The sequence below is a fragment of the Ammospiza nelsoni genome, chromosome 5 (genome assembly GCF_027579445.1).
Source record: "Ammospiza nelsoni isolate bAmmNel1 chromosome 5, bAmmNel1.pri, whole genome shotgun sequence".
Classification (NCBI taxonomy): Eukaryota; Metazoa; Chordata; class Aves; order Passeriformes; family Passerellidae; genus Ammospiza; species Ammospiza nelsoni.
Genome location: NC_080637.1, coordinates 58,907,352 through 59,051,530, shown reverse-complemented (window position 1 = coordinate 59,051,530; position 144,179 = coordinate 58,907,352). Strand labels below are relative to the sequence as shown.

General features: G+C 41.9%; 2 protein-coding genes across 10 annotated transcripts; both read right to left on the bottom strand.

Moving 5' to 3' along the window:
- Nucleotides 1-44,117: 44,117 nt before the first annotated feature.
- Nucleotides 44,118-51,564, bottom strand: KCNJ8 (potassium inwardly rectifying channel subfamily J member 8). Of its 2 annotated transcripts, XM_059472964.1 has the most exons (4): nt 51,529-51,564; nt 51,129-51,233; nt 50,439-50,885; nt 44,118-46,916 (listed from the first exon to the last, which is right to left on the bottom strand). In XM_059472964.1, exons 3-4 carry the CDS (start codon nt 50,801-50,803, stop codon nt 46,016-46,018), a joined length of 1,266 nt encoding a protein of 421 aa, XP_059328947.1. In that variant the 5' UTR covers nt 50,804-50,885; nt 51,129-51,233; nt 51,529-51,564; the 3' UTR covers nt 44,118-46,015. The 2 variants fall into 2 exon arrangements, with proteins under 2 accessions (XP_059328947.1, XP_059328948.1); XM_059472965.1 differs by lacking the exons at nt 51,129-51,233; nt 51,529-51,564 and adding an exon at nt 51,234-51,524.
- An 8,023-nt stretch (nt 51,565-59,587) lies between these two features.
- On the bottom strand, nt 59,588-130,927 carry ABCC9 (ATP binding cassette subfamily C member 9). 8 transcript variants are annotated; one of them, XM_059471999.1, is made up of 42 exons: nt 130,842-130,921; nt 129,476-129,519; nt 124,228-124,331; nt 122,561-122,726; nt 119,571-119,712; nt 119,087-119,208; nt 118,018-118,184; nt 117,122-117,364; nt 112,894-113,088; nt 110,223-110,387; nt 108,546-108,701; nt 106,558-106,692; nt 105,167-105,329; nt 104,493-104,533; nt 102,726-102,868; nt 99,147-99,255; nt 97,935-98,045; nt 97,328-97,400; nt 95,474-95,579; nt 93,872-93,910; nt 90,479-90,517; nt 88,537-88,638; nt 87,037-87,121; nt 86,475-86,555; nt 85,412-85,549; nt 84,712-84,837; nt 84,022-84,118; nt 82,829-83,076; nt 81,770-81,918; nt 80,937-81,006; nt 79,973-80,130; nt 77,830-77,922; nt 75,073-75,175; nt 72,784-72,885; nt 69,875-69,995; nt 68,763-68,893; nt 68,101-68,179; nt 65,620-65,728; nt 65,298-65,401; nt 64,437-64,570; nt 64,108-64,170; nt 59,588-61,585 (listed from the first exon to the last, which is right to left on the bottom strand). In XM_059471999.1, the coding sequence occupies exons 4-42, from the start codon at nt 122,703-122,705 to the stop codon at nt 61,448-61,450; spliced, it is 4,725 nt and encodes a 1,574-aa protein (XP_059327982.1). In that variant the 5' UTR covers nt 122,706-122,726; nt 124,228-124,331; nt 129,476-129,519; nt 130,842-130,921; the 3' UTR covers nt 59,588-61,447. The 8 variants fall into 8 exon arrangements, with proteins under 8 accessions (XP_059327982.1, XP_059327985.1, XP_059327983.1 ...); XM_059472002.1 differs by having other exon boundaries at nt 122,561-122,723; XM_059472000.1 differs by lacking the exon at nt 124,228-124,331 and having other exon boundaries at nt 130,842-130,864.
- Nucleotides 130,928-144,179: the final 13,252 nt, after the last annotated feature.

Here is a 144,179-nt window from a genome sequence, read left to right as displayed (position 1 = left end):
TAAAAAAAAAAAAAAAAAGAAGAAATATATATGTATTTTAAATTTTATGTCTTTTAAATTTTCTTCTTGAGATTTCTTCACATAGATACACATAGAGTTTTCTGCGACAGCAAAGAGCTGGAGAAAGGTTAGGTTAAAATTTTCCCAGGAGCCTTATCAGCATATAGACTCTGAAGAGCCTTTGTGTTTCCCAAAGCCCACAGGGAGTTTGCTTAGCTACTCCTCTCTGTGCACAAGGGCTACCCAGAAGTATCAGCATTCTACTGGAGATAACCTTTGTCTCCCACACTTCAGAGGATGGCTGTAATTGCTCTGCTTCTTGGAGTCAACAGAAAACCAGCCTGAAGTTGTTTGCCCCAAGCCCTGTCTCCTCCAGCAAACAGAGCAGGGCACCAACCTCCTCCTTCAGCACTCTGGACTAGAGCTGGGAGGGAAAAAAGCTCCAGTTCTTGTATCCCCCTCTCCAAGGCTGCTTGTTTTATTTTCTACCCTGCCTCCTAAAAGTTATCTCTGCTCCAAATATGATCATTTTTACAGGCCCCGCCTGTGGGTGACTGTCACTCTGCTATCTCTGGAGAACCACCAGTAACTCCTGGGCAGTTCAGTAGCAGATGAGGGAAGAGTTGGGTTCTCAAAACCACTGGCTGTTGACACACTCAGTGAAAAAGCACCAGAAGAGATGGGAATTTTTCATGCTTTCCTCCTGTGTTAAAGTTATGAGTTTGCTTTCTTCATAGCTATCAAAGAGTCCATATGATAGAGATATTTCATAAAACAGACTCCATTCCTTCTACAGCATTTCTCAGCATGCATGGTCCTCAGAACAGGCTGGGATGAAAAAATAGGCAGAATTTGTCACTCCTGTCATCACAGGACAGCAATGGAGACATTGCAGGGATGGAACAGGGAAGGTCTGGGCTGGCACACACAGAGCATATGGTATAAACTGAGTGTCTGGAGAGTACAAAGGAGGAAAAAAACCACAGGGAAAAAAGTTTACTAGTCTGTTGATTAGTAAAAAAGCCAGACACAGCTTTTCTGTTTGTTCTTGAGCCGGGGCAGGGCCCCCGTGCCCCAGGGACGGGCGGATGTGCAGTGTCAGGGGGTCGGGCGGGGCTGGGAGCGGAGGATGAGGGCAGGAGGTGTGGCCGCTGTGTGAGGCCTGGCCCGCACAGCGCCCCGGCGGCGGCGCGCCGAGACCCGGGGAGCCTGAGAGGGAACCGCGAGTGCCCTGTGCCGAGTGAAAGAGCCGGGCACAGGGGCTGTGCCTCCGCTGCTGGCACACGTGGCAGGACACCCCATGTGCCAGGACAGCCCAGGGCTCCCTGGCATTGTCCCTGCTGAATTCAGCGCCCCCTCCAAGGCATATTCCTCTGGGCTGCTCCCTCTGCCAGCACACGCTCCCCGCCGGTTGGATCAGAGCCTCTCTTTTTCAGACCAAGCCAAATCTTTAGTTTCTGCCTACCAAACCCATTCCCATTTTTTTCCTCATGTACTGGGTATGATGAATCCACTCAAGGACAGCCTGGCAAAGCTATAAAAGTTTTAAGGATGGCAAAATGGTTGTCTGTGAAGCAGCTCTGCAGTTTTTGTATGCAAGAGGTTCACCCAGCAAGAAGGAGCCCAGCACAGGCAGCTGAAGAGATGAATGACTCCAGCTAAGAGGGATCATTGGCAGATGGTAATTCACTCAACGTGCTTGGGACACGTTGGGATCATGTTAGAGGGGTTTCTGCTTGCATCATTTCTGCTCTCATTAAGACTTGATAGACTTTTTCTTCCCCTGTGCATTTAAATTTTTCTCCTCCTGTGTATTTCAAGACAGCAGTGATGAAAAAAGTAGAAAGTGCCGTGCAGTGGAAAACACCGGGGATGATTTAACTCGCACGGTTTCTCAGGACCAGTTTAGAATAGGTTTTGCTACCAGTTACTCTCCTGCTACCTTAAAATTATCAGCCCGAGGGGGTTTTTTGCTCTTCCTGAGAAAGAAAATTTCCTCTCTGCATTTCAATGAAAAGCATTCAGCCCTTTCTCTGCCCCCAGGCTGTTTCCTGTGCAAACCCTTAGAATTTCATTTTCTTTTTGAACCAGCTACATTTGCATTTCACTGAGCCCTCTGAGGCATCTCTTTTGTCAGGGTGTGAGAGAAGGCTCTGCTGAAGACAGGAGGCGCTGGGGTGCACATCTGGAGTTGCCTGATGGGGCCAGGACCCAAGCACAGTGACAACTGAGGCAATGTCAGCCTTTCTCCCAGCCTGTAGCTCCTGTGGCAGCTTTTTTTTCCATGCAGGCCGTGTATGTGCAGGTATGGATGCAGAGGTGATCACACAGGGCTGTTACCCTGGGCTGTGACAGCTATGGAGAACTCAAGCTTGCAGTTTCTGCATGAACAAGAACATACTTGGAGCACTCTAATGTTGAAAACCCCCAATCCTGTTTAGGAGGTCAGGGTGCCAGAACAACTGGAGTGCCTGATGGACCTGAGCCTGAGTGTGAGGGCCTCCAGCATGAACATATATTTAGCAAGGTGAATTCTGACCAGCATCCCCGACTCAGGTTTTCACTGTACTGTGCCATCTGTCTGTGTGCACTGGATAAGCAGATTTTCTATCCCTCATGCAGCTCTAAGATAGATTTGCTTTCAGAAGTAAATTGAAAAAAAAATAGCTGCCCTTGGTCATTGTGAGGTTTAGTGAGGTAAAATCATATCCATGATTGCCTGTGGTGGAGAAAATCCCTAAGTGGCACAGAGGAGGAAGGAGCAGAAGGAACCTGAGGTCTTTCTTTTATATGTCTGGGTGGCACATGCTGGCATTGTGAAAAGCTTGTTAGTAATTTATATTTGCCTCTAGAGGCTTTATCTTTACTCCATTAGATTTTGATGCTGCTGTGCCAGTTGCAGGTGGATGGTGAGGCCTGCCAAGTGTACAAAAATAATTGGGAGATCAGCACCAAAGCAACCTGGTTTGCATCACAGCAGCCACAGGTGTGCATCCCATCTAACACCATTAGGAGTCATTCTGCCACGAGGGGAGGTGATTTTAGACACTGACCTGGAAGCAGCACCCAGTGCCAGGGGAATGAGGCAGAGCCTGTTTCAGGGGCAGACGTGGGCTGAGATAAATGGCAAAGCTGCAGCTGCAGATGTGGGCAGTGCCAAGTGAGGAGCTGGGATTCCACGTGTAGGATTCTGGCGTGGCCAGCCAGAGGCAGATTTACCTTGGTCTGTGGACTGAGGACACATGTGAGGTATGGATCGTGCTGATGTCCTCCCTCAGCTCCCTCTGCACAGCCTCTGAAGCTGGCTGGCCCTGCAGTGGTAACTGAGCCTGTTCTGGGAGCAGGTGCTGTGTAAGGCAGGGCTGTGCACCTGACAGAGGCTGGGCTGAATGGAGATGAGCTCAGCAAAGCCCTTGTGCTCACTTGGCTCTGCAAACCTCCTGAGCTGCCCCGGGCACAGCCACACCTCTGCTCTGACCCACATGCACAGGAGCTCATGAGCCAGGGCCAGAAAACTTCCCAGGAGGAAAAATCCTGGCATCAGCTGTGTGACACCCACCTTTAACACAGGAGGAGTATCAGGTTGGGAGCCAGCATTTGTCCAGAGAAGGGGATCCTAAACAAGATGATGTAAGACAAGCCCTAGAGATGCAACTGTACCTGGGGATGGATGAAAAGTTCCCTAATCAGGGATTATTGATAACCTGCTGCTGTGGCTTGAATGTGCCTTTGTATTGTCTGTCAGTGTTGAGTTTGTGAGGTCCCCAGGATGAGGTGAGAGATGAGAATTTGACTCCATGTTCTCAGAGGGCTGATTTGTTATTTTATGATATTATATTATGTAAAAGAATGCTATGCTAAAACTATACTAAAGAAAGAGAAAGGATACATCAGAAGGCTTAACAAGAATGATAATGAAAAACTCGTGACTGACTCGTCAGAGTCTGACTCAGCTGATGGTGATTGGTCATTAAGTAAAAACAATTCACATAGAAGCAATCAAACATGCACCTGTTGGTAAATGATCTCCAGGCCACATTCCAAAGCAGCAAACACAGGAGAAGCAATCAGATAATTATTGTTTTCATTCTTCTCTGAGGTTTCTCAGCTTCCCAGGAGAAGAAATCCTGGTGAAGGGATTTTTCCAGAAAATATGACAGTGACATGTCGGGGGCTCCCCTTCTTCACAGCATCTCTGTTTCCATGTGGGCTCCATGTGCTCATGCAAAAGTGCATATCCTGCAGAAGGATTTGACTCTTTAAATTGTGTTATTCCAGCCAGGCTCTTGTCCAGCCTCCCATAGCAGAAAATGTTTGATGTTACAAAGCGGGGAAAAAAAAGTCAGGAAAGTAACCACCCAGTATTACTGAGGCCAGACATTTTGGAGAGGAATATTTTTTCTAGTCCCTGGCAGGCAGTGGGTTGGTACTCAGCCTGAAGTCACAGCTGGGCTGGGAACTGTGTGGGGTTGGAATGCCAGATGGAGCAATGCTGGCTGTGTTGTCCAGACCTTGTTTGCATTTTGCCACGAAGCCTGACTTAGCTCTTTTCAAACATTTGTTAGACACACTGCAAATCCTTTGATTTCACATCAGGCACGAAGGATTTCATATGCACTCATTTTAACTCAACCAAACTTAAAGACTCCAGTTCTCCAGCATCACTGGTGAGGAGCTGCCTGAGCTGAGCAGTGTGAAACTCAGGATGCAAGGCTCCTTATCCCTGGAGACCTGGCTGCTTTCTCTCGCAGATGCTAATAGCAGCTTCTCCTCTTACAGACATCCTCTCCCAGGAGGGAATTAGGGTTTCCACAGCATGGAAAACAAAGCCAAACTGCTTAATAGTCTCATTGTCCTGTCCAATTCAGCCCAAGGACTTCTCCAGCCAAGCAAAGCTGGGGTAGAAATACCAGAGGAAAGGTCAATCTTTGGCAGCTTCCCCTTCAGCTTTATTGCTCCGTGAGGCGTAGTTATTTCAAATGGCAGAGGTAACTCCAGGCCCAGCCTTGGGAAATGAACCTCAAATTTTGATTCTGCTGTGTAGGGAGGGATGTGCAATGGCACAGCAGAATCTGGGATAACAGCAGCTCCACGAGTTCCGTTTGTGGCTTTGAAAAAATGTTCCACTGAAACAGCTATGGATGCTCATTCCGCCACCTGTTTTTGTGCTCTGATGCTGTGCAAAGAGCAGCACTTTGGTAGGATATCTGAGGGTTTATTTTCTCACCTGCTGGTATCAAGTATCTGAGCTAAAAAAAAAAAAAAGAGATGTGCTGTTATTTGGGAGCAAAACAGGCTGTTTGAGAGGCAAAAGCAGTGCTTGTGTTTTGCAAACTTTGTCAAGAAATGCCACATTTCCATACCAAGACACACATCAGGTGAGTAAACTGAATAAAAACCCCAGTCATGTTTTGTGATTGAAGTGTGTAATTTTCACAATTGAGATCTATGATATTTAGAAATCTGTAACTCTTCAGAGAGAAGGTTGGAAAGCACCCATGTGAGTTTCCTGTGCAATTATTATATGCTCTTTCCTGTCAATAACCTGAATTGTTATTGCACATGTAATTAACAGAGTGAAAGTCTTATTCTGCAAATAATTGTGGTGGATATGGTTAATAGGAGAATTGTTTCAGCTAGTATGCTTCTTTTTTCTCTCTCTGTGCAGAATTAGTTTAGCACTTAAATTGCCTATTCATACATGAAAAAGGATGGAATCATAGATGTACACAAAGGAAGAAAACAGTTAAGCCAGTCCTTGCCTACAGCACAAACATGTCTGGACTGCTTCTTGATGAAGTTTCCTAGAGATCATTTATGTTCCTAGGGTTTTATTTTGGTTCCTATTACTGCAGCTTTCTAATTTCTATTGTCAATATAGAGTTTTTAATACATCTCGGAAAATCCACCTGAAAATTCTCCTTGTGGCCATAATTATTTGGCAGAGACTGTAGCTTGCTTTGATCACACAGAAACCTTTGTTCCAGTGCAGGCAATGAAATGTGGACTAAATCATTGTTCTGGTGGCTTTAATGCTTGACATTTGTTGGTGAAAGTAAAAGAAGCTCTGAGTTGGGAGAAAATCCCTGGGACATCCTGATCTCTAAGAACTGTGTGGATAAAGAACTCCAGGAGTCCTTTACTCTCTTGGACAACGTTTTATGTTTTGTTTCTAGTTTAAGAAGGGTTTTGTGTGTTATTTATAAACTGGAATTTAAATCCTATCTTATGCACATATGAAATAATGTGGGTTTTAAAGATAATAGAGTTCTATCTCATATTAACTGTCTGATGCCACACAATCAAAGCAGTTCAGTGTTGGTCGTGGCTTGCATTAATGGCTGTAACCCCAGCTCTTTGGTGAAACACTGATGGGGAAGCTCCCTTTCCTGCCTTTGGAATCAAAAAGGGAATTAGCAAAGGAACTGGGAGCACATGAGGGATGAAGCCTTGGCAAAACCAGCCTGTTTTCCTAGCAATGCCTCAAACACAATCCTACCATCACTCTGCATGTCCTCCTGGGAAGGTTAGAGGAAAGGGGAATGGGCTGTTATCAAAGCCTCTCCTATCTGCTTGTGGTAGATTGCTTTGCCCTTCAGAAACTGATAATTAAGGCACTGCTAACCTGGGGGCAGTTTAGTGCCCTGGACCAGCCGAGTGGTGGGAGTGGGAGGCATTTTGTTAAGGAAGAGACACAAATGCACCCATCTCACAATCCTAAAGCAGCTTTACAGGTAAGAGAGGCCTTGGAAAGACAGACACTTGCTAATGATTCTCTCAGCAAATAAACACCTCTACCAGTCGCATGGCTTTGTTTGTGCAGTTGTTGAACATTATCTAAATTACAGATAGGAGAGGGTGCCTGGCTAGAACAGCAATCTTTTGTCCAAATTCTTGTCTCCCTTGAGCCCTCCCTCTGCCCCAGGCAGCCAGGAAAATCCTGGCCACAATTTCACCCCACCATCACTTTGAGTGGTATCAGGGGAGGAAACCATGCCTGAGGTTTGAGGTTTGTCACCTGGAGCTGCTCCAAAGCAGGAAGATTGCTGGGGACACACTGGGAGGGGGACACCTGGTACATTTAGGGGCCTGTTCTTGCAGAACAAGGTGACTACATTTGACAGCATGTGTTGTAAGACTTCAGATCCCGGGCTTAGCAGTATGGCATGGCGTGAAGAACAGCTGTCTCTTGCCTCACCAGGTTTATTTTCAATTTACATGTAGGGTTGTGCCTTACCTTGCCTCTTCCTTTACCTCCAGTTTCTTAGTAGAGGACATAGCAATCAGTCAATTTAGTTTTAATTATGTGAAGGAGGGGTAGAAGCAGAGGACTGAACATTCCAGACCACAGAGAACATATTTTCCTCATATTACTTATCTGTTGGTAATTACTAACCCTTTACATTGAAGGGCTTTCCAGTCACCTGAATGATTTGCATTCATTAAAACAGTGTAACATTTCCATTCTCCATGAGTGGCTGCCTTTCTGCTATTTTCTGCACTCACATGAACAATCTCTGAAGTATTCCAGGTGACCTAAGGAAAAAAAAATCAAAACCAAAAATCTGAGAAACCATGAAAAGTCTTATTCTGATTTCCTCATATGCTTTAAATTGCACTGCTGCCATGTCACTGAGAGCTGAGTTAGAAACAAAGGAGTCAGAGGGGCTCACAGCTGGTCCTTTTAACTTCAAAGGCATTTGCACCAGCATTTGACCTCCTCCTGAGGGCAAGGGAGGACAGAGGTACCCCTTTCACAGTCTCTTGGCTCTGCTTTTATTTACTGCAGATTTCCTGCTGCTGGGTTGTTTATTTCAGTTGTGTGTTCACAGCTGTGCACACACAAATCACTCTCAACTTTCACCTCACACTGCTCAGACAGACAGCAGAGGTCCTGCCGAGTGTCTGGGGCTCTGTCATGGATGGGGTAGAGCAGAGTTCCTTCATGCAGAGCCCCCAAGTCTCTCCAGAGGTGTGGGATCTCCCACTGAGCTGTATTCATGGCTGTGGAGCCAGAACAGTGGCTGGTTCTCAGTGCAGCCTGTCACTTCCCCTGCCTGAAATGAGCACCATGGGAGTCATTCATCTAAGATTTCCATTCTTGCAGATCTTTCTTTCACATTGATGCTGGTCTCAGAGGTGGGATCAGTTCTGCCCAGGTTCCTGTTTCACTTGTGGTTAAACTTGTCATTTCCCTGTATTTTTCTGAAAACTTTGTTCCATATCATCACCACTTTATATTCCAGTACTTGCTGTCTTTTAATCATCATAATTTTTTTCCAGCAGTGTCCTAATGACAATTATAAAATACAATTGTTCAGAATAATTATGCTGTTGGGACTGAAGGGAGTGTTGCTCCTGTTTCTGCCTTTGCTACTGGCAGATATGGTGACCTTGTCCTTGGAAGCTTCTCTGTGCATTTCCTCCCCTGTGATGTGTTGGTCTTGATAAGATAAATTGCAGGGAAGTAATTCCAGTGGCCTGTCACAGCCAGCCCAGCCCAGGCTTCCTGCTAGGGTGTTGTGTATTTCCTTATGTTGTGTTTTAACCCCAGGTGGCACCTCAACAACATGCAGCAGCTCCCTCATCCCTCATCAACACTAGGATGAGGAGCAGAATTGGGGGAAAAAAGAAGTAAAATGTGTTGATGTAAGAGCAGTTTAGTAATAGAAATAAATTAAAATGTAATACTATTATTAATAGTAATGAAAAGAGAGGGAGGAATCAAAGGTAAGAAGAACAAGGGATGCTCAGTGCAGTTTCTCCTCTCCTGCTGACCAATGCTCAGCCTGCTCCTGAGCAGGAATTGGCAGCTCCCAGGCAGCTCCCCCCAGTTTTCATACTGAGTATAATGTTCTGTGGTATGGAATGCCCCTTTGGCCAGCTTTGGTCAGCTCTTCTGGCTGTTATCCCACCCCAGCTTTTTGTCCACCTGATGGCTGACAGAGCCTGGGAAACTGAAAAGTCCTTGATTTACAGTAAGCACTGCTCAGCAGCAACTAAAACAGCAGAATGTTATCAGCACTATTCTCATCCTAAATCCAAAACACAGCACTGTACCAGCTGCTAACAAGGAAATTAACTCCATCCCAGACAAAGCTAGGCCTCCTTGTCAGTGCTTTCCAAGCAGATTCAGGAGGTGTGTTAGCTGTGGGTTGCCCCTGGCTGCTGGGAGAATTCCTCCCTCTCTTCCTGAGATCTGCTAGAGCTCTCAGGAAAGCTTGGCCTTTCTGGCTCAGGGAGAACAATTTTGGATGTGACCATCATCAGTTCTGCAGGAGTTTTAACAGCACTCAGAAAAGCACTTTTCCTTCCATAAAGTGCTTTAGCTCCAGACATGAAATCAGCTCCAGAAGAGATTTGCATCAAGAGTCATCATCAAAATATCAGCACAGTGTTACCCACACCAGCAAAAGTAAAATGGGACAAGTGGAAAGAACTTTAAAGGTTGAAAAGAGGAACATTTATTTTATCCAGTCAGTTTATAGTAATTTTTGTCTCCCTCTATCACCATCTAATACATCAGACATTGCTCTGGCAGGATTTTCTTATGTAGACACATCCTTCCAAATAGCTCTAAATGGAGAGCTGGGGTTGCTGAGTAGCTGAGTCTGTAAAGTGCATGGAAGGCTGAAGCAGCTCTATACAGGTGTGACTGCAAGGACTTTAACTGAGTTCGTCCCATCTGAGTTGTCATTTGCTCCACAGACGAGCTTCTCTCTCCTTTGCCTGTGCTCCTAATTCACATCTTGGTTGTGTGGGCACAGCTCTGGTTTTGCCCTCAGTAACTACCTGTCTTCTAATCTTTGATGTGCCTTGATACTCTGCTACCAACAAGGAACTTTTTGATTCTCCTAAGGGAACAGTAGCCATTTTTTGCTCTTAATCACGTGATTTTCTGGGTAACTCTCTCTCGTAGGCTTTTCTCTTTAGCTGTTTCGTGATTCATGTGGGCTATAGCTATTTCATTTGTTATCAAAGGCTCTGTTCTGATGCTCCTAATGACATTTGTGATGGAAAATGCTCACTGCTATCCCAAGGATGATGAGAACTGACAGCTGATATCCAGATATAACCAGAGCAGAGGTCTCCAGCCTTTCCAATTCTTTTTCCCATGGCATGGACTGCATTTAAGCTTTTGGTGAAGTGCTTGTAAGAGGCAAGATCTCATTTGTGAACAGACTCTGCCCTGAAAATGAAAATAAAGGACATGCTGAACTCTATGGAGCTGTAGTTATTCAGTTCTGTGACCAACAAAGGAGGAATTGTGTTTGGAGTGAAATAAAAGATAAAGCCCATAAAGCTTTGTCCTCACATGAAAAGTAGCCCAGGTTCTCCAAATGACAATGATGACAACACAGTTTTCAGGATATACACAGAGATGGATAGATAGATAGATAGATAGATAGATAGATAGATAGATAGATAGATGATAGAATTTTTCTTAAAGTCCATGGCATCTCAGATAGTGTGACTGTATGGGAAAATAATCTCACTTAAAGTTTAGGGAAAGCAAATGTTCCTACTGTGCTCTAAAAAAGACAAGCTGGAAGGCAGACAGGGGCACAGCAGTTAAAATGAAGAGACAAAGACTTACTGATTTCTTTTCATGTCAGAGTGAGAATGGAGAAACCCACCCAGACTTTCATCCTGGGTCACAGTGGTGGGAATGGCTGCTATTCCTGTAAGGAGTCATTGATTTTGCTGTTGCTATTTGCTGTAGCCCTGGGCACATCCCAGGCTGGCAGACTCACCTTGCACCTTGCAGTGGTTCTTTCCCACTTGTCGAGCAGGGACCTGCGTCCTCCTCATGTGCAGAGAAGATTTAAGACAGAAAAAATATTTCAGAACTTTGTTCTTGGTCCTCAAAGAGTTCAATGTACATAGGAGGGGATTTCCAGCAGTGCCTCCAGGCATTATGAGTATCTTCAGTCTGTGGAGTCAGCTCTGCCTGGTCCTTTTCCCCTGTCTCCTCCTTATTTTCCTCTGAAATACTGGGGGACACAGCAGGACACATATTTCATTTAAAGTCGTGTAATGTAACACATGTGCTCACTACTTCAAATATTTTGGTAAATATGTAGCTGGCATTTTTACCAAACGCAAAGCAGAGCTTAGATATTTTCCTGTCTGAGGCATTGGAAGCTTCACTTTAAACTGGAATGTTGATTTACTGACATACTGTCTGTGGCAGAACAGTTCAGACTTTCCAAGTCACCAAATTTTCATGGTAATTAGTCAATTTATGAAACAGAATTATGGTTTTTTGTCTTCTTAATTGGCATGTTCTAACCCACCACAGATGAACTGGTCTGTTAGAAAACCAACCCATTAAACTGTGAGTGGTTTTATTAATTTACGCAAAAAGACTATTTTGGGATATGGCAAGTTTGCTTCCCCATACACATATATATATGTATATATGTGTGTGTGTGTGTGTGTGTGTGTGTGAAGTGTTTACACAGATACAACAAGTTTAAAGAGCACAGAAAACCATGGATGCACAGAAATGCAGCACATTGTCTCCTGTCTGTTGTGTTTTAGTCCAATGCAAAAACTCATCTAACTCATCTCAGTCCTGCTGGGTTTTACCATCATTTTGTCATATGAAGAAAGACTGATTCTGATCTATATGCAGCAAGGCTAGGGGCAGTGAGTTTGATTTCTTGAAGGAGTCTTGATGTCAGTTTGGGTGGGCTTTGTGCCTCCTTGGAGATCTCCTTTGTGGAGGAGAAAAAATCAGAAGGAGGAGGCACAAAGTGCTGGGGTAAACTGAAGAGCTCATTCTAAAGAGTTGTTCTGGTGCAAGGTGTGTGGTACTTTTCACAAGATGCTGCTGCTCTCAGGGGTTGTGCTCAGCAGGACATACAGACATGACACATGCCTGGCAGAGATAGCAGCCCTGAGATGTAATAAGTGACTCCTGGCACATCATCATGCAGAAACTACTGCTACCAGAGCCAGGCTGCTGTGGAGATCCTGACCCTGCTGGTAGCCAGGTGTGACACTTTCCTGCCTGCTTTCAGTCAAAGTGCCTTGGAGTACTTTACAAACACACATTATTTGTGCCTCACAGCACCTCCTGAGCCACTTCATATCACCTATTGCAAGATAAGCAGTGCCACAAACAGGAAGGAAAAAAATAGCTGTTTCTGCCAGCAAAATTTGCTTCCCAACCCAGAGTAGGAGAAACCTGGTTTTCAATGCTGTGCTGCATTTGTTTGGGTTGGACATCTGCTGTGTCCCCAGACAGGGGCACCACAGATGAGCAGCTGTATCTGCAAGAGCTGGGGTTCTTGCCTCACTTTACCTGAAGTCAAATACCTGCCAAAAAAAAAGCCCCAAACCCTTGCTCAGCTCCCAGCCTCCACAAAGCCTCTGGAGTGGGCCTGGATGTGATGTTCACATAGCTCCATGTGGGTGCTAAGACATCTGTTACAATTTATTTTTGTGGCAAAGATTGGGCAATTTTCAGCAAACAAGAAAAAGGGAAAAAAAACCCAAAAATAAAACCATCTCTTTGTAAAGCTTTTAAAATGACTGTCAAAAGAGAGTAAGATGCATATAATTTACATTCTTTTACAGGATTTCTTTTGTTATGATTTCAGGTGACAGCAATAGATAAAGAAGGGCTCAGATGACAAAGGCTGAAAGCTCATCTGGAAATTTGAACGGACAATGGACTGAGTGAACACCAGATATTTCTATAGTTACATGAAAAAACTAAAGCTGGACAACCTTCCTCTCATACTTAGAGCAGGAGAATCTGATGTTTCCATCAACCTGGACTCCAGGAAGGTCATTTTACCTTGATGCCATTTCATGTTTGGGTTGGCATCTGGGTGAGCCTTGTTTAGAGCAGATTCTATGGGCTGGGATGGAGCAGAACAACTTTCCCAGGGAAGGGAACTTCACCTGTGGTCATGCCAGAGGCTCCTGTCCTTTCAGCATCCTCCTTTCCCTGTGGGACACTGCAGTGTGGGGAGCTGTATTGGATTAGCACAACTCCAGCTGTTGGCAGCGCAATTTCCTTTGGAGGGAACGCAAGGAAAATCTCATCGGGAGCAGCCAGCAGTGGACACTGGCTGCTGCTGACTCTGACTTCAGAGGAGGGGGTTTTGGAAGGTGGCATAAGGCTCTGCAAGACAATATTCAGATGAGAATCTGGCAAAGTGTCATTTTCCTCCCTTTCACGATCTAGCCATCCCCAGATGGCAAGATAAACCTACTAAGAAAAGAGAGAACCTGCAGATTTATTTTCTTGCTGCTTATTCTTTTTTTTTTTCTTTTTTGGTGGCAAAAACAAAGCAAAACAAAACAACAGTACAGAAGACAACATAATATTTCTAAAATGCTTTCAATTGGCCTCTGCTCAGTCCATCAGTCCTTCACACAACCTGATACTGGTTCCTGTGAACATGGGGTCTGACTCTGCTTGGTGGGAATGCCCTTACCACAAATGGAGTGGGGAATTGACAGAAAATTTAGCTGCTCAGGCCAAGGAGTGCACATGTTTTATAACAATTCAGTTTTCCATGTACAGAAAGAAAAAATTCTTATCCCCATGGCTGATGGTCCAACATAAATAGAAAAGGGCAAATACTATAAAAACATAAAAATTCTGAAATATATAGACCATTGATAAATACTTACAAAGTTGGTTAGCTGACAGAGTTAAAGATAAAATATTTTGATTAATTGCTCTGTAATTAGCTGCAGCAGGCAAACGTATCATTATCATCAAGATAAAGAACTGCAAGAGTCAAATAGTTTTGGGGAAAAATAAAAGCTGTACTTTTCAATTTGATTGATCTATTGTACTTAGCAGCAATGGTCCTGATTTCTTATGGATCTTCTGTTTATCACTGTATAATTGATATGGAATATGTTCAAAAGATACTCAAGAGAGGTAGAAAATACATAGTAATAGAATTAGCACTACAATAACCTGTGAGGGCTAAGCAGGATTAGAAACCCACACAGAATCACAGACTCCCAGAATGTTTGAGTTGGAAAGGACCTTAAAAATAATCTCATTCCACTCCCTGCCATGGGCAGGGACACTTTCCGCTATCCCAGCTTGCTCAGAGCCCCATCCAGCCTGGCCTTGGACACTGCCAGGGATCCAGGGGCAGCCACAGCTGCTCTGGGCACCCTGTGCCAGGGCCTCAGCACCCTCACAGGAGAAGCCTGACATGAAAGTCAGTTTGCTGTCCTGGAGTTATAAATTGAAATAGAAAAGGAAGAGAAAAGGGAAATCTGCTCCAGATGAAGTCATTCCCTATCCAGGTAAGGATTTTTATAGAACATCTCCCTGCCTCTTTTTTTTTTTTTTTTTTTTTTTCATTATCCAACTATGCAAGACAGCCACAGCTTTATTTTGAGGAGGTAGTTTCTAGGCTCAGAATTTCTCCCTCCTTCTTAAAGGGAAAGGAATCAAAACTACTAAATGCCCAGATAAATGTTATCAATTGTCAAACTAAGAGCAACAACTGAAAACAGTCTTAATATAATTGCACTATTTCTAGAGCTGTGGACTGCTTAATGACTTGAAACACCAGAAGCTGATGATCAAAATTGGAAATAAAAAATCCTGGTGGGGTGTTTTACCCTGACTTACAGCATCTTCCATGCTTAGATACACTTGTTCTACCACCCTACTGGAAGCACTCCATATCCCTATTTTCTCTAAAAACAAACCCTTCTTTTTATACTGTCTTGGAGTGATTTATTATGATAGTGTCATATAGCAATGCTGAGCATTCTCCAGGGTGATTTATCTGGCTGCAGCTCTGCTGCTGTGTAAATGTGGGTGCCACGAGAAGAAATCCTGTTAAAAAGGAAAAATTCATATGAAGCAATTAGGAAAAAAAGGCAAGGGTATAAAAGTCTGACTCATAAGTGCTCCACCTTATTGGTCTGTGCTATAGTTAGAAAGGAGGTTTTAGAGAGGCTGGTTTAAAAAATAGGCAGGAGAGTGGGCTGAGCCCTGACAGCACAGCTCTGCAGAGAGCTTGCAGCATGACACTTCCAAATGCACTTCCTTATTCCCCATCCCTGTATGCTCCTCTCTCAGTTTAACAGCTTTGTCCTCCAGGAAGCATTTCCAAGGTGTTTTCAGATTAAGTGCACAAATGAAAAAGGACACAAATGAAAACTCACAGCAAGTCCTCCTGCTGGGCCTGTGCTCAGTCAGCCTGGGAGGAGCTGCTTTTTGTTACTGCAATGTCTAAAAACAAGGCCAGGATGCAAGAGGAGGCTGAAAAAAAGAAAAAGACTTGGTATAGCTGACTAATATCTACATTTACTCTAACAGATAGAGGCATATGAGAAATATATATTCTTATTTGTAAGAATGAGTCATTTTCTAATTGCCTCAGATTAGTAAGAAACACATAAGGATATGTCTCATCAAAGTCACCTTTTTTTTATACTACTGAAATGTTTGGCTATGACTGCCTTCAGAAAAAGCCTTCAGGAAAATCTGTTTTCAAATTGGGGTCTCTGGCACTACACCTGGATGTGCACATACATATGTGGGTGTACCAAGAACTAAGAAAAGCAAGCATGAGGTTGTTTTGTTGGCTAATTCATGAAAAAATCAATACTTTCACTGACTCTTTCTGCTGGTTTGCAAATTGAAAAGAGCTGGGAAGTTGCAAGGGCTCTAAGCCTATATGAGCTTCTTTAATGTTCCCAGGTGGGCCAGGATTTTAGAGAAAATAATTGGCAAGGCACTTAATTTGTGGAATGGTCCCCAAGGGATAAAGCCAGGGCAGCAGGAGCTAATGGAGATGTACACAGCTGCCAACAAAGTGGTTTCATGCTCTGCCTGTCAGAGGTTCAGTGCTGAACTCCAGGGGTTTAAAGTACCTTCTGTTCCAAGCCAGGCATCCCAGACCTGCACAGTGCAAAATCATAATCACGTTTTCCCTCTGATGCCAATTTCTCCAATGGTCCCAATCCATAAGCACACACACTTCCTCTGAGGGGAACTCAGGCTGTTGAGGAATTTTGGGAAGAGAGTGAAGTATGCATAAAAGATGAAACACAAAACAAGTATGGCATTTACACAGAAACATTATGGTTTTGATTAGAGTATTGAGAGTTTGGAAGTATTCAGTGCAAAGGAATCATTAGTGATGCTCTCCATATCATGGAAAGCCTGGTGTATATTTTAATGCTGGTACCAGAAATACTCTGGGAAGCACCACTTTGTGCACTAGACTTGCAAGGAGTGCTACTTTTTACTAAATTACTTGGGGGGAAAAAATAGGAAATTTTCAGGCGTCAGAGTTTCAATAACAATTGCTGGGTTAAATGAATGTTGGGAATGCTCTCCTTGGGGTTTGTGCTCCTTATATAATTAAGAGACAGTGTTACCTGAAATACAGGCAGCCAAGGTAGTCATGTAGTAAAGATGTGAAACAATTCCTAAAGCAAATGTAACAATGATCATGATAAAATACTCACTTCTACCTCTTAGTATTGACTGCAGATGAAGGGTAGCTGGTATTAGCAGGAGCATTTTCCCTCCTCAGCTTGGCCTCTTTGACCAAGGGGGCCATGAGTAACAAAAGCAGAGAAATAATAACCAAGCAATACTAAATCCCCCTCATTTATTCACTCATATGTGAATTTTGGTGGGTTTAGGGAAAAAAGCAGTCATTCCTCAAATATTTGTGAAAGGAATGCAAACAGGGCCCAGGTCTGGATCATTTAGAGCAGGTATGTGAAGTTTTGTAGTCAGGAGAGAATTAATGTGCCTGCAGATGTTTCAAGTGCCCTCATCTGAGGTGTTACAGATGCTGGACTCAGCTGGCCACATTCAGACAGCTCTGCTAAACCTGTATGGCCACACCAGAGTATTGATAGGATCTAAACTGCTTTTAATCCATGTCTCTGCTGTGAATATTGCATGAGGAAATTGTGGTTAGAGGTGTAGCATTCATGTACCCAACTAAACTTGGATTGGGACCTACAATCGAGTTTCAGGTCAAAGATAATTCAAATAGTGATTGTCTGACAAACTTTCTTTGCATTGACCAAATTAGAAAAACTCAACACCCTCTAGTGTAGCTGCATTTCTCTTCACAGAGAAAAGCACAGCACAACTTTCAAAGGATATTTCTGGGATTCACATTCTCTGAACCTCAGAGAAAGAAAAAACAATTCTTATCTCATTTACTGTTCCTGTGTTTTGGAACGAGTGGAATGCATTGAGGAAGATTATTTACCTGGAGGAGTTTGCTTGATTGGATTCTGGGGTGAGTGTTTTGATTCGCGCGGCGACCCGGAGCGGGCACACGGGGGTGTGGTGAGTCTCTGGGGAGTATACAAGGCAGTTTGCGCGGCAGTTTGCGCAGGCAGGCCAAGCAGGCAGGGTTGCCAGCTTTCTTGCTAGTAAGGAGTGCTCTGTGTTGTTTGAGGTCTTTCTGCTGCCTGGTTATTTTTGAGGTGTTTGTCAGTAATGGTTTCTACACGGTCAAAAGCTGTGGCTGGTATAAGTGACCAAGTCGGGCCCTCCAAAAAGGATGTGTCTGTAGAGACCCATCCGTGCCCCGAGTGTTTGAGCTTATCGGTGGCTTCAGGGAGTGTTGTGGAGGAGACCTGCCTGCGGTGTGAACAAGTGAATGACCTCCTTTCACTGGTGGCTGAGCTTAGGGAGGAAGTCAAAAGGTTAAGGAGTATCAGGGAAAGTGAAAGGGAAATAGACTGGTGGAGTTCAGCCCTACCATCTTTAAGGGAGGTTACTGATCAAGAGACTGAGGACTTATATGCCTCCCACTCTCAGGCAACAGAAGGGCACCTGGTGGATGAAGAGGAGTGGAAATGGGTCCCCATTCGGGGAGGTAATAGCAAAAAGTCCTCCCCCTCCCCATCATCCAGCGAAGTACCACTTCAGAATAGGTATGAGATCCTGGATAGAGAGACCCAACTAGATGATTTAGGAGAGAATTGCCTGCCCAGTGAACCCCCCAATTATGATTCATCTGCAAGACAGATCACTACCTCTAGCATCAAGAAGAAAAGAAGGGTAATCGTAGTAGGTGATTCCCTCCTGAAGGGAACTGAGGGCCCCATATGTCGACCAGACCCATCCCACAGGGAAGTCTGTTGCCTCCCTGGGGCCCGGGTACAAAATATCACTGAGAGACTTCCTGGGCTGATTCAGCCCTCTGATTATTACCCACTGCTGATACTCCAGGCTGGCAGTGATGAGATTGAGGAGTGCCAAGGCAATTAGAAAGGACTTCAGGGTACTGGGTCAGGTAATTGACAGGGCAGGAGCACAGGTAGTGTTCTGCTCAGTCCCTTTGGTGGCAGAAGAAAATGATGAAAGAAACAGAAGAATCCGTATCATCAACAAGTGGCTTAAGGGTTGGTGTCATCAGCAAAATTTTGGATTCTTTGATCATGGGGAAACTTTTACAGCATCTTCTCTGCTGGAACCAGATGGGGTACACCTCTCTGTTAAGGGCAAAAGGGTTTTAGCTCATGAACTGGCAGACCTCATTGAGAGGTTTGAAGGGGGAAGGGGAACCAGCTGAGCTATCTGGAAACAGGCCCAAGAATTGCAAGGCTGAGTTAGGGGTGAAGTCAGTAGCCCAGATGAGGTGCATGTATACCAATGCACGCAGCTTGGGCAACAAACAAGAAGAGCTGGAGGCCATGGTGCAACTGCAGAGCTGTGATGTAGTTGCCATCACGGAAACATGGTGGGATGACTCACATAACTGGAGTACTACACTGGATGGATACAAACTCTTCAGAAGAGACAGGAAAGGAAGAAGAGGTGGAGGGGTGGCCCTTTATATTAAGCAAACTTTTGATGCCATCGAAATTGAAACTAAGGAAGATGGAGTTGAATGTCTATGGGTAAGAATAAAGGGGAAGGCCAACAAGGCCGACACCATATTGGGAGTCTGTTGTCGTCGACCCGACCAGGAAGAAGAGGTAGATCACTTATTCTATAAGCAGCTAGGTAATGTTTCAAGATCATCAGCCCTTGTTCTTGTGGGTGACTTCAACCTACCAGACATCTGCTGGGAACTTAATAGAGCAATAAAGAGGCAGTCCAGGAAATTCTTAGAATGTATGGAGGATAACTTCTTGTTCCAGCTGGTGGATGAACCCACCAGGGAAGGGACTATGTTAGATCTGCTATTTACAAATAGAGATGGGCTGGTGGGAGATGTGGTGGTTGGAGGTCGCTTGGGGCAGAGATAGAGTTCTCAATACTTGGTGAAGTCAGGAAGAGCACCAGTAAAACTCTTGCATTGGACTTCTGGAGGGCAGACTTTGGCCTGTTTAGGAGACTTATTCAGAGCGTCGCTTGGGAAGCAGTCCTAAAAAACAAAGGAGTTCAGGAAGGGTGGGCATACCTCAAAACAGAGATCTTGAGGGCACAGGAACAGACCATCCCTGTGTGCCGAAAGATCAGTCAACGGAGTAAATGTCCAGCCTGGCTGGGCAAGGAGATTTTGGAGGAATTTAAGAATAAAAAGAGGATGTATCAGCATTGGAAGAAGGGTCAGGTCTCTAAGGAAATATTCAAGAAGGCTGCTAGAGCATGCAGAAAAAAAATTAGGGAGGCCAAAGCTCAGTTTGAACTTAGAATGTTGACTTCTGTAAAGGATAATAAAAAATGTTTTTATAAATACATTAATGGTAGAAAGAAAGGCAAGACCAGCCTTTGTTCTTTATTGGACAAAGGAGGGAACTTAGTATTTGCAAATGAGGAAAAGGCAGAAGTGCTTAATGCCTATTTTGCTTCAGTTTTTAGTGGGAAGATGACTCGCCCTCAAGACTCCCGTCCGTCTGGGCTGGTTGATGGTGACAGGGAGCAGAATGGTCCCCACATTATCCAAGAGGAGGCTGTCATAGAACTACTGAAATGCTTGGATATTCATAAATCTATGGGACCAGACGGGATCCACCCCAGGGTAATGAGAGAGCTGGCAAACGAGCTTGCAAAGCCACTCTCCATCATTTACCAACAGTCATGGCTCACTGGTGAGGTTCCGGATGACTGGAAGCTGGCCAATGTGATACCCATTCACATAAAGGGTGCAAACGAAGATCCTGGCAATTATAGACCAGTCAGCCTGACCTCTATACCTGGCAAAATAATGGAACAGTTTATATTAAGCGCCATCACACAGAATTTGCAAGATGGCCAGGGTATCAGACCCAGCCAGCACGGATTTAGGAGGGGTAGGTCATGTTTGACCAACCTGGTCACCTTTTATGACCAGGTAATCCAGCTAGTGGATGCAGGGAAGGCTGTAGATGTTGTTTACTTGGATTTCAGTAAGGCCTTTGACACTGTCTCCCATAGCTTACTCCTAGACAAACTTGCTGGCCGTGGTCTGGACAGGAGTACCCTTTGCTGGGTTCAGAACTGGCTGCATGGCCGGGCCCAGAGAGTGGTGGTGAATGGTGCTGCATCCAGCTGGCGAACAGTCACCAGTGGTGTCCCTCAGGGGTCTGTGCTGGGGCCAGTTCTGTTCAATATTTTTATTGATGACATGGATGAGGGTTTAGAGTCCTTTATTGCAGATGACACTAAGCTGGGAACGTGTGTTGATCTGTTAGAGGGACAGAGGGCTTTGCAGAGGGACTTGGAATGGTTGGATGGATGGGCAGAATCAAACGGGATGAACTTCAATAAGTCCAAGTGCCAAGTCCAGCACTTCGGCCACAATAACCCCCTGCACCGATATAAGCTGGGGACGGTGTGGCTGGACAGTGCTCAGGTGGAAAGGGACCTGGGGGTGCTGGTTGACAGTCGATTGAATATGAGCCAGCAGTGTGTCCAGGTGGCCAAGAGGGCCAATGCCATCCTGGCCAGTATCAGGAATGGTGTGGCCAGCTGGAGCAGGGAGGTCATTCTTCCCCTGTACTCGGCACTGGTGAGGCCTCACCTGGAGTATTGCATCCAGTTCTGGGCTCCTCACTTCAGGAGGGACGTTGAGGTGCTTGAGCGTGTCCAAAGGAGAGCAACGAGGCTGGTGAGGGGCTTGGAGTACAAGCCATATGAAGAACGACTGAGGGAACTGGGGTTGTTCAGCCTGGAGAAAAGGAGACTCAGGGGTGACCTTATCACTCTCTACAACTTCCTGAAGGGTGGCTGTGGTGAGCTGGGGGTCGGTCTCTTTCTCCGGGCAACAACAGACAGAACAAGAGGACACAGTCTCAAGCTGCATCAAGGGAGATACAGGCTAGAATTAAAGAGGAAGTATTTTACAGAAAGAGTGGTCAAATACTGGAATCATCTACCCAGGGAAGTGGTAGAGTCACCATCCCTCAAAGAGTTTAAAAAAAGACTGGATGTGGCACTTGGTGCCATGATCTAGTTGAGGTGTTAGAACATGGGTTGGACTCGATGATCTCAAAGGTCTCTTCCAACCTAGAGTTTCTGTGATTCTGTGATTCATTGACTAGTTGAATTCACGTGTGTGAGTCAGGACTGTTGGCTGACAGTCACAAGATGCTGGGCAGTTGAGTTGAGTTGGGTGCCTGTGCAGATTCAGTTTAGATGTAGTGTCATATAGTGTAATATAGTATAGAATAATAAAGTGTAATAAAGTAATTAATTAGCCTTCTGATATCAATGGAGTCAGATGCATCATTTTCCTCCCCTCGTCGGGGTTGCCTTGCTATACTATACTCTAGTAATTCCCTTTTCAATCTACATGCAGTAATCTTTTGTTCCTAATACACAAGATCCCCTTTACTATCTTCATTGCTGGAAACCTTTTGACCAATCTTGAGGCTGGCTCCCTCCCAAGCACCAAAGGGAATGTCAAGTCTTGATTATCCCAAGACTTTCTGGGCTGGCATAGTGGTTTTTGGGAAGACTTGCAGCTCTTATTAGCAATTCAGCAAGCTGTGAAGCTATGGAGGTTCTGGAGGCTTAAAAATCCACATTGAATTTATTCTTGAATGAGATGTTCAGTTTTGCCTGTTTGGATTTACTATGCTCAAAATAAACCATACTATTAATAAACTCTACTATAAACTGGGCTGAAATGTAATGAATCAGTCCTTAATTTGTTTTCAGTAGAGAAGGATTTAGGATTAGCACATCAATTTAAACGTTCTATACTTTTTAACTGTGTACCCGTGTAGAGGGCATTAGTCTGGAAAGGGAAGGTGAGAATGGATGTTTCCCTCAAAGAATGAATGAAAGCTTTCCAAAATTCAGACTGAAATTACATATGTCAGTCCTGAATCTGTCACTACCCATTTGTGCTGTTTCATTGTATGTAGGACACAGGAATCTCTAATGTTTCTCAGGAACATTTCCCCTCTAAAACACATTCACTTCTCCCCTTTTCCACCAGCTGCATCTTGTCACCAAGGTGAAAAAAAAGAGCGCTGTCGTTTTTTCTGAGGCATTCTGGTTTCAGGACCTGTCCATGTGTGGTTTTCTGTGTGTAGCACTGACATCTACTGACCGAGCTAAAACCCACAGCCTTAGCACGTGGGAACCGCTTCAGCTCTGCCTCTATTTTAATGGTAATAGCAACATTTGGAGCTTCGTCTCTTTCAGCGACTCTGAATCCAGACCCATGGTGTGCCATTAGGGGAGTTTTCCCAAGAAAGCCAAGCAGAGACTCCACTGGCAGCATCATCCAGGCGTTACTGCACAGTTCACTGTGCTCATCCCTGTACATCTGGACTTTATTATCCAGACCTTTGGGGCTGTAGATCACTTTAAATGAGCTGTGCTCTCGGCAGGGGTGTTATTTCATGTCAAGAACAGCATGGAAATCCATGTTTTATGAAATTCTGTCCCAAGGTTGCACTGGAAAAACTGACACAAGCAAAATTTACTGATCACTGAGCTGATACCAGCAGATTAGGGATCTGATTCAGTTTTAGCAAATATTTCTCTCATTGTTGTGTTTGCAAATAACTAGGTGGAAGGAAATAAATGGTGGAAGTGGGGAATGCAGATAGCAAGACTCTGTCAGGTTTTCTGGTTAAAGATTCAGAAGAAGAATTAAGAGAACATGTAGTGAAAATGGGGACCTGTAATGGCTGTGAGTTAATGAGTCTCACCTCTTCCAAAGCACAGATGTAGAAGTTTTTACATTCAAAGCCCCTCTGGAAGCTGTGAGTGTTCCAACAGATGTCTCATATCTTGTTTAATTATCTACTGAGCCTATAATAATTAAACAAGATATGAGACACCTTTTAGGCACATTTCAAAAAAATAATTTAGGGTGCCTTTTCACTTTATTGCTTCATAAGAAATAAGGAAAATGAACACCCAGCCCACCTTTGCTATATTCTATGACTTTGTACAGCCTGAATCTATTTTGAAATGAACAAGGAACATACCAGTAACTCCCATGATACTTTGTTTTGACCCCTTTTAATATTTAGAGAGAAGATCACCAGACCAAAAATATCTGGAAAGATGAGAAAAAGGTTTATGAAACTATTTATGAAACACAGTGGTCATATTTAAAAAACTATTTCTATCCTCACTCAGTATAATTTAGTTTGCATTTTACAGCTATCAGTGCCCAGTGCTTTGAGGCTGGGTTGGGATTTTCTCAGGAAAGAGAACAACTGGGCAGTGCTCACGGGGTGGGATTCCTGGGGTGTCCTGCACAGGGCCAGGAGTTGGACTTGATGGTCTGGATATGTCCCCAAGCGCTCCCTGAAAGCCTGCTAAGGCCACCAGTAGATGGTGGTAACAACACAGCTTCTTGGTTGGTTGGGTTTTTGTTGTTGTTTGTTGTTTATTGGGTGGCTTTCTTTTCGTTTTTCTTTGTGGGGGGCATTAGGGTTTGTTGTTGTTTTGGGGGTTTTTTTGGGTTTGGGATTTTTTTGGGTTTTTGGGTTTTTTTGTAATTTTTTTTGCTGTTGTTGTTTGAGGAAAGAATTGGCAATTTTTTGTGCTCCCCAACAGGCTCCAGATGTGATAATGAGCCACAGTTTCATCGCTCAGCAGTGGGAAAGAACGTGGCTCCACCTGAAGCAGGCACAAAGGGCTGGCTTACAAACCCTGTAGATGTAGTTCTAATTTCAGAGCAGCTAGCTGCAAAGGAAAGGGGATGTTTTCCTTGCTTGCTACAGATTTTCTTTGTTTTTCTTCTGTATTTAAAGGCTGGAGGTTTAAATTTGTGGTTTGATTCCCCCTTTAGCAGTAGCGCTCATGTATTGCAAGGGTGATGCTGCAGCAGCTTTGGTTGGTGTAAGTTTTAAAACCTGGTATAAGTTTTTTATAAGGCCCAACCAAATTCCTTTTTGCAATGAAATTTAAAAAGATCATGTAGAGGCCAAGGTAAAGATCTTCCTGTTGCTTGAGTATTTCTTTGTCTGCAGCATTGGTTTGATTCCAGCAGAACAAAATTTAATCTAATGAATGTTTAAATGTATTTTGACCACCTCCCTGTTCTTGCATACCTTAAACAGACATTTCAAACAGAATACTCACCAAACCAAATAACTGAATCTGTGTCTATTGGACCAATGTCCAAACATTGTTCTGCATATGAATTTTTTTCCACTTTTGCAGCCAAGTCCTTGTACAGGCAGCACATCACCAACCAAGGTTTTCCCCCACAAAAATCATACTGGAATGTAAAATTTTAATTCCCTCTGTCTAAATTAGCATATATATTTGCTGGTAAAAGCATTTCAGCCGATTTAACTACTTAAGGTGTTCATTCCAGTTAACAATAAATTTGATATTGTTGTAGCTAAAAGTATAAGAATATGAAGGAAATTACACTGGTATATGATTAATTGCAATCTGAGATGAAGACTTACTGGATTATTGCACTCACCTTGATTAAAGAGCCATACTCTACAATATTCACTACTAGTTTGAACATTTAAGAAGGTGTTCATTCCAGTTAACAATAAATTTGATATTGTTGTAGCTAAAAGTGTAAGAATATGAAGGAGGTGACACTGATATACGATTAATTGCAATATGAGATGAAGACTTACTGGATTATTGCAGTCACCTTGATTAAAGAACCATATTCTACAATATTCACTACTAGTTTGAACATTTATGAAGCCTTCTGAGATTCAGTTGGTAAAGTGAGTGCATTTCCTTCTGGAACATAAAAACTACTTTACATAAAATATAAAATTCTATCTTATGCCATCAAATAAAATATCTGACAAAAAAAAACCTCCTTATATAACACATACAGTTGTGAAAAGTAGAAAGCTTTTATTCCTAGTTTGAGGCAATTGTTCCACACATTTAATATTTTTGGCATTGCAGGATGTGCTACATTAGCATTCAGTTGTTTTATTATCACGAATCTCACACCATTCTGTGTGCAATGATTAGGCAATGCTGTGATTTATTGGAGCCAGGTGGCCTGCCATCACAACTAATTACCACCTAGGGAGAAGTTATACTCTGGAAAACTCAGGAAAACACTCTTCTCAGGTGTTCCCTTCGTGCCTTTTCCTCCCTTTTTTCACCATCCTGGTTCCAGAGCTTCCAAAAAACGAGCATAAATCAGGGCTGAGTTTGAGACTCAGAAAACCTGAGCTACTGGACAAGAAGTGAGTTGAAAGAGCGATGAGTCAGGCCCTTTTTGTGTGCTTCACAGCCCAGCCTGAGCAGCCCCGCTGCTCAGAAACATGACTGAGAGCAGCTGTGCACACTGGTCACTGTGCTGCGCTGGGGCTCCAGGACATTCCCTTTAATCCTCCCCATTAGTCAAAAAATCCAGCCAGAAGAGGTCAAGAAGCTGTAAAAGACGCAAAGCCTCTTGTCTCCAATGCATTCTTTGTGGTTTGTTTTTACAGAAATCTCTCTTGGTTCAAGCTGTCCCAAGATTAATGGTTCAGGGAGGTTTAGTCAGCCTTCCCGGCCATGGAAATGCAATCACGCCACTCAGGCAGCACAACAAATTGATAAGGTGCTGTGGGAAATGCTCCTTTATATTCTGGCAGCCTGGGCCCCCAGCCTGTGTCAAGTGTGCTCAGAAGATGCCACAGCCACTCGGCCTGTGTAAATATCTGCCACAAAACCTCCCCAATAACGTCAAAGCAAACTCACTCGAGGGAAATGAGCCCTTCCTGTAAATAGCCGTGAAAGAGCCGCTGTGTGGCTGATGGGGGTATTAAACACTGTTTTCCTGGAACATTTACACCACGGCTAATAACAAATAAGCCAGAGTACACTGAAGGTTTATCATTTGTCATTGCATTTGGCAGGTAAATTAGGATTTTGCTCAACAACAGCAGCTTTACAAGATGAGAGAGGCTTTGCAGGTTCAGCAACCAGCGAGGACCATCTTGATGCTGCAAGTGTGTGGCAGATAAGGGGCTGTGGGGGGACAGCCCTGGGTGTGACCCTTTAGCAGTGTCCCTGCACCCCTTTGGGAATGCAGCTGGGCTGGTGCCTGCTCGCTTGCACTGACCCTACTCTGCAGTGCTTATCCCAGAGCTGCTCAGGGTTATAAACTGGCTGATAAACCTCTCTCTCCTACTCTTTTAGAGAAAGTCCTCTTTCTCTTTTAGCTCACCAGGCTGTGAGAGGAGCTGACGCAAAAGCAATTTATTCAGCTCAAACCACCATGTGACACTTTGCCCTGGCTCCAAGTAGGATGGCAAGTGGAAATCGTGGGTTTTATTACCTTGTCCCGTAGATTTTATTCAATCAGATGCAGGATTTAACTCTTTGAATACCTAATGATGCTGGTTGGTAAGTAGTGATGGTTTGAAAACCCCTAAATCTGTCTCACTGCTTTACAAGGGAACCTGAAACTGAACTCGTGGTTTCAAACTCTGTCAGGCCTGGTGCTGTGATCCCTTCCCTGGGGAGGCTGTTCTGGTGCCCAACCATGCTCCAGATGAACAACTTTTTCCTGATGTCCAGGGTAAACCTTCCCTGACACAGCTTCACACCATTCCCTCAGATCCTCAGGGAGAAGAATGGCACAGTTGAAACATAGCACAAAAATTCTTTGCATCAAGTTGAGTGATCTTCTGTTGCATGAGTCTCTCTCCTACCCTGGGCTGCTCCACAGCAGACTGCTCACCAATTTCTGCTCAGAAAGGTTTTAATCTGGTGGCTTACCCCTGCAAACCCTGTTTTCCTGGTGTTACATACAAGATCTGGACCCTGAGAGGTGGTGAGGACAGCTCCAGAGAGCCCCCTCCCTCAGCCTTATCCATCATACAGAGCCATTTATAGAGGAAGTCCTCTGGTGTGGTACATCCTTGGAAAAAAGTATTTGTGTGGATATCATGAATTAGTTACAGTTGGCACAGAAATTGCTACTGGAATATTAGCTGTGATTATGTTTGATTTTAAAATTTCCTTCCTTCCTTCCTTCCTTCCTTCCTTCCTTCCTTCCTTCCTTCCTTCCTTCCGACACTTCCTTCCTTCCTTCCTTCCTTCCTTCCGACACTTCCTTCCTTCCGACACTTCCTTCCTTCCGACACTTCCTTCCGACACTTCCTTCCGACACTTCCCTCCTTCCTTCCGACACTTCCTTCCGACACTTCCTTCCGACACTTCCTTCCGACACTTCCTTCCTTCCTTCCTTCCTTCCTTCCTTCCTTCCGACACTTCCTTCCTTCCGACACTTCCTTCCGACACTTCCTTCCGACACTTCCTTCCTTCCGACACTTCCTTCCGACCCTTCCTTCCTTCCTTCCTTCCTTCCTTCCTTCCTTCCTTCCTTCCGACACTTCCTTCCTTCCTTCCGACACTTCCTTCCGACACTTCCTTCCTTCCGACACTTCCTTCCTTCCTCCATCCTGATGTAAAGCCACGTTTTAAGTTTTCCCTGTGTACACTGCTCTTTGAACAACCTTTGGCCAAGTGATCATGCTAGTGAAGTGTTTGGTACCAAGGCAGAGCCTTTCTTTCCTTTGTCAAGCATTGGAAAGGGCTGCCCAGGGAGGCAGTGGAGTCCCCATCCCTGGAAATGTTCAGGAAATGACTGGATGTGGCACTCATTGCCCTAGGCTGGTGACAAGGTGGTCAAAGGTTGGACTCCATGATTTTGGAGGTCCTTTCCAGCCTAAATGATTCTGTGATTTTGTGATTTTTTCACACACTGTTGCCTATTTCTTGGGCAACGTGTGAGAAATCTCATTCTTTTATTTCTTTTGGAACCAGATTGAGCCTCTATAACCAAGTGACTTCACACCTCCAGTACCAGGAATATGAGTAGCCATAAAAAATAGCACAGATTTGTGCTGGTCAGTTTTAGGGCAGGTACTATGAAGCTGCCTAATTTTCAGATTTTTTCCTTTTCTATCTATTTTTTTTAAAGTTCACTGGTTTCCATCGAGGACAAATGACCATCAGATCTGGTCAGCAGGACAAGTAATCCAAAAAACAGACTTTAGATATGATGCAATTAATCTGTCCCTATTAAGGCAAAGTTCTGCATTATTTCTATAAGGAGGATGAAAATAAACAGAATATTTATTTAATTGATGTTTTGATTACAGTGGCTTTAGAGTGCAGACAATAATTTTCTTTCACAGATCAAAAAAACCCTTGAAGCTTTAGCAGTGCAACAGAAAGGGAGATGTGGCAAGAAGTTGAGGTTATACGGTTCAGCTCTAAATATTCTTAAATATAGGGAGGCTCTATTGTTGTGGAATTTCTGTACCTTGATTTAAAAGCCTCAGTCTGACCATGAACTAACATGAGTATGAGCTTTGGGTCTCAGACCCAAAATTATAACTGGCTGCTTATCATCAATGGCTCCAGCTTTAATTTGCTGAAACAAGGACAACTGGGGCCTTTATCTCTGTTTTCTTGCCCCTCCTCTTCCCATTTCCTTCTGCTTCCTCTTCCCATTTCCTTCTGCTTTTTAACTTTCCTTTTTTTCTCTTTCCCCATCCCATTCTCCTCCTGTTTCCTTTGCTTTCTGCTTTCTCCTTTTCTCTTTCTTCTAGAGGTAATTTTTGTATTATTACTTTTTAAAAAATAGATTAACACTTCATAGAATCATAGGATCACAGATTGATTTGGATTGGAAGGGATTTTACAAATCATCTTATTCCAACCCCCTGACATGGGCAGGAACACCTTCCACTGTCCCAGGTTGCTCAGAGCCCCATCCAGCCTGGCCTTGGACACTCCCAGGGATGACAAATCCACAACTTTTCTGGGCAGACACACTTGCTGTTGTCATTGTGTGCTTTGTGAAATTTTTGCCTATGAATTTACATCACCACACTAGGAGAAACACAAGCTTCAGCACCTGTCGTGACTTATGATTTTTCTTTCTCCCAGTCCTATTTTCCTGCTGATGGGTTAGCCTACTCCTAGACAAGTTTTAAAACTCTCAGGGATGCAGCTGTTGAAATGCATGTTAGCTTAATCAAAAAACAAATAAACAGCCAAGATGTGTGGGAAAGGAATCAACCGTCCTCACTGTGAACACAGCAGTGTGCAGGATGGACATCTTTTCCCTTTAGTTCCTCTTGTGATTCAAAGTTGGGTTTTTTCACCCATGAACCAGAGAGTAACATTTGATCTCAGTTTGACTTCTGGAATAGGTCACTATGGGGTTGGGGAGCAGAGATACGCAGAGATGATGCGTCTGCCTGGAGATCAGTTTCTTGTGGCTAAGGCAGAGCAGATAGGAAAGCATAAATCAAAATAAATATCTTTGTCCCTGCTGTGGTTGACATGGGCTCCTGTGGTATCCAGGGACAGCAGAGGATTTGGAAAGAAAGGTTGCAGTGTGATAGTATTTTTCCCTTTGTGGTTTACTCAGAGTCTTGCATGGGAAGATGGGGAATGGCTCTGAGCACAGATAATTGGGATGAATCAGTGTTTCTAATTCCACCCAGGACAGCTCTGTGAGAACTGGAGAGGTTAGCCCCAAAACACAGCACTGGTTTGGAAACACTGCTGCCTGTTTCAAGGGGAGCCAGAGTAAATAATGTGCACAAACGTGACTCTGGACTCTCATTACAGAGAATAACATTAAAATTATTTAATCTCCTCTTATTTTTGTTTTATAAACAAACTAGATTACCTTGAGGGATGAATTAGATAGTAAGGACTGCAGTGTGGGAGAAATCTCTAACTTCTGACTCTGTTAATTGGATGGTGCATGGACTTAAAACTTGCAGACTGAGATGACAAGTTCAGTAGCAGTGTTTCTAGAGAAATGAGTCCAAAAATTATTAAAACAAATGAGTAAATGTCAAAACAAACAAACTGGACATATAGAGCTCACAGGTCCTGATGGGTTGCTCCCACAAGGGTTGACTAATATCATTGTGAGGCTACTCTCAATTCTTTTTGAAAAGTTGTGACAATCAGCAGATTCCTGCTGATTGGAAGAAGCAAATGTCACCTTTATCTTCAGGAAGGGCAAGAAGGCCCTTCTGGTGAACTACAGGCCAGACAGCCTCACCTTAATCCCTGAGAAAGTGATGGAGCAACTAATCCTGAAAATTATTTCCAAACAAATAAAGGACAAGAAGGTGACTAGGAATAGTCAGGAACAGATGTACAAATCATGCTGATCAAGCTCATAACCTCACAGACAAACTGGCAAAGTGGAATTTAGATAGGTGGGCAGTGAGGTGACCTGAAAAACTGGCTGACCTGCAGGATCAAACACTTGTCATCTATGACATGAAGTCCACTCACCAGTGGTATGCACCAGGAATTCACACTGGGGCCAACACTGTTTTAAAATTCTGTCAATGATGTATAAAAGTGATGATAGTTTGATTTCTTTCTCTTATTGCAAAGAAAAATGATCCTGGATCCTGTTTTACTTCCAGATGCAAAAGTCCCCACGAAGTTTCACTGGATCAAAGACTGAACTGAAGATATCCAACTAAATCCATATTGCAGTAATTATTACACTTCAGATGAAAATTTTCACCTCAGCACTGAAAAGTAGTGGGAAATTCTTGCATTTTCATAAACCAGAGAGGGTTATATGTGCTTCAATTATTTTGTTCCTTCTTACTACTGCAAAAAAAAAAAAAAAACACCCTTAGAAAAGTTGAAATGAAACTAATGTAAGGAAAATTACTCTGTAAAACAACACTGTGAGATTTTTTTCCCTCTCAGTGTAAACTATACCAAGCTCACAGGAAAAGAAAAAAGATTCTTCAGTAATTGTAAATATAGCCTGCAGTAATCAGACTGATATATTATATCTGTCCTACCATGGGAAACAGTACTAGATAATGTTGAATTGCAGTGTGGTTTGTTTGGGGTTTTAGCAATAATTTCAAATGTTTATTAGGTGCTCCAGTTGTGGGGTACTCATAGTCCCCTGCTCCTCCATGGCCTCACCAGCTGCAGGGTGACTGCCCCCAGTCAGGAATTCCACTTGCTGGGAAGGTCCAAGCCGGTGTGTCCTGGGAGAATAGGACTGCATCAGCCTGGACCCATATCTCTGTGATATCCAGAGGATATCCTGCCTTTTCCATGCCTGGGAGAAAGCTGGATAGCTCTGGAATAGAGTGAGCTGAAAGGTCATCTGTGAAATCAGGGGTTTAAGGAAGAACAGAAAGTAAGGCAAACTGAGAGTGGACGTGTACCCATATTTTTGTGCTTGTGTGAATGCCTGCCTGGTTTAGGGCAATTTCATGAGAAAAACAGGTCAGGGACAGCTGAAAACATGCTGCAGCACCCTCAGGATTTAGAAGAACCTGGACTTCACTGATGGTGGTCAGTCAGTCCCTCACACACCTGTGGTACTCTGACAGCTGTAGCATTTTCATTGGGAAACTCTGAAGAGAAGGGGGTCTCATCCCCAGGCAATGTTCTGTGGCCTCACTCCTCTTCCTAAACCATTAAAGGGACTTATTTCAGAAAGAAGAAGAAGAAACACTGATCTTTATCCTCATTCCTGTCAGTGGGTGTCCTGGCACACCTGAACATGAGACATCCATTTAAATGGTTGGAATAATCAGTACTCCCTGGTGGATGTCTCTCAGAAGGCTCTGAGGGAAGGCACCCCTCTGGCAGATGGAGGGACCCAAGGCGCTGGTGTGTGACAGGAAAGCTCCTGGCCATGAAGATGGCTGAGGAGATGCTGCTGTGGTGCTCCACCTGTGTCTGCTGGAGGGAGCAGCAGCTGCGGTGCAGGCAGAGGCTGAGCCAGGCTGCAGGTGCTCAGTGAGCCCACAGCTGTGCAAACATCATCACCCCTGCTCCCACAGCTCCCACAGAGTGAGCAGGTACACAAACCCTTGGATTCAAGGCTTCAGGGCAGCCAGGATGGGGAACTATTTGCATTTGGCTGGGGGCACAATCAGAACTGCTGAGAGCACAGAGGATCCATGGGCTTAGACAGCACAGCTGTTAAACTGAGCTTAAGTTAGCTCAGCTGCTCAGAACCTGGTGCTCATAACACCAAAGAGGGTTGATCCCAGATGTATGGGCCATGCACTGAAGAGCTGGACTCAATGATCCTTGTGGGTCCCTTCCAACTTGGAATATTCTCCAATTCTGTGATCTGAAGGCCCTGGTAAATAAAAACTGAATCTGGTCTTGTGATGCTTCTTTGTCATTTTTCCGGTTTTCCATCTCAAAATAGGCTACAATTTCTGTGCTAAGAAGCTCTATGATTTAGGTTATACAGCTGAGGCTGGGTCTTTACAAATTCATCTGGCAGGAACAGAGATTTTTCCATACCTGCATCAGAAAGTGGCACGTACTTCTGAAGCACAGTCCTTCCCTGAGCCTTTCCTGGCACTCCCTGCCAGGAGGAGTGTGAATCCCATTGCCACAGGGTTTTTTGCCTGTGTGACACATCAGTCATCTGCTCAGCTCTGGTGGTGCAAATCCAGAATTTTGGGTAACTTCAGCAGAGCTGCTCAGAAGAGACACATGCAGCTGAGGTCAGGATCTGTTCCGCTTAATTAAATAAATAAAGGTTAAGTATCCTGGAAGATCCATTTTCCAGTGTCCTTAACCTTCTCTTTGCTGGTGACCTCCTTATTTATTTATTTACTTGTTTTCCAACTGAGCTTTTCATGGCCATTTCATTGACATAAATTTTCCAGCTTTTTTAATACAGAACATCTGTGGTCCCTATGCAGTGTCCTCTATAGGTCATGGGAAAGCTTTATCTTACTAACAAGCTCCATTCCTCTATATATTCAGGCCCAATTGATGGGGCCAAGTGTGTTTATAAATAAATATTGTCTTGTAATGACCGTTTCCATATGTCCCAGAGGAATAGAGATTTTGTCCTTTTGAGCTGGCCAGCTGCCTCCTTTGTAACAGTGAGAACAGTTTCCCCCTGTCTGGTTAACATTTGATTTATGTGGAAATGAACTCCCCAAGGTGACAGGCCAGTGATACTGAAGAATGCAATGCTCCCAACTACCCTTTAACAGTCAGGGAACTCTGTTCATCCACCCACCCTTCATTTTTCTCTTAACCAAACTAAATTAGTCGTATTTATTGAATCTCTCTATTTGTCCCTGACCAGCTCTGTCTGCCTCAGCCAAACAGGGACAAAAGCATGAGGAAGGCAAGCAAGTTCCACTGGAGCTCTGTCACATATCTGTCACTAAGAAAAATGACCACTGATGTAAGACATGGTTAAATTATGGAAGGATGTGTTTGCTGGGAAATGCAGAGCATGGATTGCCAAAATGTATGGTGGATGATTGGCTCCTCTTTACTGATGAGAGCAGCAAGAAATATGCTGCCATATGGCTTCTCTTCTGCACAAAGTGTGATCCAATAGCTGCTTATGACTGAAGAATGATGCTGTGCCCAGAGTTATTTCTTAACTCTGTCCCATCAGAGACAATATGTACTTCTTACACAAGCCTTGATCTGCTCTGCATCCTCTGCCAACTAGGCAGCAGTGCAGAAGAGGTCAGGATCCATCTTTTAAAGGCTTTCAAAAGAAATCCATTGGAGACTTCAGAGAACAACACACAAGACTTATGTAGGATTTCTGTTAATCTTCGCTTCTGAAATTGTTCCTTGAGCTACATATACATGTGTTTATGTGGAGATATACACACAGAGTAAAGAATGTTTATTCTGATTTTCCACTCTCCCACAACGTTGTACTGTGTGGAAGGGAATGAATGTCTGGGGATTTCTAGGCTTTGGTTTCTGGTAAAGCCAGTCTGATAAACTGTCTCATTATTTATCAAGCCTCCTGGCTTGATAAATAATGAGAATACATTCCTATGGCTGTAATTTCATCCTACCCTGTAGTCTATCAGAAAGGTAATGAGGAAAGAAAGGTAATTTTCAAGAACTTCATTTTATTATGCAGAAAATTAATCCAAGTATTATCCCTCTCCCTTAGCATGCTGGGGTTTAGCACTCAGTAAAGAAAGGTTATATCAAAGTAGGACATGTATTTTGGGTATTTAGGTGTTTCTTCATTTTTGTGAGCTATATTTTTGTGAGAAATCCGGTTTTGACTGATGCATGAGGGACTAGACAGAGCCTCCCTTTCCTGTACTCTGGGACATGTTCCATGGGAGAATTCAGCAGAAAACCAATTCCTGTAAATTAACTTATGACATCCTTATCATGTTTTCCAACTCCTCTCATATGGTACAGCAATGTATGTCAGAAGGGGATGTGTGCACTGTGGTCTGGTTTCAATACCAGTGAGATTTTGCATTGCAGTCCTAGCTCTTCTATTTCAAATGGCAAAGGGAAAGCTGTGCCACCAAGAAAACGATATAAAATACTGTTTGTGGATATTTAATTACAGATTTATGAAGTAGGAAAAAACCCAAATCCAAACAATCACACGCCAAACCAGCACAATTGATCTGTTACTGCTGGGATCTGTTCTTTTTTTTGTTGTTGTTATGTAAACTGCATGACGGCCTGGCTTTCCAACAGTGGGAAAATCTCCTGAGAAGAAACGTGTCCCTCGCTTCCTCTGGGAATGCTCAGTACCCTGGAGATTCTTCTTGCTTGACATTTTGTTTCTCAAGTGACTACTGGACCTTTGCTCGGATGAGATAAGTCATTTTTCTTTCCCTGGCTACAAGAAGTACATGTAATTATGCAGTTGTAAGGCTTAAGGCTAAACTGGTTTGTGACATGCAGGGGGTTGTCCTCCCAGAGCTTTTCTGAGCCAGACTGAGCTGGGCTCTGTTACTTTGGCCATGTTTTGGTGGCAGGTAGCACAGCAAGCTCAGAAATCCCTGGTCAGTGGTGGGCCATTGCCCCTCCCTGCCTTCATACATTTTCCCACAGCAAATTTGGGACCAACATACTTGAATGCAAACTAGGGTGTACTTTTTATGTTTTTGAGCCAGAAACAAACCCTGTTTATAAAATTAAAAAATTTGTTCTATCTTCTGGAAATATAGCAGAGTTAGTGTGAATAAAGGTTATAAAATATGATGAGGTTGCATCTGGAAAACCTGAAATCCTCCACAAAACACCAGATTCAGATTATGCTCAGATTATGTCAAACAAATGTAGCTAACCTGAATGCCTTCTTTGCACCTGATAGTGTTTTCAGACAGGATCTGCTCACATTCACAGCATTTGGAAGGCACTTTGAAGGCAGGACAGATCTAATAAATGCACACAAGTAATCCAAACAGTCTACTTAAATTTATTTTAATTGTATAGTGTTTGGATCTGGCATTTCAAACAGCACCAGTCTATCCTGCAGTGTCTGGAGTTCTGTATCCAAAAGGAGCCCATTCTCTCAAAACCAGTACTGAACTGTGAGATATTATGTTAGGGAAAACCAAATCTTGTTTTCTTACTCGATTACTGATGTATCTTTTTTTCTTTATTGAGGTTCCATTTCTACATAATCTTCTTCTCCTTTTTTTTTTTAGCCAGAAAACCTATGGAACAAAAGTAGCCAGCTGCTATATGGAAAGGGTAACTAGAGCCTTACTGCTGTTTCCTTTTCCATCAGAGGTTGCACTGAAATGTCCAAACAAAGATATTTGTGTTTGTATAGAAGTTTAGGATTAAAGATCTCCCTCGGGCTGGAGGCACACACCCACGCTGCCTGGGAAGAGCTGCTTCAGGATTAGGAAAACTCCCCTGCTAGACAGATTTTTGCTCTGGAGATCCTGCCACTTTCCCTTTGAACGCTCCTCCTGCCTGGACTCTTTAAGTAGATATTTAACTGTAGGATCCTTAACTGTAGAATTCTCCCAATTTGGAGAATTCACACAAGTGTGTAGGGATGGCTGAACTGTTTAGGATTTCAGAGCTCCTCAGGTGTTTTACAGAATCACAGAGTGCTTTGGGTTAGAAGGGACCTCAAAGCTCATCCAGTTCCATCTCCCTGCCATGGGCAGGGACACCTTCCACTAGACCAGGTTGCTGACATTCCCATCCAGCCTGGCCTTGAACACTTTTTATCTCAGTAGGTAACAGCATCCTGAGTGTTTTAATTTTGTTCTCTTTACTCATATTAGCAGGCAGAACTCTACAATTCACAATTTCTTAGGTACCTATGTCTTAGCAAGTGATTCTCAAAACAACAACTGGAATCCAGTACTTGAAGACCTCCCCTTCAGAAGCCTTTGATCTGAAATAAACCAAAACCACATTTACTTCACCAGAAAGAATAGTACATCTACTAAGAAATGTTTTTAAAACTGTGACCAACTGACATTCTCTTCTGCTTTCCTTAAAAACTGTCTGTCCCTTGACTTCTTCAGAGCATTCCCACATTAGCCTGGTTCCCTAGAGGAGCTGTATTCTCTTCTCTTGGATGACAAATTTCTTCAAGCCTGCTGTATCTGATATCCCTGTTTTCCATCTTGCCTGGTCATTGTCTCATTATAATACTCCATGTGTGCTGGAGATGGCTTCTCCTACCATTCCTGGGTTCTATTCTTCCTTTTGCCCAGCAGCCCTTTGTTGAGCTGGTTCACTGGAGTGGCCCAGCCATTGTTTCAGCACTCACACTCCTCTGTTGACCACAGAGAATCCACGTTGTCAGTGCTCAGAGCATGAGCAAGACCCTCACATGGCATAATCAGCGGCTTAGTAGGAGGAAAAGCAAAAGCCAGGGAATGGAAGCAGGAATCTGGTTCGCCTTTGACAGCCCCTTGAACTGTGCTCTAGCAGCTGGGAGCAAGCTTTCCCTGGGGGCACATCAGGCACATGTGCTTTGGAGAGCAGTGGGGGGATTGGGGCTGATCCTCACTGCTGCTGCTGCTGCTGGGAGCTCGCATGGTCAGGCTGTGACCCAGCTGTGTCCCTGCCTGGTGAAGGGGCTGCACGTAGCTCTCTGCTGGCTGCTGATTTCCATCACCAAATTCCATGTCCTGCACGACATGTGCAGCTCCCCTGCGGCCTCATCCACGGCTGGGGAGCTCCCCAGGGACATAAATGGGCACTGAGAGTGAGTGCTACCCTTTAAAAGCTCACATCTCTGAGGGAAACCATTTGGCAAGCTCTTTGAATCTTTGTTAATGAACATTTCACCCCTTGAAAGATATTTTTGCCCTCTTCTGTGTGCATGGTGCTGATGGGTCTGTGTTTGTGACAATTTTACCAAGCTGAAATGCCACAGCCTCTCGATGATTTCAGGTACCAAATTATTGTGGGCAGGTTTTTCAAAGGGAGTTCTGGAACCTGCTGCTAGTAAGCAAACCTCTCCCCTTTTCACAGCAGGAACAAAACATCAACAAACTTTGAATGTGTATTTGCACACATATTTGTACATGCACACATTCTTCCTCTGCAGTTTATTTCCCCAGTGTCATATTCCAAATGACATTCCCAAAGTACCCATATGAAATGCCCAGAAATCCTAATGGGGGTAAGTGCTCCCAGCCTTTCTCCACCACGGCATGCAAATGCAAGTCAAGTTGAAAATTGCCAAGAGGAAAGTGACCATGAGAAACTCACTGAGACACTTGACAGAAATCTAAACCAACACATTGGAAAGAGTTACAAACAAACTCTCACAACCAGAGCTCCTCCTGTGACATCATGTCACATTAATCACTGCTAGGTTGACCTAATAAGGATGAAAATTCCCACTTCTGAGCCTGCTCTCCCAAACAAAAAAAAATGCATTTTCTGCTGTGTTGGACCTTCCTTAATGTCTGCCAGAAGAGATGGAGCTGGGAGTTTTGCTCAGATGTCAGTGTAGTTAGCTGAGGCCCAGGGTGGGAGAGAAGTCCATCTTAGTGAGGGTCTTTTCTCCCTAAAGCACAATGGAGTCTCTGAGAATGAGGATTCATTCTATAAATATATAATGGAATCTTTTGGCTGGAAAACCAAAGTAAAAATAACTTGGAGAATCCCTACTGTCAAATCTGGCAGTGCTTCTTTAAATATGTGTGTGTGTGTGTGTGTGTGTGTATATATATACACATACATATATATATATAAAGGTACATATATATATGTACAGGTAAACAAGTTTTTCTCCTTTGATTTGATAATGTGCCCAAGGAGAACTTAAGTTGAAGGATTTTACTTAGGAATTAATAGTTCTGTGTTTGAAGTGGAATAGGAAAGAATGTGTTGATGTACACAGACGCATGGTTTTGGAAAGACTAAGCAGTTATCACCACTTGCTGGCTGTGGATTGCAAACACTGTGCAAGGTGTGACTGCCTACTTAAAATGATATTTCTGTTTTGTGGGCACCACTAAGAGCCTCTCAGTGAGCAAGTGCTCAGATGTTGGCATCTGAAATGACAAAGATATGATTGATTGCGTGTTTCCATGCTAAATTATCGTGCTTGTACGTGTCTTGTGCATGATTTCAGATTAAACATTGCCACCTGCAAAGTCTCTGGCACCTCTGTTTTTAAGACTGTTCCACCTACCATTCAGTACATGGTCAAGAAATTTTTATTTCAGTTTTCTGAACTTCTTATTTCTCTGGTTTTGTGCCTTTCCTCTCATAATTGATATGGCAGAATTATGCTGCTTTTTATCTTTAACCAGAGTATTGAATTGATATTTGAACAGATTATTGTCCCTTAAGGAAAACACCCATGACTGGTAACACCATACTTGCTGATCCTACAAACTGGAGGATATTCATATCTTTAAAATTAGGTTAAATTTAATATTTTATGGAGCACATTCAGTCTTGTATTCCATTTTTCATGTGGATGTTGACAGTGTAAAGGAGCTGACTATAAGGAAAGCTTCAGTCAAGAAATTTTATTACTCTCTTAATTTAACACAAAATATTTAAAGAATGTAGTGAGATTTTGTATATGGAAAAAATAGCACACGCCAAACAATTTAATCTGATCAGCCAAGAATAGTATCTGTTTATAATATGATTTAAAACACCAGCTAAGGCTAAGCAGACAACATTTATTAGTACTTGATATATTTTTGAAAAGCTGTGAGATGAAAAGCTGACCACCCAAGGGGAAAACAATTGTCACTTGCTCTCACTCAAAGTCAGCAGAGTTTCTCTCAGTGTGTGTCACAACCCTTCAGTTTTGCTTCATGTCCTGCCCTTGACTGCATTTGGAAACCGTGACAGTCAGCAGAAGCAGCCCCTTTCTGACAGACCAACCAGATGACCCAGAATGAAAGACCTAACATCAAAAAATACACCCTGAAGGACAACAAGGCTGGGCCACGGGAGGATGCAATCAATTTTCATGGCTATTCTGGTTACAAAAGAAAAAAAAAGCACTTGAGGAAAGCAGTGATGTTCCCTGGATGAGGAGGATGCTGAGCCCCAAACCACAATACCCTTTTGCAGTCACTCCAGTGCCATTCCTCAGATTTATGGTCTTTGTAATAGACCTCAGACCATAAAATCAAGAAATATAATTTCACTTTGGCCCACACAGAAGCTGGTTTTCTCAGCCTTGCTACTAAGCCAAAATTTAACAACAGCAGGAATCCAAGTAAACTCCTGTAACAATGAGATACCCTAATTTTTACAAATTGTCCCCAGGGACATTTGCAAATGCTGTTTGAAGAATCCACAAATAGCACTGAAATGCACTGGTCAAATTAAAACAACCATTTGGGGCTGCCTAACTCTGCTGGGGTTTCTGTTCCCCCATGTTTGTTTGTTTCCTCTGTGGGAGATTAATTTAAGACTCAGAGGAAAGCTTTCTTTTGACCAAAATTCATTAAACTCTCTCTATCCATAAATCTGGAGTGCAGCAGGGACCATTAGATCATCCCATCTGACATACTGAGCAATACAGGCCATGACATCATACACAGCTACTCCCACACTGGGCCCAGAAAAGTGTGCAGAGAGTAACAAGCATCCTCCAGAAAACTGCAGCATGTTTGTGCTGGGAGTGATGTCTTCAGATAGATAACTCTTCCTCAGGGTACAAAAAACAGGTGTGAAACTTCTGTTAAAGGTGAAGAGGGAATCCAACATGATTTTATTGCCTCTTTGAATTTTTAATAACCTAAATGTTCAAATAATTGGTAGCAATAACTAAAGTATGGACTATATTTTCCTTGAATGGACATTTTTTGTCTTCCTTGCATTGAAGTGTGTCTTGATGAACATTCCCTTCACTGCTAGCTAATAGCTCATCAGTGTTCTGAGAGTCCTCAGCCAGGACTCTTACTTTTATGTATAAAAACACTTACTATTTTTAAATATTTCTTTTAATCCATGCCCTTGGTGGTGGGTCCTGACTGTGAGTGCCTCAATCCCAGTGGCTGGTTCTCTTGGACAGCACTGATCTTGTCTCTGCAGGCTAAATTTCTCTTCAGCATCCAATAAGGGAATATGGGAACATATTTTATCTTTACTGTCCAGTTATCACATGAGAAATCTCTTTCTTTTTTTTCTTTTTTTTTTTTTTTTATGTTCAAAGAATTCTTAAGGGAAAATAGAAAACACAATTCAGGGAGACAGGCTTATTAATAGGAGAAGCATTAGAAAATTCCTGTCTATCATCTTCGATTAGTCTGGATGTCATGTAAACACAAATATAGGGAAAAATATTTTAATATAAGCATGTGGGGGAAAAATGTTAACTCTCACCTGGCTATTCAAGCAACACCCCCCCCCCCAGTGTTTTGAAAACACCAGGCCCAGCTGAGATTATATTTTGTGAAAATAATGAGAGCTTTGTTCCTTTCATCATATATCGAATGGTTTTTCTCCTGTCAAAGCTCCTTTCTGGTCTTGAACTAACTACTTTTGCAGATTGCATCAAAAAAACATTTGCTAATAATAACCACTGGAGTGCTTGGAAACTGGTTTCACAAAATGTCCTCAGTCTCTAGTTTGTGATGAAAAAAAGGATGTGGAGAATTAACCATCTTTTTTATTTTCAATCAGAAAAAATAGTGTGTCCATGCTGTTATCCAGATTGCAAAGTAAAAGCACAATTCCTGAACTTTATAAAGTGTAGATAAAGGCTCAGACTTCTATGAAATTCATTCACAATGGCTGCGAGGCAAAACCTCTGAAATGACCCTTTGGCCTGGGGTGACACATGGCTTTAGGGCAAAGGGCCATGGCACACATGAGATGTTAACTAAATCTGAATGTTCCTCTGGCTCTCACTTTACAAGGTCCTGAGTACCCCAGAAGGCCCAGAAGGAAGGGGAGCCCTTCTGTGGAAAGAACCAGGCACTTGTACTGGCCAGGGCAGATCGCTGTGGGACAACGTGCTCATGAAGACATGCTCAAGGGGCAGAACTGTTTTACAGGGCCAGAACTGTTTTACAGGGCCAGAACTGTTTTACAGGGCCAGAACTGTTTTACAAGGCCAGAGTGATGCCAGGGGTAGCAGAGAGGTTCAAGGTGTGCCTTGCAGCAGGGCCTTGCCAGCGCCAAGCTCCAGCTTCTGTCCCTGGCTTGCACCAGATTCTGCAAAAAGAGAGCGCAAGAAGTGCTGAAGGTGACAGCCACAGAATCAGCTGCCAACAGGGAAAGTTTCCTCCAAATCCTATCACTCAGATCTTGGCTTCAACCCTGGAGCATTAACCTTTATATCCCCTGTAAGCACTGCCTGTGTTTGTTTGCTCTGTCCCCACCACAGTAACTCTGAATCTTCTGGGTGTCCCAAATGAGCACAAAGGCTCTCACTGCCATTTCTGTTTAAAACAGAAAAGCTCCTTAGGTGAGAGCTAGGAAGAAGAAATAAAGTGTAATCCCAGACATTATGCCTGTCCTGGAAGGACTTTATAATTACTTTTCTGAGCTTAAAAAATTTTTGCTGCATAAAGAGCCAAAGCATATTAAATCCACAGAATAAGTCGTGTCAAGTATGCAGTTCTAGTTACACCATGCTGCAGAGGGATAGGAATGGTAGGGACACAAATAAATGTGAAGGGATGATGTTAATACCTTATTTAATCTAATTTACTAAATTATTATCAATGAGATGGACAGTTAACTGCTAACATGAACTGTCAGCACTGTTTGGTAGAAATATCGCCATCATCCTTAACTTGTCAGGCTGTATTGCAAACAGAAGGCTTCAAATTTAAAATAAAACCCCTTTCTGATAAAGTTCCCAGGGAGAATAAATAATTAAACATATTGAGCTGTGCTGCTGCCAGCTGATGCCCTCTCAGCAGGCAAAGCTGGGTCTGAAAGGACATGCAATGATATTGCAAAGCTGGGTCTGAAATCTGTCCTTTCAGTCAGAGAAGCAGCTCCTAGGCCAAGGACCCCTCTCCTGCTCTCCACCACTGGCTGCCTCTGTCCCTGACCTCTTCCAGGACTGCAAATCTTGCTCAAGAAAGGGGCTTTGCACGAAAGGATTTTCTGCACGTAGGAGGAGCACAGCACATATGAACATTACATTCATGGCACAATGCTCTGCCTTGTTTATCTGTTCAGCATCCTGGCATATGACCGAGGAGTCTTAGTGTTACCTCAAAATACCAATATCCCTGCAGTAGTGTTCCAAGAAACAGAGTGTATAAGGTGTGAAGCAGAGAGAGCCATAAAGATGAAACAAAATTTGGAAGGAGAAAATGAGAAAATGGTTCTGGGGGAAAAAAAAAAAGCTCATTTGAAATACTGAGAGAATAATGAGGTAATACAGGTAACATAAAATTATTATTCAAAGGAACCATGGAAAAGGCTGGGATACAGGAAAGACCAGGAGTATAGAAGAATGAATGAAGAATACAAAGGGACAAGAAGGAGAGGAATAGGGAAAAATCAGAGATGGAAGAAATCATTATTTGTTGGAGGTTAAGATTTTTCCTTTTGTTTCTTTCTCTTATGGAATTTTGTCCCATCTGTGGCTAAGAGACAATAACAAGCCGTACTTAAGAGAGGCAAAAAGGTGGGGGAAGCATGCAGCTGGCTACTCTCTTACCTGGGAGGTTTTCTCTTTGGAAGAGCAAAGATGCCATGGGATTTTGGCCGGGTGGTGAGGGCTGGGCTGGGCTTGTCTCCTCTTGCCCTTAGCATGGGAGCAGGCACAGCCAGTCTGCAGTCGCTCCCCAGAGGATTCGCTGCCACAATGGAGCTTTTGTCCTTCCATTGCATCTCCTACTGTGGATGAGCCTTTGCTCATAAGAGCAGTTGTTGGACGGGGACATTACTAACACCCAATCTGACTGGAAGGGACCCTTACCATCTATTTGGGTGCCTCAGGGGAGAAACCCAGGACCCCAGCCCTCCTCCCTTTCCCGGCTGCATGCCGCAGCTGCTACAGGAGGAGCCTGGCAGCCACTGCCCAGTCTCACTGCTTTCTCCTCTACACTCTAACCCAGCACCCCTGCCTGCCATGACACCTGCTACAGCTGGGGAGTTTCTGATACATTTCCTTGGCTGCTCTGGTGTCTGCTCACCCCTGCTGTCCCAGCCGCTGCCCCCCGGTCTCTGCTGAGGCCCATTCTCACCACCCAGGCCCACCACCGCCATTAGCGTGTGAGGGAGACGCGGCCGAGCTCGCGCACAGCGCCCCCTGCAGGAATCAGCGCCCCCGCCCTGCCCGGCCGGGAGCCAGCAGCGCCCCCGCTGGCCGTGACCGGAACTGCAGCGAAGGGGAGAGCGCCATGGCCGAGCCGCTGCGGGTGCGCTCCTGGTGCTGCTCGTGTCGCTGCTGCTGTTTGCTTGCCTTGCTACATAGATTAGTAAAGAACTGTCATTCCTTTTCACATATCTTTGTCTGAAAGCCCCTTAATTTGAAAGTTGTAATAATTCAGAGGGAAGGGAGTCATATTCTTTTTCCCACCTTCCACGGCAGACACCTGTCTTTCAAACCAAGAGATTATTGTAACTCTTTTTATTATTATTTTGTATAAAACCTGCTTCTGCACAGCATCTGACTTAACCATGTGTCCAACAGAGAGCCTCAGAGAAGTTCACAGTCCTGCAAATGGAGGACAGAGACAAATTGTAATACAGTGCTTCACTCTGACTCTTCTTGGAAGCTGCAGCTGATCATAGTTTGGACACACAAGGGACAGATTAATTTCTCCAGATGCTCACCATCCACCCTTCCAGAACATTAATGGGCAGGCCAGGGAATGAACGATTTCAGCAGAAACTTCAATTTCCTCTGCTGCTTCAGATGAAGTATTTTGTCAGTTTTTGTTCTGAAGAGCATCTGTTCCAAATGCAGGGAATCCACACCTCAGAGCAATACCCCTCCATGCCACCATCCAACACCTCGTGAAGCCTGAAACCATCCATCCAAAAATTGCTGATGAGCTCCTTCAAAGAGAATGAGAATCCAGCTTTGACTGTTTCACCACAGAGAAAAAAGCAAACATTTAAATGTTTGAGTGGCTTGGAGGGTCAGAACAAGGATAGTACTTCTCTCAACCCACAGACATAAAACAATTTCTGCAAGACATTTGAACAGGAACTTGTCCATAGTTATGCTTACTCACATGAGAAAAAACACACATCAATTTAGGCTACCAAATGGGACAGAATTAGTTGTCTTATTTTTATGTATTCCTGTAGAAAAACGTGTGTTGACATTTTTTGGGAAGGCTCCAGGTAACAAACGCCCATTTTAATTTGAAGAGGAAAGCTTCTTCCCACCAATTCTCAATGCCAGATTATATAAAAACACAGGTGAGGCACTGCTAAAAACTCAGGAATTCAGCAGCAGCATCCAAGTCCTTCTGAAAAGCATTCAGATAATTTTGAAAATACTATCTCTAATATTATTGGCAGGCTTCCCATTCATTCTCATTCATGAGTTCCCACTGGCAAAAAATACCCTTCTTCTGGAGGATGCAGACTTAATCCTATGAAAAGTAAGTGAAACAAATACATGTGTTTCCTTCATGTATGAATCTATCAGAGAGAGCAAAACAAGATTTGGTCTTCTGTCATGATGAGAATGTTAAAGAGCCATCTTCTTTTTCTAGCTTGCATAATTTCAGTGAAACAGATGCCCAAGTGGCAGCCAGGAGGACTGGGATTTCTCAGCTTGGCCTATAGCTAATCGAAGATGTGTGTTGCCCTGCAGCCAAGTATTTCACCCTGAGAAGGAGAGCAGCACCCCATCATTTTGCTGGTTTTCCTGCCTGGAATGACACCAGCTTTCCTGTGGGATGGACAGGTCACAACACCTGACCTGAATTTGCTCTCAAAATGCCCTTGCCACAAACCAACAAAAAAGAAAAAGCCTGGGAAACCAAAGATGAAATGGTTGCTCTTCTCCAGTGAAATCCTTGAGGAATTTAGTTACTCCCTTTAAGAGAACAACAAATTCACACAAAAAGATCAATATCCAAATCTCATGCACAAAATCTGTGGGAGCTGTTGACTATAGAAGTTTTGTGAAGCACTCGCTTGCATAGGAAAGCCCCACATTTTGTGACAGCCAGCAGAAGAAAGAGACCCTTGATAGGAAAAATACGATTAAAAAAATCAGCATGCCATAAAAACAAGTATAAATACACATTATATTACATGAGTGAAGTGTGTTTTCTTTAGTGTACGTGTCATTTTTTATTAATTCATACACTAAGTGCTAAGGTGTTTTCTAATGCCATTAGGTGGTGCTTTCGGTAAGTAATGGAATAAATAGTACTTGCACGGTTCTTTTCTGCACTGTGTTCTTGTTTTCTTAAGTAAAAGGAAATTGAAGCAAAACACCACAGGTGCCTCCTCCTTCTGAAGCCCAGTGCCCTAGCACAAAGCTGTGCATCACGTTTCTGAGGCACTCTGGCTCCCCTCGGGTGTGATGAACTGCACTTTGGGCACGATGAGCGAGGAGTTGGTTCTCCGCATGGAGTTGCTCCTCCGAATGGAGTTGTTTCTCCTCATGGAGTTGCGCTTCCTCAAGGAGTTTTGGTGGGACAGCTCGCTCTTCTGCAGGGTCTGGATGAGGATGGAGGGCTTCTCATCAAGCTCCCGGGCACTGCAGCGCGGCGCAGCCACTTTGACGGTGTTGCCGAACTTGGAGTAGTCGACAGCGTACACGCCTTCCTCCTCGGTGACAATGGGCACAAAGCGGTGACCCCACAGGATCTCCTCTGCCACGTAGGAGGTTCTCGCCTGTGTTGTGATGCCCGTGGTTTCTACAACCCCTTCCAGTATCACAATGAGCTCCAGGTCCTGGAGCGCCAAGTCGGAAGCAGAGATATCATAAAGAGGACTCCGCTTATCAATGACATGACAAATGATCAAGGGAGCCACCAGGAAAATGTTGTTGCTTTCGATGGGGTTATCCACAGGGATATCCACCTGGTGAATGGGTATGACTTCTCCTTCAGGGGTCATGGTCTTCCTCACGACCTGGATTCTCACTGAGGCGCTGATGATCATGCTCTTCCTCAGGTCCCCCACGCGGAACATGAAGCAGAGCTTGCCGTTGCGGACGGCGATGACCGCCTGCCGGCTGAAGATCAGCGTCTCGGCCCGACGGTGAGCCTGCGCCGTCTTCATGAAGATGCAGCCCAGCATGACGGCGTTGATGATCAGCCCCACAATGTTCTGCAGGATCAGGACTGTGATGGCCAGGGGACACTCCTCGGTCATCATCCTGCCCCCAAAGCCAATGGTCACCTGGACTTCGATGGAGAAGAGGAAAGCGGAGGTGAAAGACCTGTAGGGGAAGATTGCACCCAGTTAACTCTCAGGACACGGAGCACACACTGAGAAGCTGTTAACATGTATTTCCAGAAACAAACTTAAGGACATATTTGTATGGCTCTAGTACACATAAGCCTTCTGTTAACACCAGCCAAAGCATTGCATGCTTGGTGGCTCAGATCTGTGTGCTTGGTGTAGTGTCTAATGGTGGCAGGGAAGACCTCAGAGCCTGAGCTCCTCAAGACCATCTGGGTGACCCTGAGCAGCTCAGGGAATCTCTGTCCAGGAGCACAAGCTGCCCACCGGCTTAGTGAACAGCTCTGGAACAGCTGGGCTTTCCACCTTCTCCATCCCATGAAGCCCTTGGTGGAGAGAGGTCGTTTTGGCAAGCATGGGCAGTCAGCTGGCATGCTGAGATCCTTCCACCAGCCTGTGCAGGGAAAGGAAACAGGGAAAACTGCAGCACTTCACTCTTTCTACCTGAATCGTGACTCAGAATTTCCTGGTGGGGGAAAAGGGGCTTTCCCAGATTTGTGACACTTCCCAAACCCTTGCTCGCCTTGTGAGTGAGCAGGATGAGGCTGCAGAGAGAGGCCAGTGGGCCCCAGGTGCCCCCTGCACACCCTGGCAGCAGGACAGTGCTGTGACCCAGGGCTTGGGTTCAGCTCACTGCCAGGGCAAGACCAGCTGGAAAATGTCAACACAGAAGTGGAATGTAGAAGTGTGGGTTTAAGTGAAATACCCTAAAATGCTATGGTGCTGGACATCAGCAAATACTGTCCACAAACTTCCCAAAGTACATTATTTATAGTAGCCACAAAGTCACATTCCCTGTATATATCAGGGTCCTTAACTTCCTTTTATATTTATTTATTCCTTTATTCCTTCCAGATACATCCCTCCAGTGCAATCCAATAAATCTGAAGCATCCAATGCTTAACAGGGCCATACCAGAAGAAAATATATCCTGCCCATGAAGATGGGTCTAAATACTTCATTGGCTTTGCTTTGCTTTTCAATTAATCTGCTTTTAAATTATTTTTTTCCTTTTCTAGCCATATTTTCACTGGGGTATCGAAGACACATTTAAATAGCATAGGCAATATCAAGGATAATTTTCTGGGCAATAAGAAAGTCCATCTTCAAGAAAACCAGCCAGTCTCTGCACAGGTATCTTTGAAATAACTTTCTTATTTTGCCTTTTCTATTCTTAATCATTAACAAATTCCTTTGTATTGAGGGGGTTTATTTTGTATTTCACTCTGAAGAAATCAGGGACAAAGGAGTTACTTAATAGAATCCATGGAATGATTTCTTATAATCATGAATATTCAGTTATACGCAGAATGCAGCTTCTGGATTCAATTTCAGTCAGCTTAATTTAGCTTAAAACTCTGTACAGTAAGTAGTCTGACTTCCCTTAGCAACATCCTTCTTTTAAAAAAAGAAAAAAAATCCATCTTTTAAACAGTGGAAGTAAGTGAAAGAGCAAGTTTGGAAAGCATTTTAACCACATGAAATGGGAGAGAGAAAGTGCAAATCACACTGTTCCCAGGTCCTTCCCCTCACAGCTGTGCAGCAGCTTTCCATTTTGGATAATGTTTGCTTTCTGTGGCAAAGAGATGTGAGGCTTAGAAATTTCTGCAGTACTTCATAAAATGAAAGGGCTGTGCAAGCTCTAGGCACTGGTTAAAATTTCCAAAGCCAGGTTTTCCTGTAAATAGGTAATGGCACCCACCCAAGAAGCTCTCCTGAAATATCTGTGGGCCTAAACCTCAGGGAAATAGGCTAAAATTTTTTTGTCGTGATTTTGGCATTCCAATACTAAAAGTATTTTACATCCAAAAACTTGCCATTCTTAAAGATGTCAGCAATCACATCATTACTTCATGACTTTGACCAAAGTGGTCGCCAGATTTCCCTAGGAAAGGAAGAGATTTCTCATGGCTTGGGCATGGGCACTGGAGCAGCTGTTGCCTGGACACCCCATGAGGGAGGGACGTGTGCTCTTTGGCACGGGCTAAACCTGAAATTTTATTGATTCATTCATTTTGTTTCCAAGCAGATATCCTGGAAGATCCACAGGCAGCTACAGAGAGGGAACAGGGGCAGAGTCCTGGCTGTGGATGTGCCTGGCCCCAGTGGCATGAAGCCCTTGGCCCCCAGCTCGGGATCTGCAGGGTGACACAGCAGCCACGCCGAGGGAGCCACCAGCCACACGCAGGGATGTCCCCTCAGCTGACCCTGGAGAGCTGCAGGGTTGTAGCTGTTCACTAATTCCGGTTGGACAGATCCCACAGATCCCAGAAACGCCAGGGGTAATGCTCCTGCGGGTGCAAGCTGGGTCATGGCATCTCATTTCAGAGGACACTGCTTGTGGCCAGACATCAGAAAAAAAACAAGACAGCAACCCCTGCTCCAATTCCCCCTAACTTGGTGAAGGGAAGCTTGGGAAAATCCCCTCTTCTTTTACCTAGGAAAATCCCAATTTAGCAAAAAAACTGGCTTTTTTGCTAAATTAAATCTGAATTAAATCTCTGCTACCTCATGAGCCAGATACAACGGCCCTTCAGACTTGTTGAGGTACCTCAAAACTTTCTGGGAAAAGGGAGAAAAGGGAAGTGGATTCAGTGATATCTCAGAGGACCCTGCAGCACCCAGACCCTCACAGAATTGCAATGTATAGAGGCAGATGATCTGGGGCAGCCTGGTGGTACAGAACCACCAGGTTCTATCTAAAAATGTTAATGTTTAATCTAATGTTAAAAAAGCAGATTTAATTGATGAGATCCTTAAGTTATCTTACAGTTTACTCCACCTCTAATCCACAGTCTTCTCTTCCATGTACGTTTGTGTCAGCTTATCAGTGCCCTGACAATTGTCATGGCTTTGGGGACACTTCAGCAGGTGATATTTAATCCAGTCACCCCTTAAGCTTTCACTGTCTGACACAAATGCACAGTGTGGAAAGTGTTCCTCTGTCCAACTGCAGGCCTATGGCTTCACCAAGGTATTTTGAAGCCCCACATATTTAACACTCTCAGGGGAGTCATCTTGAAACACACTCAGTTTTGTCCTAAGTGACACATTTCCTGGTACCTCTGACTGGTGCCCTGCCTGACACCCAGGGCTGGTTCCCTGCCTCTCAGAGGGAGCGCCTCTGGCCGACGTGGCGCTGGGGATGCTCCCGCTGCCGTAGACAACGTTACAATACATATAACACATACCCACTCTTGCAGCAGGCTCTTATCTCGACAGGCAATCGAGTTACCCACAGAGTGTGGAGACACATGAAAAGCAGCAGGTCTCCCTCTCTTTCAGATCCTGTAAGGAATCAAAGACATCTACAGTATAGTATTTTCCAAGCCCGAGAGGCTTGCTGAATTTACGCAATCTAGAGGAAAACACTGCACTTTTCAACTGTCTCAACCAAACCCAACAGTTCATGTAAACCAAAAGCTGCACTTCAAACAACACCAGGACAGCTGGCAGCTCTGTCCCCGCCCTTCCTTCATCCCACCAAACTCTACTTTACCTGACACACGTCACGCACGGCGTCCACTTTGTGCTGTTCGAAGGGTATTCTGTGCTCGGGTCCATGTCGCCATGGGCAAAGGCCACCAGCCACCACATCATGGCAAAGAGCAGCCAACTGCACAGGAAGGACATGGTAAAGATGACCAGTGTGTGACGCCACTTCAGGTCCACCAGGGTGGTGAAGATGTCCTGCAGGAATCGCCCCTGCTCGCGGATGTTCTTGTGGGCCAGGTTGCAGGCGCCGTTCTTGGCGATGAAGCGGGCTTTGCGCGGGCGGTCGCGGATGCGCGGCTTGCGCAGGTTCTCGGCAGCGATACGTGCCAGCACATACTCTTCAGGGATGATACTCTTGCGAGCCAACATCTTCCTGCCACCATAGTCCACTCAGCAAGATGCAAAATGGGGGGTGGTCCCTCTAGCAAGTATCTGCAAGGCTTGCTTTACCCTGCAAAAAAGAGTGAACCTGGTCAAAAAAGAGTTGTCACCCGTGCAAGAAGCCCCGATTAAGGTACCCCCTGCCAAACCCCACTGCATTAAATGCTGGTCCTACAGTGCCCTCTCTCTCTCAGACCACCATTTTTATATGAGCAGCCCGTATCAGCTCGTAGCAGATATGAAAGATGCTATTTGGAAACTCCTTGCAGAAAGGGAGGCTGCACAGCAGTCTCACAAAGTCGCTGTAAAGTACCGTGACAGACACCAGCTCGGTTCCTCAGGCTGTTTCTCCGGGAGACAGCAGCGCTCAGATGGGAACCGGAACACGAAGCACTAAGTTATTCGCATCCTTCAGGACCTGAAGAATCAGACGTCTGTGGTTAGAGCCGAAGTTAGTCTGCGGAGATGCGAGAAGACTCCCTCCGTACGGCTGCAGCCCCGCAGCTCATCCAGCAGCCTGTGGGGAGCCCCTGCCTCGTCCCCCTAGAGCATCACAAGAAGGAACTGAGCTGGAGGCGCGGCAGGCAGGGAACGAGACTCCTCGGAGCAAGCGGTCGCATTTTCCCTCGCAGCTCTCCTTCCCTTCCGGGATCAGGCGGGGAAACCCTCCCTTTATTCCCAAACTTTGTCCCCAAACGGGTGACAGAACAAACCCACGGAAAGCCCGGCTCCTCGGCGGCCGGCCCGTCCCACCGGGGGAGGGCAGGGCTGCCTGGCCCCCCGGCGCCTCGCAGGCTCCCCCCGCCCCCGGCCGCCACTCACCGCGCAACGGGGCGGGACGCGGGCGGAGCGGGCCGGGCGGAGCGGGCCGGGCGGAGCGGGCCGGGCGGAGCGGGGCTCGGGCCCGGGGGGATGCGCGGAGGGGCCGGGGCGGGGCTCGGCCTTGGGATACGGGGATCGGGGTGGGGATGGGGATGCGGGGCTCGGCCTGGGGATTGGGGATACCGGGCTCGGCCTGGGGATGCGGAGCTCGGGCTCGGGATGAGGAGTTCGGCCTGGGGATGGGGATGCGGGGCTCGGGCTGGGGATGCGGGGCCGGGGCTCGGAGCAGCGGTCGGGATGCGGAGCACGGGCGCACACGCTCCCTGCGCTGCGCTGTGCCTGTGGACGATGGGTTGATGGAGTTTTAGGCAGGTTCCAGCCCATTTAACAGCGGGACGAGGTGCTAACGCTGCTGGTCTGTGCTAGTTACACAGCGCTGCGCGTCTGCCTGCTTCCCCCGGCAAGCCAAGAGTTGTGCCTTCCTAACTTTATCTTCCCTCGAATCTGGCTGAGGCAGAGGAAGCGAGGCTTGTGCGTAAGTGTTTGGGGGACCAAAGCCAGAATCTCATGACCTTTGCAGCTTTGGATAAACTTAATTACCTGTCTCTGCAAGAAAGGAAGGAAAACATTTCTTTTCACGGGTCACAGCTCTTGCTGAGCAGCGTCAGGCCCGTTGTAATGTTTATCTGGGAAATGGGCGCTGGCAGATGAGGATTTGTATTTGGGATGGGTAGGAAGAATTATGTACAATGACAACCTCTTCTCCACCTCCCCAGTGAAATCCCTGAAGTTCTTTCTCTTTCCCACTGGTTGAAGTTAACAATTTTGGCCCTTTTGTTTAATGGAAACTTGCATTCTTGGAAATTGCAGTTTTTTGTTGGTTTTTTTTTTGGTTGGGTGGGTTTTTTTGGGTTTTTTGGTGGTTTTTTTTTTTTTTTTTGTTTGGTTTTTTGTTGTTGTTGTTGTTGTTTGTGGTTTTTTTTGTTTGTTTGTTTTGTTTGGTTTTTTTTTGTCCTGAAGTCTTAGGGTTTGTGATGGCGAGAATAAACAGTGCATCAACTTTATGAAAATATCTGCATTCAGATTTTAATGAAGGCATGTGCAGAGATTTTGTCAGATTAACTCCCTTGTATCCAAGGAGTGAGAGTGCGTGTGTGTGTGTGTGTATGTGTGTATGTGTGTGTAGTAGGGAAGTTCCAAACTTTTCTGTGTATCACTCAAGTGAATCACCTCTAGGGTATAAAATTTCTACAGAACAAAACACCTCAGTCCTCTCTGTAAACTAGGGAAAAGCTTGACAGGCCTGGTGCAATCAGGAAGGTTTTAAGCATACTCAGGCTTGGAAAAACTGAGAAGGCACATTTGACAGGCAGTATAATCCTCAGTTTGAAGATATCCACCCTGCTGAACACATGCACGTGCTCAACTTTAAATAGATGAGTGGTTCCTGGAAACTTCTCCAGCACTGGCCTTTGCTAATACCACATACCCAGTAGCCAGAGGAGAGACAGACACAAAGCCCCAGTCATATTAGGCAATTAGCTAAATATTTATGCGTGAAATTAACTTTAGGCAGATGGGAAGCTGACAAATCAAGGTCTAAGCCAAATGCCTTTAGATTTTAACCAGACTCTGAGTACAAACACATAAAATCACTTGGGTGGGTATCTGCAGGGTCAGCATTGTTGGTGTGTGGCACTTCATGGGCCGGGCTTGGAGAACTTGGGAAATTACCCTTCTGTGAATGAGGTGGCAGAGACAGCTCTAGAGGGGCTGCTTCATTTGTTTCATGCAGCCCCAAAAGTGCATCTCACTTGCATGTAACTATTGGAAATAACTGGTTTAGTACCAGTTCCCTTTCCCTTTTTCCCTTTTCCCTTTTTCCCCTTTTCCTTATTCTCTTCCTCTGCCCTTCTCCCATTTAGCTCCTGTGAAGTATTTGTTCACTTCTAGGGCTGGTGTTCCCCAGTACAGCTGCTAGGTGCAACTCAAAAAAACCAAAACCAACTGTCTGAGAACTGCATGGAACACTTCCCGCCCCTCACTTCTTCATGAGATCCTTGAATTGTATGACTTTGCTTCTGACACAAATTAGCTCATGCCACATGCCCAATTGCACAGTTTCCTCTGAAGTTCTTGAAATCCACGGCTTTATAATCGGGGACACAGAAACACCAAGAAATGTTGTTTTGTTTACTTGCCACTTCAGAGCATAAACCCACTTGTGTGGCTGTTTTCAGCCTCATTCCTTCTCACCCAGCCCCTGAAGCTGCTGCTGCACTCCCCACCCCATCTCTGCTGGTAGTGAGTGCAACTGTGTGGCATGTAGTTAGTGTGTGGATTAGCAGCTTGGAAAAATGGATCAAGCCCATCTTTGAGGGCAAGTGGGAGCAAGGAGTGACATTCCTCAAGCTACTCAAGTGGAACAGAAACTGCTGCCAGCACTGGCACTGTCAGGAGTTCTCTGTGAGCTCTCAGGCCCACGTGTTCCTCACTAACCTGCTGGAGGTTTCCTCCCCCTTAAGTGGGCACCATGCAGGGGCTGAAATTCTTGTAGCTGAGATAGGAAAGGATCCATCAAACACACACAAATATCCTGGGCACAGCCCCAGTGTGGCTGAACAAAGTTACTGATCCTTTCACCCACCATCACACATTGCAGGAAAAGTGCTTATCTTTTCCTCTCTGCATGTTCAATACTGGAAGAGAAGCCTTCCTCTTCACTTCTCCTGGAGATGGGTTTTGAGGAAGCCTGCTGGGCCATGACTGCCAGGATGTGAGGATCAGGAGCTCCAGCCATGACTCTCAGCACAGCATCCATTTATTCAAGTTCCAGTCTATGAATATACTCTGGAGAGTGACAGCTACTAAAACCCTTCCCCTCTGACCTTTTAAATACTTGCTTGGTTGCCACATGCACACTTCAGTCTGAGATTTAGTTAATAGCTGGGAAAATCTCCTAAAACATCTCCTAACCCATTTGGTAAGGAACAGAGTGTCTGAGTGTTGTGAACACAGCCTTTTCAGGAAAAAAAATGATCAGAATTGATGGCAGTTTTAGGTCCAGTTTTCTTATGGCCCTTCATGTGTCTTCTTCTTGCTGTTTCATTCCCCTCCACCCACAAGCATTACTGATATTATGGTGAATATCACTTTACAATTATGCCTATCTAAAATCAGGATTAAATAGTGCGCTTAGACATGAATCTGAAATTTCCACATTATAGCTCTGTCCAGCCCTTTCAGAAAATCCTGCTTTGTAATAAGTTTTGTTTGAAATTCTAATCTCAGCTTAGAGATAGGATGACTTTGCAGGCGTCCAGAGATGTCATGTACTTAGAGCAAGGCTTCCACAGAGACACAAAGCTGATAAGCCATATTCGGACAGCGTGGGTGAACTCTTCCCTACATGAGCTGGCAGGACATCCATCAAACATGAAAGAGCAGAAACTGCAAACTAAGGGCATCTCTTACCCTGAACTAGCTCTTTCTCCCCCTGTTTCATGCAAGAGCAGCAGGACAGAAATAGTTTTTATCATCAGAATACATGTAACGAGTATTCTCGTATTACCCTTGTCCAGTGTAAGTTGCATAGTGAAGTTTGTTGTTCATTACGTACCTTTTCCTGGAGTTTATCCTAAGGCTCTGGGAAGAGCAACCCCAGTTTGGGACTGTTTCCTTGCCTCCCCATGCCGTAATTTATGGGAAGGCTGTAAATCAGTTTCTAAGTGGGTTGAACACGCTTACAGTGGATCTCTAGCTGTGTTCCTAGAGCATGGTGTCCCTTAGGTGCTTCCCCTCCCTGGCTCGCTGGCTTTTTCAGGGTTAAATTAAGATTATGCCACTGACAGAAGACAGATGCTATGTCTCACCTTCAGATCTTGTCACACAATATCTGACAACTCAAAGCCCTCAAATCTCAGAAGCTCTGGTGGGACCTGAATAAATAGATGGCCCCAAATCTGAATGATTCAGCCGTGAAAATCTGCAGTACTCAGAGATTCTTAGGCTCCCACCTTCCTGCCTCTGAAGGAGAAGTCAAATTGCTGAACGAGTAAGGGCCTAAATGTGGCTGGGAGAATAAAAACACATATAACCATTAAATATGGAAGAATATGCTGCCTTGAGGCGTCTGCAGCTGTGCTCTTGAAGGGTGGAGGTTCTGGACCATGTCATTTACACGAAGCTGCATTAGTTCCTTAGTTACATGGTTAAATATTTTACTGCACATTGAAGTGATATTTATGGATATAGCCTGAAAATCCTGAAATAAATTAGAGGGAGAGTTAAGAAATGTCATGGTAATAGCTATGAGGAACTCTTCTGGGCAGTCCTAGCTGGGACTGTTCATTACTTACTTATACCTTTAATCCAAAGGTTGTATAACCATGTAATGTATTTATGTATAAAGCAGACTAATATACATACATGGGAATGAATTGCAGTGGCCACTGAAATGTGCAGTGTGCTGGATGCTGTATTATTATATAACAGATCATGGGATGAAAATCCCGATGTTCCATGAAAATGAAAGGGGGCATCTTGCACATTATGAATGACAATTACACCTAATAGAAACCAATTAAAATTACCTTTTAAATCTGCTTGTTTATAGTGTTCGGAATGTGGTATATTATATTAGAGAAATGAGCAGCGCCTGCCAGGAGTGTCTGTTCTGTTTCCACGGGTAATATCTAGCAGCAGACAAATGCTATCAATAGTGAATAATTAATAGTAACTGTAGTAAATAGATTTTCTAAAAATCTCTCTTCTCTTGACAGATTACACTTGGAAGTTTCTTGGCTTCATTCAAGCCAATACTTTAGGCTGCGCTGCCAAAACAAAACAGCATCAGCAAGTTGCTAATTTGTACGAGTCAGCACACTTCTGCCTCACAACAATTTTTTCATCATTTGAATACCTGATAGTCTTTCCTTACAGTTCTGCACAGAGGTCAGTTCTAGAGGAGAAAAAACAGAGCAGTGAAAAATCAATGTGGAAATGATTGGTATGTTTGCATGGCAACGAATAATTTGATTTACAGTTTTGTTTTCAGACTTTTCTTAGTAGTCTCTTAGTTTTGCCTCTGAAAGGATTTCGTTTCCAAAGAAGCTGAAGAGTTCTTCACATGCCACCATGGAATTCATATCAGAGAATTTACATAACATATTTTGATTTTAAATAAGGCTTTCAAAAGATGTTACTTGACGTTGCAAATATGCAGAGTTAATTGTCACTTTTAATCACATTTATTGGGAGAATCTTTGCTCTAGAGAGGTTTTTACAAGTGGCACTGTAGTTTCAGTGGATATTTTAGAGCTGATTTTGACTGGCAGTATCACACTGAGGACACGGGGTTATAGTGCTTCCAAGGGGAACATACTCCAACTTCTGACACTGGATAATGGAAACATGATAATGAAGACATGGCCCCTGTCAACAGCTTTTTTTATAAAAGTAGCTGTTGACTCAAGTGTGTTATATCTCCATTTATTTTTTTGATGAAATATCTACAAGCATTCATGTAAAATGCTCGTGTGAGATTTCCTTCTGCTTTTCATGATGCATTAACAAAATTGCCTGTGAATGTATTGACATCTTTACACAATAAAGCACAGCAGTCCATTGCTTTGGGAAGCAAAAAGAACACACTCAACTAAATTAAACAACTTATGGTACAAGGTGTTTTTACTACTTGACCACATTTGAAATTGTATTTCTGTTTTAAGAAAACACATTTCAGTGTTATTGCTCTTTGCAGAGGGTTTATATATAATGAGATGAAAACTTCTCTGGGCTATGTTCCTGCTGGTACTAATTGAGTTCCCTGGAGGTGCATGAATTTATAGCAGAGGTGTTCTGCTGTGCTTGTCCAAGTGCTTGAGAAGCATTGGAGAATATATTCTTTCAGCTGACTGATACAGCTGGGAAAAGCAGGCACACTCCTGCAAATAAAGAGCTTTTTCAGGTTTGCAGTGAGACTGGAACTTATTATAAGCACTTAAGATACCTCTTGTATGTATCACTTGGCCTAACAAAGCAGAGATGACTCCCTGCAGAGACTTTGCCTGGCTTATGCCCCTGGCTTAACAGAGCTATCCCAAACTGCTCAGGGGAAGTTCTGGTGTTTCCTAGCATGATTAAGATTGGGCTCAGCCGAGGTTGTATGGGATATTTCTAGTCTAGAAGAAGCAGGGATGAGCTATTATGAGCTGTGATGAGTTTGATGAAAGGCCACTTACAGGAAGGGAGCAGTTTGATCCATGCCAGCCCTTAGACCCGGCTCAAGGAATGGAAAAGATACCCACAGGTTGTAAGCCAAAGGTTAAGAAACACTGTTGTGGCTCCACAAGCCATGGCACAACCAATTTCTGTACTTAAAGGGGACCTACAGGAAAGATGGGAAGGGACTCTGTGAGGGAGTGCAGTGGTAGGAGGAGGGGGAATGGCTTCAAACTGGAAGAATGTAGGTTTAAACTGGATATTGGAAAGAAATTCTTTCCTGTGAGGGTGGTGAGGCCCTGGCACAGGGTGCCCAGAGAAGCTGTGGCTGCTCCATCACTGGCAGTGTTCAAGGCCAGGCTGGATGGGGCTCTGAGCAAGCTGGGATAGTGGAAGGTGTCCCTGCCCATGGCAGGGAGTGGAACAGGAGAAGCTTTAAGGTTCCTCCCAACTCACCATTCTGTGATTCTATGATCAGCAACAACTTTGCTATTTCTCTCCCAGGAACAGTTAACAGAAAAATAATGCAGATGGAATGAGAAATATTATTTATAATTTATCACAGAGCTGTCTTTCCTCTGTCCATAGTTAAATTTACACACAGCCTGTGTTCACATTCAAAGCTCTTTTGGAGAAGGAAGAACTTCATAGTTCTGAAGCACAGTATCACAATACTGAAAGCTTGCTTGGTTTAATGCTTAGAAAAACAAACCAACCCCAAATCATGATGTCACTAGAGTAAGTGTCCCCCTGAAGAGCAGGGGTGTTATGAAAGAAAGACAGGAAAGGGAAAGGGAGAGTGAGTGCAGAGCTGTGTGAGAGAAGAAATGGGACAAAGGGCATGGAGCTCATCTGGGAAGGAGTGGGAGGGCATAGGCAGAATAAGGAGCATCCAGAGATGCAAGCAGGAGCCTCAAAGGTCTATGACACAGGGAGATGGTGAAGAAAAAAGAGCAAGGAGGCTGTGGAAGAGAAGAAGGGCCTACCAGCAGAAGAGGCAGTGTGACAAGAATCAAAGGAACAGTCTCCAGCTCATGTTTACTGTGCACGTGACAGCCTTAGGAAACTGCTCCCAAATGGGACACACTTCAGACCTTTACATGAAATCAAAAGAAATTTGTTTCAAAGATTTTGTACCTTCTGCACCGTTTTCAGTAACAAAACAGCTGTGCAACCATTGGGATCACCCTCCTCCTTTAGAGGAAAACACAAAAAATGTTCAGCCTAAGCCCTTGGGGTGTCTGTACCATCATGTGGACAGAAGCTGTAACAGGAGGAGATCTCCTGTATCTGCAGCAGGTGATTTATGTTTGTTATCTTGTAAGATTTGTGTATCTTGATTAGGATTAATGCTTTAGAAATAGGATTGTTCTTTTAAACCTGCTGGGCAGCAGTGGGACCCACTGCAGCAGTCAATCAACACATCAGCCATGGTGAGTCTAACACTGGGGCCAATATTCCTGCACTCCTCCCTCCAAATGGATGGAGCATGATGAGGTTCTCTCACCCCATCATGTGTTCCTTTTCTCACATATCTATTTTCTTTTCCACCTGTTCAAACAACAGAGTTCACTTCTAAGGCCGGGGGTGAGCAAACCTGCAATGGCTCTGGGACAAACCTAAGAGAAAAGAGATGCTAATTATTGGCCCCTCTTAAATATTACAAGACACAGTCCCAGGCTCATGGCAACCCTTTAATGCAGTGGGAACAGGGATCTCAATGAACTGGCTGGCATCACTTAAAATAAATCAGGATTACATTGTTATCAAAGACACACAAATCAACAAAACTTCTTGTGTTTCATCTCTATACCCAGTCTTCTTGTGTTTCATCTCTATACCCAGTCTGCATTCCCAGTCAGCAGGGAATCCAATTATCCAATTATCTTTTCACTAAAGACAATTAAATTAAATCAAGAATAATTTTGGCCTTTTGGCCATGAAATTTGGAGAACAATATGTGCTTCTGCTGCAGGCATCTGTTTTTTAAAAATGTATTTTATTTGAATGACAAAGGTCAGCACAGGGAATTAATCCAGAAAAGTACAAAAACGCTTTCACAGCTGTAGACAGGGAAATCACAGAAATACTTCCCCTCATAAAATGTTCAGGACTGAGCTCTTTTGTTTCGTTGTGTCACGCAGGTATATTTTCAATAATTCAGAGAAAATAAAAACTTCCAAAAATTAATTTAAAAATATAAACCACTGTATCATCTTTTGCACTGTGAGACTAAATGGAAGCCAGTTTCAAGTCCTACAACTTCTCCAAAATTGTTGCGCTTTTTTTGGGAGGGGGGGGAGGGATGGAAATGCTGCCCCTTATGTTATTTTAATGCACTATAAATACACTTAAGTGCACTTAGTGTTCTTCCTAAATGTTGTAGCAGCAGGTGAATAAGAATCACCTTGAATATTACCAGTGAAGCTGATCTCTCAAGCTGTACCTTTGAAAATATGCCTGTGAAACTCCTTCTGGGTGTTTACTGCCCACGGGTCAGGATCAAACTATGTGTGAAAGTCAGGTGTAGACAACCTTTGCAAAGCTGCCTGATGTAAATATGTGTCTAACTTCATCTACATTCTTGAGGATATAGCAATAATTTGAAAATCACACCTCTTTGCACTAGATCTGATTTAGAGGTAGGCCACAAATATATAAAGGAAAATAAAAGTTGTCTCCAAATAGAACTTGAAGGACTAAAGACATATAAAACAATTAGTGGTTGGCTAATTACATGACATTTTAAGCAGAATATTTTAGTAGACATGATTAAAGGATTGGCTAATATCAAGAATATAAATTCAGATCAATTTTAATACAAAGTCTTCAGATACTGTACAAAATTCCTCTATAAGCCTATCAAAGCATGCATAATCATAGGATGATTTGAATCTTTAGTGAAAGTTGGAAGAATATTGATTTAGGAACTCACTGTACGAATAAACCATCATTGCACTGAAAATAGTTCTGTCATGACAGAAGTGTGCTTACTAAAGTGAAGGACAGGAAGAATGTCCTTATTCCTGATGAAATTCCTTTCCCTTATTCACTGCCCCTCTGCTACAACTTGGAGAGCAAAGTTTATGCCTTCGGAATGCAGCAGATTGCCCCAAGTGTTATGGGCTTGGATGTTTTTCTAATTTTTCCCTCTGGGGACAGAATGCATCTGGGGAACCTCTTGCTTCCTTGACAAACTGCACGATTTGATTGCTGGTTCCAGCATAACATATGCAGTTTATAAGATCAGTGCATTCTTTTTCTCTCTTTAAACAAAAATAAAGTCAATAAAAAGTCCAAGGAAAAGGCCAAATTCTCAGGAAGTAAAAACTTCTCCCTCCATATGTGCATGTGTGTGTGTGTGCATGTGTGTGAAGTTTAATAGCTTTGAATAAAGTGACATTTTTATTGCTTCAAGGGATACATATATTGCAATAGGCTTTATTATTTTGAAAGATGGAAGTGTGAAGAAATAAGCTCTAAAAAACAAAACAAGACAAAAAAGGTAAAAGTGATGTTACACTAAGTAGAAAATATTTGCATTTCATCTGTTTAAAAATAAGCTGTTAAAATGCATTGTGTGGCTGTTCACATGTCAGCCCGGACGAAGGAAGCGAAGATGCCATCTTCCTGGGAAAGCAGGTTCTCAGGAGTATCATATTCCAGAATGTTCCCTCGCTTCATGACGATGACCAGGTCTGCAGTGAGGATGGTGTGAACCCGGTGCTGCCACGAAGGAAAGCAAACAGGTTTTCATTTGGGTAATTCTCTCTAATGGGCCTCATGCAAGGCAAACCCCATTGGGGAAAGGCTGTCCTTATTTACAGCGATATTTGTAATAGATCCTTGTGCTTTAACCTGAAGAGATCTTCAATTACTTTACAGCCTCTGCCACCAAGCCTGAAAATACTTAAGCATGAGCTTCACTTTTTGCCATTATGGACAACACAGCTGTTGGAATAAATCCTATGGCACCACTGAAATACATCTTCCCCTGTGGGAAATAGGGATGAGAAGCATCCTGCACTGTCAGGTGACTTAGCATCCTGCTCTGCTCCTTGTTCTCTGCACCCCAGCAGCCTGCTCTCCATCTACCTCAGGGCATTCCTGGGCTATTGCCTTCTGTAAATCCCTCTGAGATTTAATTTGAGTGTGCTTCAGGCAACAGTTTAATCCCATAAACTACAGGTTTGAAACCAGTTTGAGCTTAATTTCAAGGCCATATGAATACAGCCAGTCAGGTATAGTGTGATATTTCACTAAAGAGGCTGAAATTCAGAGATCACTTCATGGGTTGGATTCCCTTGACATGGTAGTTTCAGTGTCAGCTGCATGTCTAGGATTTACATATGATCCACATAAATAGTCATGAAATTAAACAAACCCAGGAATCACACAAGAAACACCTTTTTGCACTGTCCTCTCAGAAGCTGTGCAATAGAAAGGAAGCAGAGTGAAAGGAAACTAAAGAGGTAAAAATAACTACCAAAGAGCCAGAAGTCCTGTGAACAGTGTGGACTGAGAGAGTCTACTTGTGAGTCTTCACCAAAGTGGTGAACAGGCCGTCCTCTTTGAGGAGTAAGTTTGAGGCAGTGTCACATTCAACTAGAAAGCCCTCAGAAAGGACTAGGACAATATTGGAATCCAAGATGTGAGACACACGATGCTGGAAAAAAGAACAGAAAAACAGGTGGGTGAAGGAAAAATCAGCTGTGAACGAGGAAAGGAAGGAATGAAGCCAGCTCCGTGAGGAAAGCTAAATATTAATGTGTGCTGTTTCACTTGAGACACTGACTTTGGAAAGGCAAAGCTAAAGAAAAGTGAGATTCCAGCCAGAAGAACAATAAGCATGGAACTGAAGGACAACAGTGTCACCACCAGAATCTTCAGCATGTACACAGCCAAGAACCTTGGAGCACATTGTAAATGGGCTGGGTTAAGTGGCTTGCCTGACACAAACTACTCGATGACAGGCTTGAAACCAGAGTCCAGGAGGCCTGACTGTAATCTCTAACCACAGGACTCCAGATTCCAGACAAGGATTCCAGACAAGACAAATGAAACAGCTGTTGAAACACATATTTATCTCGTGGAAAAAACCTGTTTGTTGACTAATGCCGCTGTCACAGGTGGAAATATTCTTAATGGTGTCCACCACATCTCTATGCACGTGTATGTATGACACATGTATATATAGGGAACTTTTGGGCACTAGAAGTGGCAGAAAAATGGGAAAAAACATCATAAACTGCTAGCTGAAAAGATATTATTCTGGGGGGTAATTCCCATTGATTCTGATGCCTTAAGTTTTAGCTTTCATATGTTCCAGATTCTGTACTGCCTCAGTGTGTAACTCTGAACTTCATATAAAGTGTTAGCAAGTTCTCTTCACAGTTTAGTCAGACAAAACAATACTTTTCCAGCCTGAAAAGCAAGGACACTGTTGCAGCTTCAGGCCCCAAAAGTACCAACAATGGTGAATTGAGGAGAGCAATGTGGGAAGATGGGCCTGCATAACCTGAAGCTGTTACTGGACATTTAACCCAAATATGTAAATGGACCAAAAAGTATAAAAGTGTGAAAATTCATGACATGATGTCCATCTTGTGTGGAGCCATGGCCAGGCTCTTGTACTGCTCAAGGTATATCCTTTGAAGGCCTTTTTAATAAATATCTATCTTATTCTTTAATACTGTCTAGCCTCTGGTAGCCTCTTTAGGCATCAATTCCAGTTTTTAAAACTTTTATTGTAAACCCCCAGATTTTTATTCCAAAGGAGAGAAAAGATAACCCAGCCTGAGAAACCACATCAAGAATATTATAAAATCTCAACTCATAAATTTGTGCAGTGTTTGTAGGCACTACACATGCATAGCCTTCAGAGGCAAAATTCAAACCTAGATTTTGATGCAGCTTTCAGTAATAGTTCAAACCATGCATTTGCTTTCAATTTTTTAGTGAGAATAACTTCAAATTTTGTTGGAGACAGTGCAGATGCTGAAGTTCCCTGTAAAGTCTTTGTTCAGATCCAAGTGTTTTAGTTTGATAGCAAGATGGCATTTACTGCAAAATTTCAGGTTGATAGTAGGTATCTGACTTGTTTTGGTATCATGGGAATATTCTGGCCTTGTGGTTTAGTTCTATTTTGTGATACTTTCAGTTTTATGTTGTGGTGTTTAACTGGTGAAGGCCAAGGTTAACTGCCTGAGGAATGAGGAAAAAAGAGGTTTTTCTGGCTTAATACTTACCGCTATTGTAACAACAGTGCGGTCGGCAAAGGCAGTCATCACAACCTTCTGCAAGATGTTTTCCTGTCAGAGGCAAAGGCTCGTTCCAGTTACTTCATCCTGTTACATTCTAATTCACATGTTTTTAAGCATATTCCACACTATCTCTTTCCCAGCAGGGAAATGTCACACCTGTGAAAGCAGGAGTTCCCTAAAGCGTTTTATTTTATCCTGAGAAACAAAAAACCTCCCAGCTTTTTCTGCTACAGAGATCTCACACTTTGTGGCTGACACTTAGGGAAGATGCCTTTCTCCTGGTAGATCCTTAAGTAGCTGATTGCTGTACTCACTGTGGCCATGTCAATAGATGCTGTGGCTTCATCCATGATGAGGATGCTGCTCTTGCGGACAAAGGCTCGGGCCAGACAGAAGAGCTGCCTTTGCCCCACACTGAAGTTTTCCCCTCCTTCTGTGACCATGGCATCTGTAACAAAACCAGTTCCTGTGAACATCTGAACACCTCTGAAATGGTGCCCCTGAGAGCTCTGCTTGTGCACTATTCCAGGGCCAAGCAAAATCCCCATAAAAGCCTATAACCATAACCTTGCGTGACCAGTGGGATGGAGGGATACCAAGAAAAATGAGCACAGCCTCTTGGGAAAGGAGAAATATATCACTAAACAAACAGTTGGCACAAATTGTTAGAAAATCTGGTAGGCTGCACGGTAATATCTTAGTAATATTAAATATACTTAATATGGAAATAAATATGGAAGTTTCCTTCATGAAATGGATCTGAAATGGCAAGAAAAATACTCTGTCAGAGTTTACAGCTCTGCTTGCAGAGCCAGGTTCTGCAAAAGGAGGTAAAATTGTTCTTCTTTCTCCTTACTAATTATCCCACTGTGATTATAGAATCATCAAATTTTCTGAGTTGGAAGGAGCCCACAGGATCAACAAAATCCAGCTCCTGGCCCTGCACAGGACAGCCCCAAGAATCACACCATGATGCTGAGGTGTTTCAGGATTTTTCCACAGTGCATGGGAAACCAGACTATTCTTCAGCTTTTCAATAAAAATATTCTCTACCATGAAGAGTGTCTGGCTCTCCTACATGATGATCCAGAGTGTCAGATGGGATGGATCTGTTTATCTGTGTGCATGCATGACTCCATTATTGGCCCATGATCCAGAGATTGGTTCCGACATACCAAGGCCTCCTGGCAATGACTTGACCATGTTCTTCAACTGAGCAATCTCCAGAGCTTCCCAGAGTCTGTCATCAGTGCACTTGCATTCAGGATCCAAATTAAAGCTGCAAAGAAAACCATAACAGGAGTCTTGTCACCACAATTACTTTCAGGTTTTCTGCAAATTAAAACCTTGGCATTGTGTGTCGCTTGGCAGACTGTGCAGATGGATTGGGCTGGGCTAGGAAGGTTCCTTGGCTGTTCCATCTTCCCCTGTCCCCCAGCTCCCATGACAGGCAGGCTGTGCAATGCTGCCTGCCACCCCCTGATGGCTTACACCTACCGGATGGAGCCACTGAACAGGATTGGGTCCTGCAGAATGATGGAGAGTCGGGACCGGAGCGTGTGCAGAGGCAATTTGCTGATGTCTATCCCATCAATCACTATCCTCCCTGTGTCAAACAACACACAGAACACCTGAGGGAATTGCACAAAGCACGTGATCCAAAGGTAGCAGGTGGAAAGGTGGAACAGCCCCTCTGGGCTGGTGTCTGGATGATGGGACACTGTCTCTGTGAGCTCTCAGCCCTGTCGGACACACGGGGAAGGGGAATGTATCTAATTACCCAAACCAGGGATGTCCCAGTTTATTAGTGATACTGCCACCTTGCTCTTTTCCTTTTTCTTCCCTCCACCCTCCCTTAAAGGAAATTACATGTCTTCCCTTCTGTGTGACTAATGGTAGCACCAGAAGGGTAATTTATTATGGGTCAATTACTGCCAAACAGAGCAAGAACAAGAGCAACTTATGTTGCTGTGCCTTTCTTTGCTCCCCTTGAATTCAACAGTTGCTGAAGACATTTCCTTTGAGAAGGAGCACAATTTCTTTTGCATAATACATGCATATATACTGGGGATTGGAGGTGACAGGGAAGGGATGGGCCAAGGCAAACTGAATGAGGATATGGTGAAGGCTATTTCCATCAGGCACTTCTGCAGTTTTCATGTGGATTGCTTCACTAGGCAGCTGCACTCCTTGCTGGGATGTACTTAACATTCATTTCATCAGTTCTCTCTCCCAGCAGTGAGAACCTAACTGTGAACTGGCAGGCACGTGGATATTCAGAGCTTTGTACAGGTGTCCCTTCTGTCATTCCCATTGTCATGATACTGCATTTTGTAGGTTGTTCTCTGTGACCCTCTTCCAGTGGAAGACTTCATTCACCCCCTAGCTGGACTACTTCTATTATTGTAGTTTTATGCTTTTACTATATGGCCAGAAGAATCAAGATTTTATCTGTAAGGTGCAAAGTCCAAATCAGGTTATAGGGCTTCTGCTTGAGACATTGGTGGTTGCATAAACTTAAGCAAGTCCTTTTCTTCACAAACATGAATATTAGAGTGGGTTAGCAGAAGATGAGGTAGAATAAGGAGGGAAAAATTAATATGGCATGCCTGTGGAATAGGGAAATTTTGATAGAAGCATCTTTGATGGAAGCCAGGGTGCTCAAAGAAAAGAGGAGATGAGAGAACCTAATGGAAAAATTAAATTTGAGAGGAGCTGGGAAACTGGGAAAGAATTGAGGGGTGGTTAAGCAAGACACAAGAGAAATGAGAGGTTGTTTGAACATTGAGCAAGAGAAGGGAAACACTAAAGAACAAAGCAAAAGTTGGAAAATAAAATAGGACAGATAAAAATTTAGGGAGATAATGAAAACCTAAGGAACAGCATGAATGAAATTTTGCTTCTAGTAAAGTTACTCGAAATCTTATTATGTAACTTTTATTAGAGTCAGGACCCCACTCAGAAGTGGATCAGCATGGAGGCCAAATATGGATCCAGCTGAGACAGGGATGTGCACAAAGGATAAACAGAGCTTGATTAGAAAAGGCTTAGATGTTCCCATTGGGAAGAATCAGGGATACAGGAGAAGGAGACAAAGAAAATATACAGAAAGAAGACTTAAGTAAGAGGAAACTTCAAGCTGGCCATAAGCATAGTTATTATTTCTTTGCAATATTTGTAAATCCAGGAATCATGGTCATGAATCAGAAGTCTGTGACCACAGACACGTATAGGCACAAAACCACAACAAAAGCAAGTATTAGCTGCATCAGATTCACTTATCCTCCCACATCCTACTGTGCTTTCTCTGGCAAACATTCCAAGCACAATGGCTAAATTAGAAACATGGAAATTTTTGAAACAAAAAGATGTCTTTCTAGTGGTTTTCTATATTCCCTCAACAGCACACATGTATTTGTATTATAAATGCTGAAAAGCAGTCCATGCCAATTAGCTGGAACTAATGGTAAATGCTGCAGGAGTGAAAACATAGCAATATATTTCCAATCCTTGAGTCAAATTCTGCTGCAGATAAGGGAAAGCGTAATAAAATAAAAAAACCCAAACAAACAACAAGGGAATGGACTTGTTGAGTTCTAGTTTCTACTCTGCTAATATTTTGACAGCTATAATAAGTTAATGCAGTTATTCTTTAGGCAAACATTTAGACACTCCAGAGAGTTACATATTTTTTGTCCTGTCTCAAAAATTGCACATTGTTTTGTCAGACCATATGCAAATTTTTTTTTAAATTAGAAATATAATCTGTGCACAACATTTCCTGGGAGAACCAAGTGCTATTTGCAATAGGGCACTTTGTACTTTGAAGGATCAGGCATAACATTTCTAATCAAATCTCTTCTGAGCCAGAGAATCAGGCTATAAACTATCAAAAAGGCTCCTTCCTTCTTCTCAGGAAATAAGGGGGGATCAGTTGAGGAATGATAACATATTCCAGGGAAAATGGAAAAAACTGACCATCAAAAATGTCCACCATTCTGAAGAACGCCAAGGACAGGGAGGACTTGCCACTACCAGTGCGACCACAGATCCCAACCTGCAAAAAATGGAAGGTGTCACTTACAGAGTACTTACTCACTTACTCCTTACTCCTTACTTACACCTGCAGTTCTCTGGGGAAAGCTGCACTGGATTGTGCTGTTGGTAAGTAGAAAGGTCCTTCCCAAAGGCAGGTGGCACACCAGGGAAAACACAAAACAGCACAGCAAGCATATTCCCCTTTTCTCCCCCTCATCACGAGGACTCATCCCGAGGGCATTTCAGCATTTTGACATGGATGCCAATGACACTCTGTGCTGAAATGTGAGATACTCTTGTGTTTTTACACAGTTCAGTCTGATATCCTTCTAATTTATCTGCCATTTAGACTTACTGTTAAGCAAGGAAAATGGACTTGGAAAGACATGGGATAGGCAGAAGAAAAATTGCTCCCAGCCAAGAATAAGTTTTATCAGTGTAAGTTTTTCATCTGTGCCCAAGGACCTCAGAGAGGACTGTAAATGTATATATCTGATAATGCAAGTTGTTAATCTTGTTCTTCTGGCACTTCAGAAAGGAAAGCTCAGTAATGAAGAATCTGCACCAGAATGAGGATGATGGGCAATTGCTGGACATGGTACCTTTTGTCCTGGTTTGATATAGGCCTTCACATGCTTCAGAACAGGCTTCAGGTTGTTTTCATAGCGAACACACAAATTTTCAATCTTGATTTCCCCCTCCTGGGGCCAGTCTTTGGGGACTTGAGAGGGATCTGAAATAGTTACAGAAAAACAAACTGAAATGAGTGCTGCCAGAAGGTCACCCTTTACAACAGTCACCTTTCCCCTCTCTCCTGCCCGGGCACCTTCCTTTAAGCCACTGGAAATACAGAGCTGCAGTTCCCTGCCAAGGGGAGGCTGAGCTGGGAACTGCCTGGCAGGCACTTGGCTTCCATATCTCCACACGTAGGGAGAGAGGGCAGATACTGAAGTGTCTCTTGGCACTGCAAGAGGGACAAGCCAAAGGAGCAGAGAACGCGGTGTCAGGGCAGTGTTAGCGTGGCCTTGGGTCAGTGACCGGCACAGGAAGGGCAGCTTGAGGAAGAAAGTTGTTACTGCCACTCAGCGTGAGCTGTTGACATTATCACAGCTCTTGTTTCTTCCTGATTTGTGAATACACAGCAGGTTTTGTCTCTGGACTAAGGAGCTTGGCTTTCCAGGGAAGCTTCTTGACCTATGAGCCATTTCTTGCACTTCAACCACTTCTGAAATAGCAATCAAGGCCAATTTGAAGTGTGTGTAGCACAAATTCCAATGTGCAGCTCAGAGAAGAGTTGCTGAGGTCTGCTTGCCAATGTGGCACTATCTTTAGTTCCCATCTGCTAGAAAGATCAGAGATTTTGAAGCATGTGACATTTCTAATTTTTATCCTTATTTTTGTTTTCTAAACAGCTTACATGGATGTTTTGTCATCTCATCTATAACTGTGGTATTTCTGATTGTACTACAGAGTCCTGCTCTGCCTCCCTGGCATTTGATGGGATTTTTTTCCTGTTGACTAATGTGAACAACATATTATCATAGCTTCTCTTAGCTATCCTTGTCATCACACCAGTGGCAGCTGCTACACCTCAGTGAGAACAGATTTTGGCCAGAGAGGTGTGTACAGATTTTGGCCAAAGAGGTGTGCATGACCAAGTGTACCATTCTTTCACATTACCATGTAAAAGCCCCAAAAAGATTAAGAACGATACCCAGGTAGCCTTCATAGTTCTCTGACTCCATGTTCAGGAAGCTGTGTACTTTTTTTACTGCACCCATCTGCACCTCCAGATCAGCCAGATTCCTCACTACCCAGTTCAGGTAGTTGGTTATCTGCATCACAAAATGAAAACAAGGACAGGGTTCAGCCTTCTTTTTGTTCATCTACCCATCTGGAAATAAAGGCTGGATACATTTGTGAAAATCCCTGGCCTGATTCAACACAGTGGGTCTCTTTAACATTACAGCAGCTCAAGACTCAGTGCAACAGCATCAAATCTATAAGAAGCCAGTCATACTCCAACACAATTAGCCCTAAGGCAGCAATTTGGTGCTTGGTATTCTCATCCTTGTTTTTTGAAGGAGAAGTATGGAAAAGTTGTACCTAAACTCTGACTGATTGAGGGATCTCTTGTTTTTAACATCTAATAATCAGCACTGAAAGGTGTCTTCTTTAAGCACACAAACAGAAAAAAAATCAAAATTGAAAGTGCTGTTTGGAAATATTTTCTATTATGTATATTCTAATCTTTCAAAAACTGCAACTAAAGATTTAGAACGTTAACTATTTGCAAATATATTGAAACGATTTTATGATAATTTAATTTCTACATATTTAGATAGTCCATTTCCCTCTGTGGAAAATATGAGAAGTTTTTAGCATTGAAATATATGAGGGGAAAAAAGTGTTATCAGTTCAGCAGTATTTCCTTCCTGGTTTTTATTCTCATTTGTAATGAAAAGGATTTTATCAATAGTTAAATCAATAGTAAAGGTATTACTTTTAGTAGATAAGAGTTGATTATTAGTTCTCTAACAATACTCAGTAGCTTAGAAAAACTCTTTTCTAGGCAGGACTTACTGTTTAAGGCTGAAATTTGTAAATCTGTTTCCTAAGTCAGTATTTAGGTGCTTCTGTAAAAAAGAACTGATCTTATTAGGAAGAGTTGACTGACAAGAATCTTTAAAACTTGAGATATTTTATGTACCTGAATGAAGTTTTAGAAACTTAAAAACAAAAACACCCTATGCACAAATGTATTCAGAGAAAGACTTTGCTGTTCTTTCTGGTGAGCACCAAATAAGGACTTTATTAAGAATAAATCACCCAGTCTCACTTCTTTACCACTAACCTAATATTGAAGCAGTAATCAATCAGTAAATAAATTTCAATGAGATTCAGCAAAAATTGTGGTTAGTTTAGAGGACTTGGCTGCTTGCTTTATCCTTAAGATAGAGTTCTTGATGGGGTATTCTCTCCTTTATGTTCAGATATCTGCTTATTTGGTATCCAGCTTTTAAGTTAGGAATTTACAGAAATGGGAAAGTTTGCAGATAAGTAAAACACTGAGGAACTACTGCTTGCAATGGCAGGCTGCTATCCTAGATCTGGCAGATTTGATAACACAACCCGGCACCCAAAACTCTGCCCATTACCTCAGGCTTCACCACAGTTGTGCAAAGGAGTTGGCAGGGTTTATAAAAGAGGAGAGAATAAATTCAGGATGTCCACTGTAAACACAATTGCAGTACAAACAGTTTGCTCTTATCTAGGTCCAAATATCAGCCCTCTCTCAGCTGCAAAGAATAATTATTTTAAAAAAAACAAACTATGCCAGGTGAGGCAGGTAATGATCCAGCTGCCTTTAAAAGTTCATCAGGGTTATTGTGGGCAGGAGGGAGAAAGGTGATTACTTGGTGCCTAAAGCTCTTCTTCACCTGTTGTGCCAGACTTCAGCACATGCCTGTTTCACACCAATGAACTGTTTGCAAACACAGGCTAAAAACAAAGAAGCCAAGGATGATGCAGACATCCTGACGCTTCCAGATCCCTGCTAATGAAGCAGCATTACCAGGAATGTTTTCAGAGTGAAGCTGAAGCCCTGGGACTGATTTTCAGTTGTTGACAGATTCTCACACTGTTGCAACAGCAGCGCAGAGGGGATCTAAGGTCTCCCTAAGGCAGCTGCTGAGGACTTTCTGTTGTGGCCATGGGCTCACCAGCATTTATGTGCAAAGCCAGATCTCAGGGTTAGACCCACACCTTTATCCCTTCCTCATACCAGTGCTTCAAAGCAGACAGATTTTTGCCATGTCAGTCATGGTTTCAGAAGTTGTTCCTGCCACTATCATCATCCTGCCTTTGTCCCCACTCTCATGGTTCATTCAGTAATATTTTGTCCCAACTCTTGTGCTTAATTCATGAGTACTTCTACTCTCTGTGGTGATTGTCATTCACTCTGTGCTCATGATGAACACTCAGCCTCTCTTACAGCCAGGTACACTAAAATACTGTTCCTTCACACTGCTAATGACAGTGACAGAATGAACCAACTACTGGACCACCACAACCTTGTCATCCTTAAGTCCATCTCCTCTGCACGCCTACTGCTACCTGGCATGATGAACCATGCCCACAAATGTCCCAATCCCCAGATCCATTCATAATTGCATGGACAATCTTGGGCATCTCAGTAATTTCCCTCCAAGGGCAAAACCCATAATTCTGTTTCTTCAGCAATTATTTTATTTGGTCTTTGGTTAAAGATTACCCAGATGATGACAATCTGTATTTCCTGGCAGGTTTTGCCATGTAGAGGTGGAAACAGTGCTGTGTTGTACAAAACAGAGTGCACAGCAGGTCCTCTTACGCATTTTTAATTTTCCTGCTCCACTTGGGAGCACACAGGGCCTGGGAATGGTTGTGTTTTTCTAATTGGCTCATAAAATCTGAAGCAAGTCCAAGTTGCCCTGAACTCTCTCAACTTTGGCTTGAGTCCATTATTTGCAGGATTCTTTTTTTTCAAGATTAAGAAAGCTGGGAGATGACAGTGTACACATAAAAATATTATAAAATTAATGTGTTGGTCTGGAAGTTCTTACTCTTGGCCTTGGCACGTACCGTCAGAGCATACAGGAGACCCAGTCCCACGAACCCCGAGTGTGGCCCTTCGGTGATGGAAGTGACAGCAGCAGTCAGGACAATACAAGCACCCAGATAATCCTGGAAGGAGAGACAGGGGGACAAAAAGGAAAAAATGCAGCAACCAGAACATTTCTTTACCTGTGGAGCAGTTATGCTTTACTAAGAATTATTTATGTAATGACATCTAGCCCTTAATTTTGGTTTGTTTTTTTCCCCTGGAAAAGGTCATGGTTGTGATGCCCAAACTGAAATACTCAAAGCAACTTGCTGAACACTAATGAAATAGGCCAGTAATCGCTGCAAATTCATTTGGGCTAAGGCATCCCATGGTGTCAACCCCAAAAGCAGCAGGGATCAAAAATCTAATAAGCATATTAAAAAAATCATGAGAAGGATATAACAGTGACAACCCTAATTCCCACCACTAAAACAAATAAATTCCACTCTCTGCACTCTCCTTCAGGTCTTCTCAACGATGGATCTGCCTCCTCAAAAAAGGAAGTATTACTGACTTCACTAATTCCAGGAAGGCTTTTGGTAGAATTTATACAGGCCACGGACACGTTTTATTGGCAAAAGCTTTGCAAGAGGTGGAACCCATTTTCTGGATGTTTACCTCAGGTTTGAAGCATATGCCACATGTCATGTTGTGGAGTCAAGGTGCTGATTAATGGGATATAATTGGTATTCCCACTCTCCCACTGCTGCCTGCATTACATTTACTTTGGATCACATTTTCTATTCATTTTTCTCCTCCTGTCTGATAATACCATATCAGGAATCTTTCCTTCTGAGATTTGAAATGAGGACTGCCTAGTTCATCTGTCTAGAAAATTATGAGCAGAATACAGACTGAAATTTTAGGGGAGAATGGATTCAAACTGACAGAGGGGGGGGTTAGATTTGCTATGAGAAAGAAATTCTTCCCTATGCGGGTGGTGAGACCCTGGGACAGGTTGACCAGAGAAGCTGTGGCTGCCTCATCTCTAGAAGGCCAGGCTGGATGGGGAACTGGCCATGGCAGGGGTTGGAACTGGGTGGGGTCTCAGGTCACTCCCAGCCCAAATCATTCTGTGATTCTGGGATTCTGTGACTCACACCTATGGAACATAATGGTCTTGAGTTTCCATCATCTGCTAGGACAGGACTGAACAGCTGCTATTAAATCTCACAAAGTTTTTAGTGATCTTAGTATCACTGTGCCATTAGGCAGAGCTAGATGAACTATTCCTTGGCAAGATCACATTATTTCTAATGCTCTCATGAGGCGAAGTGTATTCTTGGACCAAATTCATTCTGCATGTAAGCAAGTCTAAGACTGTGAGATATTATCAGGCTTCTTCCAGGATTGGCTGTTGCTCTGTATTTATTTGTCTTAGATTTGGAAGCTATTTCAGCTGATCTTGGATGCTGTAAGAAGCTGAAAGCTTCAAGAACAAGGGAAAGCTTTGCCATCATAAAAAATGGAGAATAACTTCATTGCTCCAACAGGAAAAGAAGGTGAGTATACAGCCTTTGATGTGAGGATTAACCACTATTTATGTCCAGCAGAATCAGGCCACTGCTCTGTTTATTCACCGTTCTTTCTGTTTCAAATGAATAAGGGAATCACTTTGCTTGCCTCTTCTTGCCTTGCAGATCAGGAAAGTCCCTCACAGAAAGCCCCCACAAAACCCAGGAGCCTATGTCACTGTCATTGGCTGCATTGTGCCCTGCTGCCCATTTTCTTTCTGGAGTCTAGTTATTCTGTCTTTCATGATATCAAACAATAAAACCACAAACAGTATGGCCCTGCAAGGGTTTAGCTTACAGCTGTGGGATTAACCCTGCTGCTGGAGAGATACTTCAAGACCTGGGAGATCAGTGTGCCTAAAACTGCCCTGGCAGAAGGATGGCATAGTTCATAAAGCCACTGAAAAGCCACGCTCTGCCTTGAAAGTAGTTCCTGCTGTGGCAGGTCTGTGGATGCTGCACAGTAGTAGAGAAAGTCTTGTTTGAAGTTATGTAAATGTTTGTTCTTGCACTCCCTTCAGATGCTAGACAGCACAGCAGCAGAAGATGAGGCAGACTTGTATTTTCTTACTCCTGGCCAAGAAAGCTGAAAAAACCCTCTGGGTTTAACATAACAATCCTGATCTATTTTAAGGAGCTGTGTGTATTATCTCCTCACGAGATTAATACTCGTTATTATCTTCTCTGCATCAGGCAAAGTCTCTGTTTGCTTCCAAGGTTTCAAAACCATGGCTGGGACAAAATTGAACGTACCGTCCTGACCTCCAGCCATCTGTTGGCAGCTGACAGAAATAAGTAGGCAATGTTGTTCGTGTCCGTCAGCTCCAGCATACGTTGTTTAAATCTGGCTTCGTGCCTGCCGAGACCAAAGTTGTTACATTACAACACATTACGCACTCACACACAAAAGGGTAAAGCCTTAATTCTGCTCTGCCTTCCCTCCACCCAGCCCAAAACTTTTTGCCCTTCTGTTTTTGCCAAAGTTTGGGTTAAAAGCTCTTCCCTAAGAACGTCCATCTGCTGCCACAGCTCCCCAGAGCCAGAGCGACACGTGGAGTCAGGATTTGGTTGACAAGCAATTCTGTTGGACTAGGGTTTGGACCAGAGACTGTCCCCTCAAAGAAATTGCAATGCCAGGGTGCTGGGACAGGTTTGGTTTCCTAGAGCTGATCCACCTTTTATAGCTGTGGATTGTAGTCCACTCCTCCCACAGATGAGTGCTGCTGTGGCCTCTCAGCTCCTCCTCACAGGTCACTAGCAAGGGCAGACGGCTCACCCGTCAGCTTAAGTCAGCTTAATGACACTTCAGAAGTTACCTGGCCAGCTGCAGGGCTCTTCAACAGGGGTAACATCCCTGAAGTTTCAACTAATATGGATGTAGAATGATCTGTAAATCAAACCTTTCAGCTACTCAGTTCAGCTGTTTTCTCAGCCAGTCACACTTTGCCTAAGCAACTGGGAAAGTACAATCAGGGAGAGCTAAGGATCACCTCTAAATTAGAAAAATGAGTGGTGTTACCTCCACTGCCACTTGTTCCTCTCTCCCCCACACAATGCCCATCACATTTAAAAAATAGTGCAAGGATGCCAGAGTGCTGAAGAGCTGAGGTACATTTGGGAGGGCAGGAGGAAATCTCTGTTGGTGCTAATGTTAAATGCATGGTGCCTTGCAGAGTCAGATGGAAATAATTTTGTTTGAAATCATAGTCTATTGTCTGGTGAATACCCTCACTTGATTAAACCAGCTGAACTTCAGCAGCTCAGTGTCTGTTTATCTTCCATTTCAAAGTGTAGGGGCCCTGCTGTGAAGCACCTCTAATGTCTTTTCTTCCAGAAAATTCCTTTTTTTCCTGCTGTTTCCTGCTGATATTTCATTTCCCTCTGCACAGCTTGTAAACAGGACAAGCAACCTCCCCAGAACAACTGGTAACAGTAATGATGCGATGTGGGGAGGAACAAGGATGCACTGACTACTCTGCTCATCTGCTTTCCTGGCAGCAAAATTCCTGCTCTCCTAATGGAAAATCTGACACACTCAATCTGTGTTTTCATCCACGTTCAGCTCATCTTCTGGGCACTTTCAGACTTTTATCCTGTCAGATGACGAACAGCAAAGGTCACTGAGATTGTTCTCTGATCCAACAGTACTGCTTTGCGGTAAGTTATGTGAGGAGCTGCTCAGTTTTATCCTGGAACATACTGAACCCAAGCTGCAGAGAATGACTAACAGCACCAGCAGTAAAAAGAAACTTGCAGACAATAAATGCAGGAGACTTCAGGTTTGGTGGGCAGTGGAGCACAGGCAGGGAAATGAAATGGCTTTGATTAGCACCAGAAATCCTGAAAAACTCAATTGTTGTGGTGCCCTCAGGTGCCTTTTGCTCTCTGCCATCCAAGCCCACGTTACCTTTTTGTGTGGCAAAAAAGAGTTGAACCACTCAGAAAGTGCTAAGCTCCTTCAGCTTGTTCAGGAGATAACCTCAGGTTCATAACCTTCCTCAGGTCATGAAAGGCCACTCTGAACCTCTTGAGAAGTACTCAGCATACATCAGCATCAGGCCCTAATGATGACTTCCAGTTTCAATACATCATTTTGTTGATGAAACTAGTTAAAGCTTGACCACTGGTTCACACTTCTACAACACAACAGTGGTTTTGCTCACACTTCTACAACACAACATGCCTTACTGCAACACTGTGTGCTAACAGCTGAGGTCCTAAAGCTTAGCTTGATGTGAGGAAACAGCCTGAAGCTGATCAAATAGGTGTGGAAATGTCATTGCAGTGGGATCTGCTCTGGTTTGGAATTCTGCATAGTGCAGAATGGGTGCAAGGTGCACTTACTGGGAAAAAACCTCAAGCTGGCACTTTGACAGTCAGCACCATAATGGAGTGAACATAGGAGAGTTTGGCCTATATTTCAGGTAGTAGAGAGAAAATGTATGCATGGAAAGCTGGAAAAACTCCCTGGATCTTACAGAACTGATTTCTCAGTTTTGATTAACAAAGGGAGGTTTTAAAATATTCAAATCAAGTTCTGTTCTGCTGCAGTTTTCTTGGAAACTCTCTCAAGTTGCACACTGCCTTTCAGTTGGAGAGCACCAAAATGATGTCTCCTTGCTTGGAGTGGGTTAAACACAGAACTGATTCAGGGACACTTGGATATAGCAGGGGGTTTGAAGGGGCAATGCCTCTGCCTGCTTGGCAAAATACAGCTCCCGGCTGCTCAAGTTAAGGGAATGGTTAAAATAGACTCATTTAAAATTTAAATATCATATCCTAAAAATGTAATAATCTTTAAATCAGTGCAACACCAATACATGTGCTACTGAAAATATGCAAAATGTTTAAGAGGCAAAGCAACATGAAAAAAATTCATTAACTTTTTCCTAAATAGCTGAATAAAGTTCTTCAAATTCAATAGCTGGCCCTCAGACATGCTCCAAGGAAGCTGAACAGGCTGGCCTCACCCTCAAGCCTCCCTGTAATAATTTGTTTTACAAATTTTACCCGAATGCTCTGATGGTGGTAAGGCCTTCAGCTGTCTCAGAGAAGTGACACAGCAGAGGGAGCTGGGTGCTGTCATCAAGTTCCTGGAGGTCCCTGGGAGTACAAAAAACAACAGATGCCCATTACAATGCAAACATTTCTGTCTGTAGAAATTTTGCTGCACAGCAGACAAGAACAGATATTTTATGTATTGCACATATTCTTTTCAGGATCACACAAAATTTCTATAGTACAGAAAGACACTGGAACGGGAATATAACATTCCTTTTTTTTGGCCACAGGAGCCTTTGAATCATCTCCCTGCTGCCCTTTCCATCTACTTTTGGTCACTTTAAGCTTCTATTTGCCCCCTAGGGATAATGACATTATCATGTCTCTCCTGGATAAAAACCTGCTATATCCATTTTAGATAGATCGTCATTACATTTTATTCTCACAGATTCTGATATGTTAATGAAATTAAATAAATTGAAAACCATTGATTTTAAACTTTATAGCATGTTATTTGTGACTCTTAGGTCAGGTATGTAATAGGGTCTGTTTATATATTTTATGACAATAACTGACCTAACAAAAAAAGCTGTATTTCCACATAAACCTGGCCTCATTTTCCATATCTGGAAGTACTAATGCTGAAAGTAAAGTATTTCAGATGATAGCAGATCTTCTCTTTGTGCTGTTAACATTGGTTGTAGCAGAGACAGCACTGACAGAGAAATAATATTAGTGATAAATTTCCCTAATTACTCAGCAATGACACTTCCAAGACCTGCATGGAGCAACAATATTTAAGTCCAAAAAATTCCAGTCTTTTAAAAGAGGAACATCTTCCAAACCACAGAATAAAAAATTACATCTTTCTGTAACATTCTGCCATTGTCATAGCAGCCAGTTGTACAAACAGAAGAAAGTCCAGCTCATTAGAGATTAAAACTCGTTATCAAAAGCCTAAAAATTTTGCCCACTGTATTAGATAGGCTAGGAGAAAAAACTGCTTGATGTTGCTGAATGTTGCAGTGCGCAGAACTGAATTTGCTGCTGATGTTTTGATGATAAATATCTTTCAAATTTATGATGGAAAATACACAGAAGTTTTTGAAAGATGTAATGGAAAATACAACAAAGAGTCAAAGTGCTGCAAGAAATATTGTAAATATTTGCATTTCTAAAAATTATTGAGGCTTATATGCCTGCAAAGGACTGCATGCAAGTGAGTTACAAACACTGGCTGAAGCTATTCCTTCATCCTACATTTCCCAAGACTAATTTTTAGGGAAATAAATGGGATGTTTTCATTTCTATTGTCCATCAAAAGAACACAAGTCACATCTCAATTGATTTTAAAAAGTTTAATTTAACAGAATAATTTGAGAGTGAAAACCAGGTCTCCTGATTTGTCAGCCACCTTGAGATCTGGTGTACTACCACACCCAGCTTCATTTTGGAGGTTTGGTAGGGCAAGAACAAGGTTTCTGAAAAATCTCAGAGAAATTAAGCAACGTATTTCAGATTTAAACATTTCTGCTTTGTGAATTCTGATTACAGAGTTTTCTTCTAAATAAATCTTGGAAGATTCTGTCTGATAACAAAAGACTAAGGGACTGAATTTAAGAAAATCTGGCTTCCTGAAGATGTTTTATGAAATTATAGAATAAATTTAGCATCAGAAGCATGACTCTCATTTTACTGAAAAAACTGTACTCTTTACACCCAGCCAAGTCACCCTGAATATGGAACACTCTACAGTGAAAATGACTTTCTGTGGAGTTTTTCCCCCAATATGAAGGAAAAACCATGATTGATGTTAATACAGGGAAATATTTTCTGTTCTCTACTAATACTCAAATGTCAAGGAGGAGTTTTGACCAGATGCAAGCTCAGCTGATAAACAAACTTCATGTTCATCTCACTCTAGAGCCAAACAAATGCATTCAGTTGGTGTTACTTCCCCAGATACCCCATTTGTAGCCAGGTCAGTTGGAAATATCCCCCAGTGCATGTCTCAAACTCATGCATCAAGATCAAAAGCAGGATGCCATGGCCATTTCCCTCTTTTTTAGCTCCTACAACCTCACATTCCATCACAGTTCTTATGTAGAATATTTCATGGAGGAAACTTTCAGGACGGTTCTTTAATACGTACTTGGAGGCAACCCTGAAGTATTTCTGGATGAAATAAAATGCTATGCCCAGGGGCACAAGGGCCACAAGGAACCATGGAGTGGCATAGGAGATCATCCCAATGGCTGACAGGCACAGCAAGGTGGATCTGGTCAGAGACTCCAGTGTGGGGGGGATGTGCTAGAGGGAAGTGAAAAACATCCATGAAGAAAAAAATCCTGGTAGCACCACTATACACCTTTTCCTATCAGAAAAGTGACATAATACCACTAGATACTCATTGATGTTCTCCCAATATCAAGAGTCTTTCCGTTTCTGTGGGTCTCATAGCCAAATGTACAGGAGTTAAAAAATGAGTCAGTAGGTTTTTGTTTTCTAAGGTCAGAGTTTTAAAGATCATGGGGAAATAGGAGCCATTTCCACCTCATTTATATATCAGGCAAGGACGAGAAAATTGTTCTTGATATGCCAGATATTTAGAGAAGTAGAATGCTCTGTCTCAGAGTCTCATAATTTTTATTCCATATTTCCATCAACCTTACATTCAGGATTATTGTTCATCCAAAAATTTTAATGCACAGTCATAGTGAAAGCTCTTCTCCCTGGATGCTTTAAATCCACAAGTTCTGACAGCCATGGTGGAACATTTATTTCTCACACCTACTCCCATATATTCAAAGCTGTTATATTTTACTGTCTTTCATGTTTCAAGTCCAAAATCTGTTGTTTTCTTAATCCAGATCTTCCAACAGAATCAACCACTCTGCATATGAAGAAATGAAGAGCCACCACCTCCCACTATGTTTATTTTAAAGGTTACTTGCTCTCATTACTACGAATGTTGTACTTTTTGAGTGTCCCTATTATCATTCCCAGAGCCTGGTTTTGCTATGCCCTTCTCTACTGAATATTTTAGTACATCATCTTATTCAGATCTACGTGGAAATTTGCAGAGTCAGGATAATAGAATGTACTGCTACATCTACCTGATCAATGATATTTGTGTCAGCAGAGAAGCGATTCAGAATTAGCCCCAGCGGAGTCATGTCGAAGAACCTGTTGGACAAATTAAAACCAAAAAGTAACCTGTAGAGGAATTCCAGGTTTGGAATTTAAAGTCCAGTCAGACAGAACACAGAGCTGTGTACAGCCATTGTCTAAAACAAAGCAATAAACATGAATAACATGCCAGATCGTCTTATCTGCATCTTGACTGTCTAAATGCTTCTTTTGGCACTTTCCCCTGAAAAAAAAAATTGTCTCCTCTTCCACAAACCAGCTCTCTTGTGTCCTGATCTTTCCTTCTTGCTCCATCAGGATTTAAGATCTCTTCCAAAGATCACAGCCTGTTCTTGGCTGCTGCTCAGCCTCCTTCTTATGGGCACTAACCCCAGATGTTTCATGGAAGTACTGTGATAAATTCATTTGTTATTCAGGCATCCTTTGGCCATTCTGCTGCCTGTGAGACCCTGGGTATTATGCACAGAAGAAGCCTTGGTGCCCACATGGTTTGACACCATGGCCATTGCTCAGAGCTGGAGCTGGGTATACTGGAGCCTGAACTGCCCTCAGAGCTGTCCTTGAGCCCCCAGCCCTGAAGGGGTGCCAGCTTTCTGAAACATTTCAGCCAGATAGAAAACAGGGGCAAAATTTCACATGTTCTCTCATGGAATGTTTCCCCCTCCGCCATGGTTATCTCTTTCTGATGCCTTGAAGGAAACAGGTCAAATTCAAGAGCTTTTCCTGGGAGTACCCTTGCAGCTGCAAAGAGGACAGGTTTAGACCATATAGCTTTCCAGGGACATCATTTTTGCTGTACCTGATTGGTCCAAGGATGATCTTGTTGAGGAGATTGTGATGCAGGTTCTTGGCTGCTGTGAGGCCCATCCACTCCACAGTCAGGGATGTGATGAGGCAAAGGACAATCCCAGCTCCAGAGAGGATGCTGAAGACAGCTACATGATAAGTCTAATGGAATGACAAATACATCAATCCTAGAAAGAAACACCCTCTTTTCTTTTCTGCTAGGAAGTTCCCAAGGTACCTGGTGCCCATCAGCTACTATATCTGATCTCTTGTATTAGATAATTATATATCATCTTTGAGAAATAAAAGAAATATGATGGAACTGCAGTGATGGAACTGCAATTCACTAAGTCCACATAATTAGAAGTCCTGGCAGGCCTAAGATCCCTCACTCTATTCTACCCCTCAAGACCTTGAAATGGTAGCTCTTAGAGCTGTGAAGACTGATTATGTGGACAAAAAGAAAGGATTGTTAGCCAAGAAACAGGGAAACTGAGTAGAACCTCTCAAGAATTAAGGCATTTGAGAGATGTTGGAAAGTTCCACTTTAGTAAGTTCAAGCATTATGAAATTCACAGGGCAAATCCTAAACTGATCTGCCAGGGTTATAGCACATTTAAACCTTCTGAAAGTCTAGTAGATCTAGAGATATTGTACTTGAGTCAAATTTACAGCTATAAGCAGATTGTGCTTTAGCAGAACAATTGAAGACTTCCATTATTATTTTTCTGGCAGGAAAAAACTACTTGACAGCCAGTACTTAGGAAAGTGGGGTCATTGACTTAGAAGACCAGTTGTAAAATCCAGATGGAAAAGTTTAGTATAAGGCTCCTTACTTTGAAAGGTCAGTTATTTTTCTACCCTCAAATATTATTCTGTTTGAGTTCTAAATTGTCAAAATTATTGATAAAATTTGAATTGCCTTATTTTAACATTAAGAATCCATTCATCCTGTATAATAATCTACCGGTGATTTCAATCCAGCTGGCTTTTAGATGAAAAGCAAAAAATTACTTTAGAACATGTTTTTTTTTCATTTTTTTCCCCTGTCAGGCTCCAATATCTGGCTCACCTTCTCTTTGCTCTTATCCTCATCAGCATTCCTGGCTTCGTTTGCATTGTCCATGGATGTCCATGTAGCAAGCCAGTAATCTATGGCCACAATAACTGAGTGTTTCAACAACTTGGAGAAAATCATCAGAAAGAGCAAGAAAAATCCTCCAGAGGTTAGATATCTCCAACAGGTTTTCCATGGCATCTTTGTCCTGAGCCTCAAGACAGTTGACATGTTATCATCTTCATCTTCTTCCTCTTCCTCCTCTGTGACTCAGACATTTGACCAAGTTAGCATGGATTCAATAATAACTATACCTTGTTTTACTGGATTTGTTGGGCATTTTGTCTTCTGCTTTGACTTTAAATTTTAAAGCCAAAATTCAATTTGTCATTTAAGAACAGCAAACACTTCAGACATATTTTCATAAGACTTCCCCTGCACTCTTTAGCTATTCTATAGTTTGCCAGTCTTTGACTTGTCACAGTTTTGTTAAGAAAAAGTTTTTATAAACCAAGTCTTCACTACTTATTATTTGGAGCAGAGACCAGGCCTTTCCCAACCTGTTCATCAGCTTTTATTATATAGTCAGAAGAGCAATTTGGAAGATTTTAGAAAACTCTCCAAACTTTTCCATCCAGACTCTTCATCATCTGTTTGCCTGAACAAGTTCAATTTTCTCTTCAGTCAATAGTACTAAAATGATAACTGATCACGTGCTATTGAAACACAAATGGTGGAAGATTTCTGCTATGGAAAAAATATATTTCAGAGATGTATAAACACGAAATGTTTCTTTTATTGCAGATAATAAGAATATATATCTCACAGCCCTGCAGGAGGGAAATTTCCCCAAGGAAAGGAAATGTTCACATGCTCTTAACAGCTACCACATTTTTTTTCCTTTACAATTTTTAATATTGTTTTAATGTTGTTTTTAATGTACTTCTACCTCATCCCACAATAACTCCAGGCACTGTGAGTTAGCAAAGACATTAACTTGTTTTGACACATCCTTATCTCTGCATGATGTTTAGGGAAATATATGGACAATCCCTTGAACAAGTCCTATTGTAAACAGGTCAAAATGTTGGACTTTCCACTAATAAGTGTCATCAATAGAGTTACACTTTGCTGCTAAGAACTGCCAGCTATTAAAGTAGAAAGGCAATGAAAAATTGTATTAAATAAAGTGAAATTGTAAAACAAACCTTCATCTTCATCTTCCAGTTGTGACTTGGATTCTCTGGGATACATGGCCCTTCTAAGGGTTTTTCTCTCAAGAGTTGTCTGGTCAGCTTCCATATCCTTGAATAATTAGGTTATCATCATTATTATTATTATTTATTAATAATATATTTTATTCATTTGAAAGATCATTTATTAATTTGAGAGCTTAGCTGTTCAACAATCATAGTAGTACTTGCAGTAATCTCAAAGAGACTTTATATGGATCATTTAACTTACAGAATGGAAAAAACACAGTACTTTTCAATTTAAATTTCAGAGAATTCAACTTTGCCCACTTCTTTCCCTCTCTCTGCCATTCTTTCACTCCCTCTCTTCTGGAATGGAAAAAACTTCAAAAATAGTCTTTAGAGAATCCTAAATGTTCATGGCAATAACAGAATAAAAGGATAAGAGATACTATAGGAAGTTTCTGGGTCCAACCCTTGCCCTACCAAAGTATCAGTTGTGCGCCACATTTCCAAGGGTTTCTTGGCTAAGATGTGCTTACAAACCATCCATGATGGATATAACACACACTTCGTGGACAATCTATTGCAGCCCCTAAAACTGCTTACAGGTCATGTGCTTCAGGCATGGTTTGGGTTTCTTTGAAATTGAATGACAAATATTTCTTTGCAGAAAAGTCATCCTTGCCTAAATGCTCTATTTACCTTTTCCAACTCTTGATCTTGGCGATTCATCAGAGTTTTCCAATGTTCATATAGCTCAACATCCTTGTTTTGGATATCCTTTAGTGTCCCTTCTCTAAGCACCATTCCATCCTTCATTGCTATGATCTAGGGGAGAAAGCACCCAGCACTCAGCAACACAGATACCATAATCACTGACCTGGATCCTACAAGATATGTCTCACCATTAGTGACAACACCATTATGCAAATTTCTGTCTTCGTTTTATTCAATATTTTATTAATAACTTCTTAAGTTTGCTGGCACAGCTCATAAACTGAAACTTGTATAAGTAATGTTTTCCTGCACATCAGACAGGAAAAAGCATTGAAAAGAAGGGATAGACAGTTGCAATTAAAACAAAATTCTCCAGGCCTTTTAATGAACAAAAAACTTAAACAATGTAAAAATAAAATAGTTCTTCCACTATAAAATCTCTGTTAGCTGAAGTGGCAGTTAGCCACATGGCATACAGAATTAAGGGACTGTGTTGCAGAGAAAAGCAATAACCCCATTAAATGTTATGATGTTAACTTCAGGAATTGCCAAGACTGCTTAGAGTTGCAAGCCTCTGAATGAAACTTCAACTCTGCTGGGAATTTTTCAATTTTTCAATAACATCCTGATCCCTGCTTCTGGCAATAAACCTTAGCAAATTTTCCCCTGGTACCTCTTCTCTTACCCAGTCAGCATGTGGCAGATATTGTAATTTATGTGTCACCAGAACAAGAGTCCTCTTGTCTTCTTGCAGAAACTTCAAAATCCCTTCCTGCATTAAGTGATCACTTAAGTGAATGTCCAGTGCAGAGAATGGGTCATCCTGCAACCACATCAAATTGAAAAATATTAGAACAGGATACAAAAGTGAGGTTTTTCCCTAAAATAGTATTTTTAAACTAGGAAGCATCTGTCTTTATTGATGTTTCATTTCTCTCTAGTGACTAGGGCCAAGTCAGAGGGCTGTGCTCCAGTAAGCTGGAATCCACTGTTCTTCAGTTCACAGCAATGGACTCAGTTTCATTTCTTGTGTCTGGCTGTGTGTAGTGCTGGTGCCTCACTGACAGAGTGCAGGAACACCAGAACTGAAATTTCCCATCCAAATTTGAAAATGCCAGGATCCAAAGCCAAACTTGGGCCCAATTTTGGGGTGAAACTGGCACAGGAAAATTAAAGCAGAGTTAGCAACTCTTCTCATTTCCTCCAAACTAAACTACGTATGTGCTTGGTCTTTACAGTGAGTGAGTGTGGCTGGAAATAAGGCAACATTCAGATAAGGATATCAATATGTAAACACTTTTTCTTCAAGAAGTCTCTCCTTAATTTTGAAGAGGCTCAAACAGCCTCTTCATGAACCTCCTGAAATTCCTAATATGCCTTGAAAGTAATATCAGAAAAGGGAAAGGCTGTCCAACTCCACAGGACTTTGCAGGAGAGTGCTGAGCCCTCAGACTGTTCATTATGGCTCCTTATCATTAATCCTGCTGATTTCTGTGGGACTCTCCTGATAGCAGGTCATCCCTGAGAGCAAGAAGGAGTTAAGACAATCTGTTCCACTCTTCCAGTGTACATCTGTGCAGAAATTCCCACCTTCATCAGTCTCCCAGGATGTTTTGATGCTGCCTCTCTATAGCTTGGTTTTGGAGTTGAATACAGGTCCCCATAGGTCTTCTAAATATAAACTAAATATATGGAATTACAGTTTTTTACTAACTTTGCATGCTCCATGTGAAAAAGAAAAACCTTACCAAGAAGACAATGTTGGTGTTCTGGTAGAGTGCTCGAGCTACACAGATTCTCTGTCGTTGGCCTCCACTTAAATTAATCCCCTAATGATTCAAATGGATCAGAAATAGGCATCTTTGAATAAACCTTATGACAGGCCTTTGGAAATGTGATTTTTTATAATGATAGGATTTATAGTAAATAAAAAACTTCATTAAAATGCTAATTCTATTGATAAACGGGCATAGTCCTCATATAATATCAGAAGAAAAGTTATTATTCATGCATAAGTGTAAATTATGAAGAGCTGCTCTGAGCACAGTAGGCTTTTTAGATTGCAAATGTAATCAATACCAGCATCAAATTCTGCAAGCAAAATATGGGAGACCTTGGTCAAGAAATCCCATTTGAGAAATAGCTGAAAAAGCTGAAGTGATTTCAAATTTTTTGGGTAGTAACCCTTGGTGAATTACAATTATTTACCAGTCTGGCAGCCCAATACAGACTAGAACTGTCTGAGTGACATCAGGTAGTATCTTCTTAATACAAAGGCCAAGCAGAGATTAAAGCATTCACATTATTTACCCTTTCTCCAATTTCTGTCTGGTCACCAAATGGCAGTAAGTCAATATCAGGCTGCAGAGAACAGGCATCTGTAACAGCCTTGTACCTGGAAAAACAACGTGGTCATTGCAATTGTTTACCCAGCCACTCACTCTGCTCACACAAAAACCTCCAGGTAGATGTCACCACGAAGTTTTTATTGCTCTGTGATGGATGAATAATTGTTAAAATAAGTAGGGCAAAATGATTATTGAGGAATAATCCTAGAGCATTGTAAATGAAGCATTATTAAAAAAATGCATCTTTATTAGAAGCCTTTATTGGCAAGACTGCTTTTTAATTATGTAAATTATTGAATACATTCCTCCCTATCATGGAGTTGTTTTGTTGGACTCCAGAATGTTCCATTCTGTTTTCCATTGAGTTTTTATGCTCCCCCTTTAAGTGCCTCTTCATTTTCTTTGGAGTGATGTTACAGGACAAAGTATCCTTAAAGTGCTTCTGGTCTTACCAGAACCAGCAAACCACTTGCAAAATTTTGAAAAAATTTTGGTGACATCTCTGGGTCTGTAGCAGGTGATCTGCTGATAAGCAGCTGGGATCAGACTATATGAGTACTGAAATTAAGCCTTGCCCCTTTGAAACTAGTGAAACAAGCTGATGGATGCAGTGGCTGAAGAATCTGGTCCCTGAAATGTTGGTGCTTTTCTGGATTTTAAGGCATTTGGTCATGCTTAGGTTTTATCAAGCCAGAATGGAGTCATACATCTTAAACAGCACAGACTGAGAGCTACTGGGTGTATTTTCAGTAACTGAAAACAGAGAGAGTGTTGCCTTTGAAAACATCAGCAATTTGTTTTCCTTAGGTCCAGTCACTTTTTCCACATTTCTTAATTGACCTTTTAGAAGGCTGGAAGAAGCAGGTGCTGGGTAGGCACAATAGAAGCTGTGCATCTCAGCTTTCACACTTCTTTCTCCTGTATTTCTAAAGGAAGAATTAAGGCCATTCCCCAGAGGCACCACATCTTCATAAATGCTGTTTTTGGAAAGTGGCTGCTCCAGTAACTTGATCACAGCAGGATTAGCACATAAACTCAATGGAAACATGCCTAGAATCTCTGTTTTCAGAGTCCTTTGGCAACCTTGGGCTCCATTAAACAAAAGAAAATTACATAAGTAGGCTCCAGAGGTGGGATTTATCTCACCTTGGAAATTACACATATGGCTTCAGCTGTATTCTATGGAGAGCCGCTGCCACTGTGGGATTTCTCACAAACATCTTGGACATGTGCACCGGCTAGAGGAGCACCCTGGCTTCAACCAGAAACCTTCCTCTGAGTCATGTCAGCTAAATCCACCACAGGTGATTTATTTTTTTCAATAATATCGACCATTTTTTCAAAAATATCAATCATTCACTGATTGGTATTTTCCAGAATCTACAAACATCCTCCAGAAGATGCCAAAAAGCCCTCTTTAAAAGGAGCTGCCAGGTGTTTTTGCAAGGAGGTGGATATTTACCTCTGCTTATTAAAGGGGCTGCCAAAGATGATGTTCTCCTCCACGGTGGCATTGAGCAGCCACGGCTTCTGAGCTGCATAAGCCACAGAGTACCTGTTCCTACTGCAGACAGACACAGAGTTTTGGTAAGAAACAAATCCCTCACACCATAAAATGTCTGATAATCAGGTTTTTTAAAGTTAATTTCATGAATGTGCATTCAGAAAAACACAGGGAAACACATAAGCAAAACAAAAAGAAGGGAAGAGTTTTAAATTCGATGCTTTTGTTAGAACAGCACCCGCTCTCTCCCCTGATGGCAAAATCTACACTCTGGGTTGCATTCTATTCTCCTATAAAAGGCTGGTACCTACCTCAATCTAGTAATTGCAATTCAAATCCAAAAGCAAATTATAAATTATACTAGAAATATTAAATTCTCACAGGAATAGGTATTTGGCATTATTTTCTCTAATATGAAAACAGAGAGAAAAAAAGCACTATTCAAATGGCACGCTTGACTTGCTGCTTTCTGAAGTGTGAGATTATTTTATGTGGCCACACATATAAATACTTTTTTCTCAGTGAATATTTTTTTTCCTTTCAGGTTATTAGATCCTCAATGATATTGGAAAAGAGGGCAGTTTAATACAGATTGGGAAGAAATCATGGGTAGCCTCCCAAGGATTTATTAGACATACCTTAAATGTGTCTAAATGCCTATTGACATTTGTCAATAGGGGCATGAATGTTCTTTACTGCTGTCTTTTTTTCCAAGGTACAGCAGCAAAAATAGTCATGTATTTTCAGAAATTTTTCTGAGATGTCCAAGGTAATGTGAGGAAGGAGGTGTGAACTGGTACCAGCTCATGGATCTGAACACTTATAGAATCATGGAATGGCCTGCATTGGAAGGGACCTTAAAGATCATCTTGTTCCAACCCCTTCCATGGGCTGGGACACCTTCCACTAGCCCAGCTTGCTCAGAGCTCCATCCTACCTGGCCTGGAACACTTCCAGTGATGGGGCAGCCACAGCTTCTGAGCAGTCTGTGCCAAGGCCTCACTACACATACAATAAAGAAGTTTTGTCTAATATCCAATCTAAATCTGCTCTCTGTCAGTGTGAAGCCATTCCCCTTGTCCTATCACTCCAGGCCCTTGTCAAGAGTCTCTCTCTATCTATTCTTTAGGCTCCATGCTGTTTCTGGAAGACCACAATGAGGTTCCTTTGCTTTGTCTCTTTGATGGTATTGCTTCCACCAAAACATTTGCTTAGCTTCAAGCATGTAGGATCTACTATTGAGAGAGGGGTGCTAAGGCAGGAGAAACAGCTGGTTAGAAGCTGTCAGAAATATCCCAAAACTTCCAGGAGTTTTAGCTGTTCATATGCACTCATATGAAATACATCCTCAAGATTATGGGGCAGCAAACCCTGGTGTGGCTCCCAACCACAGCTCTGTGTGCCACTACCTCTCTCTCATTTATGACATACTTTTAGTGGAGTTTGTCCTTCTTTTAAACCTGGAGCCAGGGGTGGAGTCCCTGCTTGTCTTCAGCTGGAGCTGAGCTGGCTCCCTCTGTGCCCTGCTCCATCCCATCCCAGATTAGGCACCATGGGGAACCAGGTGCTGGGCAGAAAACTCAAAAACATGTGGAAGGAGACACCTAATTATGCCTCATACACAGAGATTCTGCCTTGCATAGCAAGGAGCACACTGAACTCCCACTGTGGTCAGATGGGAGCTGAGCATCTTTCAGACAAGAGACAGAGGTAGTGGTTCACTGGCTGGGGAAGTGTGGGATCCACTGGATTTGCACAGTCTATCAATTAATCCCACAGGAAACAATTATCAACATGGTAAGGAAACATGGAGATGGCTTGAGAGCACAAAGATGAGGATTTGGGGAAATTCTGAAGAAATTAATGATTGTTTTATGATACACTAGAAAAGAAATAATACCTTCTGGATGCTTCAAAAGAAGGTTCAGTTTCATTTACACTGTAAGTTATGGTAAATGACATTTAGTAAGCAGGAAATAAAAAACAACATTCTGTGCTAGTTTTACACACAGTGAACCTGGAGTTAATGACATACTTTAAAAACTCAACATAAGTCTGGGTTTTTATGTTCTTGAAGGGAAAACAAACCAGGTCTAAGCAAAACCATAATACTACTTGAAATGTGACAGTTTCGTATCTACAAGGCATAGTGGCTAAACAGGCAAATTATGTTGTTAGAAAATGTATTTAAAACTAAAATTGTATCATAAAACCTATTAAAAATTAAAATATTAATATTGCATGGCAAGCAATAAGTTAGCTTCTCCGCACAGTTCTGCCAGTAGCCTGCAGAAGCTGATAACTGATGTCAAATTTCCCCTGGAGTAAAGATGAGTTTGCAGCTACACTGTAGGATCAGAATCCTACAGAGATTTTGAATCTCTTTGTAGCACTAAGGCTGCATAAAGCTGTGAAGAAATACATTCTGAAGAACATTCAAATATTAGCAATGGCATGAATGATTTTGCAGTTCCCTCTTTTTGTTAATTGAATTTTTAACAGTGCCAACAGCCTGGAATGGCAGGGAAAGTGGTTTTGGCCCAGCAATGATGCTCATTCCAGGCATAGGGATGCATCACTGCAAAGTGCAAAACTTAAAAGAGATTATACCAGGTAAATTGAAACAGGCATTGGAAAGGGGTAGAAAACTCATGCTAAAACATTATTTTCCTGACTTAAAAAAAAAGCCATGAATAAACAAATCCTCTTCTCTCAGGCCTATGAACACTCCTGATGAAACACTTTTATGTTGAGACAGAAATGAGTGCCTGACTGCTGGGTTACCAGTAAATGCAGCTGCAAACATTGGCAGGCTATCCAAGTCTAGAAAGAGCATAAAAATTCTAATAGCAAGCAGAGTCCTAGGAATACCAGACTCATGGATTAAGCATCTTCCCAAAATGCCAGAACTGAGACGTTGTTTTCTGTGCTGCACATCAGCTTTCTGAGGACTTGGATAATTCAGGCCTCCTAAAATGCACAGTCTTTTGTTTTCTTCATACACCAATTGCCAGAGCAGGTGCTGCATCAGAGCACCTGAGACATAAGTCTCAGAAGTGTCAGAGAGCCACACACTGAGCCTCAAAACAGACAGTCCCACACTAAAACTTGGTCTCTCATTCAGCAGAAGCTTCCTGTCTTCTTTACAATGGGAAAAAAGTCACAAGAAAACAAAAGATGAAATCTAAGAAGAGCTTGAAAAGGGACTGGGAATTAGGTGAAGGCAAACAAGAAGAAGAAACCCTAAACTTGCTCTGTTCAAGACCTCCAAACTTTTATTAGGAGACCACTGCAGGGAAAAGAGAAAATGCTTTCAGGTATAAATTTGGGAGCACCTTCTGAGCTACAAGTAAAAAAACTGGCCACAAGCCTTGCAAGACTCCTTGCAATTCCATGCCAGATTTAATCTGCTTCCCATGATAACAAAACAGATTTTCTCAATGGGAAAGGACTAATTTTAGGAGCTCTGTTTCTTAAACACTTTTTCCTTGGTTAGAAATTTCATTCCCGGCTTGGCTTGACAAATAGACTTTGATTCTCCCAAATTATGAATGAGATTTCTGTGAGAACCCACATTCACCAATAATCCCATGAATAAACACAAAGACCTTTAGTGAGCTGGGACCTTCACAAACAAGGGGATTAAGTATTTGGTTTTGTACTTTATTACCCTGCTGAATCTGAGAGTGATGTGATTGCAGGGCATGGGAGTGGGCTGAAATTGAAGCTCCTGAGATTTCTAAAAAGGGTATTTTATTTGCCTGAGGGGATTAGCATTTATTTCCTCTAGTTCATTTATTTATTGTAATGTGGCTATTTATACTGATTTTCAGCTGTACTATAAAATATGCATATTGCCCATAATGGGGTGTGGTAAGTTCAAGTCTGAAATGGTAGGAAGGGCCAAACTAATCAGTCATTTTTATAGGATTTTGAATATATAAGGTGAAAAAACTAACAACAACATCAAAACAAAAATCAATAGAAATCAAGGTTTTAGGAAAAGTAAAAAAGACCTCTTGTTGAAGTTTAGACACTTTTATGGTAACTCATAATATTTTAAAACAGACTAAAGCATGTCTGAGCAGGCCCTGATTCCCTCATTCTACAAAATAATGAGGGAGGAGAAGGAAGATGCACAAAATCTCTGGGGTACCCCTGTAGCCACAGAATGAGCCATTACCTCTGCTAATATCAGCAGGAAATTGAGGCAAGATGAGGACCAAGCATCTACACAAATTCCATACAGGAGTTTGGAGAAATTTAGGCCTGTTGCCTGCAACCAGAACTGGTAGTTCTGCTGGTTTTGGCCACTGACTTTTGTATGGATGATTTTTTTATCCCTCCAGTGCTCATTATGCCCTTCAGTGCTTTCTGTTAGCTCCTGTGGTTGTAATCTTTGGGTGAGTGTTGCTCTTGGCAATCTTTCTGAGGGGGACATTGACTTTTCCTAATATTTGTCAGAGCCTTCTGAATAATTGAGGACAAAACAGGCCATTTTTGAGGCTCTATTTAACAGTTCTTGTGTTTCCTGAGCTTTTAATTTAGTATACAACAAGCTGTTTGCACAGAAACCATTTCAATGTAGAAAAAACACGTAGCAAGTGAAAAGTTTCCACTTAGCCCCTGTTAGATTGGCAGTCTGAGAAGATTGTTTGGCTTGATGTGCATGAGGGGAATACCTGTCTCTGCATGATTCCCACAAATTATTAAGAAATAACTTATTAATAAATAACTCTCATCTGAAACAGTCTTGGCTGAATGACTACACCCAGACAGCCCCATGCACTAGTGTCTAACAAGCCTCTCAAGCTGATTGCTCACTGGGAAAACAAAAACCCAGCTCCATGTCTAAGGATGTCACATTTCTGGGCCATGTCTCATATAAGTGGGAAAAACTGAGACCCAGCCCATAAGATTTGCCCTGGCCATGATCTTTTACAGAAAGATACATGGCCATGCTTCATTTCCCTGGGATGCCAAGGCAGTGACAACCCCGGCAGCTGGACACACAGCTCTCACAGCAGTCAGCCTCCACAGCAACAGGGCATTTGAATCCCAGTGATGCCTTGCGGGATTGTCCCAATACAACTGGGGCTGCAATCTTACCCATGCTTACAATCACTGTGTTGTTACCACTGAATTTGTAAAGGAATTCACCTAGCCTGCATTTCATCCCTGGATCAGTAGCTGTGTTAGTCATGCATGGAGAATCACATGGAAAGGGACTTAAAAGAGTAAATAGGACCTTTATTATAGTTTTACAAAATACAGGAGCCACTTAATTAAATACCTGAAGTCTCCTTCTGTATTCATCTGTCTGCCAGGCAGTCTGAAATTACCAGCAAAATATAACCATGTTTGCATCAGCTATATCATAATTATAGTGTGCAAGGAAAAAAATCTGAGGTGTTGGCTAAAACCTGAGTTTCTTGGTGTTGTGGTGATGAACAGACTGTTAACCAACTGACAGCATGATTCTATCTCTTGAGCAATATTAAACATATTTTTTTCACAATTCATAATTACAAAACATTTCATAAGCTGTACCTATTATGTTTCTAAGATTTCTCATTTTTCTAATCTTTCCAAGGTTCCATATCTTTGTCTAGGAAAAATCTGAGTCTTTCTCAAATACTTCCTTCAAAACAATTGTGAGAATTATTTCAAGGTACATTCTACTTATTCCTTTTATTTTTTTTTAACTACTGAGAGAAACAATGCCTGATTATGGTATAAAACCTTCATTGCATGTCTCAAAGAAACTAACTGGGGTAGGTCACATCTTCTTCTTCCTTCAAAGCCTAAATTCATATATAATTAAACTAAATTTAGTGTAGCCTTGGCTTCAACTGTACCTGCTACTCCAGTGAGGTCATATGTTTAGAATAGCAGAAAGTGAAGAATAGCTAGAGAGCAAAAATGCCATGGATACTATCACAGGAAAAGCAAAAAACATCCAGTTTACAATATTGCTGTAAGAAAAATATGACAAAGGAGGTTACAAGTCAAGGGATGAGGCAACAAAATATTTGTCTCTGTGACAAAATTCCCTCTTTTCTCAGCAAAAAGATAGTTGAGAGGAATTTGGCATGATGGTTTTAAAGAAACAGAACTGATCTTTAAAACCAAAGAACAAGTCTTGGGGTTATAGCACATCACTTCCACTGTCTCTGCCCTGCCTAGGCTTGAAGAGTGCTTGCTGCCCCACTTCATTACTCTGGAAAGTTCTCATTCACTGGTTCTGAATCCAAGGCCTGACCTCATGAGCACCTGTCCTTTCAGAAACAGCCTTTGCTCAGCCTTTACTTATAAGGTGTTTGGTGTGCTCAGGCTGCTTTTTGATTGTATTACTGTGAAGAGTGACACTGTTCAATAGTTGAGGCTTGAGTGGGTACCAGGGAAGGAGAAAAGCATTGCTCACTTGTAATTTTTTTTTTTCTGTCAGCATTATCAGCAGCTCTGAGGGGAAATACATCCTTTCTGTTAGGCTGGCACCCCCCAGATCCCACTGGGCTGTAGAAGCTCCACACTTTCACTGGTACAGGAACAATGGTACAGGAACAATGTGACAATGCTGCCTTCAATTATAGTGAGTACTGAAGCCTATTTGATAAAAGGAATAGCCTATGCATTCTTTCCAGGTCATTTGCTAGGCCAATATATTAGATATTAATCTCCACACTAGCCTCTCTCCCTTCCTTAGGCACCCGGCTCTGCACATGATAAAACAGTGAAAAATACCTCCTGATTTGCAGGTGATGCGTTCCAGAGAGGATCTGGGTGATGGTAATCACTCAACATGCAGTTCTGGGGCATGAAGTTTACATTTCTCATAGCAAATCTCAGCCTCCTCCTTAAACGAATACAGCAATTAATAGCTATATAAACATACTTGCTCCAGTGAACTTTTCCCTCCAGGGTCTGCATCTCTCCCAATATAGCAAGGAGAAGTGAAGACTTGCCACAGCCAACTTGGCCCACAATCATTGTCATCTGACCTATGATAATAGTAAAAACAACAAAACCATTTTTAAAAAGAAAGAAAAAAACAGTTATACTCTAGTTCACAAGGCCCAGCTAGATTCAGCTCTAGAACACTCAAAGTGATTAAATAATTGTTTTAGCATTCACTACTTAATGGGCAATATTGCATGTATTCATCTATGGAAACATTAATGGACTGCAGTAACACACTAATCTCCAAAGGAATGAGACTTTTGCTTTTACCTATATTAACATTTGTTTTATGGAACTTATTAAAGTTATTTAGGGTCAAACAATATATGGTGGGGAGTGATTATTCAGCCTGGAGTTCCATGAAAATTTGGACCAATCTAGTAAATTAACTGAAGTGAATTTGGGCCAATTGAACTCACTAATTGTGCTGGCCAGTGCATTTCATAGATTCACAGAAAGTTTGGGTTGGAAGGCACCTTACAGACCACCTCATTCCACCCCCCGCTGCCATAGGCAGGGACACCTTCCACTATCCAAGCTTGCTCAGAGGCCTGTACAACCTGGCCTTGGACACTTTCAGGGATAGGGCAGCCACAGCTTCTCTGGGCACCCTGTGCCAGGGCCTCAGCACCTTCACAGGGAACAATTCCTTCCTCATATCCAATCTAAACCTTTTCTCTGGCAGTGTGAAGCCATTGCCCCTTGCCCTATCACTCTGGGCCCTTGTCAAGGTATCTCTCCATCTTTCTTGTAGCCCCTCCCTTTAGGTACTGGAAATTTTCCAGTTAAGCTTCTCTCCAGCTGGGAGCCAAGGGTCTTATTCCCTCCAAAGGAGGCAAACTCTGGCTCACCCAGCCTGTGAACCCATGGCCTCAGACTGTAAACTCCTGGAGCAGAGACATTCTGCGGGTGACGCTTAATGCTACATGGAAACAAGTCATACGGGCTTGGGGATTACTAAATCACCATGTGACAGCAACCTAAAGTAATACTCTATTTTAAAACAAAGCCCTTGATAGGAGATCAAAATAGAGCATAAGACTATTTATTAACATGAAATGCCAGAAGACAGTGTTATGAATATTACAGCATTATCACCACCAACAAAAAATTATTGTTGTTATTATTAATAATAATAAAAAATATTAGTTGCTACTTTTCACACTTGCTATGCAAGTATTTCAAAACAAACCAGCATTTTGTAAACCTGTGGAATTCCTAGCCAAAGACATTGAGGATGCAAGGAATTACAGGAACTCAGCTTGATAAAGAGGAATTCATTAAGAAACAAAATAATTAAGGATTTCTTGACAGAAAAACTCCATCTTCTGAATGAAAATAGTTGTGAACTGGAAGACCGTAATGTTGATAAATGGCAGGAAAAGTATAATATATGGGTATTGCTGAAAATAGCATACTGAGTTAGATGGATCCTTGGTTTGAATGAGTCTGGAGTTCTTCCTCTTTCTTTTTTATTCAATTTCTCTATTAAAAATAATAATGATATTTTTCAACCATTTTCAACCATTTTTTTGTTTATTCTAACTCTTGACTTAGTTTGTGCTATTATAAAACTATATAAACTATATAGATATATACATGCCACAAAGTTTATCTAATGATATTATTATATAACAATACAGCTCATGACCTTGTGTACACTTTAAACTCTATTTTTTTCTTGTAAAATTCTAAATGTGTACCTTTGTGCACTTCAAAACATCAAGAAGTGGAATTAATAACAATTTGACATTATATATTTCACATTTAAGGTATGCTTTCATCCTACCTGTTGGAATTCTAATGTTTATGTTGGACAGTGTAGCTAAACCACTTCCCCATGAAAAGTATCCATTGGTCACCTACAAAATAATTACCACAAATCAGATATTTAAACACAGGAGGGGAAAAATTAGAATGATTAATTTAGACTTAAAATACTTTCATAAAATAAATCTGTGATTTATGAACACGGTGTGGTATGACTGTACACACGGAGATAAAAGCAAGATAAGTTTGTTAAGATTGCCAAACCTCCAAAAATTGTGAGTAAGAAAAGATAAATACACAAATGTACATAATGTATGTAAGGCAAGAAAGGAATGATTTGAGCTGAGCTCTATTTACCAAATACTTTCATTCTGTCAAATATGAAGCTAAAAACTTGGACATCATCAGATTCATGATACCTTTTTGTTTCCTGAGAAAACATGCAATAACTGTAAAAACTGGTCGGAAGCTCACTTTTCTCACTGGAAATTTTGCTAGATGCTAACTTATTAAACTTGCTCTTGCCATGGAAAATTTGAAGTAACAGCAGCACTTGGGCACCATCGGGTGCTGTTGCAGGAGGACCTGCTCCCTATTTTCATGAGGGAAAACATTTTCCAAACCACCTTGATGGCCACATCATCGATCTCCACAGGCCGTGTCTGCTTCCTGGCTGGCTGCTCGTAGCTCTCGAGCTGATACCTCAGGGGCTGCCTCCTGTTGATGGCCTTGGTGTGCTGCACAGAGAGAAGTGAAAACAGGAGAGAAGTTGGAATACTCAGGAGAAGACAGTATTTGGTGCTCTGTAAAGCAAACAATCCATTCCCTTTCCTACCACCATTCCAGCTCAGGAGAAGCAGCCGGTGCTTTTCAATATGTGATAATACAGATACAACATTGTCATGCACACATTTTAGATGTTTTAAACACCCTTAGCTGAATCACAGAAAATATTGGGATTTTTTGCTTCCCATGCATAACCATCCCAAATTTCATCTCTACCATCCCTCTCAAACCCTCTTCCCCATCATCCACAGTCTCTATAGGACTAAACAAAAGGTGGACAGGACAAATAAAATAAAAGCTGAAACAGTCTCAATTTTATTTCTTTTACTATCATTGCTAGCCCAGAAAAACAAGAAAGGTGTTGTTTCAGGTTGGCAAGCTAAAATAAAATTTATTTTGTGCTAATTCTTTCTGTCTGTTTCTGTCTTCAAGTCTCAGTCACATTTCAAATTGTACAGTCAGTTTGTATCTGTTGAAATATACAGCTTTAGAAAAATGTCAAAATGAAAAAACACCTTTTCCCAAATCATCTTCATTTGTCTTTAAATTTTACTCAAATCAACTCTATGTTTAGTACTCCAGAAACAGCATTTTGGAATTAATTCCTATTTCTCAAAGTTTGGTGTTGGTTTTTTCCACCTTTAATTCTGAATTTCCCAAAGCAAGAATTGTTCCTCCCTAAGGATGCCCAGTATAAGATGGATTATATGGGCAACAGACAGTACAAACCCCATAACCACAAGATATCCTCCTGAGCCTTCTATAAAAACCAAGAAGGTTGAATTTTAGTCATATTTAAATATGTTGGTGTATTATGGTTGGTTTAGGTTGCGGTTTTTTTACTACTGACACTTCAGCAATGCTTTAGTGTGTTTGGGGACCCTTCATATCATAAGAACACAGAGACTAGGACATAAAAGAGGCAAAACTGGTCAATATTAGAGCCAGGCTAGGAATAAAACCTCCCAGGCTCTGTCAGCTTGGCCACTGCCCTTGTATGGGGCTGTATGGCCTCTCTGCTTTGAAATTCAGTGTCATAAAGCAGAACTTACAAGTCCTGTGTGCTTCTTACAGGATTCATAAGGTACAGAGCTGTCCCCCCCTCTCCAGCTGTCATCTCCAATCTCGTCACTCAGGAGAAACTCATTCAGCTTCTGTACACTTGAAAGAAAACAGAGGACACTGAGTTACATAAACCCAGGTTTCCACGAATACATTTCCTTTTTTGTGCAGTCACGCCAGCAGGATTTATCAGAAATGTTCCATAAGAAGTTCATGGGATACTTTCATCTGCCACCCTGATGGCAAATGAAGATTTATGTGTGTGGAAAGACAGATGAAAATAATTAAGCATTGTACTGGTAGCTGGGAATGAAGAGCAGAGCAAGTCATGAAGGTGCCAAAGGAGCTCCATGGGAATGGTTTCCCTCTTGGCAGGCTTATCTCTTCTGTGCCTTTCTCAGGCTGTTGCATTCAGGGTTCCTCCATCCTCTGGAAATGCCAGGGCAATGGGTGCATCCTGGCACAGCTTTTGCATCATATAAAAAGGAAACTAAATCTATTAGAGACTGTCTAAAGCAGGTCATGAGGATGGTGAAGGGTCTGCAGGGAAATATGAGGAACATATTCCTCCATATGAGGAACAGTTGAGGTCACCTGGCTTGCTCAGCCTGAAGAAGAGGAGACTAAGGAGAGACCTCACAGCAGTTCTGCAGCTTTCTCACCAGGGAAAGGGAAGGGAAAAGTTCTGCAGTTTCTTCATGATGGGAAGTGAAGAGGCAACTACCAATCTCTGCTCTCTGTGACCAGTGACAGGACTCAAGGAAACAGCATGAAGCTGTGTCAGGGAGCTTTAGGCTGGATATCAGGATATCAGGAAAAATGTCTGAACAACCAGAGGGTGTTCAGGCACTGCAACAGGCTCTCCAGGGAAGTGGTCACAGCTGCAAGGCTGACAGAGTGCAAGAAGCATTTGAATACCGCTCTGAGGCACAGGGTGGGATTCCTGGGCTGTTCTGTGCAGGACCAGGAGCTGGACTCAATGATCCTGGTGTGTCCCTCCCATCTCAGTACATTCTGGGATTCCATGGTTCTGGGCACAGCATGCACACAGGGCCTGGGTACTGCACACCTCAGCACAGCCACAGCCAGCCCTGGAGACATACAGCAACTCTTTGCTTAGCTCTTAAAATTGTCTGCTGGGAAATACAGCACACAAGTTCAATTCATTCTTCATCACAGGGGGATTTGCTCCACTCTTTCTGTCCCCCTTCCTTTCAGAGTGCTGTAAGCACCTGGGTCTTTATCATTCCAGGGAAGGGATGAACAAAATCACACATCAGTCATGGTGAAGTTATTACCTTGCAAAAACTAAAATCAAGGTGCATTGGGTCAGAGACTGGGAAAGCAGAAGGACATATGCCTTCAGATCAGAGATTTGAACATTAATCTGCAAATGAGAAAGTAGTCTATTTCAAAGCCTGTCTTTGTATTTTATATTAAATTATCAATACATCTTCAAGCCACAGAGAGACAGGTCAGCAAGAAAGCACTGCTATTATCATTATTTCCTCCTGCCAGCATGCCTGTTCCTGTCTTCTCTCTTAAACAGAAAATTTATGTGCCCCATAAATTGGGATATGTCTCCATATCAGAATTTCAGTCTTACATAAGGGGTAAGCAAGAATTAATTTTCTTATAGAAGATACAAGACCTTGTTTTGATCATGCATCTAAAATGACATCAACCCTTATTTTGCATTTGAATGAGGTACACTCAGAAGTTTTAGTGGCACTAGAACTACTCTTGAACAGAAAATTGAGATTCTGGCCAAAGTATAAGCTCTTAATCCCAAAAATTATAAGCACATATTCGTGTGTGTATTTGATTGAGGATAGAGCCATGGAGTGGCCAAACACACATTCTTTATCCTTCACTTGGGGGACATGATGTGCATGGGAGAAAGATGTTAGGAAATGGGTTTGACAAAGGATGCAGTTTGTTTTGGCAAATCTGGTCTTTAAATATTGCCCTGGGGGTGGCCAGCAGTGTAAAGGAAAATGTACACACCATTTTGATATTAGGGCTATGCTAAACATAGTGCAGAGATGTAGAGGCTTGGATGATTTATAGAGCAGCCTGGAGATTTTCCACTACTCAGAAATCATTTTCAACCTAGGGAAAGCATCTCATGTGGCCCTGCTCCTGCTGCTGCTTTGATAAAAATAAACTCTGTTAAGTTTTTGTTTGTTTGCTTTTTAAAGTCAGTGTGGCACTGGCAAAGGACAGCTGTGGAGCCTGAAGTCCCCTTGACTGATGCTTGATATTACCATTACCCACTGAAAACAGACAGTGACAGCAGCAATACCATTTCTTTCCAATGTGCCTCATCCTTGGCATAAAGGAATGATGTTTCTGTGTGGGAAGCTTAGTTCTGTCTTCACATCCTGCTAGTGCTTGGCATCTGACACTTTACTGCCAGCCAGGTGTCATTTTGCATCTCTTGGGACATCTTGACAGGGTGTAGGTCTGCACTATGACTGTGACTGTGTCCATACAGGCCATAGATACAACACCCAAAAGCCTGAAATTCAACTTATGCCAATCTGCTCCTTCAAGATTAAGTGCCCTATAGCCCATCATGAAGGAAGCTGCTCTGTTGGGCTGTTTTACAGAAATAAATACCTGGAACAGGATGCAGGACATCATTAAATTCTCACTTATAGCCCAATGTACTTTATGTGGAGGTAGGGTTTAGTTACTCTTCAGCAGGGCTGGTCTTGCTAGAGAGCTTCACACCAGGCTCTCTCACCCCCTCAGTGCTGACGAGAGCCCAGAGAATGTGATGGAAGAGTGGTGGTGGGTGGTCAGAATGTGAGAGGAGGAGCACCTCCCAAGGAAGGACAGTGAAGCTCTGAATCAATCCCAAGTGCCAAAGTTAGTGACATTGTAAAAAGAATGGAACATTAGGAATCACAGAATCACAGAATGGCCTAGGTTGGAAGGAATCTTAAAGATCACCTGGTACTAACCTCCCTGAAATGGGCAGGGACACCTTCCACTAGCCCAGCTTGCTCAGAGGCCTGTCCAACCTGGTCTTGGACACTTCCAGGGATCCAGGGGCAGCTGCTCTGGGCAACCTGTGCCAGGGCCTCAGCACTCTCACAGGGAACAATTTCTTCCTCATATCCAACCTAAACCTGCTCTCTGTCACTGTGAAGCCATTGCCCCTTGTCCTGTCACTCCAGGCCCTTGTCAAAAGTCTCTCTCCATCTTTCCTGTGGGCTCCCTTCAGGCACTGCAAGGCCACAGTGAGGTCACCCCAAAGCCTTCTCTTCTCCAGGTGAACAATCCCAATGAACAAGTCCCTCAGCCTTTCCTCCCAGCAGAGCTGCTCCATCCCTCTGATCCCCTTGGTGACCCTGCTCTGGAATGGCTCTGCAGCTGTCTGTCCTTCCTATGCTGTGTTTCTTTGTGTCATGGAGTAAAAAGGAAAGGTCACTGATTTCTCTCACATCTTTAGCATCAGAGGTCCACCTCACAACACTCTTCCATGTGAGCTGGTAGGAACAACTTTTTCTGGTACTGAATGTGAGTGTTCAGGAGTTGGAGGAAGGAGAAGAACCACTTACCTCACGATGGCCTTGACTGCAAAACGAACCACGGTGGAGAGCAGGAACAGAGGAGTGACCAGGATGTGGAACAGTGACAGGGATGCAAATGCCTGGGCGGGCTGCAGGGGCTTGTCACTGGTGTATGCATAAGTCACAAAGGTCTGCCACATCAGGGAAAGAGCATGTCAGGACAAGGACTCTTGAACAAGATGAACAAGGACAGCAAGCAAAATATTTTGCTCAGCTAAGGCTAAGAACAATCTAAGTTCACTGGGAATCAGGATAAACTGAAGAGAAAGGTGTGTTCTGTTAAAACAAAATAGATTTTAAAATCTTGCCAGTGATTTCAAGAGGTTTACATGTTGAAGAATGAAAGTTTTCAATTTTTACAATTTTTCAATTTTTACAATTTTCATTGTAAAATCTAGCATTTGATCACAGCTTTGTAATTGACTTTAGGGTTTACAGGAAACACACAACCCAGAAAAAAACCCATTAAGAATCTAACAAATCTTGGGTTGTTTTTTTTTTCACAGATGCAGAATTCTGGTCATAAATGTTCCAATTCTTGTACACACTCAGCATACTCTGCCCCCAAAATTTGGTCTATGAGAGCTCCTTACTGACCAGCATGGCATAGTTCCTCTAGTGCATGAGGCTGAGACTTAAACCTGGAGGACAAGCAAAATTTATTCCTCTTTAAACTGCAGAGTATCCTTTCTAGAAAACTTTAATGGTGCCTCATAATGGATTTTGAAACAGGAATTTATTTTGCTGCTAAAGAAAAAGAGAAGACACTCAAAATCCCTTTCCAAAAGAGCTTTTCAAAATGAGTCCTCTTTCAATTGCAATGGTCTTTCTTTCTCTTTCTTTCTCTTTCTTTCTCTTTCTCTTTCTCTTTCTTTCTTTCTTTCTTTCTTTCTTTCTTTCTTTCTTTCTTTCTTTCTTTCTTTCTTTCTTTCTTTCTTTCTTTCTTTCTTTCTTTCTTTCTTTCTTTCTTTCTTTCTTTCTCTTTCTTTCTTTCTTTCTTTCTTTCTTTCTTTCTTTCTTTCTTTCTTTCTTTCTTTCTTTCTTTCTTTCTTTCTTTCTTTCTTTCTTTCTTTCTTTCTTTCTTTCTTTCTTTCTTTCTTTCTTTCTTTCTTTCTTTCTTTCTTTCTTTCTTTCTTTCTTTCTTTCTTTCTTTCTTTCTTTCTTTCTTTCTTTCTTTCTTTCTTTCTTTCTTTCTTTCTTTCTTTCTTTCTTTCTTTCTTTCTTTCTTTCTTTCTTTCTTTCTTTCTTTCTTTCTTTCTTTCTTTCTTTCTTTCTTTCTTTCTTTCTTTCTTTCTTTCTTTCTTTCTTTCTTTCTTTCTTTCTTTCTTTCTTTCTTTCTTTCTTTCTTTCTTTCTTTCTTTCTTTCTTTCTTTCTTTCTTTCTTTCTTTCTTTCTTTCTTTCTTTCTTTCTTTCTTTCTTTCTTTCTTTCTTTCTTTCTTTCTTTCTTTTCCTTTCTTTTCCTTCCTTTTCCTTCCTTTTCCTTCCTTCCTTCCTTCCTTCCTAGATGTAATGATTTTTCTTTCTTACAGTAAAAAATTATTTTTCTCTTTGGTTTTACCAATCCACCTTCTGGGAATGAAAACTTCCAGTGTCATGTTCTTCTACAGTTAGCAGAGGCACCTGAATTCATCTGCTGGTTTTTTGAAGAATAGGTCCCACAATAACAATGGTGCTATTTCTTCCTTTTTACACTCCCTCTCCCCACTTTCCTCTCCCTTTTTAAAAAGGAAAACTGAAAAAAAACCATTTCTTACTGCAAGAACAGCTGCTATTGGTATGGCTGCATTCATAAAAACTGGGAAAGAGAAATAAAATAAGCATCAGATTATAGGAAATAAAAAAAACCAATTTTACAGTAACTGTATGACACTAAAATAATGGAGTTATTTCCAATTCAAGTAATTAAGACTCCCAAAGGAAAATTAGTCTACAGGAAGAAATTTCCTTCCCTGATAGTCAGAGATCTTAAACACACCAACAAATAAGCCCTAGAATTCTCTCATTTGTTCACTCTACTAAGCTGGGATAAAAATCATTATGTGCACAATTAATATGAAACACAACTAAAATATTACTCAACCCTTCTGCATTGCAGAAAACACAATTTATATGAAGAAAATATAATTTATCTTTGCTGCTGTCAGAGCTGCCAATATTACCTGGAGCCTTCTTACTATAAAGCAACTCTTAATTGTAATGTCACAATGATGGTAAGAGAAAACTTACTGCAAAAAAAACTCCCAACAATATGTATTTTATCCTTTTGAATTTCTGTGCTATGTATTTATCATGCCTTTTTATTTTAATGACATTACACACAGACAAAAATGTCACAGGCACAGCTGTATCTCTCTTTAACTGAAGTTGGGAGGAACGTTGACATGAAAAACAGGATAATTTTCCAAGTCCTAAAAGCTCAGTTACTTACTGGAAAGAGATGTATGAAGTGCAAAGGTTTTGAGACTGGTGAGCTCTTTCATTCTCGTTTCTTCCACACTTTTACAAAATATGTGCTCCCAGGCATAAAGCTTTAATAACTTAATGCCTTTGAGTATCTCATTGGTTTTCTTTAATCTCTCAGTAGAATAGTCCTTCAGTTCAAGAGAAAACCAGGGAAAAAAATTTATAACTGTTTGTAGTCTTATTGACAACCCTCTTTTCCCCTCACTTCTGTTGTTAGATTAATTTAAAAAATAATTTTGTTCATTTGTGATTTTGTACAGGTGCCATACTAAGAGGAAGAATATAAAATTTCATTTTCTTTGGAGGTATTAAAATATTTGCAACCACTAGGGGAAATGGTGTCCATAACCACAGACAGAAAACTAAATGGATGTATTTGCTGATGCAAGAATCATTCTGGGATCTAGTTGTAAAAATAAGTGAGATATTTATCAATGTATTTAGCTAAATTCCCCTCATCAGAAAACAGTAATAGTAAGTTTTGGTAAAATCATAATCCAAAAGATGCTATGAGTCAGAGGAAGTCAGAATAGAGCAGTAGGAAAGTGAGATTATTTCCAAAACTATGCAAAGATAAGTTCTCTGTACAATTTTTACAGGCTACAAAAACGGGCACAACTCAACAGGATTGAAGTGTGCTGGCAATTAGATCCATGCATCAATAATTTGCGTATTGAATATTAAGATAAAAAGGATCTCTAAATATTTGGCAATTTAAACATCAAAGGCTTATTTTAAAAGTTCAAGGGTCACAGCAAGAAAGTTAAAAATTAGACAAAAGAGCAGAAAACAGTTCTAACTGGTGAACTAAAAGAGGCAGAAAAATAAACTTACAGCACTGAAGAATTTAGATATGAATACAAAATAATCCAGCAGTGCCAACGGATTTTTAGAAAATACCAAAGCTTAGGCAGAGAGTAAAATGTCTCTAGACTTTACAGAGGGAGGTTGTGCACATTCTTTAATACTTTTCTGCTATAATTTATCAGGTTTTTGCACTGTTTGCTAACATCCCATGAAATACAACATCTGCATCTGGGAATAACACCCTTTCATGGAGTGGAATTCAGACAAAGTGGTGCTAGTTGCATTAAAAATACTCTTTGCAGAGAAGGCAGGTCAAGGCCCACATACTTTTTTGAGATTCTCTTCTGACAAATTGTGGGGAAGGAAGAGACACTGAGCCACAAAAAAACAGACAGGGAGGGACAGTGCAACTGAGGGATGGCCTGCCCAAATGCACACAGTGGTTTTCACTAACTAGAAGAACAGAACCCAGAAACCCTGTTCTCATTTCTGGATCACAAATATCACTGAATTTCTGGATCACAAATATCACTGAAATAATTCACTTACAAGAGTGCTCTTCTGAGCCTCAGCCAGCTTGGTGGCTATGAAGTACTGGATGGGAGCTAAGAGCACGATGACAGCAGCCCCAACCAAGGCACTCACTCCCAGCAGGTTATAGAGGAGGATCACACCCATTATTATCTGTGAAGAGAAAAGCAACACAGAAAAAAAAAAAAAAAAAAAAAAAAAAAAAAAAAAAAAAAAAGTAGATTTCAATATGCCAGAACCACACCAGGAGAAAAATGTTTGTTCTTTGAATAAACACTTAAATGGTTCATAGGAATCAGCTGAGCCCATACTTCAGGAGGTCACATTTGGAAAGTGTGGGAAATAAACCCAGAAGCCTTTCTTTTTGACATTAACTAAATAGTTTGTGTTAGTGCCTGGTAGTTCTAATTCCAGACTGGGTTTCCACAAAACTGAAGGAGCACTAAAATGATGGTGCTTGCCCTGAGGCATTTTACAGAGCTCCTGGCCTCAAGTCTTGTTTACACTAGAGCTCCTTACCTCACTCTGGAAGCATTCAGAGGTCTTAGGGCTGTCATGGATCACAGTTGCATTGTGCTGTACTGTCCCTGTGCAACTGCAGGCAGAGGGACATCACAGACAGGCACTGAAGCACGAAGCAGCTGTGCTGGGGCTGACACAATCTGAGCTTGGGCATCAATACCGTGCAGCCCTGGAGGAAAATGCTGCCTTAGCCCTGCAAAGGGCTTGGGAGCACTTCCTACAGAAGGCTACCTGGGAATGGCTGTGGTGTGACTCCTGTGATTCTGGTTCCTGAGTTAATTCAAGCTCTGCTATATAAATATCTCTATTAAAAGCTCGACTTTGGGATAGAGTGATGTCCTCAGTGATGAGGGCATACCGAATTAGTTGCATATCTCATACTTTTATCTCTTAAACAAGTCTGTCTTTAAATCTCTCTTCTTAATTTTACAGAATCAGAAGTAAGAATCAATGGTGTTTAACATTTTTAAAGCAATATTTAGCTTTTCAGGGTCCCGTGCTGCAAATTACCATACCTTGCCATAGCAATCAGATCACCTGTTCATCTAAATAACTTTCAAAGTATTGATAGCAACACTTCCATCCACTTCACAGGATGTGAAACAGTGAAATGAAACCATATATATTATTTCTAATTTCTGTTTCCATGTAGCCTTTTTTGCCTTTTTTCATAAACTATTTCATGACACTCTAAACCCTACCTAACCCATTAGTAGTAATAATTACTGACTAATAAAATAGATTACTGATGCAGCTTCAGGAAATTCAGCAAAACAGATCTACTATAAGAGTTGGTTCTACCCCTTTAAAAAATTCTTTAATGTCAGTGGGATCACCATCAGATAAGGACCATGCCAAACACACCCTGAGATAAAATTCTGAAGAGGCAACAGGAGTCCAAGCTTCAGGGAAAATTAGCATGTCTCAGGTCATTAAGTCATTGGCATTTTTGAAAATTTCTTTTGAGCTAAATAATCTCAACCTTTCCTTCCTACAGATCTGCCTCCATTTCTTTCCCAGCCTTTTTAAGAAGCAGGTATGTTTAGTGACTAAGTTGCTTAGATGAGGGCTCCTCTGAGCATTGTCAGTGTTCATGTCAGTCATGGAGCAGGATTCAATTGCTGTTGGTCCTGCCACAAAACCCAGTTACAAGTGGACACTGCAGAAACAATGCTTAGGGCTGATGCCAGGTGGCAAAATAAAAGCAATGGATTTGTGTCAGCAGTGGAAGAAATATGAGCAGGAAAAAGGATTGCAGGTCCTCATTCTTCAAGTCACAGACATGGAAATCCTGCTAAAAAAACCCTCTCTCTTCACTGGCCCTTGAAAAGATACCTTTCCAGCCCTTAGGGCACCTTTCTGCTTGCTAATCTTAGTGGGAAGTGCAAGTTCCCCTCTGGATTTTGTGGCAGTGTCCCAGACATGCACTCTCCTCAGCCAGGCTGGAGTATCTCTGAAATCAGACCCTAACTTGGATGCTCTACCTGAACAGGCATTGCCCAGAGATTGGGGCACAGGAACAAGAACCACATTAATTGGTTGGTTTCTATGGCAACCAAGTTATTGATTTGTCCCAGTGTCATCTCTCCCATGGACAAGTTGGATGTAGAAAGCCTCAGGATCTTATTATATATCATTGCCTGTAAGAAAGGGGAAAAAAGGAAGTTACTAAAATTATGTAATTATGAACGACCAGTAGCAGTGGGGTGTTTCAAACTGCATCATCAGCCTTTACCTAGGACAGCCCTTCTCCCAGTCTCTCACCTGAGACAAAGAGAGATGGAGACAGAGTGAGAGAAAGCACAAGAGAGAGAACTGACTTTAAAAAACTCCAGTTCCTCTTAAAAGGTTTGTTGCTTAACGCAGACCTAAAATAGAACAAAAAATTACAACAAAACATCAAAATTTAAGAAATTGGCCAAAGAACCTTTTTAATAAGCATTTGGTGAGCTTGCTTTCCTGTGACACTGTCTGTCAAAAAGATCCTTGTTTCTGATAAGACAAGTAAATTCATGCTCTGAAGTTTGATCAGAGTGGATATATATTCCTTTGGGTTCCTCTCCATTATCTGGCCATTCCATTCCATAAATTTTGTAGGAGTTTAACAGGGTTTCAAATTAATCAGGGCTTACATCTACTGAATTTTAAAGGCAAATATTGTGAGCCCAGTTTGCAGTTATGATCAAACATCAAATGCTGCAGCTCTAAGGAAGTTTTTAAAATAATTTGTCCTTTTGGACCCATTTTCTTCATTAATAAAGTATATCCTGTAGAATTAATCAGAAATGCCTGGTGAATTATATCAACTGCATATGCTCCTAAGAGTCTCAATTTTGGTAAGTGGGAGTCACAAAAAAGAGTCACAAAAAGGAAATAACCAGGAGCTCTTTCATCCCCAAGTCTGCACCATCTATCCTGGGAGAAGGCAGAAAATGTTTGAAGCAGCTCCATTAATCAGAGCAAGTACAAAAAAAAAGCTTCCATGCTGAGACGATATTCCCATGGTTAGTTACATCTGGCAAATCATCAGTTCCAGCTCCTGGATTGCTACTGCTGCCTGTGGAGCTTGGTCTGTGCAGAGCCCTGCTACACTCCCCCACGTGCTGGGCTGTGCTGGCTCCAGTCCACAAACAGGGCTCTCACAGAGGGTTAAGGGATGCTGGGGTTACAGACACAGCCCTGCAGATGAATCACTCCCGTCCCATCCCACAGGGCTCTGTGCTAAAGGGCATAAATATCCAGAGTCGCCACTGCCGACGCACGCACAGCGTTCCCATAGAACAAGCACACTCTGCAGATGGCTCTGTCCACAGTCAGCAGAAGCAAACTCATAAGCAAATGAACAAAGCAGATGCAGAGCCAAAATGACACTGCTGATCTTAATCTATCTCCCATTGTATGCAAAGATGTGTTTTCATATGCATGGGGTTTTATGGGTGTTAAACTTCCAACAGGTTAGAGTGGTGGGATTAGTTTTTAGCAAAAGGAATTGGTGCCAGCAGTTTGCCCGCCCTACTTTGTCCAGTTTTCTGTATAAAAATACAGTACATATCTTCTCTGAAACCATCATTTCAAGCTCAGTCTTCAGATGAAGAATGAGACAAATGAAAGGACAAAGCTGCAGCTGTTACTAGTGAATCTCCTGGCAGATCTTTGCTCACCAGTAAGGCACCCCGGAGGTTGATGCCAGTCTCTGTAGTCACATAGTAGGAGGCCTGCAGGAATGTCCTCTGCAGGATAAGAGCCAGGAAGAGAAGGACTGCCAAGACATAAACATTCCTGAGGAATTCCTCTGATGAAAGGTAGGAGTTTGATGGATCCTTCACCTGAAAAGAAAGGAAAAAATTATGCAGGTGCCATAGGAGAGATTGTATATTCCCTCCTATGTGAGAAGCTGGAAACAAGCAAATTTAATCATTGCATTGGAATAAAACATATTGCTGGTGTTATGGGAAAGTTATAGAAATCAGATTTCTCTCACTGACCTCTACATCAAAATCATTTGGATACAAATTTAAAACTCTGCTCCTGTTCCAAAGACTGAGGATTGAGATGCTTTAGCAGTTCTAAAATTGTTCAGTTTTAGCAGGAAAGGAACAATAAGGTCACCATGTCTGCCTTGTCTTTAGTTTCCCCATCAAATTGTGGTGATTTGTAGAATAGAAATGCTACTTAGTAGAAAATAAAGCTCATTCTACCTGTCCCACAGAGAAGCCACAAGAAAATATTTTTTATTATATGGGATTAGTTATTTATGTTGCATTTGCATATAATGGAAACAATTTCTTCCACAAGTATAGTCTATTATAGCCATAAATTCTGAATAACATTAGATTATACATGCCAGTATTCCACACACAACGAAATTTAAATGCCTCAATATGGAAGAGAAAAAAATTTTGTTTAAAGCCCTTTGTTTTCATTTTCTAGTTTTTGTGTTCACTGTTCTGCTCTGTTTCAGGCAGAAAAGGAAACAAATGTACCAAAATACTCCAAGGAAGACTGTTCCTTTGGTATTTCCGACCCAGCTGGAAGCAGGATGTACTGGAATTCTTACAAGGGAAAAAAAAAAAAAAGAAAAATAAAAAAAGAGAAGGAAGGAGCCTGTTCCACTGAAATATCCAGTCTGATTCTCAGATGAAAGGTATGGGCAATATAAGAAATAAAGCAATCTGCCCAAGAGTCCTTGAAAAAAGGGTTGCTTAAGTGCATGAATGGTGACATATATATATTCAAAAACCTCCCTTTTAATACTCTGCTGCATCTAACTTCCCCTTGTTTTCATAGTAGGGATATCATTAAGAATATAACACTTGTATATAGCTTTTTTAATGTATATAGAGTTCTCAGGAATTAAGGCAGAATAAGCATAAAATTAAATGTATTTACATTAATTATAACTAGAGAGAATTTAAAGGAGAAATGTTTAATAGCAAGAACAACCGAGAGAAAGTTTATCAAAATCCATAAATTAAAGGCACATTCATTCTGAAATGTATCCAAGAAAAACAGTGACTGTCAGCAAGCCAAATGCTTTCAAGATCTCCAATAATTTCAATCTTCCCTTTAGCCAACGCTCATTAAAACTTTAAAATACCACAACTGAAGACACTACACTGAAGAGGACAAAAGATAAAGGAAGCAGACAAGGTACAGATTCCTAAATCTGAGATCCAGAAATTATTTTCAAGCTTAAATGCTTTGTTTGCTCACCATGCAAAAAACCCCAACATTTTTGAAGGCACAAAAATGTGCCTCGTAACTCTGTGGCGCAAATCCTGCATGTGCAGGTTCAAGGATGATAAAAAGCTTTATTTAATAAGCTGTACAATTAAACTCTCCTTCAGTGCAGGAAAGTCTCAAGCCAAACTGAGATCATCAGTCAAGAAAATTAATGTCAAGAGTGAGCAGCCAAGAAAAAGATATATGGATAGTGATGATAGTCAAATACTTTATCTAGGGAGGAAAATGCTATTCCATTATACACCTATCTGCTCATTCAGAGATAAAACACTCCAAAAACTGTATGGAGATGTTTCTCTGTCACAAGACAAATGCAGGAAAATGTCTGTGTCTTCTCTGCTCTCAGTAAAATAATTTCACCTATATATTTTCATTAGTTACTCATAAATTCTTTTTCTTGTGATAGAAAATGTTCTGTATCAGAGGCTTGCTCAGCATTTAGATCTGATCTCTGAAAGTTCAGTCTCAGTGAAACTTGAAATGAGCATTGAACTGGCATCTCTTGTGCATCTCTAGTATCAGGAACACCATTGAGTAAAGTGGATACTTTTCAATTTCTCAATATGTGCCAACACAGTTCATCACAGCAGCAATCAATACAATCAGCCACAAACAGGGACTGGCTACTGTCAGCCTCCCAGTATAATAAGAGATTTGAGAGAACTCAAAACTGTTGGTGAAACATAAACTGACAAATGGACAGGAATTAAGCAAAATTCCCAGGCTGGATTCATCACTGTGTTACCACCAGTGTGTGTCCTGCCTGAAACAAACAGGCACAGTTGAAGAGGAGCAGAAAAAAGAAGTTCCTTCTTCGCAGAACTGCTGGGATGACTCCATCAAGACAGACAGCTGGGGAGCTGGAGGGAGCCTCCACAACCTGTGTTCCATTTCTACCCAAGTCTCTCATTGCTCAGGTTTATAACTTGACTGTCTCTCATAACTGAAATATTCAATTTACTTGAGAGAAACAATGAAATAACACAGTGATGACTACAGACCTATCAAAGCATGCAGCCAGCTGTCTTAAACACCTGATATGACTCTAAAACTACTACCAGAGCCTTTCAATCCACAATGTCAGGTTACCTTTTCTGTGGTGTTTGTATTATTGGTTGTATTCTGGAAGCCCTGGACAATGCCAGAAATGCAGAGTGGCCCAGCAAAGCCCAGCAGGTCGGCCAGGTAGCGGAAGGTGCTGCTGAGCAGGATTGGCCGTCCAAAAGCGCTGTACATGGCCAACCAAATGGAGGGACTCCGGTTGGGGTGGTCCTCCACCTTTTTCTGGAAACACAAACAGGTACCCAGTCAAATAAGAGAAACCTCCCAGGCTTTATATGGCATCGTTCCTGTCTGGATGCCCAAAAGGTTCCTGAAAGGTGGTTTAGACCAGGTGAGGCAGCAAATTTGCTGCAATTATCAACAGATTTCCAACGTTCTTCACAGCAATTTCCAATTCTGCCTCCCCTTGGTAACAGCGGTTTCTCACCTCTATATCCCACCACTTTCCTCAACCTGTGAACACAGGAATGCAAGCAAGGATTATCATCCTGGCAGACAGCCATTGTCCCTTGTCACATGTGTGCTCAGGGAAAGGTCTGGCCTTTCAGCCTTTTGCTCACATGGGTAATCCTGGTTTCATAAGCTGTAAAGGCTTCTGATTGCAGAAAAAATACATGACAATTACAAAAATATTGTTTAATTTGATTTATCTGGATTTTTTCCCATCTCTTTTATGCATTCCATGATGACACACTTCAACCAATAACTGTGCTGAAAAAATGAAAGCAGCGCTCCAGGATGGGAGGGAAGATTAAATCAACCAAGGGTCCTTTCCAGCCTTCAGATCTGTGAATTTACACAGTATCACAGCTCTTGGCTAAAACACCAACCAGCAGATGTGGCTTTGTGTAATCAGAAGAGTTCTGATATCCCCGAGGTCCTTTCAGTTTAACAAAGGAAGAGTTCTACTGACCAGAGCCGTGCTCTGCAGCATGCTTCCTTGCACTTCGGGCAGCAGCTTTTGACACTTTACACAAGCATCTGTCATTTCTCAAGTAGCACAGATGCCTGCAAGCTGCAAGCCAAGCCAAGCTCTCTTGAGCATTCACAGAGACATTTTAAGCACAGCCAAGCAACAACCACCCCCTGCCCCAACAAGTCCACCAAAGAAAAAGCAAATGTGCCTGTACCCTGCCTGGCTGTCTCATATCTTTTTTCCCCCCTCTTTTCTCAGTTTTTCCCTTTTATGTCATTTCCACAGTGAGATGGATTATATGCATGGTGCCAAAAATGTGCAGGTTTATCAGGTGGCTGCCAGAGACTGGGCCAGGCTAGTGCCAAGGAGCTTAGGAAGGAGAAATAAGCATCATGGGGTCAAATTAGAGCTACCATTTCAGAAAGGGGTGAAAAGGAAACTGCTTCCCCTGAGGAGGGAAAGAGCACAAGGGCCTCGTGTGAGTTGCCCAGACAAAAGGCTCTGAATCTGTGGCCTAATGGGTTTTGAGTTTCAGTGCCCTAAAAGGATTCATCACTATCTTCAAATAAATGATTAATAACTTTAACAGCTTGGGAGCAGCTAAGCTAATTAATTAGATAAATGGCTGCCATCTTTTGGGAAAAAAAGTTTATATTGGTCTGGGCATTCAATTAATAGTAAATCTGTTAAATCGCAATGGTTAATCTTTATTTCTCTAACAATTTAATAGCCATTTTCACTGTTACTGCAATTCACACATTGGCCATCACTATATGAAATCTGTTTCCTTTTCATTGGAAAAAATGTTATTAAATTATCCAATTTATTGCAAACCACTGGCTTTTCTTCTTTTTTTTAAATCAGGAATTTGTATTAGCTGAAGCATGTAACGGGAAGAGGGGAGAAAGACCTTTCTCTAATAATTCCTTCTCCAGAATGGTCCTTGAATGTTACAGGCTTGCATAGAATGTTGTGGTATTAATTAACCAGTCTGGGATGCTGTTCTCAGCTGTGCCACTTGATTTGGTTTTCCTTGTCTTTGTCAACTTCCTTTCAAATTCCTGTAATTTTCTCTACCTTGGACACTCCACAGTTGGAATAAAGGGCAGTGAGAGAGTGCTTTATGATAAATCAAGTCACCTGTAAGGTGTGCCTCAGTAAATATGGAAATCTGACTGTTCCCATCATTCTGGAGCTGGCAGTATAAGCCTGGTGCTGAAGGACAATGCCCTGTCCCTGTGATTGATAGTTAACACAATTTCATTCCTCCTTTTCTTGGCCCTAATGGCTAAAAGCCATAGAGGCACATGAATAGCCTAGACATAGGAAACTAACGGTCCTTGAGTTTAAAAATTGATTATTCTATTAAATGCCCAAAAGAAAAGTTTTCTATTGCCCATCAGGACAAATTATACAGCATTCAGGCTAGTGGGGTAAACCAAATGTAATATCAATGTGCTAAATCTATTTTTGGATATGTGATATATGATGCACTGATATGTGGTGTGAAACATTTAGCCTGCTTCAATAGAAACTGAAACAAAAGCCAAGCAACAGTTCTGGAGGTTCACTTTTTTTGGGGGGGGGGGGGGGGCGGGGGCAAGGGATGTAAATGGAATTATGTGAGAATTGATACTATTATTTCCATTTTCATAGCATGAAGAAGAGATAGCAAGACAATGTCTTGTGAGCTATCTCAAAGGCACTTCACAATACAGAGTATTCAAGGTCATGTTCAGCTTCTTTCATTAAGGTATGAGAAGAAGAGTTTGGTCAGGAACAGGAGTTTTTTCTCTGCAGGGCTATGGAGCACAGCTGAGATCTGCAGGCACAGGCTGGGGTAACCCCACTTAATCCAGAGGGGGCTGTGGGGCTCCACTCACCAGCAGGAGATTAGTGTAAAATACACACTTGGAGCAGAGGCAGTGGCATATCACCTCCTCCAGACTGCAGACCACACTCCAGTCTGAAGAATTTTCCTAATTCTGTGGCTGTTTTCTGGCCCACCCAGGCACAAGCCAATGCATTTCTCCACAGGAAGTGAGTCCCACTGCCTGGCTCCATGGATTTGCTTTAGCCATTTGGTTTACTTTAACTTTATCTACAAAATACCAGTTTACTTCAGGGTTGCAGCTTGTTTTAGAATAGTAGCACAAATGTGGTAGAGGCTGTGGTAATCTCAAGGCCTTAAACAACTACAGAACACAAAATACCTGATGTAAGGCAGCATCAGAAATGTGTGACTGCATATGTAACATTTATGCATCTATATGTGCATGATACGCACTGAGGGAAGCTACACACTGAAAGTTTGTGCTCATGCACAAGAGAAATGCACATTTACCTTGCCTTTTGGCATCTGAACTGCATTTTTGTGCAGGCACAGACAGTACCTGCAGATGTGAATGAGCTACAGACAAATGCTGGCACCTAGCTGTCGTGCCTGTCAAGAATGGCACAGACTCAGGTCCTTGGGGCACACAGGTTCATATCTCTCTTTTGCCTCTTTAAGGGTTTAGGTACCTTAAGAAGCTGGTCTAAGGGATGCACCTCTCCTAGGCTGCTGTGTAAAGCTCAGCTCCAAAAACTCAGCAGCTTTCTGCCTAAAGCAGCAGGATATTGATCTCTGGTCTCTGTAATCCACAACTGCAGAAGGAAAAAGAAGCAACCTATATCTATTAAGGTATAAACAATTGTACTAATAATTGTTTCATCTCAGAAGGCACAGAAAGGAGCCTGCAGCTCCATTAGCTGCTGGGAGCAAAGAGCTGCCTAAATGCATCCAGAAGTTTCCCTGCAAAATCCTGTCCTACCCAGAGAGTTTTCCCAACCATGCTTTCTGTACTGGGTCTGGCTCAGATGGAGTTAATTTCCTTCATCACAGCCTGTATGGTTCTGTGTTTGGGACTGGTGACTAAATCACTGCTAAGACACCAGTGTTTTGGCTATTCTTGATGTGCGGTTTTGTCTATTTTTCTGTCTAGAAAAAAAAAAGGTGAAAATGAGTGTTTCCAGCTGCAACTATGGACAGAATGTCTTACAGTTTCAAAAGTAGCTAAGATTTAAACAAATCTTTCACTGTTAAAATCTAGCAAGTGATCAGTCTGTTGTGGTTTTAGTTTCCAGTTGCACTCAGTTTGGCAACTCTCTCCTGCTATAAATTCACTTAAAACCAAACAGTAACTATTGGATTGGAACTTCCTACGCCAATGTTTCACCTTGGAACAAACAGTCCTAAGTTAAAAATTCCTAAAATGAGGATTTGATGAAAGCTGAAGAAATTCAAAGTGATACTTTGGCTTTCTAAAGCTGAACAGTGACATGGACACCTGTTATTACCTTTTGCTCCTCATAGGCTTCTTTGAGACAGACGTAATTTGTCAGTGCTCTCATTGCAATTGGCAGCTTCCCAATGGCCTTCAGGTCCACAGGTTTCTTGTGAGCAGAAATAATGAGAGTATTCATCCACCAATAAGTTGCCTTTGAGAGCAAATTGACAAATGGCTGCAGGAACCTCACCCCCAGATCCTGCAGATCCTCTGGAGGCTTTACTTTCTGAGGGTTCATGAAAAACACGTACCTCTGCAAAGGAGAATACAGACAAACACAGGCTCAGAAATTATCTTAATGATAGTAATTTTTTAGTAAAAACTATGTGTAAGACAACCACAGTCTCAAATTTACTTTTAAAGGTAACTATATGTGGAATTTGTATGTAAATAGGAGCATTTCCATTTTGACAGATAACTGGCAAACAATTGAGCAACACTGGACAAGGATACTGTTCTGAACCCTATCAGTACCACCTATCTCAAGCTGAAAAACAGTAAAAATTAAATACTTGGAAATAATTTTATTTTAAATTATCATGGGCAAGAACTTATGCTAACCTAAAGATTCACTACATAAACAGTTCGTTAGCACTAACACAGCACATATTTTATAGATTGCACCCACCTATACTCTCCTCATGTGCACAAATATGCATCTATCTACACAAATATGTGTGCACTTTGTGAGGATAGACGCACACACACCAAGCCCAGGGGATATGTCAAGGACATACATTTTAAAGAGATTTAAATCACCACTGATATCCACCACTGATATTATTTATGGCTAAGCTAAACTTGGGCCTAAAATTGACACAAGCCAGAATTCCTGGGACTAAGGAGCCATCTTCACCTCTATGATGCCACTGATATTTTTCTAGATCCTGAGGAGAAGGCACATACCCTGACTCGGATGACATTGATCTCCACAGCCATCAGCAGCCCATAGAGGATGACCATGATTCCAGTGATGCAGAAACGCAGCTGAGAAAAAGGCACCCCGTCCTGGCAGTATCTGACAAGCTTGATGGTTTTGGTGACAAAGGCCATTATCCAGTAAAGGAACAGGGCTGTAAAATAGGTGCATGTGCACAATTTAAAAATAAATCAATAAATAAGTGTAACTACAGCATTTTAGCTTCCATGGCTTGATATGGTGCACCATATCAAGTGATCCTCTCTGTCACCAGTCACTGTTTTCTTTCCTGGGCCACAGTCCTTCAAACAGATCCACAATGGCAGATCTTCACATAGGTACAAAACTCCACTGAAGAGGACTTAATCTGAAGGGGAACTTTGTTCTTATAGTGAAGGAAAAGGCACACAACTTGACAAAAGTCATATTGCCTCTCAGAAAAAGCAGAATGCGTCCCAGTGAGAATATGGAAATGAGCTCATTTGGAAAAAGGGTTTATGGATTTTAGTGTTAGCCTGCATCCTGGCTGGTATCTGTCAGGGCCTTGTTCAGGTGGTTGAGGTACAGGCAATTTGTACTATGTACTTGTATGGAACATTATTCTGTCACATCTGGTCTGACCATCTCCTAACTGACAGACCAGATGGGATAATCTTGGAATCAGCTGCAAAATATGTTGAGAAAGAGCAGCATCTGCACAGGAGTTTGTGGTCAGATCATTATTCAAAGTGGCCTTTTGAAACAGCCCTTTTGAATGCAGACAGTTTTTCCTCAAAATTATCAACCATGTTAAAAAATACCCAAAAGCTCATGATAGAAATGACACAGGCATGCAAGGCTTTTTCTTTTGGAATAATTTTAAAACTAGTTTTCAATGTGTACCTTATGAAAGGTGCAATAACTCCTATGATACTACCATCTCTGCAAGAGCAGAGAGTTATTCCTCTCTGTTTTAATATTCTCACACATTCCACCATCCTCCTCGACCTACACAAGCTGAGTTTGGCTAAAATACTGGGATTTGTAAGAGGACATAAATATCAGACGTAGACTTACCCAGCAGTAACTTTGGAAAGTTGGATGTTTCAATATTATGGTAATAGACTATGGATACAGTGGCAGCCACAAATCCCATTATAGCTGGTAGAAAGAGATGCAGGTGGCGAGATTTCATTTGTCTGAAAATAAAAACAATATAAATTAGTGAATTTAATGCCTTTTTTCACAATTGTGTGAAACCATAGGTGTTTTGCTAATCTATTGAAGAGGACAAACACGAATTTCTAGAGACAAAAATATTTTTGTCCTCATGAGTGCTTAACTTTGACCAGTATTTTCTTGCTATAATAGCCTGAGAGAAGAATAAATGTTAACAACGGCTTCACCTTCATCCCATTAAAACCTGGATAGTTCACAAAAGGATTCTATGAACTTTCTGGGGTAAAACCTCCTCATGCCTTACTAGCCAGCTTAACAGACATTAACACTGTACATTAACAAATGCAATTAGCATGATTATCCACCAAACTCTGCCACTTACGTGTCGGAAACAATCCCCTCTGCTATTTCACACACGTGCACGAACAGCAGGGTGAACGTCAGGATCCACCGCAGGTTGTGCCCAGGGAAGTGCAGCCAGGTGTTGTGGTGAATCTGCACTTTGGAGCTCTGGCTTCCCCAGCCTGGGAAATGATAGCAAGGAAAGAGAAAGCAAGTCAGTGACTGATCTGCTTATGAGTTTTCTGGGCCACACTTACATGCAATCCATACAAACCCCCTACAGGCTGAGACACTGTGGGTGTTGTTACTAGAAAGATGACCCAGGAGTGTCTCAGTTGCCCCATAATTTAAATAAAACCCGGAAGACAATGAGACAACATTTTTTTCCAAATTACAATCAAAGAAAAGTCCTTCCTGGCCAAGAAAAATTATAAGAAAACAACAACAAAAGAAACAACCCCAAGTGGCACCCTCATACAACAGGGACTGACAAGAGCTGAAGTGATGGCATCCTCACACCTTTCACAGTCACAGAAAGAGCGGGAAAAATTTCCAACTGATATAAAAGTTGCATCCTCAAATGTGGCCTCAAAGAGATGCATTTACTTGAAACAAGTGACATTTATTATCTGTTTCAGGCCTGGTTGGGAGTACAGTCTGAGTGGAAGCTGAACAGTGATTTTACAGCTTCTCTCCCTCAGGTGCAGCCCAGGCCTCTCCATTGCTGGCCCCTCAGAGCTCCCAACACAGCTCCAGAACTCAAATTAAACAAAAAGATTCAACTTCAAGCCTATTTCCCTGTCATCACCTCAGATGTCAGCTGCCCTTTCCAGGCAAGATCCTCTCTGTGGCCAGCAACCCAGCAAGAGGTGGGGCACAGAGGATCTGCGGGAGGGGACAAGGCCTGACCCCAGGCTGGCCTCTGGTGTGGTGAGCCTCGGCCTCCATCTCTTCCCGCACAGGTACGGGGCTGTCCTGACTCAGTGGGCCCAAAAGTCCCTCTTACTGTAAAGCAAGACCTGGAATTCCCTGACAGGCTTCCCAAAGCCTGTAGCGAATCCCAACAACAGCACATTTTGGGGAAGTAAAGAAACCAAACAAAAGGAAACAAAACTAATTCAGTTTAAAACCCAGGATGTGCTTTTGCTACACTAGGATGCAGTGCCTAATTGTGCTTGGAGGCTCACCAGGTGACTGAGGAACACATAAACCAAAACCTAAGTGTATTCATTCTTGGAAACTGTCAGCATTTCACCATTTCATCCTTGGTTAAGACACAAAATTCTTCAAGAACAAATTATTCTCTCTTCTCCATAGCTATCTCAAGCATTTTCTGTAGTTCTCTAAGACTTTCCTAATCTATTGCAAGACTTTCCTAATCTCAAGCACTTTCTAAGTTCTCTAAGACTTTCCTAATCTAATGTGGTTTTCTTTGACCTTGCTCCTGTCTTTGTCTCTCTCAAGATGCTTTTTATTTTTTCTTTGCCCACACATCTGCACAAACACAGCTTATCACCAAATTTCTGGTTTGGAGTCAGTCTATACCATGGACTCCAGTTGGCTTTTAATGCTCTGTTCAACAGTTTGTCCTGATAATTAGCATAAAAATAGAAAACAAAGAATTACATACTTATATAAATAGCACACAATTTAAAATACTATATTGTTTCCTAATATTGTTATGAAATAGAGGGAATGTTCAGTGGCTGCAATACTATTTCAAAAAGAAATGGCTAATACCTCTAAAAAAATTGAAGCAGCACTTAATGTTAGAGTGTTCTAAAATATTATCTTTGCCCTCAGACCTTGCATTGTACTTTCATAAAACACTACTGCACAAAGCCCTGTGCTTCAAGCAGGACCTGCATCTCACCTCAAAGGAAGAGCCAGCACTGAGGTAAAAAATCCAGCACTGTTGGAGAGAGTTTCCATAACCCTGGGGTTTCTTTCTAGTCTTTATAATTTGTTAGAATTTGTTTCTTATTCTCTTGCTTAATTATTTAATTAGTTTTAGTCACTGGATCAGGTCACAGTTAGGTACAGAGTGTTTTAGCCCACAGGTTCCTGTAGCATTTTATTCAACTGCTTTGGAGTCTTTTTGCATGATGAAAGCCCTTAAATATTATGTCCAAATACCATCTCAAATTCAAATCTTCCTTGTGGAAGAAATGCATTCCTGTGCATCTACACATGCAACACCAGGAAAATAACATGGAAGAGCTGACATGGCATTTCTCATGCAGTTGTCAGGAGAATATTTATTTTCACTAATACTTTTGATGGTTATTCAAGTCTCGTAATCTCCTATGATCAGTTAGAATGCCACTGTTTGACCTCTGTGGAAAAGTATTAAATTGTATTTATTTCACCACTGCAAATTAACTGGGATAAAAAGACAACTGTAGAAAAAACTATCATTAGAGTACCAGCTTAGATGGGTTTTTTTACAAGACTATGTGAGTTGAGCCCCTCCACTATCCTACATTCCTCAAGAGAAATTTATCATTTCTTATTTTTTATTTCTGTTGGGGAAAAAATCTCTATTGCTCTACTTTTGTTTACAAATGTTAGCAAAGAAGCAATTGTTCTTTATTAAATATTTCCTACACCTGTCCTAGCATTAGATCCAATGTGAACATTTTGGATATTCTCCGTAATGCAGGTAACTTCAAGGAAATTCACACCCACTGCCCTAAGTCTTCTAATATCTAATAAAAACAAAGGTTGCAAGTTGCCAATTTCAAATCTGAAGAAAACTTCTGCAGAGAGAAGTTTCACAGCAAATTTGGACCTGATCTTTCTGGTTCTCATACATCTCTTCATGCTGATTAGTTCAGATTTATATCCAAAATTCCCACATTTCAGCAGGTTGGCCTCACATCCTCTGGGTGAAGCCATTCTTCCTCTTCTTTTTTCAGAATTCATAAATACAAAGCATCCAATAGTTCCACCGAGCTCATGCAAACATGACTGAGTCTAATCACATGCTCGAGTGTTTGTGGGATGGCAGAGCTCCATGGAATAACTCACCAATGAACAAAATTGGGAAGGTGATAAACAGCAGGAAGACATGAGGGACCAAGTTGAGGGCATCCACAAAGCAGACATTCCTGAGGACACCAGCACTGATGTTGTAGGCTGAGGCATTGTCGTTACCACAAAACGCGAGCCTCATCTCTTCTGGAGGGTCTGGCTACTACAGAAATGAGAGAAATGTTGACTACCAAGAGTGCCAGCATTCCCTTTGGCTAAAGACTAAATAAATATAATAAAGAGAAAAGGAAGGAGCACACTGAACAATCCATAGAGAATAACACAATTGTATTTTGAAAATTACTTTGGGCCTTGTCAAATACAAGTACATTAGAAGGCTGTGTTTATATGACATTAGTATTGTTTATATTTTTATAATATGGTTTATATTTAGCTGCATTCATTATTTAAGTGCTATTTTTAAATACATTATGCTATAACTTCTAGTCCTCACTATAGGCACAAACACTATGCTTCAATAGCTCTGTGAGAATATAAAGAAAGTAGAAGATTTGAAAAATAAGTATTTGCATTTCTCATAACAAAACCCAAGTGGACATAAGTGGACCTGTGTGTTGCTGTTTCTTTGGTGAGCCAAGACTCTCTGTGCAATATCTCCAACAATCTGTTGCTCCGCATTCCCAGTGCAAGCTCTGAACCTTTGCTATTTGTGATCTGGCAGCTTTGCACTCACTAATATTTTCTATTCCTTCATTGTCACATAGAACAATGGCCACACACAGCAGACATTACAGAAAAATGACAAACTCTTAACCAAAGTAAGTGGTACTGAAGATTGCCTATGCAGTAAATAAGCATTTATGTTTGATCCTGAAAACCCTCAAACATGTGCTTAGACTCATCCCAGCAGTCTCTGACTTCCATGACTTCTAGTGAGATTATCTTTGTACACCATGATAAACTCCTGTGTTCGTGCTTGCAGAGCGTGGGCCATAGAGTGACCCAGAGTTATGGCCAGGTTCTGGCTTAAATCAACCTGTGCATCATTTATTATTTCAGTCTTCTGTACAAGAAGATGAAACAGACTGCAAACAAAGCCTTTCCTTGCTCATTTCTTTGCCTGAGACTTACATAGAGCAACACAGTACTGTAGAGTAAGTTGTGGAAACTCATTTATCCACACCCTTTCTCAAATTTTACACGCTAAAATAGAAGGAATGTATTTAATTAGTAAAGCACCTGTCTGCAAGAACGTTGGTATTAATAGGTTTTGAGAATCAGAACAAGATAGGGATGCAGAAAATGTATAAATGCAGTTTAAAAACAAAAAAAAAAGTTAAATAGGGAGAAAAATATTTCCTTCTTTCCTCATATAGTTATTAGTTCTGTAAGTTGTTTAAACAAGGTAATCATAACAAGGTAAGCATAAACTACACAGGTAGTCCCTTAGAGACAGAACAAACATACAGATCTTCACAAAAATATAGAATTCAAATAAGCATTTTAAACCTCTGCTAAACCCCCTGTTAGCTTTTAAGCAAGTTCTTTTTGGATCTGAAAATCACAACCCATATCAAAACCCACCAAAGAAGAGGACTTTCTTTGAAAGGACTGTGATAAATGCACTCCCTTTCCCAAATATATCTGTAGTTTATGGCTGAGATTTACCACAAGTTAAGCATAACTCGCATTCAGGTACTCACTGTGAGGCAAAAGCTGAGGGTCAACTGACTCAAACTTCAGTAACCACCATCTGCTAACAGTCCATGTGCTGTAACACAATTTGATGGAGATTTTGGCCCATTCTCTATAATGAATAGAGTGATATGACCACTATCATTCTATAATTTTATTTTTATACCAAAATACACTCAAAAGTGCATAAGGCTAGTAACGAAAAATAAGCATTCTGTTAATGTGGGATCTGTCTGAATATATCAAGGAATTATTAGCAAAACAAATAAGGAACTTTTTAAAAAAATCTACACAGAGGTTGTTTGGGTTTAATTTGTGAAAGCTTGACATGTCTTCTTCAAGGGAAACATAATGATAATGGTAATCTCTTGAAAATCAGAAGTGCTGTTTCCTCATTTTTATCGAAGGTCAGAAGTCCAAGGGAGTTCTGCTGGGAATTTTCCTCCCTTTCCCACAAGGATGACTCTCTTCTGAGGCAGCATAAGATGCTGTTGTGGTCTAGTGGTTGGAGTGGTACTGAAAGGCAGGAGAATCCTGGGTTCAGATGACCACTGAATCATTTACTCCCTGTGTAGCTTTTGGCTTCTAGTCAAAAATCAATCTGGGAGAAAGGATGAAAACCACATCCAAGGGAAGCTAAGGGAACTGTTGTTTTTTTCCCATTTTTCTGGAAAGGAAATAGAATAGAGGTGACAAATATTCAAGTGAAAGACTATTAACTGCATGAAGAGTGTTTTCTCTTAAGTGGAGACCACCATCAGTTTGCAGAGGTTTCCTATCACACCTCAGACAACAGTTGCTAAAAGCCCTCATGCCAGATGCACCTTTGAAGAATCACATTTGAATCTTCACAAGAATGTGTGCTGGGCCTAGTCCTGTGATGGAGTATCACAAACAGTATAGTATGGAGGATCTAGTAACATTCTTAAAACCAATTGTCTTTTGCACATTGCCAGGACTGAGGTCCTATTAATTAATACTGATATCTACAGACAGTGCACATCATACTGGTGGTCTTTTTCAAGAGAAGGTAAGGGCAGTCTATTCACAATACTTCGGTTCATTTCTAAAAAAGAGAAGTAGAATTTAATTGCCTTCTCCTAAAAAGAGAGAGAAAATCAAGCTTAAGTTGGTTAGTTTGCAAAACTTCCCAGAAAATAAAAAAGATTACATGGCAAATGAAATGAGATAGGGCAATTGACACTAAATTCCTAAGCTTTTTTTATCAGAAAACCTCATAATGAATCAGTTTATCCAGTGACCATATTCATTAAACTTCCACAGGCTTAAAATCTATGAAAATATTCTGATCAGTGTGGTGCTGTTGTGCTGCCCCAATGTAGCTTTGGCCTCATAAAATGCCAAATTATAAAATGTACAACTTCCCTGTTTAACAGCACTCAGCTCAGGACACACATCCAGTACAGTCTGGCACTGATAGGGAATGGAGGAGATAAGAACTGTGGAAGCATTAATAGTCCAGTGAGCCTTCCTTCCTCCCTTCCCTCCTTTCTTCCACCCATTTTTCCATTTCCACTGTGCTGGGAATGAGCTGTGGCTGGAAGTGGAGGATTCATATTCTGCATCTGTTGGCATGTCCCACATTTCATAACACCTGCTGCTGGCAGTTCTCTGGATCTTCAAGAACGGTGTATGAAAACACCCTGCACTACCTTAGAGCTCTGAGAAATAATGTGATCTCCAGTGTGCCTTGTGGAAGGACAGGAACCACTCCATCCTTCCCTTCCCATCCATTTCTGGTTCAGAAGGCAGATCCCACACACCCTCCACAGTTTTGTTACTCAAACCGCCGGACCTTGCTCTGTTTTTTGGAAAACTTAGATACAGAGGAGACTCTGGAGGTGGAGACATGCACAGAACCATCACCCCCTGGAATAAATCATGTAGTGTAGTTCCTGCCTCTTGGCTCAAGTTTCCTAGATAAGGAAAATATACTGGATGAAGTTTTGCTGATATCAAAGGGAGGATGCTTTGCATTTACAGTCAATGCCCTTTGCTTTGAAGCTGAAATTAGCCATTGCTTTCTGCAGCATCAGGGCATGCCTCCAGAAGCTCATTTCCATTAGCCTCAAAGTTTAACAAGCTGAGTTCTTCTCCAAAGAAGGACAGAAAGAAAGCCCCTAAGGCAGAAGAACAAATCTTTGATTTCTCTAGACAGTACAGGGTATTTTTCAACAATGCTTTTGCAGTTCCACTAAAAATAACAAGAGTTGGACCATGACAAGTTTTCAGATGCAATCTCTCATCCAAGAAAACAGTGCAGCCCTCAGTCTTTTTCAAATAAAAATTTGATAATATAATGGCAAAATTTCTTGCGCCCACACTCAGATCCCATGGTTGGAAAGTACAGTGTAGCTACAGAAGGACACATTTTTAGGGCTGCAAACAGATTAAGCTTCAGGCTAATTAAAGAGTCAAAGTTGCACCTTTAAACAGCATTTCAGTATTGCAATTTAAAGAGATTCTAAGAATTTTAAAGAGTTTTAAAAGGCCTCAGCTACACTGACTTTTAATGAGCCCTAGTTTTGAAAGCTTTCACTCATAAAACTGACCCTGGAAATTAAGACAGTTTGAAGATCTTGTTTGCAGTTACCCAGTGAAAGAGAGAAAAGGTACCATGCCCCTCTTTCTCTACAATCGTAAGATTTCATGAAATTAAATGAAAATGTGAAAATTAAGAACAATAAATTAAAAACAAAAAAACAAACCACAAAATAAAGCCAAACCATGAAGAATTAAAGAATTGCAGTTGTGCTTACTGTTGTAACTCACTGAAAACTGTAGCAGGAAAGGAAGATGGAACACTTCTATGACTGACCACTGATCAAATTTGGTTCCCTCAATAAAAGTTAAACTATTAAAGTATTCTTTCTTTGGCTTTTACTCTACTAGTAAGAAAATTCTGGGCTTCAGTCAGAACTACATCTGTAGAGAGGGAAAAAGAGGTATCTTGCCCATGTGGGGAAGTGCTGTTTGTTTCTCTCCACACTGAGCTTTATGCAAGTACATAACTAAATACACTGAATACTTATTCTGTATTTTCCATCAAAAAATGACAGAATGTTAATCACACAGAACAGCAAAACTTTTAATGCTGAAGATCTTTGAATTAGGCCTAAGCAAATGAGAATACAGAGCTCACTCAAGTTTTCCCACGCTGTGGTCAAAGGTGATTTTCTCCTTCACAAAAATGAGGAGGCAGACTTTTTAGGCCACAGTATGTATGTGGGGAGAGATCAAAGAGGTAAAACTGGGCTGCAGAGCCACAGGAGGAGAAATTTGAAGAGATTTCTGTTGTAACAGGGATGGAAGAGATTAAAGCCTTTAATGCTCCAACTCAATGCATTCCAGAGCAGCAGCTGCCCTCCTACACCTGCCAGGACCCTTCCTTGGGAACACTGGAAACAGCACTGCCTGGAAGGGTACACAGGTGAATTAAGCAGCAAAGCCAGATGGGTTTATCACCTTCTGCAGTCTGCCTGCCTTGCTGTGGGCTCACAGTCCAGCAGAGAGCCACACAAGCATAGTTCAGCCTCACAATTAACAGTCCTAGTCAATGTGGTGCTGTTCCCAAGACAAGAAGCCCTGTTCACATCAAGCTCAGCATCACAGCTGAACTGCTGCAGTTGTCCTAATTTAATTCCCAAGCTGGCTCATGCAGGACTGTCTCAAGGACATAAACACAGGAGAAATGTCCAGCAGCCTCTCAGCAAAACTTTATCTGTGGGGCCCAAAGGAAGGGAGAGGCACTGGAAAACAAAGGCCTCTTCCTTTCATATGCATTGACCTTTCTCTAAGCTCATGCTCAGGTTGGAACCTTTGGAGTTGAAAGCTTCTCTACAGGAAGATGGCTTTGACTGGCCAACAGCAATGTCTGAACAAAATGGGAGCACTCTAACTGCCACATTGAAAACAGAAATTGTGTAACCTAAAAGTGAATACTCTGGAGAAAACAGATGAAGGGTTAGAATGTTATTTTGAAATTTGTTGGTCATCTGCAGTTATCGAGCCACTACTTCTCATCAGGTAGCAGCAGCCATTCAGAATAACTGTTGAGGGGCTCATAAACTTATTTAAAAAGACAACGTTATTCATAGTCATTGCAAAAAATGGCTTTCCCAGAGAAAGTGTCACTTGCTTTTGAATACAGTAGGCCAACAAGTTATGCTGGGGCAACTGCAGCAATGTGGGTACATCACAGTTTGCTTCACTGCTAATTACAGCAGGAATGTTACACTTTATTATAATATTGCCAAGCATACTAAGTTTAATCTATCATTTCAGACATGGAAATGTAGTAATGGGACAAAGATCATCTGATAACAAGCATGTGCCATCTGAGGTTACCAGCTACATTCAGCAACCCAGCAGGAGTACCAAGTGCCAGGTAATTTTTTGTTTTAACACTTGTAGGCTGGAAGGCCTTCGTCTTTCTAAGTTACTGTAAAATTACTCACTTTAACTTCTGTCTTTATGAACTCTACAACTCATCAGAGATTCTCAGAGGTGGTTTTTCCTTCTCCCTTTGAGAATGGCCTGTGCAGAATAGTCAATATGAGCTAAAGCCATCAGCCAAACTTCACAGAGGAGGGGAAAGAACAATTAGGAGGATGGGCCCATGGTGGTACCAGTGGAAGGTAAATTTCAGCTCTCCTTTACATCATTTGGGAATCTGATTCCCGGTTGGTTTACTTTATTGAGGATGTGAACTATCTAAACAGCAGTTCACCCTTCAATGAAATAGCTAAAAAACCCCTCATGTCCTTTAAGCATTTAAATTTTTATGCTAGGGTCTACGTTACTGGCAAGTTAAGACTTCCTGGTTTTAGGCTAAGGTGGACAGATACAGTCATAAGAGAATAAACAGAAAACAGAACAAAAGTGATTCATGAACAAATATTCACTGTGAAGAGAAGTTTTGGGAAGAAAGAAAATAGGTCAAAGTCGTAAACATGGAAATGACAAAACACTGAACCTAAACACTCACAAATCTCATTTTAACAAGCATAAATGGGCAATCTCAGGGCACTAAGCCAGTTCATGAGATATATTTTCCATAAGCAATTCTGAAGAAGACAATGGGAAAATGGTAGATAATCTAAATTTCCATTAAAATTATGAGAACATCCTCACCAAGTGCAAAACTATAAGATTCCTAATTAAAGACAATTTAAGTACCTTAAGGGTCTTTTAAAGTGGACTTAAAAATCTTCATATTCAAGAGTTTGATCTTACCTGAATTATCACTCTGATCGTCATGCTCTGCAAGGTACTTATGACTACAAAAAAAATATGAGTATAAGTACACTCCTCAGGTGGAGCTTGTTTGGGGGAATAAGAATATTTTGAAAACATTTATTGCAGTAGTTCTGTTGTCCATACTTAAAAAAAAAATATATAAATTGATAGTTGCACTTCCTAATATATCTGTTTACAGAGCATACTTGTGTCTCAGTTCAGATCAAATTTCATTTTGGCATAGATAAAATGTGGATTATATGCCCATATATACATATAAACATGTATGTATATACATATGTGTATGCATATAGGTGCAGGGTGAAGAAAATACTCAGAGTTTTACAAAAGTACTTAGTTCTTATCTTCTGGATAAATCACAAAAGTAAAATTTGTCTTTCCTTCTGGAATTTCCCATAGTAAATTTTAACTAAGGACAAATGAATAATTTATAGCTTTGAATGGAAGGCCTAACTCTGAGGTTTTCCACAGATTTTAGGTTAGTGCTCTGAATATTTTTCCTTTCTAGGTTGAACCCTTCTAGTTTGCTCTTCTTACCTTCCTAAAAGCACTCTAACTCAGTGCTGCTGAGCTAATGGCAGAAAGCACTGTCCCTTTAAAATCTATTTTATCAAAAACGACCCAATACAAAATACAATTTTCTTTTTATTCCTTATTTAAGCTGTGACCACCTATGCTCTACAGACCCCTCTTCCTTGCTAAGCGCTGTCCCAGTTCCCCTGGGCCTCAGGATGATGAGTTACCTCTGGTGCTTGTCAGCATTCGCAGCGCTAACTGCCGTGTGCCACAGCCTGATCCAAACGGTGCTGAAGTCAATGCAAAGAATCTCATTGACTTCGGGAGCCTTCTGGATCAGGCTCCAAACACAGGGAAAATCACAACGGCAGTGCTGCTAAACAGGCTATTGGCACTGCAAAGCATTTCACACAAACATCTGCAGTGGTCTCACACATCTAAATACATCGCTTTTTTTTCTTTTTCTTTCTTTTTTGGAAAGCTTCTCCACACAATGCAATCCCTAACACCAGCGTGCTACGCTGCCTGCTGTAAAACCTTCGACTTCACATTGCCAAGACAGGACAGTTTAAAAAAAGAAACATAACCCTGTGAACAGCAGCAAAGAAAACATCAGCAGGAGGGGACGGTAAAGAGAGAACGCCTGCGAATGAAAAAGGAAAAAGAGATTGGAGTTGTAATCCCAGGAAAGAACGAGGAGCAGCCCTGTCCCACAGATATAAAGGGAAGGAGGAGGAGGAGGTGGTGGTTAGTGGGAGATAATGGGGGGAGGGTCATCGCATGCCCCGTTTGGTTGCTGAATGTTAGATCAAACTCTGCAGCTTACCTTTGTAAACACAACCCCAAAATACAACACAAAGTGTCACTCGGTTGCGCTATGTGATCAATATCATCCCGATGGCAGGATTTTCCTCCACTTAGTGAAGCCGCTCCAAGCCCTGGAGTGGATTATTTTTAGGCTGGTGATGGGAAGATCAGCTGCTGCCTCCTATCGAGTTTCCAAAGTGCACAAACTCTTCTTGCCTTTCTCATACGCTGAAGGGGGCAGGAAACTGGGAAGAGACAGGCAAGCAAAAGCACCAATTTTTCGCCTCCTGAAGCTACAGTCCCCTGGGATTTCTTCTGCTTGCTTTTATTTTCATTTTTCCCTCTCTGGAGCAGTAAGATTCCAAGAAGCTGCATTGCAGCACATGGACTACTGGCAGATGGCTATTCTGAAGTAATTGATTTAGACAAGGTAGTCTAACTTTTGGCAGGCTTGCAGAAATTCAGCTTTTGATTTCTATGTAATTAATCTTGGATAATTTGAATTTGACAACATAGTTTTGCATGTCTTCCACTGTATTAAGCAGAAAAGTCTACTCAGTTATTTTACTTTACTCACTTACCTAAGTCCCTCCAGCTCTTCTGCTTAAAATTCTGACCACATCTCGCTTTTTGATCCACAGGTCTGCTTCTTGTAAAATGCCTTTTTAAATACTTGAAATAAAATTCCAAACTAATTCGATGCTCATACCAGGAATATAGTTTTCAATACAATAGCCCTTATTTACATGGGATAACATTTTTTAGTTGCAAGATCCATTATATATGTTTACTTAGAGGTGAAGAAATCCCAAGAGAGCCCACATGTGGTCCGTTGGTTTGTTTGCTCATTTTCTCACAGCACCATCAAACAAAGATGAACCAAGATTCGGATTTTTCCATCGTGACAGTTTCACTTGAGCCTTACAATTTGAGGCCATATATTGCAAAGATCTGGGACTTGTGGTGCAGCACCAGACATGTGGCAATGCAGGGTGGTTTTGAGTACACTGTTGGAATCACAGAATAGCCTGAGCTGGAAGGGGGACACAAGGATCACCCGGACCAATTCCTGTTCTGTCATTCAGTACTGAAGCTGGAGGCCCTTGGGACAGAACTCTGCTCAGACCTCACAGAATCCAGGGATTGCATCTAGATAATTAGAGAGCAAATGGTTTCCAAGGGATTGAGGTCAAAGATGTTTCCATGTTTCCATGAATGGGGTTACAGAGAATGCTAAGCTGAGAATGGACATGGACAGCTGAGGCCAAACACGGCAGGATTTATCAAAACCTTGGCAAACCCAGACTGCTCCTTTTTCTTTGATGTTTCCAACCTGACTGTTGTAGGGATAAGAAATCAGAAACCTCAGAGATAATTAGTACCTTTTGTTAGCTCCCATTGATTTGAAATGCCTACACAGCTTTACACTTCAACGGACCTCAACAGTCCTCCAAGGCACTTTAAAACCTTTGACTTGTGTTTAGTTTGGGGTTTTTTCCTTTTATTTCTTCTCTTTTCAAGTATGAAATGCTTTAGAAAAAAGATTATGGATTGGAAGTCTCTGAGTTGTGCTATATATCTATGTTGGTTAAAGAAGATTTTTTAAAAAATAAAAAAGTTTTAACCCATCGAATCATCTGAAATAGTACTGTCATGTAATATTTTTGAAAAGACATTTAATTTCTGACAGAAGTGAGTAACATTTATGGTCACAATTTTCTTCACCAAAACATGAATATTTAGTTCACTGTTATTCAGTTCTGTCTTTTCTACAAAATTTTTAAACAGAAAGGAAAAAAATAAGGCAAAGTGCACATGGAATCAGCCAGCATGTTTCATTTTGCTGTTTCTAAATGGGGCGTTTCATTTCTCTACATGACAAGCTAAAGTGTTTTGAAATGCATTTTAAAAGGATTAAGAAAAATGAAAAGCTCTGAAATGTCAGAACAGTCAGCCCTGATCTGGCATTTTGTATGAGGGCTTTTCAATTTGTGAGGGGGAAGGAAGGGGCACGGAGAGGGAAAAAATGGCAATTACAGGAATTCAAAATGTTTCAGGGAGTGTTTGGACGTTTAAATGGATGGAAACAACCACAGGCCGAACCTCAGGTACCCCCACGTCCAGCACGTCACCGGCTTTCCCAGGCAGCCTCTGGAAGACGAGATCTGGTACCGACATCTCCCCCAGCCGAGGCTGATTCAGCTGCAGAGGTGCCCGCGGTGCGGGACCGAACCGGGCACGGCCCCGCCAGCACCGGGACTGCCGCCCTGGCAGCGGATACGGTGGCAGAGGGAGGCATCGCGGGGAGGGATGCACGGAAGGATGGGGGAAGGATGCAGGGAGGGATGCGGGGAGGGATGTAGGGAGGATGCGGGGAGGGATGCAGGGAGGGATGCGGGGAAGGATGCAGGGAGGGATGCGGGGAGGGATGTAGGGAGGATGCGGGGAGGGATGCAGGGAGGGATGCGGGGAAGGATGCAGGGAGGGATGCGGGGAGGGATGTAGGGAGGATGCGGGGAGGGATGCAGGGAGGGATGCGGGGAAGGATGCAGGGAGGGATGCGGGGAGGGATGCGGGGAGGGATGCAAGGAAGGATGGGAGAAGGATGCAGGGAGGGATGCGGGGAGAGATGTAGGGAGGATGCGGGGAGGGATGCAGGGAGGGATGCGGGGAAGGATGCAGGGAGGGATGCGAAGATGGATGCGCCGCCCCTCGGGCTCCCGCGGCCGCCGCTGCCCGCGGCACTCACCGGCGGCGGGGGTGCCTCCGCAGGCTGGTAACCCCGGAGCGAGGGGAGCGCCTGACCATGGCGGATGGGCAGCTTAAAGGCAGACGCTGCTTCACCTGATGGCTTCGGAGAGGGAGAGGCAGAATGCAAAATATTCTAAGCGGATCTTAACAAAACCACTGAGTTTTGGCTCCTTCGTTTTGTGAAATCCATGGCCCGGCCGGCACTGATTTCCACACCCTGGTGGGCTTCCATCAGCTTGACCAGCTGAACCCAAAAGAACCAAAATGGTGGAGGAATAACATGTGTGGGAAAAGGTTTTCATAAATTAGGACTCACCAATGCGAGGGAAATGACCCAATAGGCGCCGCAGTGTGGATTTCTTTGCCACAGGTCCTGGCTGAGCACTCTCCACCTGAACCGTCTTGGTTCATTTAACTCACTAACCAGGAAAGGAAGGTGGCTGCACTCTGGACCCTGCTCACACAACAAGCTGTTCTGGTTTCAGCTGCCAGCAGCTCTCTCTACCGTTTCCCATATTGTGGGCCAATCCATAAGTGCCCTTCTACAGCATTTATGGCAATCAAAGCACTGGACCATAAAGAGTTTCCACTTATTAGCCAAACTCAGGGAGATGCCTGCAGGCTCCTTGTCTTTTCCATTTCTTAGGTGAAGAGCTGAGATCACCATCATTTCATCCACTAAAGCAGCTGTTTTGGAGAAAACCTCTCATTGTTCTGAACTGGATAAATTCCTTGACTGATTTTAAACCAACTTACATAATTTACACCAGGGATTTATGCTAATAAAAAAATCTGAGTCGATTATATATTATAAGTTATGGACTATCAAGTCTTTATTTTGCTTCTAAATTTGTCACAGTGACAGAATCTCCACGGGGCTGTGTCAGAACTCGTGCCACCATATAAAAGGATCAGACTGATATAGCTTTCAAGATTAATTTTATTTACACTTACAACCCTACTTTAAAAAAAAAGTTTGCTGTTTTCTTATTTTTTTCTTTTAATTACACATTGCTCATTTTATAGAAGGAAAAATTAATGGATCTAACTAAATTGTAAGGAAGTAGCAAAGACCTAATTTTTTTTTTTTTTTTTTGTCATAGAAAATTCAGCCTGTTCTTTGGATAAATTGTCTGTCTGTTTAAAATATTATTGTTATTAAGGGAGGAGAGAGGAAGCAGTAGAAGCTTAGTATTATTTGAAATATTTTCCACAGCTTTTTTTAAAAGTTATCATGCCTGGTTTCTATGGGGAAAAGTGTTGTGGAAAATATATACAGCAAAATTTCAACAGAGCAATCTAAGTAGTGAACAACTCTATATGGAGAAGGATGAGAAAATCTCAGACCTCAGAGTTCATCTCTATAAAAGGTGTAGAAATCCACAGGCCTTGAACAGGGATTTACAAAGCTTCTGACCTTTGAGGGACAACGGCGCCGTGGTGGAGTCAGAGCACCAAATATGATGCTACCATTTGCCTGGGTAGCTCTTGATCTTGGCAAAAGTTAGACCCTGCACACAACACAAATTTTCAGATCTCCATGTTCACCTGTTCTGTTTGACAAAGGCTGTTTTACTAAAAAAACAAACAAACAAACAAAACAACCCCACAACAAACCACCAACACAGGCAACCAAACACTTGTGGTTTGCATTACACGATTTTTTTCTTTCAAAAACCCACAAAGTCTGAGAGCTATTCCTTTCATATTGAAGGGCTTTTCAAGGCTGTCAAGGATAATGCAAGATCTCCACATCCTCTGAGAGTAGAGGAGCTGCATCATAAATATCATGAAGTAAACCTTATGTACTACAATTTAGATTCTACCAAACCCATAGACCCACTTGTACTATAAATTACAATGATATGTAGATTTTACATCTATGTCTGTGTGTGAGGAACTGAAGAAAAGGGGATTCTTTTTGTTTTAAATAATCACGGAATCATGAAGGTTGGAAAAGACCTCCAGGGAACATCAGGTCCAACCTGTGACCAATCCCTACCTTGTCACCCAGCCCAGAGCACTGAGTGCCAGCCACATTCAGCTGTTCCTTGGACACCTCCAGGAATGGGGACTCCCTCCTCTGGGCTATATTGGATTTGAGTCCTCTAGGTTGACACTGGACAATTCAGACCATTCTTTTGCATTGTCCAGAAAATCTTCATTATTTCTAACCCAGCAAACCCACCAGTCAGATTTTAAACCCTCTGCAACCAAATCAGAACTAATGTGGGATCAGGTTCATTTTCTCCCATTGAACTCAACAAGGCACCTACATTGTTCAGTCCCATTTACAAATGTTGGCTTTTAGACATGTAGTAGTCAGAAATAATTTTAGGTGTTTAATTTCAGAATGAATGCCTGAAAGGGGCATTAGATACTAAACACAGAATTTGCCTCACAGAGGATTAAATGGCAGATGCTTGACTGCTTATGTGTCTGCCTGCTACTAGGCTCCCTATATAGAATTTAGAGAGAAAAATACAATTTCAGATGATTATTCTTTTCATTCTAAACCAGATATAGAAGACAGTAGGAACTAATTCCACCCTGGATATGACTATCTCATCCCCTGGAGAATGACAGTGTCTATATGGTTAAAGTTTAGAAAACTTTACCTGTATCTTTCTCTTTTTTTTCTTCTTTTGAGGTATGGAAATAAATTTTCAGCCTGAAATATTTTTGCATGTATATTTTAAAAGGGCAATAACCATCACAAGTGTCTGGTAGAGGCCATCCTTACCATTTTTACTACACCTGGCAGAACCCACACAGAATGTCTCCCACATGCCTTTCCATTTCTCATTGTAATTCCATAAATTTTCCTACTTGAGACCTGCCACATTCGATGCTGGGAAAAATGTATAGCATAAGGAAAAAATAATCATCAAAACTATTAGAAATCTCTTTGTTAGGAAAAGATGAAATTCATTAGCCTATACTAACCCTGAAATCTGACATGTGTTGCATACAAAATACAGTTTGCTTTTTTCCTGCTATTTGTTCCATATAGAATACATTCTTTAAAAATCCACTACCTTAAGAGGATGTATTTAATCCTTAAGAAGATTCATATCTTTTTTTTGCAGGCAAGATATGTAGTGCTGTGCCTTGCTTTCAGGGAAGCATTCAACCATAAAGGGTCCCACATCTGCTTTTTATCTAAATCCTCATCCTCTAGTCTCTGAAGCTGCATATCTGTAAGCTGGAAGCTTCTTAACAAATCTCTGTTCAGACTTCTGGAAACAGAAAAGAACTTCTGTTCAGATTCATTTCCATAAAAAGAAGAAACCCCAAATACATTTAAAATCATTGTGTTCACACTTTATGTTGTATTTCAGTTAACGATTGGTTATCCAGGTAATTCAACTGCTGCAGATTAAGTTCAGGATTAAGTTGAGGATTTAATACACTCTGCCCTGTCCTTTGTATTATTTGCTACCCCTGTTTTTAGCACAAAATACTGATGTCCTGGATCTCAGATCTTTTCTCCTTTTCTTCTACCTGATGCCATCTGCTACCCTTGCTGGAAATCAGGGAATGGTAATGTAAATCTAAAGTCCATTTTATAATGCACAGAACTTTATTAAATGTCACTTTACATGGATTAAAATTGGCAATAAAAATTAATCCAAATATCAAAATTAAGTTAAAATTACTCATTTACAGTAGGACGTGCCAATGGCCCAGCAGTGGAAGACAGTGTCTTAGCAGAAAACAAATCTGAAAACAAATTAAAACTTCCTAAATTATCCAGCAATGAGCATACTGCAGAAACTTTATATCACAAGGAATGTTGCAGCCAAAACACTTTCTGAAGCTCCTGGGTAAGGTTAATCTAAGGTACTTGTGTAATACTTCATCACAGGCCTGTGACACCAGTCTGACAGCGTGGTCAAAGGGTTCATATAGGTAAAGAAAAAATGGGATAAATTCCTACAACACAATTGGTTCAGGTCCAAGACAACCACAATACCATATGGTACAGAAATTATAGAAAATTGTACTGCCTTTGTGGTGAAAACAGCAGTTCCTGGGGAACAGTAGCAGCAAAACACCTCCCTGAAGTGCACAGTGATTCCAGGCAGACTCTTGGCAGACAGCATAAGATTTATTAATGTGACTTTAGGGATATTTACATCAAATTTGCTGTAATAAAGCAAAAGGTCTGAGAAATGTTAAAGGGAATTAAACAGACTTTCATCATTGTTCACTTTCTTTTACATCTTGTCCCTGTAGCAGTGACAAGCAGCACCATCTCATTTCAAGCGGCCCAATGGGTTCTTTTGCATCTTTGCATAAGAAATGCTGGCACACTGAGGCAATCTGGCCGCCATCAAAATAATAGGACCAAAGCCACCCTAGCCAAATCTTCACTTTTTGAATTGGTATGTAAATGGACTGCACTTAGCTATTCTGCTGAACTGATCCTTCCCTGCTCCCAGTTATCTCAGGAAGACCCCACTGGTCTATGTGCAATGCTGTGTGTAAGCATTTTCACTCTATCTGCAATTAAAAATGAACCCCATCTGTACAATCCAGACCCACATCTGGTCTGTAGATGCAGCATCATCCAGCAGTTGCTTCAAATTAAAGGGTTTTATCTACAATGAGACTGATTTTTAGAGCCAACTTGCATCAACTGACTGCAAGATGGAGCTGAGGGATGTCTGAGAGAAGTTGAACACAACTGGGTTTAAATTTGAACCATAAGGCAACAGCCACTAGTGGTAAGAATCACAGACATATGACATGTTGTGCCTGAACAGATGCAATTATATCCTCAGCAGGTCAAACTCCCATTTCCCTCTTCAGAAAATTCTAGATGGAAGTAGGAGTTCATATGTCCAATACTCAGTTCATAGATTATAGGGTGCCCTGAGCAGCTGATGTTCGTGTGAACTCTTTTATTTAGACTAAAACACCACAACAAACTCACTTTATCTGTTGCTATGGCAATACTATGTTGTTGGAAAAAAGTACCTAATGCTATTGTGATTCATGTCATTCCACAGAACTGAGAAAGAAACTGTGAGAAAAAGTGAGGGGAAAAGAAAGGAGAGACACTTTAGAGGATGTCTCTGGGAATATTTGTGTCTTTCAGGGAAAATACAGCTGCACATCCTTCTTACCTTCATTGAGCAGACCTTTGTAGGTGGCTTCATCTGAACTGGATATTTGGCTAAATCACCATTCAGCCCAGATAGCTGGTGCTTAATTAAACTGATTCAATGCTAGTTGGTAGGAAAACCACAACTAGCAAAATTGGTTGGAATTTTATTTTGAAAAGTTTTTTGTTATTCTGTCTTACTCATTAAAAAAAGAAATAAGGAGTATTATGTATTTACTTTTTACTTACAAAAATACAATAATTTTTCTTATTTCTACTTTTTTCTCCCTCTTTTATTTCTTCCCTCCTTTTAGAAGCAAAACACAGAGGAAGAAACTGAAAAATCTTATTTTTCTGATGTTTTTAGGGTCCATAGTACCTTGAATTTGTACAGATGACAAATGATAACATTGTGAAAACTCTTATGTGTCAAAAATTTATCTTTTTCCTATGACGTTTATTTCAGCATTTTCAAAATGCAAAATCTGAGGCTCCATACTTTGAAAGTTTTAACTTGTCTTCTTAAGAAGCAGTACTAACAGTGTTCCTACTGAAGCTGTGAGGAGATGCAGATTCCTGAACTCCTGAGGAAACTTCCAGAGCTAACAAGAGATACATTAATTGCAGTAATAGAAGATGGGGAATATATGGAGAGATTATTCATATATGGTGCAGGGAATATATGGAAGCAGTTATTCAATGTATTAAACATTTTATTATGTCTGGGGAACCCAATAAAGTGGGATCCTGATAAATAAGCTGAAATGCTATTTTCTAGTGGATAATTTACTACAGTTTCTGGACACAATTTGAACAGTAAAAACCAAGATTCTTGTTTAGAAAGCTTTCTCTCCTGCAAAAATGCATTTCAGCTTTCACCAAGAAAATTTTCAAGGGTGGAATAGTTCTCTTATCAAACCATCCTGTGTTTTGATATCAGATATCACCAGTAAAAGTCCCACTACAATTTTGAAACAATCTGCTTTTCACCCTCAGTTTGAAGCATTCAACTCTGGTACCTGAACAAGATGTACCAGTATCCAGGCATATTCCATTGACTTATGGAGCTGTGAGAAGAGTGACACATGGGGAAGTTCCTCCTCCCTACTAAAAACTCTTATTTTCAGACCAACAGGTGTCATTCCCCCCAGGCTCTAAGAAACACATCAGTAAAGACAGAAAGTTACTGGTTGGAGCTGTGGAATACTTGATATGGGGAAATGGGAACACACACAGGAGGCAAATCAGCCTGAAATTTAACCAGGAGACAAAAATAATTGATGGAATCGTTGTGTGCTTGTGTTCAGTGTGGCTGTGGTCAGTGCCATGAGGGGCTCTGGCTCCAGAACAGCATCCCCTTGAAGATACCTGCACTTTCTGCCTCAGTACAACTAAGCCAGCTCAAGAAAAATATTTCCATGTCAAAGATACATACTTTAGGTAGTTTGCACCGGTGGTGAGGGCTAAAGGAGATGTAATGCATTGCAAACACTTTAACAGGTAAGAGATCAAGTTGGTACCATTCCCAACACAGGTCTTTGCAAGTTCTGTGCTGTCAACAGTTACTAAAGTTTTCCAGGAGTCCTTTTCTTAGAGACAAGGCAGAGGTGTGATGTCTGATTGTGGTTTAGAGTATGATTAGAGGTCGCAGAGTAGTACAAATTGAGATTTGAGTCCCTCATTACCAAAATTTCCTGGTTTCATTTGGAGTGGTTTCATTTTGAAAAAAAGACAAAAAAAACTTGCAAAGGCAAGGATAAGGGTATCATAATAGGCGAGATGATAAAATTATTAGATAATGCTTGTATCTAAAATGTAGAGCTTTCTGTGTCCCACTCTTTTGCAAGACATAGCAAGGAAAAAGTCCAGGGTATGTGAATTACTCAATGTCAGCTTAGTCACTTCTTGGCCCAAATGGTCACCTCAGCCCCCTGTTTTCCTTCAGGAGGCACTTCAATCAAAATTGCATGATTGAAGCTGATCACCACAAACCAGAGTGAAATCAATCAAAATTGCATGACTGAAACAGCTTAAAATCAAAACCAGCTATAAAATCATTTTATAGTGAATGTTCAGTGTCTTCATTAAAATAGTAATCCAATTACTTACTCCACAATCAGCACAGTACTACTTTTGGATAGGGTTAATTTAATGAAAAATAAGAATTTATCACAGATGCCCTATGGCCTGTACAAATACATATTCAATTATTTGTTTTCCCAGCAGCAATTACAAGTGAAATTGGGTGCCTGGGTAGTCCAAAATGAGCATTTGCTGGCTGCTGAGTTGGACTGTGAGAAAACTATCTTCCAAAACTTTCCATGGTAGTGACACAGGAAGATTGTTCGTGCAGCCTGAGCTCTGCAATGCTCTCAGCAGCTGCCTTGAAGCAAGTGAGCCTAAGGAAATGTGACACAAAATATCTGAGAAGACAGCCGGGCCCAGGGGGCACAGAGCTCCCGGAACTCTCTGGCTCTGCCGCCCCTTGTGCAAGCCATGGGGACCGGGAAGTGCATTTCCCAACAGCCTGAACTCCAAAGGTGGGATCAGGAGCCCCTGATCTCTGCCTGATCTTTTGTACGGCCTTCTGCAATTCACATGCTCATGGAGAAATTATGAAGAGGATTATTTATCCAGCCCTGCAGATTCCTGCTCGGCCTGGGCTCGTGGTTCCATCCTGGGCCTGCTCTGTGGGTCCCAGCCAGCCATGAGCCCGGACACAGGAGCTGCCCAAAGAACAACTCTCCACTCCTTTGTTCCCATCCACCTTGAGGCCTAGGCACAGGGAGGGTGCTGACTTTGAAAGGAAGAGGAGTAACATGCATGTACAAGGGATGCATCTCACTTAAAAGAAAACCACCACTGCTCTAGACCTATAAGAACAGGAATTCCAACTCAACATAGCCATAAAAGAAGCAAAAAATATAGTAATTGGAAACTGCAAGCTGTAATGGCATAATGGCAACAGCAGAAGCCATTCCTTGTGCAATAGCCTTAGATTAGCTGCCTGGAAATCTGTATACAGTAAAAATAGTGATTGTGCTGAGTTCTCCGTAGACATATTTTGACATCACTGTTATAGTAAGAAGGGTAATTCATTGCACCTCTGATGATGATTCTCTCAGTTGATTATTATTTGTTGCTGTGCCACATGGTGTTCATGCTGCTCTAATAACAGCACTAGATAGTACTGGTCCCAGCAGCTGCCAAAATGACATGTGAACACTCCTTTGGGTTGCTAATTTTGAGTTGCTCAGGGTTACACCAGGCTGTGCTACAGCAGCAGTTTCAGAAGGCATAGCAGACTATAAGCTGTGTGAATCTATAATTAAACCTACTGCTTTAGACAGACAGAGGTATATATTGCTCTAGACTAGGCCAAAATAAAGCTATGTTGTGATTAGGCCACAATTTCAAACAGACCAAAACCATTAGCAGCAGCCAGGGATGTTCAGTGTCAGGCAAAAAGGAGGCACTATATACACATTCCTGCGCTTTGAGTGAAAGAATTTGTTAATATGTAAAATAAACATGCATTTCATAAATAGTTTTGACATACATTGTGGGCAAACTGCTGCAGCAGATTGAAGATGTTTATGCTCTCAGCTGGTTTAATGACCCAGTGCTCAGATAAAATGAGTGAGCTGGCTGCTACAGTGGTAGAGATTTCTAACAAGAAATATATTAAGAGTGTTATGAACACAGGATGAATGGAAACACATGTATGTGACAGCAGCAGACGAGAAAGTAGAACAAGGGGTAAAAGAATAGCCTGTACTGGTAATGAAGAACACCATTCCCTTGACACTGTTCCCAGAACATTGTTCTCAGCAGTAAAACTGAGTCATGTAATATTTAGGGCAAGCCCAAAAGGCCTGCACTGAAGCCCACAGGACAAGATGACTTCAGAGCACAAGATGGCAACAAGGCTACAGCCTTTTGTTCCCCCATTGACCTGTTGGAAAAACGGATAAATTTCAAGCAAAACAGTTAAAATGGGCAAAATCAGCAACTTTTCAAAGGTTTATGGAGGCTGAAGTCAGCAAGAACCCTCAACAACAGACTTCCCTATAACAAACACTGACTCCTAAAGGTTTTCAAAGACCCATCAAAACCCCAATTGTTGTCAATCAAGAATAACACCAGAGAAATGATAAGCACATGACAGACAGTGTCCTTGGCTATCTGTGTTGCACACAAGTGATCCTTGCTGGGGGGACACACATGGGGGCTTGCAGCTGTGATGTGGGACTGTGAGTGAGTGAAATACTTGAGGGAATGTTAGTGCACAACATCAACTCACACAGAGATTTTATAATTAGGTAAAAAGTTCTCTTTCTCTAAATCTAAGATTGTTACACTGAATTTTCCTCTTTTTAAATATTTCCATGTCCCTTGATGTCTTCACCTTAAGCATTTCTAACAGCTGGCCTGAATATGCCATGATGTAACTCATGCTTGTAACTTGTCAAAACAAGCCATTGACACTACAAGGATTTTTTTTTGCAGAAATATTTTACTTGTGTGACAATAAATATCGTTCCCCTCTCAGTTTCTACCTAAAGAGCTCCATTTCCCCCACTAGTTCTTCACAGTTTCATTATAAAAAGGAAATCCAAGCAGGATTTTTGGTCTTTTGCTTTACCAGCTGCCAAAAAAATTCTTTACCAGAATTTTTTGAAGTTGATTTAGTATACCATAGGCTGGTTGATAGATAAAATATATAAGAACAACAGGCTACAAAAAAAAATCATTTATTCATGCATGGAACAGAGATTTACTTTAAAAGAAACAGAGAGAGAGAGAGAAAAGAAAAAACACCCATAAAATGCTGAACCATGAAATTCCCCAACATTGTAAGAAGACACATACAAGTTGGAGGAAAAAGAGTGAAAAGCCATGAACTACAGAAAGAAAATATAATTCCTGTATTAAGACCTTTAAGTATGATGGAATTTTTGAAGATTTTAGAGAGGATCAGGATTAAATTGCACTGCTAATGAATTTTTTTTTTTTAAACAATCAAGGTAACAAAGATATTTGCAAGTCTGAATTCAGGGGAAAACTTTGTCTGCTTGTAGATCTGGCTAAAAGCTTAACCATGTCCATGTAATTAGGACAAACTAACCTGGCATCTGAAAAAGCTGAGTATTTGGGGGTACCTAGCACTGTTAAAACTCACTTTCCAGCTGGGGAAAGCTGCTGATATCCCCTATCTGAGGGTAATCCAAAGTTAAGTTCCTTTCAAATGTTCTCTCCAGGTACTTTCTGAAGGGTATTTGAATTGTAAACTTTGACAGTGCAAAGAAGCTGAGGTATTCAGGCTTCCAGCTCATTGCTCATTTGGACACCTGGATTTATGCAGGATGAATCTAAATCATAGTATCAAAAATGACGTGTATATGTAAATGTCTGCAATATTGACTTGATTTGCCAAGGTGTTTGGATCCTTTTATAGTAGTTTAGATCCTTTTATAGTAGATCCTTTTATAGTTA

Excerpts from the sequence above, each read along its gene's own strand:
- KCNJ8 (XM_059472964.1), bottom strand. The coding sequence starts at position 50,803 with ATGTTGGCTCGCAAGAGTATCATCCCTGAAGAGTATGTGCTGGCACGT. Across the intron at positions 46,917-50,438 it reads CCGTGCGTGACGTGTGTCAG|GTCTTTCACCTCCGCTTTCC; the intron begins GTAAAGTAGAGT and ends CTTCCCCTACAG.
- ABCC9 (XM_059471998.1), bottom strand. The coding sequence starts at position 122,705 with ATGAGGCTCGCGTTTTGTGGTAACGACAATGCCTCAGCCTACAACATC. Across the intron at positions 81,007-81,769 it reads ATCATCCTTGGACCAATCAG|GTTCTTCGACATGACTCCGC; the intron begins GTACAGCAAAAA and ends TTTGTCCAACAG. Across the intron at positions 69,996-72,783 it reads GTCTCCTGTATGCTCTGACG|ATAACCAACTACCTGAACTG; the intron begins GTACGTGCCAAG and ends TTTGTGATGCAG.